Raw genomic sequence first — 144,179 nt, 5'->3', positions numbered from 1 at the left:
GTGAGTAAACCACCTTATCGTATGAGTGCTAAAGAAGTTAAGGATGTTGAGAGTCAGTTGGCTAACTACCTCGCCCGTGGTTTCATCAGACTTAGCACTTCGCCTTTAGCATCACCAATTCTATTGATAAAAAAGAAAGATGGTACTATACGCATGTACGTAGATTATCGCGGATTAAACGCCATAACCATAAAGAACAAGTATCCTCTACCAAGAGTAGATGAGTTATTTGATCAACTCCATGGGGCAAGATACTATACAAAGATAGATCTTTGTTCAAGATACCACCAGGTGCGTATCCTTTTACAAGATATCTGCAAAACCGCCTTTAGAACACGGTTTGGGCATTTTGAATTTTTGGTTATGCCTTTTGGTCTAACCAATTCTCTAGCTACATTTATGACACTCATAGATAGTGTATTACGTCCCTATCTTGGAAAATTTGTTGTGGTTTTCCTTGATGACATTCTCATTTACAGTAAAACTAAAGATAAACACATAGAACACTTTCGATTAGTGTTTGAACAGCTACAAGCTCACGCGTTGTATTCTAAGCAAAGCAAGTGCAATTTCTTTAGAACAGAGATACATTACCTCGGTCATGTGATATCTTATTCTGGAATCAAGATGGACACTGACAAGGTCGCTGCCATTCTTCGATGGACACATCCCAACACGGTTGAGGAGCTTCAAATATTTTTAGGCATGGTTGGATTTTATCGACAGTGCATCTGTGACTATGCCAAAATCGTTGTTCCTATGACGGATCAACTTAAAGCAAAAGGTAAGATCTTTTCTTGGGAAGAAGCCCAAAACGCAGTTTCGAACAGCTCAAGGTAGCTATAGCCACTGCTCCCATCCTATCAATTTTTGTTAAGGCGGTTACGCCGCTAGCGGAAGCTAAATAGCGAGAACTCAACCAACAACAGAATTTGTCAGACGAGGACGGAGCTTGACCCGCAGGCGCATGGAAACAACTAGGTGGGTGTCAAATCACCTAATCGACCTTCTAATGACAATCACTAGTAAGGAAATCAAATCTAAGTTCTAAAATACGCAAGTGACTGAAATTCGTACTAAGAACGAATGCTATACGAAACAGGATCTAGAATCATTGAATCGATCTCAAACTCAAGGGGAAGTCTATACACTGGGTAAGAACAACACCCTAAAGACTTGAACTGCAAAATCAACCTATAACCACTCCATGCGATAAACGCGTATGAAGACAGGCCGAAAAATACAGGTGATCGAAACTTGACCCCGATGGTACTAATGTGTAGCTCTACTCGTTGTGGTTCTATAGATATGCTACACGCTCCATTCCGACACACGAGTTGGAAGAAAACTCACACCGAAGCTCGTAGGAACTTACCACACATAGAAGCCGATAGCGCGCACTCTTGGTATCTGTGCGTAGATCTCGCCGTTGCTAACACAATGGTGGTGTCGCTTCTCCAATGGCGGCTCCGTAGCTCGCGTAGCAAGTAGATAAGACTCTCACTCTCTCTCTCTCTCTCTCTCTCTCTCTCTCTCTCTCTCTCTCTCTCTCTCTCTCTCTCTCTCTCTCTCTCTCTCTCTCTCTCTCTCTCTCAGACACAGTCACGACGCTCCAAAAAACTCACTTTGATTAATAATATGAATGCCTAGGTTACAAAAACTTTGGCTTATATACCTCAGCCTTGGAGGTGAGAACATCTCTAACTAATTACATCAGCAAGTGAAATTACTTCGGGATTACAAGCTGGAAACTCAATTAAGTCCCGTTACTTAATGAATGGCTCAAATCAAAATTAATGTCGGAAAGACATTTATTACAATCAATGGTTACAAAATGATGAGTGTGAGCAAAAATGTGGGTGTGATCCTCTGCTGGCTCAACACTCCCCCCCTCCGCGTCCATGTCGTCTCCCTGACATGAATTTTATGCTTGGTCAATAAAGTCTTGTCGTCTTGAGCATCTGCAAATGTGATTCGTATCGTAGGTTGCCGATGGTCAAGGTTGGGCCGAATATTTTGCTTTCGTGGGTGAAAAAGCCGGTGTAGAAAGCTTCTTCGAATGTTTGCATGTGGAAGCTAGGCAAAAACATAATCCTTTGGTATAGGAGGTGTAACACTTTTGGAGAAGGCTGCAATGAAAGATCGTACATCATATCAGTCACCGTGTTGGCCGTCGATAGTAGACTCGAGGTCGTGGTTTTATCTGGCGCGAACACTTCAATGCAAGCTAAGAGAGTCCTGCAGATTTTCTTGAGCATCTGACATGAAAGGTCAGGAGAGCCAGTAAAGAGCTTGATGGTGCCCGTTAGGGTTTTCACCATGTAGGCTTTACCTATTCTCTCTCCTGCCTTTGGTCCTGGCATCCTGGAATAATTAAGCCAATTTGGCTTCTTTTCTGCAATCCTGCCATGCTCTTTCCAGTTTCTGACTCTTGGCACCGGGCAGAAGGTTGCATCCTCCCGAATCTCCTTTGGTGCCTCCACCAAGTAGATGAGGTAGGCTGGGTATTTGTTCAGCCAACCTTTCCTCCATCTAGGTTGTGAATCTACTATCTTCTTTGATTGTTCCTCCTTTGTGATGTCGCCTTCGTAAAGAGCGACATACTGCTCCTCCTCTATTCTCTTTTTCGTCTTTAGCACTTCAAATTTCATCAAAGGGAAAGGCAGGCTGGGTTGCATCCACTGTTCATGGAGCACTTTTGTGTCTAGTCCCTGAAGTCTAATGGAGATTAGGAGTCTCCTCTCCCATTCCATTTCCGCCTTGGCACTCTCCTCTGCTGACTTTTCTATTTGGTCATGGAGCCTTTGTTCTTCTTCTTCAGAGATTCTTGAAGTCGAGGCCGCCTCTTGAGCTGGGGCTGGATCTTCAATTGTGGTTGCCTCTCCAGTTTCTGGTAGCTCTATGGCTGCTCCACCTGATTCTTCTTGTGGTGTCTCTGTCTCTCTTCTTTGTTGCTCTTGTAGATCTTGGAGTTGTTTGCGGAGGGCCTCATTCTCTGTCCGTAGTGTTTGATTTTCTAATGTGAGCCTCTCCTCTGCGGCCAATGATCCCTCCGCAATGTGCAACCTTTGCACTTGCTCTAATCTTAGCTCTCTTTGTAAGCTTCGGACCTGGTCTTCCAACACTGGTACGATAGCTCCCTCTTGTTCGGTTCCTTCTCTGCTAGCTCTAGGGGTAGTCTTGAGTCTAGTGATTGTTCTTTCTTGGAGCTCGACTCTCTCCCTTAGCTCAATGAGCTCATCCTTGGCCGCCTCCAACTCATCCTCTATCCGCTCCCTTGCTTCCTGTGCACTTGTTACTTCTCTTGAAGCCTCGGCTAGCTGGAGTATCAAGCCGTCTCTCTCGTTTTCCGCGTCATAGAGTGATGCTTTATGACTTTTAGATTCAGTCATAGCAACTCCGCTTCCCTTTGTTTGGCTGTCTCAATCTCTACTTCCTTTGCCTTGGACCTTTCTTTTATCTTGCCTAGCAGTTCATGCACCATGTACATGTCTTTTTCATCATTGTCTGTCAACTCTAAAGCTCTTTCCGCCACCACCTCCATTGGCTTTGGCTCTTCTAGTACTTTCGGTTCGTCCAGTTTCTCTTCACTTTCTTTTTTACTCTTTGTTTTTTCCTCCGTTCCTCTCCGTTCATCTTGTTTTTGTAGGGTGATCCCATAAACTGCCTCAAGGGCCTCTTCTTCGGTGTATCCTATCTCTACCAGATCCTCATAATCATTTCTCTTTTGCTGAACTAGATCCATCTTCTTTTCTTTGGTCTCGGCCTCTGGCTTTTCCAAATCATCTGTGTCCACCTCTACTGTGGTCTCCTCCACAATTTTTTCCGTCTTCTTAGGGCTTGGTACATCAGTCATAGAGGGATATCTGTCCTCAGCTTCCTTGGCTGTCCCTTTGTCAGCTTGCCCATTTTTCTCTTGAGGCTTCGTAGACTCATCTACTTTCCTTTTCCCCTTGTCGTCTTTTTTCAGCTCAGCTTTTAATTGCTGTACCTCCTCTTCAGTGTATGGCTCGACAGGTTGCTGCTCCAGAATAGCCTCTGACTCCTCATAAGCTTTAATATATTGATCGTATTGATCAATATGTGGCCTGGCTGAGCTAGTTCCGACTTTAGAGGGGTCTGGCACCCACTTTTCTTCAAAGTCGCCCTTTAGAGCTCTTTCCGCTCTAAACTGCTCCACTAGTCTTTCCATTCTTGCCGCTTTCTGACTTTTGGTTTGCTTGGGAGCAACCTTCTTCTTTACTTTCTTCTTAAGCGGCTCGTCCACATCCTCTTCAGGTTCTGAAACTACTTCTAGTTTCCGGCGTGCTCTTGTGGATGCCCTCTTGGGTACTTCGGGCTGTTCTTCCTCCTCGTCGACTTCTCTAAGCCACTCATTCTGGGAGGGAACCTTTGGCCACTGATCTCTAGCTCCAATAGCTTCATAAGCTATTCTTGTAAGAATTTCCTCTCCTCCTATGTACTTTGGCTTCTCGTTGTGCATGGCAATTACTTGCTCGTGGATGTGTTGAGCGTAATTCACCTCTTTTGGCATATTGCTCTTTAATGCCCATGTGATGGTGGTCGCAATGACATGGGGTGGTGTCGTATACTTTTGCGGTCTTTTACTGCAAACATGAAGAAATTGGTTGTACAGTCGGCAAAGGGTTTGGGCCGCCATATCTCCATAGGTTGCATTCTGCTTCTTGGGCCCATAGACCTCTATGGCCTCCCTTCTTTCCCTGACCGAGATCCCTTTGTTGTGCAGCTTCAATGCGTCCGCAATGAGCTGTGGAGTGATCTGTACTTCTACTTTCTCTCCATCCATGGCTGTCAATGTGGCTTTTCCATCCTTCTAAATGGATGTTGCCAACTCGTACACTCTTCTTGTATCCACACCTGATGGTCTCGAGGTGAAGAAACTGTGCAAGTCTGCCCTTTCTAGGTACCTGCTGATGTCTTCTGACCTGCTATAATCTACCAATTCCTGTGGAATCATCGGTACATCCACCGCTTGCCCTTGAGGATCTCTGAAAGTCCCCTGGTAGATTTTTATTCCCTCTTTCTCCAATACTGCTTCCTCCATCCAAGTTTTGGTTGGCTTGAGGGTTTCTGCTGGAATGTCAAAGGGTTCCGCTTCTGCAATAGCATCTTTGATTGTCGGTCTTTTTCTCTTCGTTGCCGATGACTTGGTGGAATCCATATATCCTGTAACTCCAATTTCAGAAGTTAGTGTCTTTTTAGTAATGAAAGCCGAAGTGAAGCTTTTAACTATCCAAATGACTTGAAAATTGAAACATGAGCTATTCAGAGCCTAAGGATGCAAGGTAGGTGAAAAATATGCAAAATGGGCTCAAAATCATGCTGGAGACATCATACGCATATGATGTCTTTTGTGTCAAAATGACTTCATATTGGTTGTGCTTGTAGTTGATAGTGTATACATGAGTATCATATGCTTGGATTTGAGTTTGGATCCCATTTGGTCAAGTTTTGGCCAGTTTAGTCCAGTTCCGGCTCTTGGCAAAATTTTGAAAGGGAATTGGATTTTATGATCCAAATTGGATAAAACTTGGTGGTTCACTTTCAAATGGCTTGTAGATCACTTCTGTTTGGTGGTTGAAGCCCTGAGGTGCCAAAATCACATAGTGAGACATCATACGCGTATGATGTCTTTTAGTGTATTTTTGGATCAAATTTCTCTATAAGCTTGGATTTGGCTTTAGATAGGCTTATTCAGTGGATTTATGAAGTTTGGATAGATTTTGGGCTAAAAATGGCTCTGGAGACATCATACGCGTATAATGTCTTTTTCATCAATTTTGCATGGGATTGGTTATGTGGACTCCCCATGTACTAGTGAAGGACTGTCTGTACTCAAATCTTGGTTTGGACTTAAGTATGTTGAATTTGGGCCAAAAATAGGCTTTAGGTGAAGGATTTTCCCTCAATTGGGCTAATGGGGTGATCCTCTTGACCAAATGGTTCCAAATTTCATATGTAGCATGTATTAGATATATATAATGGATGTATGATGACAAATGAGCAGTTTTGGCTCTGTAAGTGCAAATAAACATCATACGCGTATGATGTCTTTTGTGTCAAAATGGTGCTTTTTGGTTCCAGATAGCTTGTAGATGTGTTAATCAACAATCCTACAAAGTTTCAATGAGTTTGGAGTTATTTTGACAAAATTAGGACCAAAAATCAATTTTATGGCCTACATTGCGTCTTTTTGGTTTTCCTTGGGTTTTCTAACTCCAATTCTCATGATACTTGGTTCATAGGATGTGATTAACATGTGGAATGAGGGTATGCACTCAAATGTTGAAATGGATGTGAAATTCATGCTGTGAGACATCATACGCGTATGATGTCTTTTCTTGAAATGTTGGTCTTTTTGTGCAAAGAATGCTTTGTGCTAGTGCACTAAGCCTTGCTAACTAGTTTTCAACTTAAAAAGTCATCAGTTTAGCTAAAAAACCCCCTTATAGGCATTTCAGTCTTCGAAGTCGTTTTTTTGCCTTGGAGTTGAATTTCTTCAACTTTTCTTCTCGAGAGTTGCATTTCCAGCTCATTGGACATGTTGTGAAGCCATCTATTTGGTTGAACTTGACTTTGGCTCCCCGTTCTCCATCTTTCTCCTTTTGGTTGCCCGAAAGCGTCTTTTTCACCATCGGTAAGTGAATCAGCTTTCTTTTGGGTTTTGCTTGCAAACATAAGTCATCCATGTATATTTGAAGCTGCTTGTGAAGTTTCATTTCATTCGGTCGTCAATTTCAGCCGTTCTGCCAAAATGACGCTTTGTGTGTCCGCAGCCGAATCGGTTGTTCCGACCTACTTTTGGTGGTCCAAACCTGGAGATACTCCATGGTTTCATTGCCCTCGATGTTGTTAAGCTTCCTGAGAAGTTTTGTGTCGTTTCGACAACTTTTTCCTATTTGCCTCTTGCAGGCTCTGTTGACCTAGGTTTTTTCCAGCCGTTCTTTCTCGAGCTTTGAGTATTAGAAACCCATCTTCTATACTAGGGTAACCCACCTATAAGTTCTTGCAAGGTTTGGTTAGGCGGTTGTGCCACTACCTAGCATTCTACCCCATTCCCCGTGTGCTCTTGTTTCTTGGTTTTGGTCAGTTTTCGCGACAAAAGTTAATGATAAGCATCAAAAGTTAATGATAAGCATCAAAAGCTTATGGCAACGAGTCTACCTCTCATGTCTGGTGTCCTCTGAGCTCTCGTGGAAGTCGTAGAAGGTCGTAGAAGGTTGGATGCTCCTGTGTGCTCTTTGCTCTCTCCAAGTGGGTAATAGTGCAAATGAGCCTGTAAGTGAAGTCAAAAATACTTAACTTTGGACTTCCTGAATCACTTGTTACCAAATTTGACATGTGCTCCTATCTCGTCGTGAAATGCACTTTAGGATTTGAAATTTCTCAATTTGGACTCCGTTTGACCTTTTTCTGAGAAATCTGTCCATTTTGCCAAAATTCTGTCATTTCGGACTTTCCGCAACTTTTTCAGAATTGTACCCAATTTTTACCATGGGTTGCCCTTGTCATTAGAACTATCACCGTCTATTCTTTTCTTTTTTCCGATCTCATTTCACCTGCTTTTTTTATTTTTCTTTTACTTTTATTAAGAAAATCATAAAAAATAAAGGAAAATAGCAAATTGAAGCCAAAAAATTCCAAACATACACAATAAATAGCTGGTAACCCTGTGTATATGAATATACACTTATTTGTGATTTCTGGACTTGGATTACCACTTTTTAGCTCCAAAAACACTCTTATTTAGTGATATTTACACGTCTAGAGACCCAAATTCATCATTTGATCTCTTCTTGTTGCAAAACAAGGTATATAAGGGTATAAATATTATCAATATCCGCAATCAAACATAAAAATTGCAAAATCATGTAAGACACTGCCCTTGTAATATAATTTTTTGTTTTTCTTTGTTTTTGTCGCTTGTAGCTGTTTGTAGCTCCTGTATACCTGTATACCTCCCCCCTCCTAGTCTGAGTCCTCTCGGACGACTATGAAGTGTCTGTGGGCGAAGCATTGTAGTTGTTTTGGTCATAAGTTCCCAATGCAATTGTAGAGCGATGATACAACAGTCTTTCCAATAAAGCTGCTCTTTGTTTGATTGAAGGATTGGTGGTCGGGTTTTGGGTTGGTGGTACTTCGGTAGTAGAATCAGTAGATGGATTCTTCTTTACCTTGTTGTTCTTTTTCACAATCCAAATCTGCGCTTGCTTCGCTTGTGCTTGCCACAAACTCTTTGCGACCCAAACCTGCTTTGTTCTTTGTGTTGATTTCCTCGCCTTGAAATACCTAGGAGTTTCCGTGGATTGTACTGAAGGGAGTTCCTGTTTACAAATCCTTGGGATCCAAATTTGCTTGCTATAGCTTTGTGCCGTCATGAACTTCTTTGGAATCCAGATCTGTTTCACTGTCCTTGATTGTCTGGAATCACTCTGTTGTCTGGTATTGAAGACTCTGTTTTCCACCTTTGTGTTCTCTGGCACAACCTTTTTTGGTCTCCATACCAACGTTGACTCCGTTTTTTTCCAAGGTTGAGCCGTTATATTATTTCTTGTCTTCCTTATCCAATGTTGAGAGTTCCTCGTCGAAGAGCAATCCAGTTGTATAGAAACTTTTGGTTGCCATTGCTTCTTCTTTTTCTCTGGTTGTTGTTTACCTTTGTTCTTGGATTCTTCCTTTGGAGTTGGCTCTGCTCCTTTGGTGAACTTAACTGATTGACTTTCACCTTCGTATTTGATAAGCACTGATTTAGAACTCCAGTCAATCATTGCATTGTATTGCTTCTGCCATGGTTGTCCTAGCAATAATGGATGTTGTGTAGCTTGGTCTTCAACCACGTAAAACATATGAGGATACACATACTGGTTAATCTGTATATGTAAAACTGTGCATCCGATAGTTTTGATTGAATTCTCAGAGTAACTCTTTAACTCTTGCTTGGCAGTTTGTAATTTAGTGTCATTTGTCAATTGTCTATACAAACTGAGTGAAAGTAGGTTAGTTTGAGCTCCTGAATCCAATAGTGCTCTGGCTTTGATTTGGTTGGTTCCTACTTTGCATTCAATGATGGGTTCTTCTTTGTCATTATCCATTTCTGTTATACTGACTGCGTTTATTCGTATTGCTCCTTCATTGCGCTGTTTCTGACGCAGTAGTCTTCTTTTCTCCATTCTTTCCTTCGCCTCGGCTTGCGCTTCCTCCACAATCTTTTTCTTTTTCTGGACACGCAGCTTTTCTTGATGTATTTTGAGAAGCATGTCTTGGGTTAGCGGCAAAAGATACTTTTTCACTCTGCATCCACTAATCCAATTGGGCATTTCTTCTCCGTCTAATGTAGCAAGCTTGACGGCTCCACTTGGTGATAGATCTTTAATCACCAGAGGTCCCATCCCTCGCTTTTTAAGCTTCTTAGCATGCTGTTTCAGAGTGTAAACTAGGACATAGTCCCCAACCTTAAACTCTTTAGTCCGCACATGCTTATCAAAAAATTCCTTTTGTCGCCTTTTTTGAGCGTAGATAGAAGCTACTGCTTTTAGGCGAAGCTCATCTAGCTTTTCCAGGTCATCTATTCTATCAGAAAGCTCGTGCCCTGTCCACTCTAGATCCTTAGCCACCCTTAAGGTTGAAATCAAGAATTCTATTGGTAAGATAGCATTTAGCCCAAAAACCATGTTATATGGGGTCGTTCCTATTGATGTTTTATATGCTACCCTATATGCCCATAATGTTGAATGCAACTTCTGGTCCCAGTCAGTTCTCGACTCAGATACAATCTTCGTAAGGACCGTGCATATGGTTTTGTTTGTTGCTTCAGCTTGTCCGTTTGCTTGTGGATGATACGGGGCTGATTTCCTATGGATTACCATGAATTCATCTAGAAGGATCTCTATCACTTCATTTATAAAATGTGTGCCTCGATCACTCACAATTTCTATTGGCAATCCATATCGTACAAAGACGTATTCATATAGAATTTGTGCCGTGGTCCTGGCATCTGCTTTTTGAGTTGCCTTTGCTTCGACCCACTTTGTTAGATAGTCTGTAGCCACAAATGTATTGTGCATGAGTCTTATATGCAGGAGGTGAAATGGGTCCGACATAATCAATCCCCCATTTTGCAAAAGCTCTTGCCCCCATCATTGGTCTACGTGGCATATCATCTCTTTTAAGTGGTACTTTGGTCCGCTGACAGTCATCACACCGTTTAACGTATTCCTCAGCGTCCATATATAATGTTGGCCACCATATTCCTGCGGTTAAGACAAGTTTTGTTGTCTTATCACCTGAGAAATGGCCTCCACCTACTCCTCTATGAGCTTGCTCCAGGATTATCACATACTCAGACTCTGATGCGCAAATCCTAAGCTGGTTGTCTTTACCTCTCTTATAGAGTCGATCTCCTATTAAAGCGTAATCTCTAGCTTCTGTCTCTACAGATTTCTGACGAGCTTTTGACGTTCCTTCTAGGAAAGTTCTATTTGTGAGATATTCAACAATATACTGACTCCATTCCGGAGCGATCATTATCTGATATAATGTCGAATACTCTGCTGGTGGTTTTGATGAACATACAATACATACACTCACATATTCATGTACGCTTTCTTTCATTCCTGGCCAATAGACTCCCAATTGTAACAAATTCCTATATGTGTTCCTTCTTGAACAATGAAATGCACATTCCTGAACATGTGCTTCGCGCAGATATATATTATATTCCTCAGGATTGATGCATAGTCGTAAAACATGATCATTTCCCAATTGATACAACCTTCCTGCAACCAATTGAAGATTCTTGGATTGCTGAATAGCAATATGTTTCTGGTTGTATTCTCTTCTATCAAACTCTCCTCCATAGGTTAATAGGCTAACGACATTTTGAGACCACTTCGGTATCATTTCTATGTTGAACAAGTACGCGTCTGGCATGTCGTCATCTACTCCTATAGGGTCTTCTCCATTCGTCAATCGCGAAAGATGATCAGCTCTAAGATGTGTTTTTCCTTTCTTTACTACTACCGTGAAGTCGAATTCCAGTAAGATAATGAACCATCTCACTATTCTCCCGGTATTGCATGGTTTATTCACTAGGTAGAGCAAGGCTTGGTGATCCGTAAAAAACACAAACTTGTTGGCTAGAAGATAATGCCGAAATTTCTTCACAGCATATATCATTCCTAATCCTTCTCGCTCTGTTGTGGTGTAATTCTTCTCTGCATTGTTGAGCTGTCGACTGGCGTAACAGATAGGAAAATCCATGTTTCCTTCTTCTGGCTGAGCCAGAATGCATCCTATTGCATATGCCGAAGCATCTATATGCACATGGAATATCTTCTCCCAATCTGGTGATTTCAAGACTGGAGCAGTAATGAGTGCCTCTTTCAATTTCTTGAATGATTCCTCACACTCCTCTGTCCATTCAAAGTTCACTATTAGCCTGTAAAGTGGTTGGCCTATTATAGCGTACATGTAAATGAATCGTCTATAATATCCGCAATGTCCCATAAAGCTCTGTACTTGTTTCGCATTGGTTGGTCTAGGCATATCCACTATAACTTTTATCTTCTCTAAATCCGTGGATATTCCGTTTTGTGAGACAATATGTCCCAGAATTCTGCCCTGTCGGACCATAAACACACATTTCTCAGGATTGAGACAAATGCGATATGTCCTACATTTCTCAAATACTTTTCTTAGGTGTTCTAGATGCTCATCTCTCAGAAGAGAATGTACACATAAGTCATCCATGTATATTTCTAGAAACAACCTTAAGTATTCTTTGAAAGCATGCGTCATCAGCCTCTGGAAGGTTGCGGGAGCATTGGTTAGACCAAAAGGCATAACCCGATAAGCATAAATTCCCACTCCGTTGCAAAAGCTGTTTTATGTTGATCTCCGGTGCTATGGCTAGCTGGTTATATCCTGAAAAACCATCAAGAAAGGAGTATGCTGTTTTCCCTGATACACGCTCTAGAACATGATCAGTTATCGGCAGGGGATAATTGTCCCTGATTGTTGCAGCATTCACTTTCTTTAAGTTGACACACACTCGGAGTTTTCCGTTCTTCTTGGGTACCACCACAATCGGAGATACCCAATCGGTGTGTTCAATCTCGTATATGAATTCAGCTTCCATTAGCTTATCTATCTCTTCTTTGATTCGCTTAGCAAACGTATCATTATATGTGTATGGTCTCTGTCTGCTAGGCTTTGCGTCTTGTTTTAGTGGGATTGTGTGTTGGCATATCGATGGGTCAACTCCCTTTAAGTCCTTATAAGACCATGCAAACACATCCCTGTACTCTCTGAGAAGACTCAAAAGTCTCTCTTCTCGCCTGGAGACAAATCTGTGGCTATGTACACCGTCTAGGTGTCTCACCTGGAGCTGCTAAATCAACTTTTTTTGCATCCTCCGGTCCGTCATAAGATTCGTTCTCCTTTCTCTCTCGAATAGGTTGGGTTAATACCACCTTCCTATCCTCTATTGTGAATTTCCTGTAGTGAGAGGGAACATCCATGTTTTCCTTGATTTTGGCGTTTTCGTCCTCTCCACTCTCAATTTCTGTCGTCCAAACTTCTTTCAGAGTTTTCTTGAGCTCTCTGTACTTGTTTCTACGTTCTAACTTGGACTCCGTGTGTTCTCTGTTGCGCTTGTTCTTTTCTGATTTTTCTGTTTCAGTTTTCGTTTTATTCCTTTGAACTTGATTTCTTGAGCTTCTTTTGTCTTTTCGTAAGCTCTTTTGCTTATTGCCTCTCATTCTTCCAGAAATCTTGTCCTTAACACAATCTTCGCCTTTACTAGCATTAGGAATTGATTTTTTCCTCTTATTCTAGGCATCAGATTGGTTCTAACCCCCTTTGTTTTTCTCTTTGCTCTATAGCGTTTCTGGCGTTGTTTAGTTTGGTTCGGAAAATCATAAAATCGGACATCCGTTATAGTTTCTTCGTTTCCGCTTGAATTGTCCGTTGACTCGTTGTCTGCTTCATTTCCCCACTCTGGATGATCAAGAATGTCATGAAACACCTCTTCTTCATCTTCCTTTTCCAGTGTATCGTTCTTTTCAGTTTCTTTTTCGAGTATAGTTCTCAACATGAAGTACGGAACCACGTCGTACCCGTCCTTGTCGCAAAATTTTGTTGTGGGACCATCCGGAATTGCACAAACATCTAGGGTTGCTAGAATGTGTGTCCATTCTAATGGTTCAAGCGTGTCCTCTGGAAAGGGTTCTCCTATATAAGTTTCGTCTTCGATAGCCCTTTCTAAAACATATTCTTCTCGCCTCAGACTTCCACATTTCGAGGCTCCACACATCCATAACTCCTTGGGCTTACCTAACCAAGCTGGAAATTCGGATCCCGCCAAAGTAGCTGAATCAAACTCCTCTACCGGTGTTCGGTTCACATCTTTGTAGCTATGGTCTTTCAGGTTCACACGTGTAGTGGTTTCCATATTTCTCAGGTATATGTGATCGTAGCCCCAATCCTGGACCATTTTCAACTGTCTCATGAATGGTCTTCCCAGTATGATATCATAGTTATTCTCCTTGCCAAAATCGACAATAGCAAAAGTATGTTCGTATTCAATGCCGCAAGAAGTCACTACGACTTTCTCTAATAACCCCATAGGTTTCTCCATGTGTCCATCTGCTAATTGGAGTTTCAACCTAGTCTTCCTTATTGCTGGTTTCCCCCATTTTTTCCAGATTTCTTTTGTAGCAATGGCTACCCCAGCTCCGCTGTCTAGTATTGCCATCGTGTTCACTCCTTGGAATTCAACTGGTAAGGTTGTATTCCCCTCTTCACCTTCGCAATACTCTCCGACCTTGTTTAAGGGTACAGGCTTAGCGTTCTTTTGTGGTTTGCTCAGCTCTTGTATACCCTCTTGCAGTCTCGATGTTGGGTCTTTTATCCCAAATTTCTCCAAGCATTTTCCTACAGTGGTCCACATATGTGGTCTTAGCCTCAAAAGCTCAGCTAGAGTGATAGTGCATGTCACTGGTGTTGACAAGATCTCTATCAATCCTTGCGAGTCCATGACTTTTTCTGATGAGATTCTTCGTGAGGGAAGTGCTCTAATCTCGGATTTTGCTTCATACTCTCCTAAGTATGAAGGTAAGGTATTCAGTGAGTGAGGTTTGCTCTCCATTGTTCTAACAGAGCCCCCATCTCCCCAGTAAGATTGCAGATCCAAGTCCACTTGAGATCCTGCCTCAAATTCCACTATGGGAGGATTCCTGATGTCCTTTTCCCAATTTGTCTGATTAGCTTGGCAACTTAGCTCGTTTGCAAAGTTTGCCTCTCTCACTTGTTTCCAAAATTCATTGTAATCCTCATCTCTTCCGTAAGACCTCTGTATGACTGGATGAAAACTCTCTATCTCCTGATCGGTTGTGTTCAATACTATGCGGTCATCCTTGTGTGTATTTTCAGGCTTTTGTGCACTGGGAGTCTTTTCAGCTACCTGTGAAATGATAGTCTCTTGCTGAATTGGGTTTTCCGTTCCACAATTCATTGTTTCTCTTGGTGGTTCTAATAAGGCTTGTGCAGTCTCGATCATTCTCTGGCACATTTCAAGTCTCTGCTTTTCCAATTCCACGTTTGGGTATGTCATCCACCTCTGTTCTTGTGTTTGGTTGTTCTTTAACCTAGCTTCGTAAGCTCTCATCAGTGCGTCCAATGGTTCGTGTACTTTGTCGACTAGCACTGATCCCCCTGAGCTTAAGCTCGTTGTTTCTTTGAAACTCTTTTGTTTCGTTCTTTTCGGGCTCATTTCTCGTTTCCCGTTTTGACTCTCAAGTTTTTCTAATCTATCTTTAGTTCGCTTTAGTTCCTCAGCTAGAGTAGCGTCTTCACGTTCTTTTCTCAACTTCATGCGTGCTTTTCTAGATTTCCATGTGTTTCTCGACTCCGCGGTCCTTGACTAACCACTTCAGTCGCTAACTTTCCATTCTCAGATTCTCTAGTGGTTTTCTTAGCTTGAGCTCTAGTAACAACTTGCGTTGGTATCAGAGTTTCATTTTCAGACCCACTGCTGGTAGGAATAGTTTCTAGCATATTCAATGTCGTCTTTTGCACTTTGTTTGGATTCTTTGAACAATCCACAATGAAGTGAGTAACCCCACACTCAGTGCAATAAGCGTTAATTCTAATGATTTCCGTATGTGGACAAACATTCATCAGATGGTCACCTCCACACTTGTAACAGGGTCCTAGTGCTGGTCTTGGTTCCACTTGATTCGTCCTTTGTGGATAGGATGGTCTTTGTCCTGTTAACCCTCCATGAGCTATGAACATCAATGTTCTTGCGTCCAAATTGTATCTCTCTTCATCAGAAGCACTTGTAACTGTTGGTATTCCAACATTCCCAATCATGCCCCATGGTTCTGGTTGTTTGGGTTCTTCTGGTGGGTAATACACAGTTGGAGACATGTGTGCACCAGATTCTTCATAATAGGCTTGAACAGGCACTAAGGCTTGTTCTTCCTGATTCTCTAAGGTTGGTGCATATCTAATGCCCACTGGTCTTGCTCCTGGTAAAGGTGGTTGTTGTCCCAATACCGGTTGCGGTCTTTCTATCCCCATAGGTCCTGGTACATTTCCCGTTGGGTATCGAGGTACTGGATGTACTTGAGGTGGTGCTAATTGAGCAGGAGGTGCATACTGACGCTCCCTTACATACCCTTTGTTGTAATAGCACTCCTCTGTTGGATGGTTTGTCCATTTTTGTTCAATAGCACACCATTTCAGTGGTTTTGGCAATGGTTTTTGGTATGGTGCCATCCTTTTTAGAGCCTCTTCTATCATTTGCTCTACATTTGGCATGGTTGTTGTTTGAACATTCTTTTTAGTGGTAGTCTCGCTCGCTACGGAGGAAGAGCTACTGGATGCAAAATCTGTATCCGCTGACACCTCTCCATAAACCGTACAGTTATCCACTAAGTACAATGCTTCTCTCGTTACTTGCTCGAAACTTGTACAAGCTTTCAAGTGCAAGTCCTTCTTGAGAGTGTCGTTTCTCAATCCTTCAATAAAGAGAACAGATAGTCTGTCATCTTGTGGTCGTTCACGTACTGACATCTCTCAATGTATTGTTTGAAGCGAAGTGAAGCTTCCTTCACTTTTTCGTGTTCTCTCTGTTTAAAAGCATATATTTGTGAGACCGTATTGTACTTAATCCCTCGTTTTGAGAATTCCTCAGCAAACTCTCTTAGCAAATGGTCAATGTCATGGAATCCCCCTCTGTTCAGTGGTTGAAACCATGTCAATGCCGTACCTTCTAGAGTAAGACCAAATCCCTCGTATTGTGTATGGAAATCTGTTATCTGCTCAGCTCTTAAGACTTGCTTAAAGAGTGACACATGTGCATACGGATCTCCTGAACCATCATACTTCTTTGGCATACACTTGGCTACTTGAGATGGTCTCATACGTCTATGGTCTGCTACCAATCTCATTGCTCCTGTGTCCCGGCTAAATCTTTCTCTAGCATCATGGACTTCATGGGTTACCCTTGTCGGTTCCTCCGCCCTGAATCTACTACTAGGAGGTAAATATGATGGTTCCGCTTCGAACCTTGGACCTGGAGTGGTATATGTGGGGATTGGAACTGCACTACCTCGATTCATATCCATTGACTCTCTAGAATGTAATGATCCCATTGGTCCGGGCTTCGAGTACTGAGGTTGACTGAAAGAGTCAGCAACCTGAGTTCTTTGTCCTCCTGTTGTCATTGGGTTTTGCACTCCATTTGTTGGTGCTGGTCTTTGTGAGATAGAAGTAACATAATACTGATGTAGTGGTCCCCCAAAGTATGTATATCCTTCTAATTCTTTCTTGCCCATTGTTGAGTATTGCCTCCCATACTTGTCGTAAGCGGCAATTTTCACTTCCGATCCCTCTGTGTAGGTAAAGACATAAAGTCTTTTTTGGTCTGTCAACTCTCCGGTGTAGGGTTCTTCACATCTATAATAGAGATCTTGCTCCCCATTATTATATTTGTATAGCCCCACATAGATGTTATCAGTGTTGATCCTTGTAGTTTCATTCTCTCTTCTTAACCTCGCATCAGGGAAGTTCATTATTGGTGCTTTCTCCTCGAGTTCTTCATCTACTTTGGCTTTGGTGCCCATCAATCCCCACTTGTCCACAATGTTAGGGTTTAGGACTACCAAGTACATGGTACCCTCGTCATCTAGATATCTATCTCCACTATAGCTCACAGGCACTAAGTCCTTGAACTCACTAGGTCTATCTTCTATCTTTACACAATAGTGGTCCATTCCATCTTTGTAGATCTTGGCACCTTGCTCATTGTCGTACTGATATTTTATGAATAATAGCTTCATTGTGGCGGAAGGGTTTGATGATCCTGCTGCCATATTTTCTCTGTTGTTCAGGTTCAAGTGTTCCAAGTGTTCGGTGAAAATCTCGTAAGATCTCTCCGAAGAAGTATCAGAAACACTTCCTTCAAAGATCGGCTCTAATGGTTGCACCCAACTTTGTTTACACTTCCCTCGGTTGATATGACACTTGCTTGTTCCCCTTGTTTTGGTTGGTTATTCTGGAGATTCCTGCCCGATCTCAAATTCATCAATTCCCTTAAAGGACTTTAACTTTTCCGTCTCGGCAATTTGTTTTCCCAAGTTTTTGTGGTCAGAATTGATCCAAAATGATTGATACTTGGTCAATTGTTTAATCTTGTCAGTTGGACAACTTCTGTTTCATCAAGTGAGAATTTTGTTGCAGTTATGCTGAAAAAGACATTATACGCGTATGATGTCTTTTTTCACAGATTTGGACTATTTTGGTTATGCTCACTCTCAGTAGCCCCCTTATGCTCTGTCCACTCACAAAATTCAGTTTGAACTCTGTTTAAGCAAGTTATGGCTGATTTAGGCTTTTCTTGGCAATTTTCCGCTTTTGACTTGTTTTGGGTCAATTGTGATCCAAATGGGATGAAACTTGAAATATAACCTCTAGACAGCTATTACAATGGATCTGTGTTGGCAAAGTATCAAAATATGTCCAAAATTAGGTCAAAGACATCATACGCGTATGATGTCTTTTTCATCAATTTGGGTCAAGACTTGATATTTATGCTTTCTACAGTGTTTGTAACAATCTTGTCAGGTCAGATATAAAAAATAAGCAGTGGATGTGCTAAAAGACATTATACGCGTATGATGTCTTTTGTCCCAGATTTTGACTACTCTTGGTTTTAAGCTTTCTCCAATGTTTATAATTGAGTTTCAAGTGTTTTTGTCGGGTTTGAATGTAAAAACAAGATCTGAATCCAAAATTTCATGTTCTTTGCGGTTCTTGGGCTCCGACTTGTCTTTTTGGGTTTCTTTGAGTGTTAATGCTCTTGTTTTAAGTTGAAATTAGGGTATAACCCCCCTTTTGAACACTCTGGTAAAGTCAAAATTTATGTTTTGGTCTCTGTTTGGTCATTTAGACATCATACGCGTATGATGTCTAAAGTTGCAGATTTCCAGTTTTTTGGCACAAAATCCTTCCTAAAGATTTCTCAAGTGCTTAGCAACTCCCAGATACACAGAAAATTTCTCTGACTTTTTTTTATTGCAAGTTTCACTACTAACTCGACGGTTTAGTGATCTAACATGCAATCAACCATATCAAGCAAATACTCCAATGATTACTAGCTCTAGATCAGGATCAAATGAAGTCCTACCTAAGCTATTCCTAATCATAAAATGGGTTTGGTAATTGTGATTTTAAAGAGATCCACTGCCACTCACGGACTAGCAAATTCTTCTTCTATCAACAACTACTCAACACCAACAAAACAACAAACAAATCTAAGCTAAACTAAAAATACTGTCAACACGGAAGACCCAGGAATACCCCACTTCCTAGTATCTCTCGAGATCTTCGGAGTCCACCACTCCTAAATCTTTTCTAACTAAAGTATACAAAGTAGTTTATACGACTCACCTCGTAGGATTAGTCTAAGGTCACCTACTTAGGGCTCTCGTCCCCGGTAGCGGCGCCAAATGTTAAGGCGGTTACGCCGCTAGCGGAAGCTAAATAGCGAGAACTCAGCCAACAACAGAATTTGTCAGACGAGGACGGAGCTTGACCCGCAGGCGCATGGAAACAACTAGGTGGGTGTCAAATCACCTACTCGACCTTCTAATGACAATCACTACTAAGGAAATCAAATCTAAGTTCTAAAATACGCAAGTGACTGAAATCCGTACTAAGAACGAATGCTATACGAAATAGGATCTAGAATCATTGAATCGATCTCAAACTCAAGGGGAAGTCTATACACTGGGTAAGAACAACACCCTAAAGACTTGAACTGCAAAATCAACCTATAACCACTCCATGCGCTAAACGCGTATGAAGACAGGCCGAAAAATACAGGTGATCGAAACTTGACCCCGATGGTACTAATGTGTAGCTCTACTCGTTGTGGTTCTATAGATATGCTACACGCTCCATTCCGACACACGAGTTGGAAGAAAACTCACATCGAAGCTCGTAGGAACTTACCACACATAGAAGCTGATAGTGCGCACTCTTGGTATCTGTGCGTAGCTCTCGCCGTTGCTAACACAATGGCGGTGTCACTTCTCCAATGGCGGCTCCGTAGCTCGCGTAGCAAGTAGATAAGACTCTCACTCACTCTCACTCTCTCTCTCTCTCTCTCTCTCTCTCTCTCTCTCTCTCTCAGACACAGTCATGGCGCTCCAAAAAACTCACTTTGATTAATAATCTGAATGCCTAGGTTACAAAAACTTTGGCTTATATACCTCAGCCTTGGAGGTGAGAACATCTCTAACTAATTACATCAGCAAGTGAAATTACTTCGGGATTACAAGCTGGAAACTCAATTGAGTCCCGTTACTTAATGAATGGCTCAAATCAAAATTAATGTCGGAAAGACATTTATTACAATCAATGGTTACAAAATGATGAGTGTGAGCAAAAATGTGGGTGTGATCCTCTGCTGGCTCAACAATTGTTGACCCGCTTAAGCCGTTTGTGGTAGAGACTGATGCTAGTGATAAAGCAATTGGTGCAGTGCTTCTCCAGAAGGGAAGACCTATAGCCTTTGAAAGTAAAAAGTTAGATAGAGCTCAACAAAATTATTATGTCTATGAGAGAGAGCTCTATGCCATAATTCACGCTTTAGAAAAGTGGTGACACTATTTATATGATGCCAAGTTTGAAGTAGTTTTTGACAATGAGAGTATCAAATGGTTTACTACTCAAACAAACTTGAAGGGCCGTAAAGATAGATGAGCAGAAATCCTTCAAGATTATGATTGTAAGCTACGATATGGCAAGGGGTGATATAATGTAGTAGCGGATACACTAAGTTGGATGTCTCAGATAAATTCACTTGCTTTCACGGAACTAATGAGTGGATTTTTGGAGTCATTATGTGGCAAGTGTGCACAAGATCAATCATATGCTAAAGTGTAGAGTGCAGTTTTAAAAAGGGATCCCTCACACTCACATGTCTCTGAACAACCAGATCAACATGTCTCTGCACGCGTAGATAAAAACTCCAACACACAGAGATCCACCCCTACTCAGGAAGAGCTTAAGCGATGGAAGAATTTTTCCATTGATGATGGCTACTTACTCCACAAGGGTAGAGTATGCGTGCCAAAGGACTCAGACACTAGGCACCAAATCTTATTTGAGTGTCGCGATAGTCCAAGTGTTGGTCATCCAGGTATTTGTAAGACGTATGCCTTTGTCCGACGGCAATTTTATTAGTCAGGTTTACATCATGATGTTCAAGAGTACGTACTAAATTGCCAACAGTGCCAAGTTAATAAGGCAGATCTCCTCAAGGTAGGTGGCCTTTTACATCCTTTAGAGATCCCACAAGGTAAGTGGGAGAGTATCTCTATGGATTTTGTAGTAGGACTACCTATTACAAATCGTGGCCATCATGTCATTTGGATAATTGTAGACCGTCTCACAACGATGGGTTGATTCATTCCCAATAAAACTACGGTTAAGAGACCAGAATTAGCACGGCTATTTGTAGAGCATATATATAAACTCTACGGTCTTCTAGCTAGTATCATTAGTGACAGAGATCAAAAGTTCAATGATCACTTCTGGAGATCTGTGTTCCAAAAGTTGGAAACTAAACTTAATCTAAGTACGGCTTATCATCCAGAAACAAATATTCAAACCAAAAGAGTTAATCAAGTGCTAGAGGATATGCTACGAGCATACATTAGCAAGAAGCAAACCAATTGGGAATACTACTTACCTATATTGGAATTTGCTTATAATAGTCAAAGCATGTGACTATAGGGTTTAGTCCATTTATTCTTTTGTATGGATTTCAACCTAGATCACCCGTTACGGTGGGGTTGACTAAGGAGAAGATACAACAAGCAAAGGATTTTCTCCAAGACCATTTTGACATGATTTTAATTGCTCGACAAAATGTTAATCAAGCTCAAGATCGACATAATAAGTACGCAAATGAACATCGTCGTCTTGCTACTTTCGAAGAAGGAGACAAGGTTTTCCTCAAAGTTCCGGAGCATTCAAAAATTTTGAAGACGGGAAGAGTTGCTAAACTTTCACCACGCTATTGTGGAAAGTTTACCATTCTCAAACGTATAGGTCAAGTGGCCTATAAGTTAGCTCTTCCAGAGCACTCACGAGTTCATCCTGTTTTTCATGATAGCCGTTTACGAAAACAGCTAGGACAGGATGATAATGTCATAGACATAGGTGTGTTAGTTGACCTTATCTAACCGCCAAGCATCCCTCATGAGCCCAAAGAGATTTTGGATTCTCATGAGCTTCGCACCAGACATCATTTTAGACGACAGGTGTTGGTAAAATGGCTAGATAGACCTGAAGAAGGTTCTACATGGGAGAATGTCTCTGCACTTAAGAAACATTTTCCTACGTTCGTTTTTGAGGATGAAAATGATTCTCCAAGGGGGGGTAAATGTAAATACATGGCTCCTATGGGCAAGGCCACCGGCACGGTCGAACAGTGTGTACGCTAGGGGGAGGCTATAAGATAGCACGGTTGGGTGGAGACTAACACACGCATTACCACCGTCATGTCACGTTATCACCAATGAAACAAGAGATTTGATGTATTCCTTTTGGGCGCCAGAGACCATAGTTTCACTTCACAAGAAGGACATATACAAAAAGAGAATTGGAAGGAAAAGTGTCGTCAAACATCCTGTGCATCTACTCGATGATTCTTAGGTACCTGAAACTCTTAGAAATTGTAATTCTTTTGGTAATTCTTGAGGCTGATTAGGTCCAAATTTTTTAGTTTGCTATAGAATTTTGGGCATGTACAGTACGTTACAAAGGTTATATACAGTACCAATGCATTCCTATGTAGTTTCAAAGCTATCTTGCCTAGAAGAAAAGCCCCTATGTAGTACCAAATTTGGTGTTCAATTGTATACTAGTAATTCCAAATCCTATGTATAGAGTACCAAAGCCTCTGTATAGTACCTTTTCCTTCACTAGAGGCGCCAAAGCCAATCTATATAGTACCAAATCCTCACTCTATGTTACCAAATCCTAATTTTGTAGTACCAAAGTCTTTGTGCAGTACCAAACTTTTTCCCTTTATAGTACCAAAGCATTCTTGTTTATCACCAAAGCATTTGCAAAGTACCCGTATGGGTACTCTTCTGCATGGAGTTCTACTACGAGTCAAAAGCAGTCAGACAATACCATTTGAATTTTTGTTATATGGCATTGGTCCTCCACAATACCAAAGGTCTCTGTATAGTACCCAAGCCGCTGTAAACCACCAAATTTGGTACTCTCTTGTATGCCAATGGTTGTACATAGTACCAAAAGCCTAAAGACGGTAGCAAATATGGAAATAGTTTATTATAGTACCAAAGGTTGAATGAATAATACACAAGCATCTTTGAACTACCCAATTTGATACTCTCTTTCATGCCAATGGTTGTACATATTACCAAAAGCCTAAAAGCAATATCAAATATAGAAATAGTCTATTACTTTGAACTACCCAATTTGGTAGTTTCCTGCATGCCAATGGTTGTACTTTGTACCAAAAGCCTATAGACAATACCAAACATGGAAGAACCCACTTCATTGTGTATTGTTGTGTCTTGATTTTATATTTTACCAAAGAAGGTAGAAATGAATCGTTTTGTTTACCCAAGAGGACATTTTAATACTTTGGATTCTTAAAGATTGGTAGACTATCAAAGATGGTTCTACAGTACCACATTTGGTACTATCTAGAGCCAATTTTGGTGTTACTGCACGAGTGGTATCTTACCATCTGCATGAAGTTGGAATTTTCTTACCTTCTTTGTTTTGGTGCCATAGGTTGAGCTATACCAAAGATTCAAAAAGTCTCACCCTACAGTGGGAGTGTCTCTTAGATGCTTTGAGGCATTAAATCCATACTTTGTTTAGAAGCTAAAAGAGCGGTATACTTGCTGTTGTGTATCCCATGTGCAGATGCTCTATTTCAAAGAGGCTTCTAATCAGACACGGCAAAACAATTTTGGGCATCACGGGAAAAGTCACCTTTGAACTAGCTCCATATGTTATAGAAGTGATGATTTAGAAGAGTGTTTTGCAAACCAAGCAGTATGTCAGCACATCATTGGTATGTGGGAATTCATCATGTACCCAAAGTCTCCAAATAGTGAATACCATGCCAAGAAATGCTTGATGGGGGACTACTCCCAATGTGGTGTACGAAAGTTGACAATTTGTCCCAATGAGATAGCAGAGGATAGCAAGGAGGTGTCTGTGAAGGTTTTCATGGATGTTGGAACGAGACAAGTTGATGCAAGTGGGAGTGAGAAGAAGAGAAAGGACTTAACTGTGCAATGAGTGAAAAGTGAGGTTTTTCTAAGCCTATTTTCAGTCAACCTCACAAGCTTCATCAAGCACAACTTTGTCTTCCGCTGGCAAGCCCAACAATTCAAGAATTGTTTGCTCAAGTTTCCTAGCAATGTCATTATTTCAATTATTGACTTTGCTAAGAATTATTATTTTAAAATTCAGAATGCGATTCAATTAATGCATTGGTGATCTACTCAAGTCACAATACTTGTGCACATTACTTATGTAAGAAATGTAGCAGGTGATGTTTAAAAGACACTGCACTTTTACATATCATATGATAGGCAGCATGATACATTGTTTGTATAGCATTGTTTCATGCTTCGTGACAAGTGGTTGAAACAACATGGACATTGTTTGCATCACCATTGGGTGCGGCCAGATGGTTTTGCTTCAAAATTCAAAGCCCATAGACCGTACTATTTTGTGGCCAGGTACTATCAATTGACGGACTTGCACATGATGCATAACTTCTCAACATCTAGCCATGGAAAAGGAGAGCATGATGGGGCAGGGGTAGTCATCAAGAGAACCTTTACACATGAGGAATTGGCCTATGAAGTGTGTGGCCAATGTGGTCAACTTTTTAAATGCAGCTTTTCAGCCAAGAGAACAGTCACACAAGTGTAGTACACATAAAGTCTTCTAGCTTATTGGTGTGGATGATGTGCAACGCAATCTCCACTTGAAATGTGAGCACGTCGTGGGCTCCCACTCATTTCATTGTGCTGATTGGTATTCACAAGACAACCCGTGTGCCGTATGCTTCTGAACACTTTCATGCTTTTGTGATCCATGTATGGGTGGGCTATATAGAAGATGCAAAAATAGAATGCACATGGAAGAATGGAAATATGTTTCTATCAAACCACTACCAGAGTCTGGTACTACAGGGAGGGATGACAAAGAGGATGATTAATATTCAAATTCTATGCTGATGAGCCAAGTTTCTAACCTGCCATTATATGAAGGATGCCATGAAATGTTATGTGGAATACTGTCCATTGGCGATAACTTTGCAGTCAAGGCATTCGAGAATAAAGAAGACTTCTATCTTATCAAATAAACAAAAGTGTTGTACCAGATGGTGAGAGCACAAAAGGATAAGTGGCATAACAAGATTTTTAGAGGAGGGAACTATGGCCAAGTCGATGGAAAAGCTGATACATATAGTCTATTGGATCAAACATCTCCATTCATGATCTGCTCACATCTTGTAAGGGCCATACGTTTCTTGATGGAGCCTATTGCAGGAGTCCTTAGTCAATTCAAGTTATCTAGTGAAGTATATGGGAACATATATAATAGCATGCAATATGATGCTGATGAGAGCGATGATGGTGCATCCATGTTACTTGAAACTCAATTATAGAACCCCTAAGTGGGCTTTTTCTCCTAGATAGAATACATCTCCTCCTCCTCATGATTTACTATTTTTCTTGTTATTCTTCACTTCCTTTGTTTAGTATTTGAGGTTTTTGTACATCAACTGTCAAGCTCTATACCAACTTGCCCCTAACTAGTACCAAAATAGTACTAACCAGTACTAAAAGGGAGGCAACTAGCACCGAATGATGACAAGCAGTACCAAAAATTTTATTGTAGAATTTTTGCATAAGCTCATGTACCAAAAGGGAGCTAACTAGTACCCAAAGGAAGCTAACCAGTACCAAAATGATGACAAGCAGTATCAAGTTTGATACTTCATAGTGCAAGTTTGGTATTGAATAGCTCCAAGTTTGGTATTGAATAGCACCAATATTGGTACTTCATAGAACCAAGTTTGGTACTTCATAGCACCAAGTTTGGTATTCAATAGCTTCAAGTATGATAATCTTCTAGCACCAAATTTTGTACTGAATAGCACCAAGTTTGGTACATTTTCACCATTGTATAAACACCAATGTCAAGAATTTCAAAAAATATCCTTTTAGACTTCAAAGACACTAGAGATCAAGATCCCAAGAAAGTGTGCCAAAAAAGTGGGTTTCCATTATATATTATGTGTTGTGATAAAAGTTTCACCGAGTACAACATTTCAAGAATTTCCTAGGTCAAGGGATCAAATCTGTAAGAGTAACCCTCCATCTGTATGAAGTAATTAGCAACATAACCATAAATATTATCTTCTATGTCAAAGATTGGGTTCTTGTGAGTGTATGCTATTGGGTATTAATTGCTTATCCATCCGATCAACCACGATAAAATGAGGTCCACCAAGTAAAAAGGGTATTCTTGGCCTACCACCAAAGGGTGGTATGATTTGATTTCACGACAATTCTCATAGTTTTTTTTGAGCGACTTGTATCTATAGTCATCCACCAAAGTTGAACACAACAAAATACCATAGAGAGAACAAGAGATGGAATACAAAGGCCAAACATTGAATTGATTCAATGAATGAAAAGCGCATTGTGCAAAATATATAAGCATGTAAGAAGGGCTACAGTTTGCATGCACGAGACAGCTGGCCACAGGCGCGGTTGCGCTTATTTTTTTGCACACCAAAAAGCTTGAACAGGGTTTTTGAATCAGTAGAATCACCTCTCGGATTCTACTCAGCATCAACAGCAACTTGATCCACACCGTTGTTGGTGTTGTCCTCTATTACCACTTTCTCCTTGGCATCCTCGGTCCATCCCTGTTCTTCACATTGTCTGTCTTTCCCCTTTCTACCTCTTCCCCTTTCCTGGAAGTGACACTTCACCTTTCTTGGCATCATCTACCCCTTCCCCTCCCTGGCATCCACCCCCATATTGGCCTCCCCCTCATCCCCCTTCTTGGCTTCCAACCCCTTCTCAGCCTCCCCCTCAGATCCTCCTTGGCTTCCACCCCCTACTTAGCATCTTCCCCTACCCCTTTAGGTTCTTCCACTCCTTTCTTGTCCATTGCACCTTCCCCTTGCCTATTTTCATCCTTGCTAGTGATTTGATCTCCAAGCTTCGTGTCAGCAGCATCCAGCTCCACTACGTAGGAACTTTACCTCCCACATTGTATGTAGTCTTTGTAACATTTTTGTTCTCAGAGTCACAGTTTCCTTCACTATACCCCATGGTATCACAGTGTTGTCCCTTCTTAGTCTCTTTCCCTTCCACACTACCATACTTAAAATCTTAGAGAACATCCCCTACCTCTCTAGTAACCTCCTCCTCCTCCTCCTATAGAGTACTTGTAGCAGACTTTGTCGCACGTTGCCCATCCTTGACAACCTCTCCATTTCTTCCACTAGGCCCAACATATGCAACATCCTGTTCCTCTACAAAAACGGAGAAAGACATCACATACTTACAAACAACCTCATTTTAGTGCAGGTAAGCATATGATTTGCAAAACATGCGCATACTTACTCTTCACAACATGATGCCCATTGACCCAAAAATTTTCCACCTCAAAGATCACCATGGCACAACCAGGTTTGGTATAATATCCCTGCTTTGTAACAAAGCATTGAAGAAAAGGGGCTAATACTGGATGTCGACACTCGAGCATAAAGGTTCCAACAACCCCTGCAGACTCCAACAGCTCACCACATCCAATACACACGCCAAACACGTGGATCATACCCATGAATCAACAACTTGGAGCCTAGGATATAACATGAATATCTTCCCAAGCCTAACATCAACGATCATTTGCTTCACAAAGAGGGTGTGGCCTTGTGCTTCCTTCCATGTTGCCTCCAGCATATCAAACTCAGCTTGTTGCCAACCATCAGCAATACAAGCAATCCAAATTAGTACCCAAAAGCTAGCAAGCAATATTGAAGGCATCATACTACCAAGTAGTACCAAAAACTACCAAGTCGTCAATGATAGAAGACAACCATGAACTACCAAAAATAGAACCAAATCAAAACCATGAGCTACCAATTAGTAGCATAAACATAAGAAGAGAAACCAAAAACCCTAACAGCCACCAAAAGAGCATTGTTAGAAGGTACCATAACTACCTAAAATTGCCAATACCACCAAAACACCATTGATAGAAAACAACCATAAACCACCAAAGGGAAAATCAAAATAGTACCAAAAGCATTATTAATACACCCAAGACAACAATAAACTACCCAAACATAACCAAAACTACCAAAAAAACATTGTTAGGCCCATGCCATAAACTACCAAAGCATGACCAAAAACTACCAAAAGCTTTCAATAAGGGTTTAGAGGTACTAGAAACACAACCGAAACTACCATTGCCTCCAAAACTTTCAAAACTACCAATACTACTAAGACTGCCAAAACTACCAAAAACAAATAAGTTACAAGACTACCAAACATCTAAAAACAACATGATAGAAGATACCAAAGCAAGAAAGTAGAGACAAAAAGATTGAAAAAGTACCATAGGAACAAAAACTACCAAAATAGTATAAACAAAATTCAAAAATTCTACATAAGCTATGAATCTACCTAAAATATGCAACTGCATACAGAAACAAGAGAACCAATAGCTGACAAAACTACCAAAGCAAGATTTATAAATACTAAAAAAGTACCAAAATCTTTCACAAAAACGACAAACTACCAAAAAAATTTAGAACTACTAGACCTGCAAAAATCTACCAATACTAAGAAATTAATTGAAGTACCAGAAACTACCATAAACCACCAAATGATTAGAACTACCAATGCAACAATAAATAGAAGTTACTAACACTGCCAAAAGCTACCAAAAATACCAGAACCACTTTCACAAAAGATGTATGTCAAGAAATATTTGTTGCAGATCAACCTCCTTCTCAAGATTTTCTTCATGTCCTCATTGTTTCCAAGTCAACGAAGCATGCACCGATTGGCTCCCAAATCAGCCTCCACCTCCTTTATGTCCTCATCATTGCAAGGGTTTTATTGCTTTAGTTTTGCAAGCTGCACTTCATAGTGCTCTATGTCATTTTTTATCCGCTTCGCAACAACATTGGAATCCTCTGCTCTCAACAAAGTTTCCTCGTTTTAATGCAGAGTTGTTCTCAACTCTTTCAGCCTATCAAATGCAGCTGCACATGTCTGAGGCACTCTCTCAACAATTCTTTCCATGTTTGTAACATAGTCAGGTGTCCACACATGACAATATGGGGGGTCTACCTCTGTATAGAGATTACTACCACTTTGCGTAAGGCGAGGCTTCTTAATAGATGACAAGTGGCCTCCGTGGGAGGCACCGTTTGCCCTTCGCCATGTATTGACCTTCCGCTCCAACCCTCCTAGGTGACTGGCACATATATTGAAAACACTCTCTCCAAACCTCGCCCATGCGACCTTATGGCGCACATGGCCCTTTGTTGCTGCATGGCATTTCTTGAAAGCAAAGCAACGTGAAAAATTTGAAGTGGTCTCCCCACACGATGGAGGGGCTTGGTATACCTTGTGGAACAAGAACTTGCAATTGTCAACCAAAATTGGTTGTGCATGATTCAAGTAAATCTTTGCATTCTTCTAGTAGCATTGCTTGAAAACAGTCATCCACTAGTCATTAAGGATATCTGTTTCCGTAAGATCCTTTGGAAGCACACCCTCCATGATCAGACCATACTCCTCATGAAGCTCTTCATCTGTATGACAAAACTTGGTTAGAAGAGGGTAATCCTCCATTTTGTTTGTTCCTGCAACGTGGAAACACGAAGCTCATTAGACATGCCCTCATTCTCCCAAACCAAACACCTAAGCATGCTTCTTATATGCCTTTATTTTGGAGACATTTCAGTAATGTAAAACTCAACACAAAAAAAATTGAATTTCTCTTTATCATATGGATGACTTTGCCAATGCAAAATTTGATACTGTAAATTGCCTTGTTTTATATGTTAACCTTCATTTGCCTACATAGCTTTAAATTTGTGTTACATGCAATGTAAAAAGAAAAGGTAGAGCTCTCAAGATACCAGACATGCACACATGCATGCAAATTAAGAAGAATACATGAATTGGCTCAAAACCTTAAAACCTTCAAATGACAATAGCTACCTTTCATGAAAGAAAATCATCTGCCACAGTGACACAACACAATAATGTACACATGCAAAGGAGGAGAACCAACCTCTAGATTTTGTAGATGATCGAGTCTCATCCTCGGCAAAAACCTCTTCAAAATTACCTGATTTCTCTATAGAGAAGCTCTCCTTGCTAGCTCTCGTGTTTGGGGTGTTGATGCTCCGAGGAGATTTTGTACCTGTTAGGGGGGACCTTGCATCCATGGTCCTAGGATTCTTCCCCTTTTCGGTGTCAAAGTCGACGATGAGGAAGTGTAGAGACCAAGGGGAGCACGCGCGCGCATGCGAGAGAGAGAGAGAGAGAGAGAGAGAGAGAGAGAGAGAGAGAGAGAGAGAGAGAGAGAGAGAGAGAGAGAGAGAGAGAGAGAGAGAGAGAGAGAGAGAGAGACTCTTGAGCCAATCAACCTTGGAAATGAATAATTGAATGTGTATATACAATGGAGGCAAGGGTTTTCTTAGATAGCAACTTCACTAAATTTCCCTACCCAAGAATTTGACAAATAAGTAAAATAAATGCCTAAAAGCCAAACTAAATAATGGGATCACATTGGGCACTTCACTTGAGATGCCAAAACTTTAACACCCTCTCTGTAGCTCATAGTGGTCATCAATAGTGAGACCAAGTCGATGAAGAAGCTACCATGGACACCCCAATAGAAGGCCTTGGACTACTGGATATACCTCGGTGTTGCTCTCCTCAACTTTGTACCTAAAAGTAATGCCATCTTGAACATCGATTGCCTTTGTAGAGACTTTGAACTGTAGACTATACTACGTTCAATAATCCTCATTCGTGAACTATGAACACATCACGTCCAAAATATAAAACTCCAAGATAATGAATTGTGGAACACATCCTGTCCAATGATCGGACCAACAAAAATGAATTGGCGCACCCATCCCTAGTGTTTTAGACGTCTGATTGGTTCCATGCCAGGTGCATTTGCATTGAACTTCGACCTACGGGTCCAAACACCAATAACTTGAACTCCAACACAAGGGTCCAAATTAATTATAGGGAGCATTGCTTGCTTGCCCATCTCTGCCACTCACAAGCGTCTCTCTGGCTGATGCTAGTAGTGACACCTATCATTTGACTAGAAATCTGACGTTGAGACCACTGTGGCCACCGCCACGAGTGCCATGTCGATCTCCTCTGTCAAATCTTTATTACGGTAATCTTTGTCTAGCTTGCCTTTATCCTTGTCTTCTTGTGAGTTCCTACTTTTTCCTTTGGCTTCAAACTCTCGAGCCAAACAAAGCATCGAATCACAATCATGAATGTAGTCGTACCTCCCGGGTACCGAGGTAGCTAACTGATATCGGTACTGCCATCCGTGTCCAACTGACCTTTGTTGCTGTCCTCTAGCAAACTCTGCCATTTACTTCTGACTTCACAAACTCGAGCTAAACAAATTGTTGGGTTCCTTGAGAACTGTGCCAGTGCATAGGCTGCTAAGTGGATGGTTGACGATCTGTTATCCATAGCTTTTGGTTGGTTTTGGTTGATGTCGTCAGGCCTCGAGCAAGGTAGGGACATATTGAAGTTGCAAGATCTGGTAATCGGATACCTTCTCAAATGGTCGTACAAACCAAGCCGCAAAAGATCCAAGCCGATTCAATTCCACCGCAAAGGGAACTCCACACACAATGGGCTCTACACAACCTGCTATCCCTCTTTGAAATACGAAGCTCTGTCTCACCGATAGCTGCTTCTCACGTTTGCCCTGTGGTAGGCCTTGACAAATCCAAAGCTCCACAATGAATTGTGCATAACAAGGGCTAAGAGTTCCATCCCAAGCCGATGTCAATCCGCTCCACGGATTATGCCAAACTGCTCCAAAGATTGGGTACAAAACCTTCTCTTAAGTTCCAATTTCTCTGCACCTCCCAAGATGCTTCAAACCTCGGCTCTGAAATCCTCTCTTGAGCTCTAGGTTGCTCGCCTTCTTATCCAAGCTGCTCCTTTACTCCCTCGTACAAGCCATTGAGGAAATACCAAACCTCTCCCTCTTTGCACCTTGGTTGTCACGTCGCCACGCCACGGAAGCGGTCGCTAGCAAATGCACCTTTTGCCCAAGGAGAACTGCCCCTAACCTCTTTGAACTGCATTTTAAAACTATGGCAAAAAGAGGGGGCAAAGGTGGGCATTGTGGGATCGCTGCCTTGGCACAACGTTTCAAAGCGCTAGGTCGGGGAGGAGGTCGTCGCCAAGGGAGGGCCGCCTAGGCGCAGAGTGGGCTCGCTGTCTTGGCACAACGTTTCAAAACGCTCGAGGCTGGGGGAGGGGCAGTGTGCACTGCTCACTGGCGTCTCAAAATGCAACAAGGTACAGAGGTGGGCAGCGCTGCAGGGGGCGTTTCAAAACGCTCGCTGGCGAGGCTGGAGACCAGATGTTGCGAACAACCTTTTGAAAACGCTAGCGAGGGCAACAAGGTAGCGTTTTGGTGCAGTGTTTTAGAACGCTGTTACAGAGTGTTGGATGGAGAGATGCCGGCAACAAGTGCTCTTCTCTTCTCTTGCGGGCTGCTCCTCCAATCCTAGGGCTTCAAGAGCTGAGCTCCACCCAAGAAGCCCTAATACCATGTCAAAGTCGACAATGCGGAAGTATAGAGACCAAAGAGAGAGAGAGAGAGAGAGAGAGAGAGAGAGAGAGAGAGAGAGAGAGAGAGAGAGAGAGAGAGAGAGAGAGAGTCTCCTGAACCAATCAACCTTGGCAATGAATAACTAAATGTGTATATAATGGAGGCAAGGGGTTGCTTATATAACAGCTTCAGTAAATTGCCCTACCCAAGACTTTGACAAATAAGTAAAATAAATATCTAAGAGCCAAACTAAATAATGGGATCACATTGGGCAGTTCACTTGAGATGCCAAAACTTTAACAATCGGATGACTCCCTGGCAACATCCTTCCTTGCAGGCATCCTCATTGTGGCCATGGTGCACAGCCGGAGACCTCACTAGCTAGTGGTGCAAAGCTTTGTTCCTTGCACGAGAGGTGCGAGGGATGGTGGAGTGAAGGGAAGGTGCAGACAATGAGGATCGGCAATGACGAGCACGAGGGAGGGCAGGTGATGTTTGTGAGAGCAATACAAAGCCACTGACTTGGGATAAATAGTGACAACCTCAATCCACACAAAATCAAACGTACACAACTACCATCCATGATTGCTCCACCCACATTTTTTTTCAAAGAAATGGTGTTTCAATACTTAATACATTCCCTCCTAGAGTGTTTAGACAAAAAAGGTTCCCTCCAAAACAACCTGGACATATGCAGAAGTACCAACTAGGTAGAAACAAAAAAGATCCTTTTTTTAAAACCACCAATGCATGCTTTTCTTAGCCAGTTCTTTCTCAACTTGTGCCTTCTGCACTTTAAGTTCTTCCTTGTTCATCCTAACAATATTGTTAATGGTGCGCCCATTGTCAATCGACTCGCTTTGCTGTGCGTTGTCGCCTTCTAGACCTTTTTCACCCTGGCTAGGTGATATGAACTTCAGGGTGATCTGACTCCGCAACACCACAAAAGACCAACAAAGAAATGGCTACAATTTGAGTATTAATAACAACCCTAGAAGTGGGTTGAGAGAGAGAGAGAGAGAGAGAGAGAGAGAGAGAGAGAGAGAGAGAGATTCATTAGATGATGAGAGAAATCGAAGTGACCTCTGGTACATCTTGTAGGGGAGGGAGCCAATGAGAAGCATTTTATGAGACATGAACCAACATGGCAATACACATGCACTCATATCTACTGACGCACATGGTGGCTCTTTCCTCACCCCAATTGTGAAACAGTAAGAACACAAATAGAACAAGTAGGCCTTATTTCTTTGAGTGTGCAAGATATATTTGATAATTTTTCATGGGAGCAATTTTCTATCTTTTACACGCTTTTACAGGGGTCCTTCAACCCTTACATCACCCTAAACCAACATAAGTGATCATAGGTAGAGAATCTATTTCTTTTTTTTCTTCTTTTTTATCATACTAGTGCTTATGGACGATTTAGGAGTACTCATAAGGTGTTGTAGGAGGCTGAGAGTTACTGTTGGAGTGGTTTCAACGATGACTTCTCGCATTTGAGTCTTGGTGCTAGATTGTTCCTTATGCAAGGACTCGTCCAATGCCACCTCCCCCATGGGGTAGGAGAGGACGGGCTATCTACTAACATAATATGGCAGAAGGGCTCCCCTTTACACGTGTTGCAATCTGCGACCTGAAGGCTAAAGTCCAAAAAGAAAAAAAAGCCCAGTTGCACGCGATAAAGAGGGAGAGAGGGGGAGAGAGAGAGGCCGCCAAAGCCGGCCGACCGTACTAGTTGTTATGATGGATCCACCCCTTTGTCCATTAGCTCTTGGGATTTTCTTTCCGACACATCTTGAGGTGCCGAATCACGGACATTGTTCTTCTCCTCTTGGTTTTCAGAGGAAAAGGGATGGTTATCCTCATTTGTTCCATCCTCAACCACCATTTAGTCGCTTACTAGCTCGGCAGACATGTTTGCACATTTTACCAGTGGGCAGTGTCCAATTCAGCAATTTGTAGCGCTTACGAAAGGCTCCAAATCTTCCCATGTTCAGATCTCGCCATGTGCGCTAACCACATTGCCCGTGCCCTCGATTGATCGGCACGCGAAGCCATTCGTCAGCTCTTACGCTCCCCTATTGTTTCTCGTGATCAAGCTGCTCAGGAATCAGCTCCTATGGCACGCCATTCATCTTCTCCATACATCTGTGTCATCGGCACCATGGATACAAAGCAGAAAGAGCTCTTGTTCCTTGCGGAGTCCCTTTCATCTGCCTTCTCTCGTTTCTCAGCGGAGGTAGACAGACTTTTTTTTTCCTGTATTGTTAGATTGAATTACCAATGGGAAACCTCGAGACGAGGAAAATCCATGAAAAATACTATAAAGAGGAAATCAGAAACAATCAAAGTAGAGCTCAAAATGGCTAGCGGGAAGCTCGTCCAAGTCATAGACAACTCGGAGAGATGTCTTGAAGAAGGAAACATACTCCACTTGAATCTGTTGAAACATGAGGGAATTACGTGCTCTCCACACCGTTTAGAGCAACGAGAATCTTACCCAGCCAAAAAAGTATACATACGACCGAAGCAATGGCTGAAGTACTCCAAAGATCCAGAAAGGTCTACCAAAATGCAAGCTAGGGAAACGCGTGCGGAGAGCTGCAGAGATGCAGTCCGCAAAATGTAGCGTACAAGGACAAGACCACAATAAATGTGGAATGTTCTCAACGGTTGCACCACATCGAATACATCACGAAGAGGCCAATCTTCTAAATCACAAGAATTTGCCAATTGGGAGAACCCAACAATGCATCTTCACATAAACAGTCACTCCTTTAGAGGCAACTTCGCATGCCACACTTTCATGACTTTACTCCGTCACCATGAAACACTCTTGTTCATATTCCATACCTTATGACAGTGTTCATGGATCTAGGAGGATGACTGCAAATGACAGTACACTTTCCGTCCAGTGTAGCGCCAATCACAAATTCGATTCTTCATAACCAGTTGTGGAACAAGAGATATTGAGCCAACCGGATTTTCAATGGTGTCCCACATGCGCCTATAGTGCATTCCAAACCCAAAGATAAGACAGCTTGTCTAAACGAGAACACCTGTCCATTAGCATCCGTCACATTAATTATCCTGTCAATACCTTTTTGGGAGAGAAATTAAGCCTGTTTAAGAGAGCGTTGAACAAGAGTTTGATCAAAATCGACTCCAATGTAGACGTTCTAATCGAAGCGAGTTTTCAGAGGCATTGTCTCTACCATGCCACAACAATTCTTGCATGACCAATTTCCAATCTGCTAGAAGACTGGAAGCAAAGGGGCACCCGGGTATTGTGGCTTCAAACTTACCAAAAACCACATCCAAATACGACGGTTGCCAATGGCCAAAAGCTGGTGTAGAAACCGCATGAGAGCACAGAAACGTAAACATTTGCGTCCAAGGCTACTGTTGCTCAACCAACACCAACAACAAAGTGGCCTTTCTTGCTGTTATATGAGAACACAAATGCAGAATATTCAGACCACCACAATGCTTTGAAGTACTAACTTATCCATTGCGAGCAAACGCAGACCCTTTTTCTGAGAGGAAGTAGACCAGAAGTGCTCTAGTATAGTAGACATCAAGGCTCGAAGACAATGAGGTGGCCAATGCAACATAAGTAGGAACAATTGTATGTATGCCACCAAAATAGAATGCACTATTCTGAGTCTTACATGTAGCGGCCAAGTAGATAATTTCCAATAGTGCAATTTAGACCTCAATTTGTTCTCAACCCAATCCAATAATTTTGCATTGTTAACCGACCAAGCCAGTGGATATCCAAGATGTCTCACAATTTGATCAGGCTTCACTATGTCACCCGGCCATAATACCGAGTGCAATCCATTTGATGTAACGGTAACAATTTAGATTTACAGAAAGTTACTTACAGACCTGTAGCAAATCCATAAAGATGCAGTGCTTTCATGATACATTGAACATCTTCAGGTCTATTTCTAGGCCAAAACATGGAGTTATCCGCATACGCTTGCCCTTGAAAATGATCACGAGATGGCAGTTCCAATCTATGTAAATGTCCAGATACGGTTAAGGAATCCAGGTACATCAATTGAGGGTCTGTAGCAATAGCGTACAACATAGCACTCAAAGGGCAGCCTTGCCTAACCGACCTACCGAGATCCCATTGGTGAGTCAGCTCACCATCAAGAATTTCAACAGATTGACTATTCTTATAAAGAAAATAGACCACCCGACACATTCTGGAACCAAAGCCCAGAGCTGTCATGATCTGAGCAATGAAGTCTCAATGAACAGTGTCAAATGCTTTCTCTATATCAACTTGCATGATAAGTATATCTTGTCCAGTATATTTTGCATACTCAATTTCAACGAAAGCATTAGCAATATTATCCATAATTTGTCGATGAGGGATGAGTCCATATTGAGCCGGATATATACCTGAGAACAAACGATCATTAATACGAGCAACAATCATTTTTGCATAAGTGTGATGGGACGCCAATGTGAGAAGTATTCACATAATGTTTACTGGGAAACAATTTCACCAATCCTTCTTTCCACGACTGCGATAGAGATTGTGTAGTTTATGCATGATTGATCATGAAAAGTAGAGGTTGCTTAAGGGGCTCTCAAAATACGAAGGAAAAATTCAACGATAAGACCATCCTATCCAGGAGATTTCCAATGACCAAGATGCAACAAGCTGTCATGCAGCTCAACCTTAGTAAAACTAGCCTCAAGGGTAATTGCATCATTTATTGTCAATATAGGATGCACATATGATAGCAATAGCTGTCTGGCTTGCAAAACCTCACTCAAGGGAGCATCAGTCTTCACATAAACCCGTCGAAACTGATCCACCATAAATTTCGTCAGTTGACTTTTATTGGCCGTCCATTGTCCACTATCGACCTTAACCCTTTTGATAAATATAGATTGCCTCGAATGATACAAATGCTTAAGAATTGTTTCGATGAACAACCTTTATCCATAAAAGCATACTGTCTTCATCTAGCCTTCCATTTATCAAGTTTCCTTCTGTTATTATGCATCAAAGAGACTTTAGCTGCACATAGTTCCTCTGGTTCCGACTGAGTAAGCCGTCTAGTGTCTGCAAGACTTTCTAAGGCTTAACTTATCTTCCTGCACTTTCTCTCTCAACCGGTGCATGTACCACAAACCATAATCCTTTATGACTGCTTGAATCCGCATGACAAAATGATACCAAGCCACATCCACATCAATAAACATATGAGAGATAAGTGGAGAAATCACCTCTTCAATTAAAATGCCTTGTGCGAGAGAGATGCATTATTAATATGCAGCAACCGCTTACTGGGAAGCGGGGAATCTGCATCCAATGCCTCGATGGATCAAGAGCCAAAGAGGAAAATAATCAGATAAAGTAAAAGAGAGATCAATCCTCATATCAACACAAACATATCATATTGCGGAGAGCCCAGTACATACCACCGATCCAATCGCACTCTATATCCCGAGCGAGCATCATGAGCAAAAGTATAGCCCCGCTCCGAAGAACAAGTACTAACCCATAGATCCAGAACACCTGTCTCACTGACCATATCATCCTAAGAAGAACGTTCAGAGTTCAACATATACGAATGGCCAGTTGTATTGTCCGTGTTTGCCGCGCATCATTAAAATCTCCGCACCAGAAAGGATGCGAACGCCAGGGATATTTGACCAAATCTTGCCAAAGATAAGATCTTTGTGCTGAGGCAGTATAAGCATAGATACCAGCAAATTCGAGAATGTTGCCTTGCACAAGACATCGAACAACCATCCAACGCCCCGCCAGATCATTATGGGCCAAAATTGGCTACAATTTATGACGCACCATCGTTAAAACACCCGAAAAAGTGCCAGTACCAGCATAAGAAATCCAAAACCCCGCATAATACAATGATTGACCAACGAAATCGTGCTGATTATGCTCCTGTAATACCACTATATCTGCCTTATTTGTATGTACATAATGCCAGATTAACTTCCACTTATCGTGGTTGCACAAATCCACGCACATTATACGTAAAACATGTAATCGGAGAATGCATCTGTACAGTATTTACAAAAGAGCCACAAGGCACCATTATCAAGTAGAATTGACCATAGGCGCATCTGCCTCCATACTAACAGTCAACAAAGCGGATTCCATATGCGTTCCTTGCTGGGGATTTTGATGCATCGTCAACGACGCAGATGTCGACCCAAGCAGAGCATCTTTGTATGAGTGAACGACTCTATCCCACGCTTCAACTAGCGACTTATGATCATGAGATGCAGATGCAGAAGTTCCACCACCTCTCCCATCCAAAGCAGGTACATAATTTCTTGAGACATTCGAAAGATGAGGTTTTGCAGTCTTCTTGGGAGTTTGCTAACCATCAATAGAATCTGCCATTTTGGCTTGACCTTTGGTATTAGTCTTTGCAGGCTGCAGATTAGCCAAGCTCTTAACTGAGTCTTTACCCTATTTGGTCTGCAGGCTGCGGATTAGCCAAGCTCTAAATTGAGTCTTTACCCTGTTTGGTCTACATGCTTCCATTAGAATCCCCCATCTTCGGCCTCACAGACGAAGAGGAGGGAGAAGCACCATGAGTTCCAACCATAGGAACAGCAGATGGTGGCAATTTAAACAAAGACTCTTGGCATTCAGATTGCATATGGCCAAATTTGCCACAGCTAAAACATGTACCTGCAAACTTCCCCCATTTGAGTTTAAAAGGCCTTTTGCCTACCATAGGATCACTAGAGTCAACCGTAATACCTAATGGCGTCGGCTTGTCTGTATCCCACAACACGCAAAATCTATTGGAATTAGTATCCAAGTTTGGGGGGTATATCACTTTGCCCGATTGAGCCGCCAGAAGAGGCTAGAAATGCTTCCAAGTTCGCGGAAATCCGACTATTTCCACCCAAACCGGGCACGTGTGTCGTATGAAACTCTGATAATCTTTAGTAAGCGCACATGGCAATACATGTGTCATTTGCATGTTGAAAAACAAAGGCGACATTTACAACAAACGAGAACGAGCATCTGCGTCAGCCAGAAGCACCTCATAAAACCCGCGGGTACCAAAATACACCCCTCGGACTCCTTGTCTTTTCAACAGAAAATCAACCCATTGACCTACATGTTGTACCGAGGGCATCTTGCCGGGGAAAAACAAAATATTTGCATTCAACGCATATCGTGCAACTGGATCCATTAGCTGCTGAACCGGAATAACCACTTCGGTATCGGGTTGCTGGCCTTCCCAGGCATTCCTAGCGTCTGCAAAATCCTCCGGCAAACACTCTTTAATGATGTTTGCAGCATCCATTGAGGAAAGATCAACCTGTTTTCTACGCTTATATACAGCTTCTTCGGCCATGACTAACCGAAACCACACGTTCTACAGACAAATGTCTTCTTCAATTAGAACACTGCTCTAAACTGTCACTCATCAAAGTATATCTGTACAAAACCACACACACACACACTTTTTTTTTTTTGTTGTAAATTTGCTTTGATTAATTTACAAGTGGGAAACCTCAAAGCGAGGAAAACCCACAAAAAGAAAGGGATACAAAAGACGGAGCACTATGAGGCTCCGAAGGCTAGAAACGGTCAAAGTAAATCCTGTAGGCATCAAGAGTGATGTCTCCAGCTTCATAGGCAAAATGCAGCGCTTGACCAAGAGATAATTTGAAATAGGGAAAGGGGTCAACAAAAGTGCCTTGGAACATTAAGGAGTTCCTAAGATGCCAGATGGCCCACATAGTCCAAAATCTGACCCAGGTGAAGAAGACCGCAAACTGAGATTGTGGTGACTGAAGCACCCCAAAAAGCCAAAATCGTCTATGAAAGAGTCGGAAGGAAAACGTAGTCGAAGAGCAGTCGACACTTGCCGAATGAAGGCTCTGGAGTGACGACAACACCACAGCAAGTGTGGCACGGTCTCCTCAGCTTCAAGGCATCTGGGGCAGCGGGAAGGCGCAATATGCCGAGCATGCAACACACTGCCAACAGGTAGAGCTCCCACCAAGCACCGCCACAAGAAAACACGTTCCTTCAAAGGCAGATGACTCTGCCAAATGCGAGACAATGCGTGTTGCCACCACAAGGATGACTCGGAAAGCGACCACAACTGATTACCCCGATGCACAATCCATACATCAAACTGAAGAATGGCATAGACACTGGCAGCTAAGATGCAGTCCAATCTAGTAGTAGCCAGATTCCAATCAGAGAAGCGAGAGTCTTCATCCAGAGGAGGAATGGGTGAATGAGCAGCAACAAGCAATCTCCCGCCAGAGAGGAGAATAGTGAAGGCCCAACCGAAAGCGGGAGACGGCATCAGCGAAAGAAAGAACATAACCCGAGTCATCAACCACCTGATGCACCTGACAGATTCCTTTTTAGGAAAGAAAATACGCTTGGCGAGGAGACCGTTGAACCAAAGTCGAAGCAAAAACCCTGCTCCAATGCAGACTTTCCAAGCGAAGAGAGTTACCCCCAGAGGATTGTCGACCATCCCAAGCCAAATGCGAAGTGACAACCTTCCAATCAACAATTAGAGAAGAAGTAAAGGGACATCCAGGAATGTGTCCTTCAAGCTTCCCAAAAACAACATCCCAATAAGTCAGTTGCCAATGACCAAAAGAAGGGGTGACAATGTGCGCACATAAATGTGTGACCATGAGAGCCCAGGGTTGCTGCTGCTTCACCAAAACTGGCAACAACATAGCTCTCCGAGCCAGAAGATGACATCTCAAGTCCAAAATATTCAACCCTCAATGCCGCTTGGGAGAACACAGCTTGTCCATAGATAGAAGCCGAATGCCCCTCTTGGTATACGAGGTCCGCCAAAAATGTTCTAAAATATTGGACATGAGAGACTGCAAGCGCAACCGAGGCCAGGATAACAAAGGCAAGTAAAACTGCACATAAGCCACAAGGATGCATTGGACAATCCTGAGACGCACATGAAGTGGCCACGTGGACAATTTCCAATAATTCAACTTGAAATGTAGACGTTGGAGCACCCAATCCGTTTTCTTCATAGCCGATACATTCCAACCCAGCGGATAACCCAAATGGCGAACCAGAACATGGGGAGGAACAATCTCCCCAGGCCACAATATCTTATGCCAGTCACACTCTTTCAGAGGCAATAGCTTGGATTTGCAAAAGTTAACTTTGAGACCTGTTGCCAATCCAAACAAGTGAAGAGTATGCATAATTTGTTGTACATCATCATAGTTATTACGAGGCATGAACAAAGAGTCATCCGCATAAGCCTGACCAGCAAACTGTCGACCAGAAGGTAAAGTAAGGCCATGTAGCCTACCAGTGGAGGTCAAGGAATCCAAATACATAAACAAGGAATGAGTAGCAATCGCATAAAGCAAAGCACTCAGAGGGCAGCCGTGCCGTACCGACCGTCCCAAAGGCCAAGATTCTGTGAGAGAACTATCCAGCAAGCCTGCAGAAGTACTGTTTGCATACAAGAAAAGCACGACATGGGATAGCCTAGGCCCAAAGCCCAAATGTCGCATGGTATCTGCAATTAATCCCAAAGAACAATATCAAATGCCTTTTTAATGTCAACTTGCATGACTAATACATCCTGTCGAGTATATTTTGCATATTCCATACCAATAATGACATTTGCGAGGTTATCAGTAATTTGACGTCGCGGAATGAAGCCGTATTGACATTGATGCAAGCCTTCATGCAGAAAGCATTTGAGTCGGTTAGCAAGCATTTTTGCCATTAATTTATATACCACAAGCATAAGTGTAATAGGCCGCCAATGTGAAAATTCTTCACACAATGTATGCTTAGGGATCAACTTGAGCAAACCTTCTTTCCAAGAGGAGGGTAATTCCTTTGTTCCCAAGCCGTATTCATCATGAATAATAGAGGCAACTTCAAATAATCCCAGAAAGACAAGAAGAATTCCACAGAGAGACCATCCCAACTAGGAGCTCTCCATCGACCTAAATCAAGCAAGCTGGCATACAATTCCAACTCAGTGAAAACAGCTACCAAGTCTTGAGCCTGCTGCAACGAGAGAATGGAAGTGACATGCGATAGAAACATGTGACGTGCTTGGCGAGCTTCTCTTGTGGGAGAAGAAAGGGCCTCAAAAATCTTGCCATAAAGGTAGTTTCAAGCACGACGCCGCATCGTGGAAATTCGATTTTCTAATTTGCTCGCTTCTGCTGCTCGCCCCCCCCTGTTGCGCCATTGCTTCCCCCCCCCCCCCCCCCCCCCCCCCTTGCTGCCTCCTGTCCCCCGCCTGCCCTTGCGCGCATCTGCCCAGCCCAGCCCGCCCGCCTGCGTGCCCGCGTGCATCAGCCCAGCCCGCCCCGCCTGCCCTTATGCGCAGCAGCCCGCTACCCTCACCTCGCGCTGCCCCCCAGCCCGTCCGCTGCCCCCTTCTCGCACCGCCATCCCCGGGGGCCCCCCCCCGCCCGCTGCCCCTTGAATTCTCGCTCACTGCCTTATCCTTTCTCTCCCCCCCCCGTCTTCGTCATTCCCGAAGGTTCCTGCACTTGGCTCTGCAACACTGTTTCTTCGGACAGTGCTCGGCGTGCTCGGTTGCAGAGTCTCTTCACCGTCCGCTTCTTCGCCACAGCAGTAGACACAGATGGAGGCTCCAGCTCCGCCACAGAGGGACTTATCCGAAGCTCCCTCGCCCGACCCCGCTGAGCCCACCAAACGACTTGCTCTATCGCCGACAGAGCAAGCGAGCCTAGCCGCTGAGGTTGAGCGTTTGCAGGCGACTTCGCGGCACCCGTCCTAGCAGAGGAGAGCTGCGAGACCTTCTCTAGGCCCGCCTTCTCGCAGAGGTGGGCAAGATCTTGGATGTCCAGATTCTCGGACGGGGGTACTACCAGATCGAGTTCGAGACCTCCAAGATGTCTTCCAAGGTCATAGCTATGAGTCCACTGGCCATCCGAGCATCACGCGTCCACTTTCGACAGTGGCGACATGGTTTTGACCCGACTTCGGATGAGCTAGTAGAGGAGGCAGACATCCCCATCTCAGTCTGCTTTCCGGGTTTACGGAGGGAGTACCTACCACTTCTCTCTAGGATTGGCTCCGCCATCGGGACTGTCCTGGAGTCACCTCGTACGACAGCATCAGTAGCTGCCAAGGCGGCTGACATCCCCTCAGTTCGAGTTTTGGTCAGAGATACCACACTCTCCCGAAGGTCATCCTTCTGCCTCGGGTGAGTGGGGGTTGGTTTAGACAGAGTGTGGAGTACTCGGGTCTCCCGAACCAGTGCTTCATTTGCAGACAGATGGGCCACCTAGCGAAGGCCTGTCCACGGAGGAGACCACGACTTGCACCTCAGCAGCCTGCCAAGGCTGGGTGGCAGCCACAGCCAGCAGCACAGCGCACAGATTCAGAGCCACCCTCCGAGCCTGGGGCTCCAGCGGAGGGGTGGTGGCAGCAGGCCCGTGGCCGTTGACGCCAGGGGCCACAGCGACAGCCTGGCACTCAGAGTGGCCCTCAGGTGCCTACTCAGCAGCAGTGGGTTCCCACGGGGAACCGCTTTGGTCCTTTTGAGCAGGAGGAGCCCCCTACGCCAGCCTCCACCTCCGCTTCACCCTCGCCAGCGGCCTCCCCTTCAGAGTTCCCCTCCTTCTCCTCATCCTCCCCCCCGCCCTCTGCTCCCGTCCACTCCCCACCTCGCCCCTCTACCTCTGTCGCCCCACCCCACTTTTCCTCCCCTCCGTCCCCCCCTCCCCCCCCCCCTCCTGCTCCAGTTCCACAGTCGACTCAAGAGACTGGTCCCTCGCCGGCGGCTAGGAGATCTCTTGGCAACGCCTTTGCCATGAGTCGCCTAGCGAGAGAGGGTCAGCCCTTCTTGCGGCCCCCTATGCAGATTCAAACATCTTCCCTTGCAGCTATCCCTCGTGGTCTGAGGAGCATTGACCTCCGACGCCGCTGAGATTTCTTCGACTACGGGTTCACTCGCTTTCTCGGCGATTCCGCAGCAGACCACGAGGCAGCTTGCTTCAGGGTCAATGCTTTGTTCCTCGCCGCTAGGACAGAGGCCTTGGACTCAGCAGTTGGTTTCTCCTTCCCCCTCTGTGGTAGGACCGAGACAGAGTGGTCCCTCGACTCAGTGGTGGGATGGTTGTATACACAGGTTCTCGAGTTCTCTCACCACATGTGAGAACTTGGAGTTACAGATTTGCTGCAGACTTTGTGGCCACTGGCCAAGTTTGCGGTGACACCCCCAGACTCAGCAGGATGTAGGCACATTGTGGTGTACTTTTTTGCTGATACGCAGTGTTTGCCTTGCTATGTATACATTCATGAGGACTCCTGGACAGAGGAGGTTGCTTTACGCACAGCTCGCTCTGCTTGGGCTTGGGCTAGGCACTCACTGCAGTCTCGCCTATCTAGAGGACGCTCGGATGCAGATTACACCCCATCCAAGCCAGCCTCGAAGATAGCCCGTCTTGCTGCTGCGGCAGCATCTGTTCTCTCTCGCTCCCCACGAGGATCGTCTCGTGGAACGTGCAGGGACTAGCTGGGCCCCAGTTTTAGCGACAGCGGGGCCGATTGCGTCAGGAGCTTCAGCGTTGCCTTGTGGGAGGAGATATTGATCTCCTTATGCTTCAGGAGCACCATCTGTCTGAGAGCCGCATTCGGCGATGTGGTCAGATTTTGCGTGGACGATATGATACCTTTTGGTCAGCTGCTTTTGGACCTGGAGGCATCCAGGGTGGGGTATGTATGACTATTGCGGACTCATTGCAGCAGGCCATTGTGGGCAGAGGGATTATTGTGCCAGGCAGGGCTCAGTGGATTACTATGCAGGTTCAGGGTGGCCTTGTGGGCTTCTTGAACATCTATGCGCCTAATGTGGCGAGTGCTCGTGCAGAGTTTTGGTCACAGATTGTTGAGTCTTTGCCACAAGCTGACCATTGGTGTGTAGGAGGGGACTTCAACATGTTGGAGGACCCTTCTGACAGGATTGGAGGCAGCCATGCTACTGTGCATGGAGTCGAGTTAGCAGCTTGGGAGAGGTTGTGTATGACTTTGAGGGTCTCGGATACATGGCAGTACTTTGGCTTTGTGAGGCCTCCAGAGAGTCTTGCCTTCTCTAGATCGGACCGCAGAGTGGGAGGAGTGAATCTATCGCGGATAGATCGCTTCTACACTAGTGACCACTTCAGTGACTTGGGGGGATCAGTGGGCATCCTGGCAGGGACATCCTTCTCGGACCATGCACCAGTGATCCTCATAGTGGCAGACAGCGAGAGGAGTGGGAGCACGATGCTTCGCATCCCAGAGCGGGTCTTGTTGGACTCAGCACTCAGAGAGAGGGTAGAGGCTCTCTGGATAGAGGGCATGGACAGCCAGGCTCTACCGGCAGACAGAGTGGCCTTAGGCCTAGCTTAGCTTAGCCACTTTTTTCTCCAGGAGTCTCTGGCTCGACGTGCTGCAGCAAGAGAGGAGGAGCAGTGTCTCAGACGAGGCATTGCTTCACTACAGAGGATGCAGGAGCAGCATCCAGATAGTCCATGGTTGGAGGAGCAGTTACAGCTGGCTTGACAGGAGCTTGCTTGCACAGAGGAGAGGCGTCATGAGTTTGCCTTTCACCGACAGGCATCTCAGTGGACTCAGGTGGGTGACAGAGTGACTGGTGCTTTTTTTGAGACAGTGGGACCTCGGCACTCGCATGCCAAGGTCAATCAGTTGAGGAGACCCGATGGGTCAGTTGTTTGTGAGCCCGAGGATATGCGTGCAGTTGCTATTGACTTTTACCGTGAGTTACTGTCGGCTGAGCCCCAGTCAGAGCGGCAGGACGCATGCAGGGAGCAGGTTTGGGCACAGATGCCTTGTCTTGTGACTGAGGAGATGCACCAGAGGCAAGAGATGCCTCTTCAACTTGAGGAGCTGCACACGGCTCTTAGGGCCCTCCCTCGTGGTAGCTGTCTAGGTGAGGATGGGCTGACTCCCAACTTCTTCTTGGAGTACTGGGACCTGCTTGGCCCAGATCTTTGTAGTGCCTTTCAGTACATTCTGCACACAGGAGTGATGCCGGATAGCATGAGTGAGGGCCTGATTTACCTCATTCCAAAGGAGGGTGGCTCCTTGGATGAGATTCGACAGTGGCGCCCCATCACCATCCTCAACTCGGCCTACAAAATTCTTGCCAAGGCTCTGAGTTTGAGGATTCAGCCACTTTTGGAGAGCCTTATACATGGGACTCATACAGGTTTTGTAGGAACGCAGTATCCTTGACAACATCTTCACTTTCTGGGAGGCTTCTTCCCTGGCACGGCTCCGTGGGGAGGACCTTGTGATTCTTCTTCTCGATTTTGAGAAGGCATACGACAGAGTTGACTGGGACTTTCTAGAGGGCACTCTACGCAAGATGGGCTTCTCAGATGCTTGGATCAAAGGGTGGTCAGCTTTGTACAGAAAGGCTCACAGTCGGGTGCTTTTGGCAGGAGGTAGAGGTGAGCGCTTCATGCTCACATGATCGGTCAGACAGGGTTGTCCTCTTGCCCCCTTTCTCTTTCTGTTCTATGCGGAGGCGATGAGAAGATTTTTGGTGTCACAGCAGGTTGGTCTGAGGGGCTTAGCACTCCCTATACGGGGAGATGAGCTTCTAGACGTTGAGTTTGCCGACGACTCAGCCTTGTACTTAGAGGGCCAGGAGGCCAATCTACACAGATGTGAGCAGGCTTTGGAGACCTTCTGCTATGCATCGGGCGCACTGATCAACTGGAGAAAGACTGTGGCTTTCTCGGTTGGCAGTGCTCCTGTGCCAAATGGATGCCAGGAGAGGGTTTCAGGTGGATTCCCCCAGGGACTGCAGTTCGGTACTTGGGTTGTCAGGTTTGTTTGGACTTGTCCCCCGAGCAGAAGATTGCTCCTCTTCTCCTGTCCATCAGGAGAAAGCTGTTACATTGGAGCTCAACACGACTTTCGCTAGCTGGTAGAGTAGTAGTTGCCAACCAAGTGTTGTTGGCAACTATGTGGTACATCACTTCTTGCTGGATCTTCTCGAGTTCTTGTATCAGCCAGGTAGAGAGGCTGATCAGGAACTTCCTTTGGTCAGGTCGTGACACTCAGATTGCCCGAGCCAAGGTGGCTTGGTCGGTCATCACACTTCCTTGTTCTCAGGGAGGGCTTGGGATCATTGATCCAGCACAGCAGAGCAGAGCCCTTCTTGGGAAGTTCGTCGTCAGAGGACTTCTTCCAGGCGAGGAGCCCTGGAAGGAGTTCTTGTTGCAGAGGCTTTGTGCCAGGGTGCCTCAGTCAGGAGGCCCTTGGCAACCTTCGACCAGATGGATCTTTACAGAGTTGCGCCGAGTTGGTTTGAGCAGGAGACTAGAGGACCGCTTCGCTGTGAGTTTGCTTCGATCTTGGGAGCTCTTACAGCGTGGCCTAGAGCAGAGACAGCCGACGTGCACGGAGGAGCGCCTAAGGCAGCCCCTCGTCTGGAACCCCATGGTTAGCACTCAGAGAGGCCACTTGGTTGGGAGTCGGCCTCATGTTTCTTGGGGTCCCATGGCAGCAGGCATAGTTACTGGGGAACGCCCCCTAGCCCCCGTTCCGGCGTTCCGGGGGGGCAGTTCCCTTCCCGAACGTTCCGAAACGTCCCGAAATGTTTGACGTTCCGGGTGGCAGTGCAAACCGGAACGGCCGTTCCGGAACGCTCCGAACGCCCCCAAAACGTTCCAGAATGCCCCTGGAACGGCCAACGGCTACAAACAAATTTGGCAAAAATTGAAAAAATTGAAGTAAATGTTTGGGCTTCTTTTTGAAGTGTGCAAGGCCTCAAGCACTCATAAAATGCACCCCCCTCCCCCTTTCTCTCCACAAGCTAATCCTCAAGGCTCAAGCTCTCTCCCTCTCACACTCTCAAGATCTCTCCCTCTCAAGACTCACTCTCTCAAGGCTCAAGGCTTTAAGCCATCAAGCTCTCTTCCTCTCCCTCCCACTCTCAAATCTCTCCCTCTCCCTCTCACTCTCTCGAGTCTCTCCCTCTCTCTCTCTCTCTTTCTCTCTCTCTCTCTCTCTCTCTCTCTCTCACATCATCTAGTCATAGCAAGATTGAATGGTCTTCAAAACGAGTTTTTTGTGAGTATTAGAGTCAAAGCACTCTAATACTCCTTGTATTTAAACACAAGAAGCTAAAAAATGCACTATTTGGGTGTTTTTTATACCTCCCGTTCCGAACCCCTAGCCGTTCCCCCGTTCCGCGGGGATCCCGTCGCCGTTCCCGTTCCGCGTTCCGGGTAACTATGGCAGCAGGTCCAGCGCGCTCTCTAGGTGACTGGCTAGAGTTCACAGGTTTGTCAGAGGAGGTGCAGGGTTTCCAGCTACAGGGCATGAGAGGGGTGCAGAGCATGTGTTAGGACATCTCAGAGTCAGTTCCAGCTGAGTGGCTCACGCCTCTCGAGCCAGTAGCACCCCGGTGGATGGGAGCCTTCACACGACTGGAGGTTCTCATTTCAGTCAGGGCTTGCTAAGAGACTGTCCCAGCCCTGTTCTTCGAGCTTCAGGGTGGGGAACGATTACAGCGAGTTGCAGTAGGGGCCCCGCAGGTAGCAGAGTGCTGTTTCCAGAGGATCCGAGTTGTGGACATGTGTGGGAGGACTTGCGTCATAGACCCTGACCCAGCAGCTCTTGAGACTGGACACTGAAGGCTCTGGGCTTGGGAGTGTTGTCCACTGGCACGAGTACAGTGGGATCCTGGTGAGTGGCTATGGAGGGACCCCTTCTCTTTTGCAGACCGCCCAGGAGTCCCCTTCTTTCAGTACACTGTTCGGCTTGGACGTCATATACTTGCCGCACAGAGAGAGGCCCGCCCCGCTGCAGCACGTCATTGGCAGGAGGAGGGCCTCACAGTCGAGTTCTTGGCAGCCTTTTGGCAGAGGTTGTGGGACTCCAGACAGCCGAGGCGCGCCACTTTGTTTCAGTGGCTGGTTGCACACAGAGCCACAGCAGTAGGGAGCTGGCTTGTGCATAGTGGTCTCTCGGCCGCATGTGCAGCTTGTGACCAGTTGGTGGAGAGTCAGCGTCATTGTCTTTGGGACTGTCCCTCGGCCCAGCAGGTGTGGCTACGAGTTCTTCGGCTGATGCCTGCCCTCTCCACGGCTCGACAACACACTTGGGGGGTAGCGGCTTGGTCCACCCTCACGGGCCCGGCACTTCAGTTTGAGCTATCTTCCACCAGCAGGATGATAGTGATGCAGGGGGGGCGACCTACACTCCAGCCTGCTACAGAGCTTACTCCACATGAGTGGTGCAGTGAGAGAGAGGAGTGTTGGGAGCTCATCAGTGGCCTGACACTTTGGTTCATCTGGCGGGCCCGCTGTTTCCGCATCTTTGAGGCTCGCCCTGTGCCACCAGCAGAGACTGTTTGTGACTTTTGGCTAGAGCTGATCCATACTCTTAGAGGACAGCTTGAGGGACTACAGGGTAGCTCCGACTGCATGCGGGAGCGCCGCGAGGCTTTCCTTCAACTCTGGCGCCCTGGGCCTTTCTACACCATAGTCCAGGGGGTGCTCAGATGGCACTACTGTCCACTTGTGTGGCTCTTCCCTCCTCCCATCTCTTGATTTAGCCTCATTGTATATATGCTGTTTTTTCATTGGGAGAGTCTCCCCATCATGCTTGTTGTAGCCCTCTCTAGCAGAGGTGGATGTAGCCCTATGGGCAGTTTTCATTAACTAATAGAAGGATCTTTTTCTTGGAAAAAAAAAAAAATCTTGCCATAATGAGAGCTTAGGGCTAGTGCTAGCTCCTAAAAAGTGGAGGTCCACTCCCCTGACGGTAATTTAACTCTTTGTATAGCTTGAGACTACCTCGAGTGATGCAAATGCTGAAAGAATTGTTTAGAAGCACATCCTTTATTTGCAAAAGCCTGTTGACGAGCTCGAGTCTGCCATTCGGCCAATTTCCTCTCATCATTGTGCTTTAATATTGCACGAGCAGAAAACAATTCAGTCATTTGAGCATCAGTAAGACAAGAATGATTAGCCAAGTGCATTAATCGGCTACAAGCATCCTTTGCCTGGTTAACCTGTTCCCTTAATTGTGACAAATAATCCCTGCCATAATCCTGTATAACTGATTGAACACGCATAACAAAACGAAACCATGCTATGTCCATGTCAACATACATGTGGGAGAGCAAAGGCAGGATGATATTCACAATCATTGTGCGAAAAGGCTCGTGCTTGAGATAAGCATTATTGACATGCAGAAGTCTTTTCTTGGGTAGGCGATCATTGACATCAAAAGAGCCAAAACGAAGTTTCAAGCATACGGGAAAATGATCCGAGAGACACATAGCATAATCAATCGTCATCTCGCATACAAAGTCATCATATTGTTGCATGTGAAAAAGATACCAGCAATCTAGCCGAGTGCGATACATGGATTGAGCATTGTGCTGAAAAGTAAAGCGTGGATCAGTCGCATGCAAAAAGGGCCACAAATCAAGCCCATTACAGGTCGACATAAATTGGTCCCAAGATTGCCGTTCCATATGAAGCATGTGAGAATGGCTAGTAGTATTATCCGCAAGGTTTGGTGCATTATTAAAATCCCCGCAGAGAAAGACATTGGAACGCCAACAATAAGAAGAGATAGCACTCCACAACCGTGCTCTATCTGCAGAAGCTCTGTGTGCATAATGCACCTTGCGATGAAGAAGCTTCTCCAGTAACAACCTCCTTGTAAGAACGAACAACCTTGTCCGAAGTGTTGTCATTACAAGGGAGTTTTTTTTGAGCAACATTCTTCAAAGGAGGCACATAATTACGAGAAGATGCCGGAACACGAGGTGTAGCAGCTTTGACGAGTTTCTTGGGCACTATCCAAGTTTGAGAGGTCGAAACCTGTTCTTTTCCCTTGTCTTTAATATTTGGAGAAGCAGAAAGTGCAGACAATTGTACTTGTTTCCCCTTGCCTTTAATCGCCCCAGCTGAGGGGGGGGAGGTTGAAACTCCTTTAGTTTGAACCTCAGTAGAAGGTTTCGGAGTCGAGCGAGGTTGAGGAGCAGGGACGGATGAAGGAGGTGGTTGCAAATTTGTAAGCAAGAATTTGCAAACTTGTCCCATTAAAGCTTAAATGGGCGCTTTCCAACCACTGTATCCCCAGAATCGATCGAAATACCTGCTGGTGTGGGGATATCCGTGTCCCACAAAATACAAAAACAGTTTGTGTTTGCCTCCAGCTTAGGAGGGCAAATGACTTTGCCTAACTGAGCAGCCAACAAAGGAAGAAAATGACGCCAAGTGCGAGGAAAGTCGACCACCTCAACCCAGACGGGACACTTGTGACGAATGAGACTCTGATAGTCCTTGGTAAGAGCCCAGGGCAGCACATGAGTCATCTGCGTATTGAAGAAAAGAGGAGACATTTCAAGCAGAGCATCCCGAGCATCCATGTCAGCCAGCAAGACTTCGTAGAACCCTCGCGCACCAAAGTAAACCCCTCGGACTGCTTGCTGTTTGAGTAGGAAATCAACCCATTGGCCTACATCCTAAGTAGTAGGCATTCTACCCGGAAAAAAAGAATCACAGCGTTAAGTGCATATTGAGCAACAGGATCCATGAGCTCTTGTATAGGGATGCGCACTTCCATAACAAGAGCGGATCCTTCCCAGGCTTGACGTGCATCCTCGAAGTCCTCATGCAAACATTCTTTGATAAGACTCAAAGCATCCATCTCCGAAGTTTCCATGGCTTTCCGACGCTTATATATACACTGATCAGTGGAATCCATGTGAAGCTCTCACACACACACTCTTCTTTTTTTGGGAGGTTTTGATATATGACTGCTATATACACAGGCAGACACACACCGGCTAGCTGTACAAAAACACACCCCCCTCTCTCGCACACAAGACGACGGAAGGACCGCGTGCAGGCGAAATCAAACTTCCACCCCCGGCGCGCTGTGAAGGGCCTGCACAGGGTAGATGTTGTGCAGAACAGAGTCGCGCGACTGACAAGGCCGAAGGATTCACCACATACCCAAATCCCCCACAAGCGTACACACACACGCACTCGACACACACACACACACACACACACACACACACACACACACACACACACACACACACACACACACACACGCGCGCGCGCGCGCACTTCATAGTAAGACACCAGACTAGGCCAAGAACAGTAGGGTTAGCTGCTGCTGATAGTCTGCGCAGGCTGCTGAAAGTGCTCGAAGTGATGATTGCTGCGAAGAGAGAGCTCAGGGCACTGTGGGCACTGAATACGCAGAGCATGCAGGACACTCAGAGCAGGGGGCCGTGCTGGATGCCCAGTTTGCAAAACGCGCAGGTTTCACCTCACACCCACACCTCTCTCTCTCTCTCTCTCTCTCTCTCTCTCACACACACACACACACACACACACACACACACACACACACACACATTTGGTTTTAGTAATGCTGGCACTTGTGCGGCAACTACACACTCACGCGGAGTCCCTTTCATATGCCTTCTCTTGTTTCTTAGTAGAGGTACACATACAGGTCACTTATACCTAAGGATTGCTGGCGTGATAAATTCCTCTGCCTTTTACTTGGGTTTATTGGTCGATTGCAGTAATTCCCTGGGATTACTTTCCTACTATGGGCTTAATTTTTTATTTATTCTCAGGCCTAAAATCCTAACACACACACACACACGCCTGGGCACGCACACTCTTTTTTTATGGGTAAATCTTGATTGAATTTAGAAGTGGAAAACCTCAAACTCACAATAAATAGGAGGTACAAAAGGCGAAACACCATGAAGCGCCGAAAACTAGAAACAGTCAAAGTAAATCCTAAAATCTTCAAAAGAGATGTCTCCCACATCACAAGCTAAGTGTAGCACTTGTCCACGCGAAAATTCGAAGGGAAAGGGTGAATTTCCATGGCATGCAACATCTGAGAGTTATTTTGGTGCCAGATGGCCCACATAACCCAAAATCTGACCCTACTGAAGAAGGCCTCAAATAGAGACTGTGGCAATTGGAGGACTCCAAAAATCTAGAACCGTCTGTAAAAGATTTCGGAAGGGATGCGAAGGTATAGAGCAAAGGACACTTACTATCTCGTTAGCCCCATGACATCGGTAACAACGAGGGGGGGCGATGCACCGTACATGCAACAAAGTATCAACCTGCATAGCACACACCATGCATCGCCATAAGAAAATGCGCTCTTTCAGAGGTAGAGACCAGCCGATATGCAATCCAAACTAATGTGGTCAAGATTCCTATCTGAAAGCCGGGAATCAGCAAGTAATAGAGACACTGGGAAAGATCAACTAGCAACTCTGAATTTGGTGCCACGAATGTTGATAATGCGATACCAGCTCATAACGAAGAGCGGCAATAGGAAAGGAGGGAACGTGTCCTGAGTCATCCACCACTGGCATACCCCTTTTGCGAAAGAAAGTATGCATGTCGAGGAAAGAGTTGAACCCAGGTGAGAGAGAATGCTTTACTCCAATGAATGCTCTCCAAATGGAGGGAGTTACCTTGAGGGGACTACTGACCATGTGTCACGTGACACATCCAACCTTGTGTCCGTGGACAAGCTACAGCATGACCAAGGTTCAGTCAGTCTAGTCAGTTTAGATTTAGAAGTGATCTAGCACTTTTGTGAGTCTATTCGTAGACCGTGCATGCCCAATCACTTAGTGTAGATGCATATCCTCTGGTTGCACACAACATGATCATCAATATTCCCATCAGAATCCATTAGATTCCTTCAGGGGAATTTTCCTGTGCATTTAGCCTATTTTACCTATTTTTGACATTTTTCACTTATTATTTATAAGTGACTTTTATTGGAAAGTAGGTAGGGCAAATTGAGTAAGTTTGTATATAAGCAAACCTAGACTAGCAGTAAATGGCAGAAGAGGCAACACGAGCCAAGCTCAGCAGGCAACTTCTCAGCAAGACCCCTTGGTGGACTTCCCTCCAAGCAAGACCCAGAGCTAGCGTTTCCTTCATCAAGCACTATCGCCATCCACAAGCATCCCCACCGTTTTGCATCAGCCATTGGCGTTTTCATCTCCAAGCTTCACCGCGGGAAACCCAGTAGCCTAGCGTTTTTCCTTCAAGCAATAGAAGAGTAGCAGATTCAGCCCCCTAAAGAGTAGCAGATTCAACCCGTATAGACCATCAGTTTCAGCCCTTAAGAACCTCTGTTTTCAGCCCTAAACCTGCAGATTTTCAGTGTCAAAGACCCACAGAAAACAACCCCAAAATCAGCGTTTTTGGCTCAGTCCCAGATTTCAGCCCATAGCGTTTTTGGACAGCAGTAGAAAGATTGCAGATTTCAGCCATTAGGTCGACTTCATCATCCCCGTCGTCATCGTTGACATAGCCTAGACTTGCATCAGTCACATGCATTCAGTCTGTACCAGTTTGTGTAATCAATAGTAGACCACTCTCGCCGATGAGAGTGGGGCCTTCGGAGGAGGGTTTTACAAGGTCTCTGGTGTCTATCTCTCTTCTCTCTCTATCTCTCAGTCTCATTCACTTGCACGCACAGTGTCCATTCACTTTGTTGTGATCATTGCACTCTCTCATTAAGAACGGAAGGCTCTACCTTCCATAAGAACAAAGGGAACCTTGAGCACAGTTCGGAGCACTCATCTTGAGCAAAGCACAAACATTCATTCCGCTGCACCTAACATTGGTATCAGAGCTTTGGCAGTGTTCTGTATCACTCAAGGAAAGAACCACAAGAATCACAAGAATTTTTTTTTGCTTGTTGAGGTCGCACGAACCCAAGTTCACTTGGGCGTGTCGATTCCTAATCGTGTTTTTGAAGAGTGACAGGAATCCAAGGAAAGAAGGGCTTGTCCAGCCTCCCCTTGTATCTCTTTTCACTCATTGAGAGCGGACTGTGCACTTAGTGGCTGGCCAATCGACGTGAGGTGGGAAAAAGCAACCTTGGTGTGAGCGCAAGACCGCCAAGGGGTGCGCCCGCGGAAAAGAGTAGAACTCGGGTAAAGAGAAGATCCTTCTCTAACGTGGTTTGCAAGCTAAAGAAAACCTCAAGAACCCAAAACCCGCAAGAACCCAAGTTCCTCGTGAACTTAAGAGCCCACAAGAACCCACGACTTCAGAATGGTCATCACTCAAAGAGGAATGGATACTTCGCTTGGAGGTGATGAGCATGAGAGAGGCGAAGAAGAATTTTCCCCACCTGGAGGTTTTTCCGACCCTCCCCCTTCCCCATTTACGCCAAGGATTGCACTAACTCCTATGGAGGAGTTGGACCATAAGTTTATGAAAGGGAAGTTAGAACGCGAAGCAAGATATGCAGAAAGAATGGCAGAAATGGAACGCAGACACGCAGAAAGAAGAGCAGAAAGAGAAGCAGAACGAGAAGCAGCAAGGAAGGAAGCCAAAGCAATACAAGAACAGAGCGACCGACAAAACACAGAGTTCTGGCGACTCTATTCTCAAGTTCAGGCACAGATGCAAGAGATTTGGGGAATGGAGACTCTCTCAGTCTCTTCTTCTCCCAAGCAAGCCGCACAGGATTTGCATGATGATTTGATTGACAATGATCAGCATGATGATTTGGATGATAAAGACAAGCATGATGATTTGCATGATCAAGATGTGATTTCTCACGAGCATGATGATTTGCATGATCAAGATGTGGTTTCTCACAAGTATGATGAGTTGCATGAAGATGATGTGATTGTTCACAAGGATGATGTGTTAGTGGATGCTTTTTCTAGCGAAGCTAACCTCGTTGTAGATTCGATCAATCACGAAGAACCGATCTTGGCTCTCGAGCCTAGGTCCACAGAACCCTCATGTAAGGTGCAACGGAATGAATGTTTGCGCTTTGCTCAAGATGAGTGCTCCGAACTGTGCTCAAGGTTCCTTTTGTTCTTATGGAAGGTAGAGCCTTGTGTTCTTAATGAGAGAATGCTATGATCACAAACAAAGTGAATGGATATTGTGCGTGCGAGTGTATGAGACTGAGAGATAGAGAGAGAAGAGAGATACGACACCAGAGACGTTGTAAAACACTCCTCCGAAGGCCCCACTCCCGACGAGAGTGGTCTACTTATGATTGCACAATTTGGTACAAAGTGAATGCATGTGACTGATGCAAGTCTAGGCTATGTCTGCGATGACGACGGTGATGACGAGATCGACCTAATGGCTGAAATCTGCAATCTTTCTATTGCTGTCCAAAAACGCTATGGGCTGAAATCTGGGACTAGTCCAAAAACGCTGATTTGGGGGCTGAAAATCGCTGAAATTTTGCATGTGCTGAGATCCAAAAACGCTAGGGAAGCTGGTCCAAAAACGCTAGGGGCTGGGCTTTGCTGGCGAGGGTGCTGATACAAAACGCTAGGCACTGGGGGGTTTGGCGATGATGTGATGGTGTAAAAACGCCAGGCAATGGCTTTCCAAAAACGCTAGACTTGAGAGGATCTTGCGGGGGGATCTTGCTTCTTGCTTGGAGGGAAGTCCACCAAGGTCTTGATGAGAAGTGGCCTGTTGAGCTTGGCTCCTGTTGCCTCTTCTGCCAAATAGTACTAGCTCTAGTTTGCTTATATACAAACTTAGCAAAATTGCTCTACCTACTTTTGTTGGAAAGTCACTTAAATTAATAAGTGAAAAATGCCAAAATAGGTAAAATAGGCTAAATGCACTGGAAAATTCTCCTGATGGAATCTGATGGATTCTGATGGGAATACTCATGATCATGCTGTGTGCAACCAGAGGATATGCATCTACACTAAGTGACTGGGCATGCACTATCTACGAATAGACTCACAAAAAGTGCCAGATCACTTCTAATCTAGACTGACTGGAGTGAACTGAACCCTGATCATGCTGTAGCTTGTCCACGGACACATAGGGTTGGATGTGTCACGTGACATCCCCTCCTTTTCAAAGTGAGGTACTGGTACCGAACTGTATGGCGTCGAGGGAGATCGCCAATAGCATCCGGAATCCTGGAAGGGACTCTTCGCCGGCCCACTCTGATGCGTGGGTCATGCGGTACTTGAACTTCATAAAGGTCTGCAACGCTTGCTTCTTTGGGCCGCACCGAAAAAAGCGACACAAAGTCTTTTGAGGTTTCTTCGATGCTTCAACTTCGTCTAGAGTCGTGCTTCTTCCTTCTTGAAGAATCTCCATGGCTGAAAATTCCTGAACCCATTTCCAACACAAAATCATGAACATACCTATTCCATGTAAAGTGAGTGGAAAAAATTTTGTATTCCTCAAAGACTGTGCATGCAATGTAGATGAACAAATAGACGGAGTGCCAAACCGTTCACCACACACACGCAAACAATGAGATCGAATCTTTCTATTTTGATCTAGTTCAATCAACTGTGGCAATTCACTACAGAAATGCCCATGCTTCGTGCTCATACTTTCATGTGCTCGTTCTACAAACGTGTCATGCCAAGGAAGAGACATGGAATGTGACGTCCTTGAATGCATACTTTTCAGCTTTTCATGAACAATCTGCATACATTCGTGCTCATTCATGAGTGAAACGTGCTCAACGTACAATACGTCATGCCTAGGAAAAGGGATCACATAAAGACGCTGACTAAAATACAAGAAACGATCACGAATGAAACACTCGAACAATGTGTGCGTATCAATCATGCGAACACATAATACTTCTTGTGAGGGTTCTTTGGACCTAGGCTCGAGAGCCAAGATCGCTTCTTCCTGAATGATCGAATCGTCCTGTGGGGGTTCTGTGGACCTCGACTCGAAAGCCAAGATCGGTTCTTCGTGATTGATCGAATCTACAACGAGGATAGCTTCGCTAGAAAAGTATCAACTAACACATCTTCCTTGTGAACAATCACATCATCTTCATGCAACTCATCATGCTTGTGAGAAATCACATCTTGATCATGCAAATCATCATGCTCATCATTAATATCCAAATCATCATGCTCATCATTAATATCCAAATCATCATGCTTATCATTGTCATTCAAATCATCATCATGCAAATCACTGTCATTCAAATCATCATGCTGCGCACAATCATGCAAATCTTGTGTGTCATGCTTTGGAGAAGAAGAGACTGAGAGAGTCTCCGTCTCCTGAATCTCTTGCATCTGTGCCGACACTTGAGAAAAGAGTCGCAAGAACTCTTGCATGTGTCGGTCGCGCTGTTCTTGTCTTGCCTTTCTTTCTGCTTTGTCTTCTGCGTGTCGGCGATCCATTTCTGCTTTTATTTCTGCATGTCTGCGATTCATTTCTGCTATTCTTTCTGCATTTCTTGCTTCGCGTTCTAAGTTCCTTTCCATAAACATTAGCTCCAACTCCTCCATAGGAGTTAGTGCAATCCTTGGCATAGATGGGGAAGCGGGAGGGTCGGAAAAACCTCCTGGTGGGGAAAATTCTTCTTCGTCTCTTTCATGCTCATCACCTGTATGCGAAGTATCCATTCCGCTTCGGGTGACAACCATGCACTATGATCTTAGGTTCTTAAGTCCACTGGGAACTTGGGTTCTTAAGGGTCTTGGGTTCTTGGGTTCTTGAGGTTCTTAAGGTTTTCTTTCTCTTGCAAACTGTGTTTGAGAAGGATCTTCTCTTCACCCTAGTTCTACTCTTTTCCGCGAGCGCACCCCTTTGCAGCCTTGCGCTCACACCAAGGTTGCTTACTCCAACAGAAGAAATCTACAAAAATGGTAAAACTGGAGCAACCGAAGTCCAAATCAGGAAATTTTTCCTGGGATTCCTATCACTCTTCAAAAACACGATTAGGAATCGACACGCCCAAGAGGACTTGGGTTACATGCGACCTCAACAAGCAAAAAAATTATGTGGCTCTTGTGGTTCTTTCCTTGAGTGATACAGAACACTGCCAAAGCTCTGATACCAATGTAAGGTGCAGCGGAATGAATGTTTGCGCTTCGCTTAAGATGAGTGCTCCGAACTGTGCTCAAGGTTCCTTTTGTTCTTATGGAAGGTAGAGCCTTCCGTTCTTAATGAGAGAATGCTATGATCACAAACAAAGTGAATGGATATTGTGCGTGCAAGTGTATGAGACTGAGAGATAGAGAGAGAAGAGAGATACGACACCAGAGACGTAAAACCCTTCGAAGGCCCCACTCTTGTGGGCGAGAGTGGTCTACTTATGATTGCACAATTTGGTACAAAGTGAATGTATGTGATTGATGCAAGTCTAGGCTATGTCGGCGATGACGAGATCGACCTAATGGCTGAAATCTGCAATCTTTCTACTGCTGTCCAAAAACGCTATGGGCTGAAATCTGTGACTAGTCCAAAAACGCTGATTTGGGGGCTGTTTTCGGTGGGTCTTTGACGCTGAAAATCTGCAGGTTTAGGGCTGAAAACTGAGGTTACTTAAGGCTGAAAACTGAGGTCTTTTCGGGCTGAATTGGCTACTTCTTTAGGGCTGTTTTCTGCTGCTCTTCTATCGCTGAAAATCGCTGAAATTTGTGTTGGAAATGGTTTCAGGAGTTTTCAGCCATGGAGATTCTTGAAGAAGAAAGAAGCATGACTCTCGACGAAGTTGAAGCATTGAAGGAGCCACAGAAGACTTTGTGTCGCTTTCGGCGCGGCCCAAAGAAGCAAGCATTGCAGACCTTTATGAAGTTCAAGTACCGTGCGACCCACACATCAGAGTGGGCTGGCGAAGAGTCCCTTCCAGGATTCCGGATGCTATTGGCGATCTCCCTCGACGCCATACAGTTCGGTACCAATACCTCACTTTGAAAAGGAGGGGATGTCACGTGACACACCCAACCCTATGTGTCCGTGGACAAGCTACAGCATGACCAAGGTTCAGTGAGTCCAGTCAGTTTAGATTTAGAAGCGATCTGGCACTTTTGTGAGTCTATTCGTAGACCGTGCATGCCCAGTCACTTAGTGTAGATGCATATCCTCTGGTTGCACACAACATGATCATCAGTATTCCCATCAGAATCCATCAGATTCCTTCAGGGAAATTTTCCAGTGCATTTAGTCTATTTTACCTATTTTTCACTTATTATTTTTAAGTGACTTTTGTTGGAAAGTAGGTAGGGTAAATTGAGTAAGTTTGTATATAAGCAAACCTAGACTAGCTTAAATGGTAGAAGAGGCAACAGGAGCCAAGCTCAGCACGCAACTTCTCAGCAAGACCCCTTGGTGGACTTCCCTCCAAGCAAGACCAAGAGCTAGCGTTCCTTCATCAAGCACCATCGCCATCCACAAGCATCCCCACCGTTTTGCATCAAGCATCATCGCCCAAGCTTGCATCAGCCATTGGCGTTTTCATCTCCAAGCTTCACCGCGAGAAACCCAATAGCCTAGCGTTTTTCCTTCAAGCAATAGAAGAGTAGCAGATTCAGCCCCCTAAAGAGTAGCAGATTCAGCCCGTATAGACCATCAGATTCAGCCCTTAAGAACCTCTGTTTTCAACCCTAAACCTGCAGATTTTCAGCGTCAAAGACCCGCAGAAAACAGCCCCAAAATCAGCGTTTTTGGCTCAGTCGCAGATTTCAGCCCATTGTGTTTTTGGACAGCAATAGAAAGATTGCAGATTTCAGCCATTAGGTCGACTTCGTCATCCCTGTCGTCATCGTCGACATAGCCTAGACTTGCATGAGTCACATGCATTCAGTTTGTACTAGTTTGTGCAATCAATAGTAGACCACTCTCGCCGACGAGAGTGGGGCCTTCGGAGGAGATTGTTGCTTATGGATTTTCGGAAAGCTTTTGATACAGTACCAAGGGCCAGATTGATGCGGAGGATGCAAGAGTTAGGAGTCCCCAAAGAGATTATATGGGGGATCATGGCTTTATACGGGTCAGTAATGGGGTATGTACGTACTCCAGAAGGGGATTCCGACATTGTTCATTCCACCGTTGGAGTAAAGCAGGGATGCCCACTGTCCCCTACTTTATTTGGTATGTACATAGATGAGGTATCAGATTACATTGATAGAGAGGGTGACAGAGCAGCTCAACTTGCAGGGTCATGGATCCCTTTGTTGTTGTATGCAGATGATATTGTACTGATAGCAGAATCACCAGATGGAATGGAGAGGCAACTAAATGCATTACATAAATTCGCGGAGGACAGTGGACTGTCGGTAAACTTGGGTAAAACCAAAGTTATGGTGTTTAACACCACACCGCAGTGGGTTAGGAGATCGGCACCTACACTTACATATGGCCAGGATACAATAGAGTACACAAATGCATACACATACCTTGGGGTGGTATTTGCAGGACCGAAGTTTACTCTTAAGAAAGCAGCGGATGCTAGATTATCCAGAGCCTTTGCGGCCTTGGGAGGGTTGGAGAGGATGTGTTCACAAGTGCAGTTTCAGGAACCACGAACAAAACTTTGGCTTTTTGATACTGTGGTGGCTTCGGTTATGCTTTATGGGGTCCAGATTTGGGGACCATCCGTGGATCAGGATAATTGGAAGTCAATGAAGAGACCTTTGGTATCTATGATTTCCCGAATGATTAGAGCCAAGGCCTCCGTACCACACGCGATTACCCGAGCGGAACTAGCGGCCCCTCCATTAGAAATTGAAGCTCTTACCAGATCAATGTCCTTCATACATGGTTTGTGGGATACAAATAATTGCTGATATACTAAACTGGCCCTCGAATCCTCTCAACAATTAGCAATGAAAGGGGATACATCATGCTGGTATGCGCAACTGTCCTCGTGGTTTCAGAGACATGGGTTCAGTATGGAAAGATTACCCCCCTTCCAATACTCTCTTGAGGCTCCATCACTGGCAATTACACGAACAGAGATTAATAAAATCATCCGACAGGATCTTATACAGTTGGATACTACGAGGACATGGGTAGACCCTACACAAGAACTAGGCACGAAGATGGCCGAATACAAAGAAAACTTCTACGACTATCTGAAGATGGATTTGTGATTCGCCCGAGTTACATGGATAGCCACCTGTCTCATGGTTTGAGATGTGCTATTGGTCAGATTCGCACATCCTCACACCAGTTGGAAATTGAATTTGGCAGATTAAGGGGAATCCAACCTGAGAGCAGAATTTGTAAGTTGTGCGGGATGGAGCCGGAGACAGAATTACACTATATATGCCATTGCACAGTATACTATGAGATACAGGGGCGTTTTCATTGCCTCTTTAAAGAAGGCTTTGGACCTCTAGATAGAATCATGCAATACCAAGATCAAAGATGCTTAGGCTTGTATCTACTGGAACTACATCGGCACAGGGATAATCTAATGAGAAGACAAAGAGCACTACAGCCTCAGAGGCAGATCACAGATTTCTTCGGATCGAGAGAAGCAGGAGTGGACGGAGAAACAAGAGGCCAACAGCCAGCACAAAGGAGTACCAATATTCATACCAAAGGCACCCTAATTGACAGAGCGACTGAGCTTAGGAAATCGAGACGACCACAACCAAGATGCAGAAGCACACTCCATCGGAGGAGACTACAACAAAGGATTAGAAGCATTCTAGCCAGACACTTAGAATGCTCCTAAGAAGTCTATTTACTACTTTGTATTTAGTTTTTCACATTTATTTTCACTCTCACAATTTTCACATTTAGTACTTTAGTACTAAGGTACCCAGACATTGTAACAGATTCACCACTTTTTGTATTAGTTTGGTCTCATAGGTCATTCTGGCCTTTTGAAGACGTTTAATATAACATTTCATTTCATTTCATTTCTATCTCTCAGTTTCATTCACTTGCACGCACAGTGTCCATTCACTTTGTTGTGATCATTGCACTCTCTCATTAAGAACGGAAGGCTCTCCCTTCCATAAGAACAAAAGGAACCTTGAGCTCAGTTTGGAGCACTCATCTTGAGCAAAGCACAAACATTCATTCCGCTGCACCTAACATGTAAGTGAAAAATGTCAAAAATAGGTAAAATAGGCTAAATGCACTGGAAAATTCCCTTGAAGGAATTTGATGGATTCTGATGGGAATACTGATGATCATGCTGTGCACAACCAGAGGATATGCATCTACACTAAGTGACTGGGCATGCACGGTCTACAATCAGACTCACAAAAGTGCCAGATCACTTCTAAATCTAGATTGACTGGACTGACTGAACCTTGGTCATGCTGTAGCTTGTCCACGGACACGTAGGGTTGGATGTGTCACGTGACACCATGTTAGGAAAAATGCGAGGTAACAACCTTCCAATCAACAAGGGACGAAATGAATGGACATCCTAGAATATGGCCATCAAGCTACCCAAAGGTGACATCCCAGAACGACGGGTGCCAGTGACCAAAAGAAGGCTTGACAATATCTCCAGAACATGTCGTTGTAGATCGAAAATATTAAGCCCTCCCAATCGCTTAGGTGTATCTCTCAGGGTTTCAGGTTTCAGTCATAGCTCGAAAAAATTTGTAAATGCCTCCTCTCTGAAAGGAGTGGGAGGCCATTTTGTCTTGCTGAAGAGGTTGCATTTCTCTCATGATTTCAAAATTGTAGCAGCACTTTTATTTGCTAGCTTATTTTAGAATCATATATAGCTTCGGGCATCATTCTTTTATCCTGACCATGGGACCTCGATCAAGATGTGGAATCCCTTTTTAGATATCTGAGATAGTAACTCAAAGGAGAGTCTTTGTCTGCTTGACTTCATTCATGTTACAATTCATTGTTTGGGACAAGTGTGTCTCAGCTGGAAAATACCGGTTGACAACAAGAGGAAAAGGAAAAAATCTGCCTAGAAAATAGTGTAAAAGTAGCAGAAATAGCTCAATTTTTTTTCAATTTTCCTTTCATAAGAGTCATAAATAGGAATTGTGTAAGTTTGCTAAATGGTTTTTCCTGAACACGGGTTTGATCTTAAGAATCATGCGTCTGTTGCAGGTCAAAGTCAGGCTGGTTGATGTCTCCACAAAGATACCCGATAAATATGTCTTTTCTGGAATCAATGGAGTAAGCGTTGAAGAGGTCCTCCAGCACCACCCAGTCCCTTCAAGGCAATCGCTTTCATTTTTGCCGGAAGATAGAGGCTCTGCAGTATCTATAGTAAGTGCTGCACTTCAACAATACTTACAAGCATTGCACGTGAGAGGAGAAATGCTGGGTGCAATAGGAGTGGGAGGGAGTGGGGGTACAGCACTCATTGCACCAGCTTTAAGGTCTCTTCCAATTGGATTTCCAAAGCTGCTAGTGTCGACGGTTGCAAGCGGAAATACAGCCCCTTACATAGAGTCATCAGATTTAATGCTTCTTCCGTCAGTTGTTGACATAGCAGGGCTTAATAGTGTTAGCAAAGCTATATTGGCTAATGCAGCATCTGCATTAGCTGGTATGGTTGCTGTAAGAAATTTGGACGAATCTTGTTCTGTGATCAGGCAGGAAGATCGACCCACTATTGGATTAACGATGTTTGGAGTGACGACCCCATGTGTGGAGGCTGTCAGAAAAAATTTGGAGGAGAGAGGGTTTGAAACACTTGTGTTTCATGCAACTGGAATTGGTGGCAAGGCAATGGAAAACCTTGCCAGTCAAGGATTTCTGCAGGTATGCCCACTCTTACATCACAAAAAACAAAAAGCTAGTCGATTAAACCGCTGTGCCATTTCACCTATCATTTAATGGCTTGACTGCATGAGGATTTCACATGGAGTATGTTATCCATATGCGAATCTTATATTGATTTACCATTGCCATTTGTATTAACAGGGAATTCTTGACATCACAACCACAGAAGTTGCAGATCACATTGTAGGTGGTGTAATGGCTTGCAGCGATAAGCGTTTTGAGGTCATTATACAGAAGAATATTCCGCTTGTTTTAAGTGTCGGAGCTTTGGATATGGTTAATTTTGGTGGCAAAGACACCGTCCCCACAAAGTTCGCGCATAGAAGGTTTTTTGTCCATAATGAGCAGGTTAGTTATATCAATGGCAGCTTTCAAGACCATGTCTCAAGAGTTTTGATAGTGAAATTGTTTTTATATCTTGCCATGATATTGTAGACATAATGTTTGATTCGTTTATATTTTTAAGTATTTGATCATTACATTAGTGCTACATAGTCTTCTTTTCAAGCATTTGCAAGAATAATTGTTGTGAATGGCTTTCATTTCACCCAGAAACTTAGCCGAAGTCAAGTTTATTATTAAATCATTTTAATGATTTATTTTCATAACTTTGTCTTCAACTTTTGCCCTACGTAAGCCTTAAAAAAATTCTTAACCAGTATCCTAGCCTATAAAAGGGAGCAAGGGAGCGAGCGCTAGCAAAGAGCAACCCTAGCATTTTGCATCAGCCAGCGTTTTGCTCCCAATATGCAGATCAGCCCAGCATTTTCAGATTTCAACCCTTCCCCTTGCGAGTCGCGACCCGGGTCTGCTAATGCTAGCCTCTCTGCTGCAGCCCGGTACTTCGGCAGCCCATTGAGCCTCCTCTCGGCCATTTCCTCACCGCATTGAGTGCTCCCGTTGCTATCCATCATTGGCATCATCATCATCTGCATTTTCAGCCCTGCTTTACGCGACAAGATGGCTTCGATTTTGCACCCAGATCTCCGTTTTTGTAGCCAGCTTTCAACTCTTGATTCCTCTCACATCGGGAGCATAAATCAGCCCCAGTTCCTTGGTGGCCATCAACAATCCCTCATCAAGACAGATCCAAAAGTGCATCAAATCAGCCGCGGAAGTGATTCATTTTGAAGAGTTACCGCGGTGACATTCCCCATTCGAGTCAATAGAGTCTGCATTGAGGTATTGCATGTGTGTACATTTCATTTACGCAATCAAAGCAAATACCAGATCGGCAACAATGTGGGAGGCCCTTGAGAGGGTTGGTTGGGACCCCCCATTGGGTCTCTCTCTCTCTCTCTCTCTCTCTCTCTCTCTCTCTCTCTCACACACACACACACACACACACACACATTAAAAGGAACCATTTCTCGTGCTAAGTAGCACACATTCAAGCAAGGAAAGAAGTAAAGATTTGTGGAAGTGTAAAGTCTAGAACTTGTCACCATTTCAGTTTTGTTTCACCTAAGTGTGTGTGTGTGTGAGAGAGAGAGAGAGAGAGAGAGAGAGAGAGAGAGAGAGAGAGAGAGAGAGAGAGAGAGAGAGAGAGAGAGAGAGAGAGGGGTCTGTCTGTGTGACTGAAAGAAATCTGTGATCTTCCGTTGTCGCTGGATCTCTCTCATTGTGCCCCTCTTCAAGAGGTCCTCTTTGTGTTTGCGAATCTCTAGTAAGTATAATCCGAGGCATCTGTGATCCTGGTATCTCATGTCTATAGAAAGTGGCCCAAAACCCTCTCTGAATAGACAACGAAAGCGGCCTCGTATCTCATAGTATACTGGGCAGTGACATATGTAATGTAGCTCTCTCTCTGGCTCTATTTGGCACACCTGACAAATCGTGGATTGAGCGGGTATTCCTCTAAATCTACCTGTCTTGATCTCTAGCTGATGTGAGGATGTGTGTATCTGACCAATAGCACATCGTATCCCATGTGATAGATGAGTATCCATGTATCCTGGTCTGATCACAAGACCATCCTCCGTGAGTTGGAGAAGATGCTCTCTATAGAAAGTCATCTTCGTACCTAGCTCATGTGTAGGTTGTATTCACGTCCTCTTCGTATCCAACTAAATCAAGTCCTGTCTGATGAGCCTGGTAATCTCTGCCCTTGTGAGGGGGATGGAGGGTGCATCCAGAGAGTACTGAAATGGGGGTAGCCGGTCCATACTAAAGCCATGTAATTGAAACCAAGATGCCATCTCTGCATACCAACATGATCTATCTCCTTGCAATGCGAGCTGTCGCAAAGACTCTAGTGCTAATCGAGCATACCTGTCTCTAGGGAGAGCCCAAGTGCTATGCATAAATGAAACTAATCGTGTGAGTGCCTCCACTACCAATGGAGGAGCAACGAGCTCCGCCCTAACAATGTCATGTGGTACTGAGGCCTTGGCCCTTATCATGGGAGAAATCATAGACACCAATGGCTTTTCCATACATCTCCATCCATCAATACTGCCAGCTCTGCTATGATGATCAACTGAGGAGCCCCATATCTCCACTCCGTACAGCATGGCCAAAGTGACCAAAGTGTCAAAGAGCCAAAGCTTTGTCCGAGGTTCGTGGAACAACTGAACCTGTGAACATATCCTCTCAAGTCTCCCCAATGCTGCATAGGCTCTGGCCAATCGCGTATCTGTTGCACGCCTCATGGAAAATACTGGACCACTGAAAACCGCCTTAAGATAAGTGTATGTATCTGCATACTCCACAGTCTCTCGACCATATGTAAAAGTGGGGGCGGACCTCCTTACCCACTGCGTTGTGGTGTTAAACACCATTACCTTGGTCTTACCAAGGTTCACAGACAATCCACTGTCCCGTGCAAATACATGCAACGCATCCAAATGACGTTGCATCCCTTCTGGAGAATGGGAGATAAGCACAATATCATCAGCATATAATAGCAACGGAATCCATTTCCCTGCAAGCTGAGCACCTCTATCACCCTGTGTATGTACATAATCTGAAAACTCATCTACATATATCCCAAAGAGAGTCGGAGATAGGGGACAACCCTGCTTCACCCCAATGGTGGAGTGAACCATGTCGGACAGAGTAGTGCATACCTGTCCTACCACTGTTCTGTATAAAGCTAAGATCCCCCATATCAGCCGCGTATGAGTCTGGCTCGTGGCACTGTATCAAATTCTTTGCGGAAATCCACAAAGCTACAATATATCCTCCTGCCATGGTGTCTACCCTCCTCAATAATGGGAGTGGAGAGACCTCTCCTGAACCCTGCCTGTCTTGCTGTCCGTATGCCCTCTCTCTCTGCCCATCCACTTTACTCATGCTCAAGAATTGATGCATATAGCCTAGCCAGAGTGTGACCAACCATGATGGTTCAGTAATTCCCGGGAAGCATAGGATCTCTCGACTTGAAGATAGGCACAATAGTGGACATACTCCAAGTCTCAGGGAAACCTTCATACATGTCTCTATTAAACATCATGGCAAGAGGCTCTGCAAGCATGTCTCTAGCATGGATAAAGTGCTCTGCTACCAGACCATCATGATCCTGTGCTCTTCCTGTCTTCATCTTGTCAATGGCTTTCCTTACCCTCTCAGCAATAAAGAAAGTACATGTTTCTGGGCATCCTCTGGAGGGTCAGGCAAAGGTGGTTGCCCTGATGCTGTATAGAGAGATGTAGCATATTCCCCCCATGTCTCTGTGGAAGTGATGGCTGGCGGTGGAGAGTGCTCATTGAAAAGCCTCCATGCCTCACTATAGTCCTGACTCATAAACAACTGATACAGATCACGCTCTAATTGAGATAGGTTAGCCCTCTTCTTTCGTCACACTAGGCGGCGGAAGATAATACGTGACTGTCTATGTGTAGTAGTACCCATGAGCACCTCTCTTTGTAATCTGATCCTCGTCTCTCTACACTCCTCATCATACCAATTGTTCTGAGGCATGCTCCCAGATCGTCTGCGTGTAGGCTTGTTGTGGGGATATGCCTCCGATGCTGCATCATGCAGCGTCTCTGTCAGAATTTGGGTGAGCTCATCTAGTGGTCGTTCTAGCTCCTGAGTGCATAGCTGCCTGTATATCTCATTAGTGTACACGTGATCCGTCTACCTCGTGAAGGTATACCGAGTATGTGTCTCAATGGAGCTGTGTTGAACTGGAACGATAGAGTGAAAGACAAGATAGCATGATCGACTGCTACCCCAACCGTTCTAGTTCCCACCACGAAATCCTGAAAGGAAGGAATCAGTCCTGGAGGAGCCATAACATAATCCACTGTACTAGCGCCATGCCGATGCGGAAAGCATGTAAAACCACCAGGTAGGGAATCTCTATAGGCCATTCAAAATGGCCAATCCATGTGCAATCCCCATATCAATCAAGTATCTACCATACTCAGTCACCAGTGTGCTCCTCATCATGTGATAATCTAGATAGACCCATTTCTGTAATATCAAGCTCCCGCATCAACTCCTCTAAGGTATCATAGAATACTGTCTGGTGGTGGGCAATCCTAGCATTGAAATCCCCCAAGATAATAACGTCGTCGTCTCTGGAAAACTCCCATATATCATCATCTAAAATAGAGAAAGGGGGACTGTCCTCTAGGTGATGCATATACCGACGTACTAGGAGAAAAATAGCAAATAGCGATGTAGAGATATCTGCCTGTGTCTGCCTTCAGTCTCACCCACATGTACCTCGCATGCTCATCCCTTCGAGCTATATGTATCAGAGACTGTAGCTCCTCCCTGAATAAGACTGCCACTTCTCTTGAACCTCGTCTCTTGTTTGCAAGTTGTCTCCCATCTGTATCCGCTCACATGTGGCATGGACTGCCCCGGGGCTTGATGCGTCTCAGAGTAGAAAATGATGTCTCTCCCTGTGAAACTATCCTCAAAGGCCCCTACATCAAGGGGCAAAGATCCATTACAATTCCATGTAGCCACTCTGAGTGTGGTCCCACAGGTCTCGCGCCGTCATGCGGGGCGCTTCTCCAGAATAACCACTCGTCCATCCCTGTAGAAGGCCACTTTCCTCTTCTCTCAAACTGGCATTATGTCAGGCATAACTTCTTTCATATGAGCAAGCTGTGTGAGTGTGAGGTCATCTCCAAGGAATATGCCCGTTCTCTTAAGTGTAGGACGCTTCTTCAAGAAGTCCTTTGCCTCCATGGATGGGAAGCGCATGATTAGAGCTCTTTCTTTTGAAGTCTCCCAATTTCCTTGTGTCTTCTTCCCTACCCTCCATGCCTTTGTATGAGTAGCCTCGCTACCCATCATGCGGAGAAGTTCTTTGACTTCCCCTTCCACATCATCTCGGTCTTTTAGACCGGTTATTCGTATTTGCAAAGCATAGTAGTCTTCCTTCGCTGCTGCTCTTCTAAAGTTCTGTTGATGATTGTAGGGGTGGGGATAGACGTGGTTTCTTTCCCTTTTCTTTTCTTAGCGACTTCTATCCATTTCTCGGCCTCATCCGCCTTCTTCTGTGTCTTCGTGATTACATCCACCCACGAAGACGTCTTCGTCCCATTCTGTTTCTCTTCCTCTTTGATCATCTGTACCTGTTCCTTAATGACCTTGATTTCCTATCACTGAGGGCTGGAATTCACCTTCCTCTAGTCCATTGCTTGCTCTATCAGCAAGCTCTCACTTGAGGGCTGGGACCTCTTCTTTGAGTGCTTGTGAATCCGCCGTAAGTGCTTGTATCACTACGTGCATGTCCTCTTTCTCCTCCTTGCATTGTGTGCCTTCGTTGAAGAACATTTGAAGAAGGTTGGCCTTCTCCTTCCACCATCCTTCCATCTCTGCTTTCCATTCCTTCATCTCCCTTTCCACTTGTGTTATCTGCTTGTTTGTAAGCACGAAGGTCGCCTTCGTACGGGACTTGCAAACTGGTGAAGCGCGCATGACCTCCACCGTAACGGCCCCTGTGCGTAGATCAGCAGGCCTACACGAACTAGCAAGTCTGTTGTTGTGTGCTGCCTTATTACCATAGTTACAGGGGACGGGGGGGGGGGGTGGGCCCTAGGGCGGGGGGACGGCCGTAACCGGGCCGGGGACGGAAGGGGACGCCTTGGGACGGCCGCATCTCTGGCCGGACGGGCGGGCGGGTCGCAGGGGGACGGACCGCCAGATCGGACGGGGTCGGCCAGGAACGGTAGCAGTGAGGCGGGCTAAAAGTAGCTGTTTATGACTGTTTTAAACGGCTCTTTGCAGCCCAGCTGCCACATTTTGGGAGGCCTTGGCCCTTGGGAGGCTATAAAAGGCTCCCTTGGGCCTCTTAGTACTCATAGTCTCATTCCAATTGGCAATTTCCCTCAAGCTCAAGCTTTCCTCTCTACTCAATGCTCATTGCTCAAGCCTCATGGCCTCATTGAGTCATTGCTCAATGCTCAAGGCTCAAGCATGACCATTGACTACTCTACACTCTAGTATCTACCCTTAAGAGTTGAGTCTCCACTCTCAAGTCTCTCCCTCTTCTACCCACTTTGAAGTTTGAAGCTCTCCTCTCCCTCTTCTACCCACTTTGAAGTTTGAAGCTCTCCTCTACTCTCTCTCCACACAAGCTCTCCTCTAACTTCTAAGCTCTACTCTCTCGAGTCTCTCCACCATCATGTCATCTCAAGCCGGTTCTTCTCGAAGGAGGCCCGCCGTGCAAACGTGGTCGTGGTGGATGAAGTCGACTTTAGCACGCGTAGCAAAGGTGGCAGTGCAAGACCATGGACATGCAAGCCATGCTCATACAAGAGAACGGGTGGTTCAAACAAAGTGCGAGCCCATCTTCTTCATGAACCCGGTCACGAGGTGAAGTTTTGCCCTCATGTAGCTCCCGAGAAGAGGTTGGATCTCCTTGAGAAGCTCACGGTGTATGAGGTTGCGAAAGCCGCCAAGAGGGGCCGTTTTGTTGCCGTTGATCCCTCCGCCACGGCGACACCGCGAGAGCAAAGGGAAGCCAACCTTGACGACATCTCTCGAACCTTCAAGAGCCATGGATATACACCATCCTCTTCCGTTCCGCATCGCTAAACCACTCTCAACGAAAATTGGAATCCTAAATTGAAGGAAGAGGTGGATAGGTCGGTTGCCCGATTCTTCTTCCACGACCACATTGCCTTCCATGCTTCGCGGTGAGTTTCCCTTGGCATATGCACATTGCAATCTTCCATTTTGTATTCATAATGGGTTATAACTTCTCGACTCTCGACTCTCCATACTAACACAACATGCTCTATTTTGTGTGGATAGGTCTCCATACTTTCGAACCATGGTTACGAAAATAGGGGAATATGGCTCCTCTTATGTACCACCTTCATTGGAGAGGCTTCACACCACCCTCCTTGACAAAGAAAAGCTTGCCGTGGAGCAAGCGACCCAAGCAACAAAGGATTTGTGGGAGACCAATGGCGTCTCTCTTCTTGTAGATGGATGGAGCGACACCCGCAAGCAGTCCATCCACGGGGTGGTGGCCTACTCTCGGGGGGAGATGTACTTTGTGGAGTCACATGATGCATCCGATAGTGGCAAGGCCGCCGAGATGCTTGCTGCGGAGTGGACAAGCACCATAGAGATCACCGGCCCGGAGAATGTCCTTTGTATGGTTGCAGATGGAGAGGCGTCAAATAGGGCAGCCGGAGCTATCATTGAGGGCATGTATCCCAGCATCCATGTCATATTTTGCATGGCGCATTGCCTCAATAACCTCCTCAAGGACATAGGGAACTTGTCATGGATTTCACCCACCATTGGTGACGCCTCTCGAATTGTCTCCTTTCTGCTCAACCATCAAAAAGTGCGCCATGAATTCTCAAAGAGGAGCCACTTGTCCTTGCTCAAATATTCAGAGACAAGATTTGCATTCAATTGGCTTATGCTAGGCCGCTTGTCTACATGTGGCGGAGCCTTAAGGGGCCTCTTTCTCAGTGATGAGCTCCAGGCCATGCCGGAGTCCACATCAGCAGTAGGATTGAAATGCCGAGAATGGGCCGACGACGCCGCTTGGTGGGAGGAGGTGAAGACTCTTGACGCCATGGTCAAGCCTATTCTACACCTACTTCGAGTGGTGGATGGCTTGCAGCCATGCATTGGCGAAGCCATGGATCGGATGATAGAGGCACTTGAGAAGCTTGTGCCTGACCTTGTTCAGTATGCGGAGATTCATGGCTTGTGTGAGTCGAGGTGAAATGGATACTACTCTCCACTTCATGCGGCAACTTATGTGCTTGACCCTAAGTTTCAAGGAAGGCGTCAAGAGACCGACAAGGAGGTGAGCAAAGGATGGCGGCTTGCATTGGAGCGCCTTGAGCCTAGCAGTGACATTAGGCGCAAGATTAGAGACGAGCTACTCAACTACAGGCAAAAGAAGGGCTCTTATGGATGTGTAGATACACAGCTTGATCGCAACAAGATTGGCTTGGTTTTGTGGTGGGAGGACTATGGAGGAGATGGCCCACATTTGCAGCGCTTGGCTGTTCGTGTCCTGAGCCAAGCATGTACCACTAGTTGCTTGGAGCAACTATGGAGTGTGTACAGCCACATTGCCTCTAAGAAGAGGAATCGCCTTGGGGAAGGTCTCCATAAAAGCTGCAAAATTGGCAAGGACAAGGCGAGTTGAGTCCCTTTTTGACTCGATCGCAGTGCATCTCTTTAGGACATCATCTCTATCGGATGCACAGGTTTGTTGCTCCTTTGTATTTGTGATACTTTGGGACCATCGCCAGATTGTAGACTCATAGTAGCTGGGATTGTTGTTGCTCCGGCAATTGGCAGTAATAAGCATAGTTACATGGGACGGCGGGTCGGGGTCGGGAACGGGGACGGGACGGCAAAAGTCGGGAAACGGGGACGGGGGTCAGAACGGCAAAAAAAAAAAGAGAGTTTTTTTGGCATTTTTTGACCTACACACATGCCACACATAGAGCATCACTTTGACCATAAATTTACACTAAATAGACCAAAGAACACGAGTCATATAGGCTGAAATGTGCTAATAAAACATCGATGATCGATGGATACAAAATGAGAAGTGCATGCCACAAGGACTCAAGAGTCAAAAAGCCTAAAGGACTTAGGACAAGCCTGAGGCCTCAAGGATAACAAAAAGTACAAAGGGCTATGTAGTAGGTAGAGTCGTAGACTCAAGAGTCTAGACTCGAGAGTCGAGTGATCAATGATCATCAAACTCGAGAAGTGCTCGCCTGCTGAATCTCCATATCGTCGTCGTAGTCGAGGTCATCAGCGACGTATGAGGGCTCGGGAGGCTCGCATTGAGGCTCGAAGTCCTCCTCTAGCTCCTCCAAAAGAGTATCGGCCATAGATGGATTCTCTTGTGCCATCTCCCACTTAGTGAAAGGATCTGCCTTGTGTGTGACGCTCTTGGCAAGCATGCGCAAGTTAGCGCTCACAAACACCAAATCATTGGTCCTCTTGGATCTGATACAGCGTTCGGGTACAAAATAAAATGAAGTAAAATAAAAGTTAAAATGAACATTAATGTCCGAGGATGTCCGACATGGGGTGCTGTCCAAGGATGTACTGCATCGGTCACTGAAGAGCATTGTCAATGTCCGCCTCTGTAAATAGTCCTGGACGTCTCCCATGTCGTGCTAGAATAGTCCCATTTTCTGTTGGAGCCTCTCTCGATGTTGTGGTGACCCTCGTAGATGTTCTCCACACACACAGAGAGAGAGAGAGAGAGAGAATCCACACACAGAGAGAGAGAGAGAGAGAGAGAGAGAGAGAGAGAGAGAGAGAGAGAGAGAGAATCCACGCGGTAGACATGGAGTGCGGGAGTTCCACTTCTAGATGCTTTGGCCCCAAAACCCTGGCGCCCCTTTCGTTCTTTCTTTTGAAATGCTTCACAAAGGTACAATTGTTGGGTCTTTGCTCTGCTTCCACTAAATTTGGAATGCTAGAGTGAACCCCAAATACATATTTAAAGGCCTTTGGCCCCAAAAACAATTGCTATGAAAAGCTACTAGTCCCAAAATCCCGTGAGCCAAAATGTGGCGCCAAAAGATGCATTTGTGTTTGACAGAAATCCGTAGAGCCCATGTCAGTAGGGTTTCGCATTTTGCGCTCATCCACATCAACAAGTCTTTGTGTCCCCTTTCGCCAATTGTCCACAGTTGTGGTCTGTAATGGCTGTAACTCCCTCAGGGTGCCATGTCACCAAACTTGTGACAATGTCGCCCCCAAAATATTGTTTATTTGTTCTGCATATGTTATTTCAAGGTTAACATAGCTTGTGTCTCCACCAAGGCTAGAAAAAAACATTTTCTCTAATCGGTGAAAATAAGGGCAAACTTGAAATTCTCCCGGTTTTTAGGTGAAGATTTGATGTTTTTGCCAGTAATTACACTAAAACTTGTTCAAATTTCTTGGTTTTTTTGAAAGCAAGCTCAAAATCTAACCGGGATTTTACAATTTTAGCTGGTTAAAATACACCGACCCTGGTTTTTTTCTAATACTAGTCTCCACTTAGCAGCTATTCCTGGTCTCTCTCTCTCTCTCTCTCTCTCTCTCTCAGACTTTGTATTTGATCCACCACATTGAACTTTTTGGTCTCATAGGTCACTTTGGCCTTTTGAAGAAGTTAATGTAACATTTTATCTCTCTCTCTCTCTCTCTCTCTCTCTCTCTCTCTCTCTCTTTCAAGTCTCCTCGTCAGATAGATCGTCTCTTGGGATAGTCTCCTACGACGTTAAAATTCTCTTCTTCTTCTTCTTCTCTCGTCACATGTGACAAGAGAGTTAAATGGTTACCGACAATGATATATTATTATATTATATATCTTTCTCAAGATTGGGCAAAAATGTGTGCACATATAGTCTATAATGACACAAAATTGGCATTTCGGTACATGCTTCAAAGAGCTTGGCTGAGGGTGAAGTGTTTCGGGGTGAAATCACGTTGCGAGGGTGAAACGTTTCAGGTCTGAAATGTTTCACGATTATGCCCACTCCCAAAAGTCCCAAAGCAATTTAGAAATCACTAGTTATCTTTCCAAGTGCGTGGAGGACCAAAAATCATTTGTTAGCTTTAATTGGCATCCAAAAGCTCCCAAGTCATATGCTTTTATAAACTGTTGCCCTAAAGGCAGGCTCAAGAGACAGTCGTTTGCTTAGTACCTGTAACAAACTTGGATACCCCAAGTAAAGATTCTACCGCGACACAATAGAGATTCACTTCAAAACAGTTCACAAAGATGACACGGCCCGGCGTAGTTCCATGCCTAGAGGTATTGGCCCCAAAGACTGACGCCCCTTTCAGTATTTCTTTTATATTAAGATGTGCTCAAAGTACAAGAGAGTTGGTGGGTAATCACTCTCAGACTCTGTGTCCAGATGCTCTGAGAAGTGAGGCCCTACTAACTTATTTATTGGTACATGGGATGCCCCAAAAGCAGAGCCCCAAAACCATCATCTTAAAAAGCTTTTAACTCAAAAGCAATAGACCCAAAAGCTGTCATAAAAATCTGCCAGCGCTTTTTACGCAAATCCGTACGGAATGCCACGCCAGCACTGTCAGCACAATCTGCATCGCAAACTCTGGGCTGCCACGTATCAGGCTGTCAGTGCAATCTGCGACGCATTTTCCGAGTAGTCTTGTATCAGTAGGGTTTGTGTGTGTCCGGGAGCCACGCCATTGCATACCCCCCTCTTGAAAGAATTGTAATCGCCCTCGATTACGCATGCAAAACAGACAAAGGCGTGGTTTTGTGGCCTTCTACGATGGATTACTGAGACAAAAATTTTGCAAATTTCGGATCCTTTGGGTTTTTAATCATCCGCTTCGTTGCCTCATCAACCAATTGTCGACGTTCCATCTCTTCAATCTCAATCTGAGTAGGCCGAGGTGGGCCGTACTCTTCCTCTATTTGCTCTTGAGAATCTTCTTCGTGATCTCCTCCCGCATTCGCAGATGCAGAAGAAGTCGATTGTATCTTATTGAAATCCATAACTGCCGCGAGAAAAGGATCGGATTTCCCGGTAGAAGAGAAATCGGCCGTGCTCTGATACCATTGTAACAAACTTGGACACCCTAAGTCAAGATTCTACCGCGACACAACAGAGATTCACTTCAAAACAGTTCACAAAGATGACACGACCCGGCGTAGTTCCGTGCCCAGAGGTATTGGCCCCAAAGACCGGCGCCTCTTTCGGTATTTCTTTTTATATTAATCTGTGCTCAAAGTACAAGAGAGTTGGCGGGTGTTCACTCTCAGACTCTCCGTCCAGATGCTCTGAGAAATGAGGCCCTACCAACTTATTTATTGGTACAAGGGATGCCCCAAAAGCAGAGCCCCAAAATCATTATCTTAAAAAGCTTTTAACTCAAAAGCAATAGGCCCAAAAGCTTCCATAAAAATCAGCCAGCGCTTTTTACGCAAATCCGTACGGAATGCCATGTCAGCACAGTTAGTGCAATCTGTGCCGTAAATTTCGGGCTGCCATGTGTCAGGTTGTCAGCACAATCTGCGGCGCATTTTTCGGGCAGTCTTGTAGCAGCAGGGTATGTGTGTGTTCGGGAGCCACGTCACCAGTTTGTGACAGTAACTACTGACACTAATGCAATTTTCCATTTTCAATTTCCAAGATTCAAACGTAGCAAAATGCATCATCCAATTTCTTTTGCACCACAAATTTCAGTACATTCAACTCTGTCCTCAAAATGGCTCGCATTTCTGCTTTGAAAGAGTAAGTCGAATGGTGAGCTCAGTGCAGTCAGGCAAGGGTGCTTCACTAGAGCCCCCCTGTGAAGGTGAAGTTGAGCTCTCCATTAGTGTCTGCTAGTGAGAAGTGAGGGGAAAGTGGGAATTGAAGAAGCATGAAAATGACGAAGCGGGAGACGAAACCTAGACAATGCTTGCCTACAACCGATTACTAGTGAACATGGGGAGATGGAAGGCGAGATGTTGTCACTTGCACATGGCTCTGTGTGCCATGTGGACATGCTTCATCGACTTCCAGAGCCAATTCTCCCCTTCTTACTAGATAGGAGTGTCTAGAATCCTAGGAGGATCAGTACCGACAATTTTTTCTTTTTCCCGAGAAAAAGATCCTTCTATTAGTTAATGAAAACTGCCCATAGGGCTACATCCACCTCTGCTAGAGAGGGCTACAACAAGCATGATGGGGAGACTCTCCCAATGAAAAAACAGCATATATACAATGGGGCTAAATCAAGAGATGGGAGGAGGGAAGAGCCACATAGGTGGACAGTAGTGCCATCTGAGCACCCCCTGGACCATGGTGTAGAAAGGCCCAGGGCGCCAGAGTCGAAGGAAAGCCTCGCGGCGCTCCCGCATGCGGTCGGAGCTGCCCTGTAGTCCCTCAAGATGTCCTCTGAGAGTATGGATCAGCTCTAGCCAAAAGTCACGAACAGTCTCTGCTGGTGGCACAGGGCGAGCCTCATAGATGCGGAAACAATGGGCCCGCCAGATGAACCAGAGAGCTAGGCCGCTGATGAGCTCCCAGCACTCCTCTCTCTCTCACTACACCACTCCTGTGGAGTAAGGTCTGTAGCAGGCTGGAGTGTAGGTCGCCCCCCCTGTATCACTATCATCCTGCTGGTGGAAGATAGCTCAAACTATAGTGCCGGGACCGTGAGGATGGACCAAGCCGCTGCCCCCCAAGTGTACTGTCGAGCCGTGGAGAGGGCAGGCATCAGCCGAAGAACTCGTAGCCACACCTGCTGGGCCGAGGGACAGTCCCAAAGACAGTGTCGTTGACTCTCCACCAACTGGTCACAGGCTGTACATGCGGCCGAGAGACCACTATGCACAAGCCAGCTCCCTACTGCTGTGGCTCTGTATGCAACCAACCACTGGAACAAAGTGACGCGCCTCGGCTGTCTGGAGTCCCACAGCCTCTGCCAAAAAGCTGCCAAGAACTCAACTGTGAGACCCTCCTCCTGCCAATGCCGTGTTGCAGCGGGACGGGCCTCTCTCTGCGCTGCAAGTATATGATGTCCAAGCCGAATAGTGTACTGAAAGAAAGGGACTTCTGGGCGGTCTGCAGAAGAGAAGGGGTCCCTCCAAAGCCACTCACCAGGATCCCACTGTACTCGTGCCAATGGACAGCACTCCCAAGCCCATAGCCTCCAGTGTCCTGTCTCGAGAGCTGCCGGGTCAGGGTCTATGACGCAAGTCCTCCCACAGATGCCCACAACTCGGATCCTCTGGAAACAGCACTCTGCTACCTGCGGGGCCTCTACTGTAACTCGCTGTAATCGTCCCCCACCCTGAAGCTCGAAGAACAGGGCTGGGACAGTCTCTGAACAAGCCCTGACTGAGATGAGAACCTCCAGTCGTGTGAAGGCTCCCATCCACCAGGGTGCTACTGGCTCGAGAGGCGTGAGCCACTCAGTTGGAACTGACTCTGAGATGTCCTGACACATGCTCTGAACCCCTCTCATGCCCTGTAGCTGGACACCCAGCACCTCCTCTGACAAACCTGTGAACTCTAGCCAGTCACCTAGAGAGCGCACTGGACGTGCTGCCATGGGACCCCAAGAAACATGAGGCCTACTCCCAACCAAGTGGCCTCTCTGAGTGCTAACCATGGGGTTCCATACGAGGGGCTGTCGTAGGCGCTCCTCCGTGCATGTCGGTTGTCTCTGCTCTAGGCCACGCCGTAAGAGCTCCCAAGAGCGAAGCAAACTCACAGCGAATCGGTCCTCCAGTCTCCTGCTCAAACCAACTCGGCTCAACTCTGTAAAGATCCATCTGGTCGAAGGTTGCCAAGGGCCTCCTGACTGAGGCACCCTGGCACGAAGCCTCTGTAACAAGAACTCTTTCCAGGGCTCCTCGCCTGGAAGAAGTCCTCTGACGACGAACTTCCCAAGAAGGGCTCTGCTCTGTTGTGCTGGATCAATGATCCCAAGCCTTCCCTGAGAACAAGGGAGTGTGATGACCGACCAAGCCACCTTGGCTCGGGCAACCTGAGTGTCGCGACCTGACCAAAGGAAGTTCCTGATCAGCCTCTCTACCTGGCTGATACAAGAACTCGAGAAGATCCAGCACCTACCTGAGTCCAGTGAGATGCTTGTCGGTGAAAGGCAAACTCATGGCGCCTCTCCTCTGTGCAAGCAAGCTCCTGTTGAGCCTGCTGTAACTGCTCCTCCAACCATGGACTGTCTGGATGCTGCTCCTGCACATAGTTACCGGGGAACGCCCCCTAGCCCCCGTTCCGGCGTTCCGGGGGGCAGTTCCCTTCCCGAATGTTCCAGAACGTCCCGGAATGTCTGACGTTCCGGGTGGCCAATGCAAACCGGAACGGCCGTTCCGGAACGTTCCGAAACGCCCCCGGACCGTTCCGGAATGCCCCTGGAACTGCCAACGGCTACAAACAAATTTGGCAAAAATTGAAGTAAATGTTTGGGCTTCTTTTGAAAGTGTGCAAGGCCTCAAGGACTCATAAAATGCACCCCCCTCCCCCTTTCTCTTCACAAGCTAATCCTCAAGGCTCAAGCTCTCTCCCTCTCACTCTCAAGATCTCTCCCTCTCAAGACTCACTCTCTCAAGGCTCAAGGCTTCAAGCCTTCAAGCTCTCTTCCTCTCCCTCCCACTCTCTCAAATCTCTCCCTCTCCATCTCTCTCTCTCTCTCTCTCTCTCTCTCTCATCATCTAGTCATAGCAAGGTTGAATGGTCTTCAAAACGAGTTTTTTGTGAGTATTAGAGTCAAAGCACTCTAATACTCCTTGTATTTAAACACAAGGAGCTAAAAATTGCACTATTTGGGTGTTTTTTATACCTCCCGTTCCGCGACGTTCCCGTTCCGGACCCCTAGCCGTTCCCCCGTTCCGCGGGGATCCCGTTGCCGTTCCCGTTTCGCGTTCCGGGTAACTATGCTCCTGCATCCTCTGTAGTGAAGCAATGCCTCGTCTGAGACGCTACTCCACCTCTCTCGCTGCAGCCCGTCGAGCCAAAGACTCCTGGAGAAAAAAGTGGCTAAGCTGAGCTAGGCCTAAGGCCACTCTGTCTGCCGGTAGAGCCTGGCTGTCCATGCCCTTTGTCCAAAGAGCCTCTACCCTCTCTCTGAGTGCTATGTCCAACAAGACCCGCTCCGGGATGCGAAGCATCGTGCTCCCACTCCCCTGCCTGTCTGCCACTGTGAGGATCACTGGTGCATGGTCCAAGAAGGATGTCCCTGCCAGGATGCCCACTGATCCCCCCAAGTCACTGAAGTGGTCACTAGTGTAGAAGCGATCTATCCGCGATAGATTCACTCCTCCCACTCTGCGGTCCGATCTAGAGAAGGCAAGACTCTTTGGAGGCCTCACAAAGCCAAAGTGCTGCCATGTATCCGAGACCCTCAAAGTCATACACAACCTCTCCCAAGCTGCTAACTCGACTTCATGCACAGTAGCATGGCTGCCTCCGATCCTGTCAGAGGGGTCCTCCAACATGTTGAAGTCCCCTCCTACACACCAATGGTCAACCTGTGGCAAAGACTCAACAATCTGTGACCAAAACTCTGCACGAGCACTCGCCACATTGGGTGCATAGATGTTCAGGAAGCCCACAAGGCCACCCTGAACCTGCACAGTAATCCACTGAGCCCTGCCTGGCACAATAATCCCTCTGCCCACAATGGCCTGCTGCAATGAGTCCGCTATAGTCATACATACCCCACCCTGGATGCCTCCAGGTCCAAAAGCAGCTGACCAAAAGGTATCATAAGTATAACGTCCACGCAAAATCTGACCACATCGCTGAATGCGGCTCTCAGACAAATGGTGCTCCTGAAGCATAAGGAGATCAATCTCTCCTCCCACAAGGCGACGCTGAACCTCCTGACGCAATCGACCCCGCTGTCGCTGAAACTGGGGCCCACCTAATCCCTGCACATTCCACGAGACGATCCTCATGGGGAGCAAGAGAGAACAGATGCTGCCGTAGCAGCAAGACGGGCTATCTTCGAGGCAGGCTTGGATGCGGAGTAATCCGCATCCGAGCGTCCTCTAGATAGGCGAGCCCGTAGTGAGTGCCTGGCCCAAGCCCAAGCAGAGCGAGCTGTGCGTAAAGCAACCTCCTCTGTCCAGGAGTCCTCATGTATGTATACATAGCAAGGCAAACACTGTGTATCAGCAAAAAAGTACACCACAATGTGCCTACATCCTGCTGAGTCTGGGGGTGTCACCGCAAACTTGGCCAGTGGCCACAAAGTCTGCAGCAAATCTGTAACTCCAAGTTCTCCCATGTGGTGAGAGAACTCGAGAACGTGTGTATGCAACCATCCCACCACTGAGTCGAGGGACCACTCTGTCTCGGTCCTACCACAGAGGGGAAAGGAGAAACCAAATGTTGAGTCCAAGGCCTCTGTCCCCCTAGCGGCGAGGAACAGAGCGTGGACCCTGAAGCAGGCTGCCTCGTGGTCTGCTACGGAATCGCCGAGAAAGCGAGTGAATTCGTAATCGAAGAAGTCCCAGCGGCGTCGAAGGTCAATGCTCGTCAGACCACGAGGGATAGCTGCAAGGGAAGATGTCTGAATCTGCAAAGGGGGCCGCAAGAAGGGCTGGCCCTCTCTCGCTAGGCGACTCGTGGCAAAAGCGCTGCCAAGAGATCTCCTAGCCACCGGCGAGGGACCAGTCTCCTGAGTCGACTGTGGTACTGAAGCAGGAGGAGGGGGAGAGGGAGCTGGGGGGGGGGGCGGAGGAGAAGAGAAGCGGGGCGGGGCGACAGAGGCAGGGGGGCGAGGTGAGGAGTGGGTGGGAGCAAAGGGCGGGGGAGGGGATGAGGAGGAAGAGGGGAAATCTGAAGGTGGGGGGGCTGGCGAGGGTGAAGCGGAAGAGGAGGCTGGCGTAGGGGGCTCCTCCTGCTCAAGAGGACCAAAGCGGTTCCCCGTGGGAGCCCACTGTTGCTGAGTAGGCACCTGAGGGCCACTCTGAGTGCCAGGCTGTCGCTGTGGCCCCTGGCCTCGACGGCCACGGGCCTGCTGCCACCCCTCCTCCGCTGGAGCCCCAGGCTCGGAGGGTGGCTGAGAATCTGTGCGCTGTGTCGCTGGCTGAGGCTGCGGCCCAGCCTTGGCAGGCTGGGGCTGAGGCTGAGGTGCAAGTCGAGGCCTCCTCCGTGGACAGGCCTTCGCTAGGTGGCCCATCTGTCTGCAAATGAAGCACTGGTTCGGGAGACCCGAGTACTCCATACTCTGCCTAAACCAACCCCCACTCACCCGAGGCAGAAGGATGACCTTCGGGAGCGTGTGGGTATCTCTGACCAAAACTCGAACTGAAGGGATGCCGGCCGCCTTGGCAGCTACTGATGCTGCCGTACGAGGTGTCTCCAGAACAGTCCCGATGGCAGAGCCAATCCTGGAGAGTAGTGGAAGGTACTCCCTCCGTAAACCCGGAAAGCAGACTGAGATGGGGATGTCTGCCTCCTCTACTAGCACATCCGAAGTCGGGTCAAAACCGTGTCGCCACTGTCGAAAGTGGGCGGGTGATGCTCGGATAGCCAGTGGACTCATAGCTATGACCTTGGAGGCCATCTCGGAAGTCTCGAACTCGATCTGGTAGTACCCCCGTCCGAGGATGTGGACATCCAAAATCTTGCCCACCTCTGCGAGAAGGCGTGCTTGGAGAAGGTCTCGCAGCTCTCCTCTGCTAGGACGGGTGTCGAGAACCGTGCAGATGACAGAAGTCGCCTGCAAGCGCTCTACCTCTGCGGCAAGGCTCGCTTGCTCTGGTGGCGAAAGAGCAAGTCGAATGGTGGGCTCAGCGGGGTCGGGCGAGGGGCCTTCAGGCGAGTCCCTCTGTGGCGGAGCTAGAGCCTCCATCTGTGTCTACTGCTGAGTCGAAGAAGCGGACGGAGAAGAACAATCTACAGCCGAGAACGCCGAACACTTGTCCGAAGAAAAGGTGTTGCAGAGCCAGGTGCAGAAAACCCTTCGGAGATAATGCGCACAAAAAAAAAAGGGGGGGGGATGGAGGGAAGGAAAAGGAGGCGAGCACGGGTACAGAAGGCTGCGGGGGGGGGAAAACAGCCAAGGAGTGGGGGGGGTAGCGGGAGGGCTAGGGGGGGAGGGCGGCGGGCTGGGCAGGGTGGGGGAAACAGCGCGAAGGCGGGAGGAGGGAGGGGGTGCAGCGCGAGGGCGAGGGGGGGGGGGGGGCAGCGCGGGGGTGGCTGAGGGCAGCGCGAGGGTTAGAAGGAGAAGGGGGGTGAGGGGGAGCGATGGCGCAAGGGGGGGGGGGGGGGGGTGGGGAGCGTGCAGCAGCAGCGAGCTCTATTGACAAAATCACCAATACCGACAATTTTGTGAGCCTGTTTGCAGGACCTGCATGTTCGGAGGAGTCCATCAGGTTAGGTTTTCCAGTTTTGGAACCCTCTTGCATAAATGGTTTGTACACGCATTTTGACTGATGTTGTTACACTACGGTGGGCATCTGGCATGACGTGCATGTAGTTCTAGGTTAGAGGAATCCAACAAGCCATTCCCCCCGTCGATCAGATTCTCGGGTGGGCAGTTGTGCAATAATTTCGCCCAAACTGAACCCCCGAACCTAACTTTCCAATAAATCATTTTTATAATTTATTTGTTGGGTGTGGTGGACGGATTGCTCTACCTAAGCCTAAATAAATTCATAAGTTCAATTTCTCACCTATAAAGAGAGCAAACTGCCTAGCGTTTCCACTCACTTGCGAATTGCACTAGCGCCAGATTTGTCATTTGTTCTTGAGTGCATCAATTTACATCCTATTTTGCGGTTGTTAAAAAGTCTAATAATAACAAAGTTCTCTTGGCTTCCATGCATCTCACGGGATGATGCCATCAACTTGGAAGGCTGAGTGGATGGAGGAGGAGGAGGAAGCCCACAAGGCTGCCCATTTTGAGCCTCTCCTCGTTCTCTTTCTCCAGCTTAGTTGGGAGGAGTTCGAGGAGGATGTAAAGACTCGCTTCTTACCTCCACAGTACCTAAAGCTTGAAAGAGGATTTTTGGGCTTTGTTTCAACAAGGTAAAACTGTGATGTCGTATGCGAACCGTGTGTCTCGATTAGGTGGACAATTGCGGAAATTGGATGAGGAAAGGTTGGGAGGCTTTTCTCTTTGGATTGGACCACTTGATCAAGTTTGATGTGGAAGCCAGTGATCCAAAGACATTGCAAGAAGCTATAGGCTTGGCTCAACTCCAAGAGATGAAGCACAACAAGGGTAAACTCAAGACGGCCACCCCGTCAGCTTGGAGAGAGGACCCACATTGATTGGGCTGCTTGGGACACTGGCCCTGCTGCCTCTATGCGGTTGTTTCATGAGACACGTATGACGGATGCAGATTTGGTGGCAGAACATTATGACATTGGTCGCGGGGTAACAGACAGACTGCTTGAGATCGACTCCGCCATCCCTTCACACTGGGACGCAGTCATGCGAGACACGGTTCAGATGCCTCCACATTGTGGCTGGGAAGGCCTCTTTGCTCAGAGCACTCTCTTATTAGTTCGTTTTGACACCATGTTGTTCACAGTTGAGACTGACTACTCTCCGGGGATGCATGCTCGATTGACATATGCTCCCTCCTCTCCGCACCTTCTCTACAGCGGCGCTCGATGGGAGGCCATACGAGTAGTTGGCTCTCGCGGGAGGCGTCGTTGTGTTGACCCCTGTTTCGCTTCCGTTGATGCTGCACTATGGAGGCTTTGGGTGTGGGAGGGTCGTGCCCTATCTCAGCTTTATTGGGACCCAGGAGAGTGGCATTGGCCTCATCCTAACCTCACCGGTGCACATGTATCATTCTTTGAGTACATTGTCAGAATAGGAAGATTTGCATTGATGAGACAGCACACAGAGCAGCCCACTCGTATGCGTTTCTGGTTACATTCAGGTCTCTCCCATGCCTATCTACAGCAGTTTTGGTCAGCCATCTGGGATTTACATGTGGCTCGTCGTATTTCCTTTTTCATGTGGATGATTGCACATGCAGGACTTCCAGTTGGGACTTGGCTAGCTTCTATGGGTCATGATCCGTTATGTACTCGCTGTCCTTTGCAACTCGCTGAGTCACCTGCACAATGTCTTTGGTCATGCTCGTCTTCTCATGTAGTGTGGCTAGCAGTTTGCTCTTTACTTAGCAGAGCTGGTGTTCAACATGGATTTCTCACTTGGGGATCTGTCTCTTGGTTGATGCCAATGCCCGGACTGCATCTTTTCTACGAGGGCTCAGACGCAGATCCAGCCCTTATGCTTACCTCCACGGGTTATCGGCGAGGGACTTTGGCTATGTTACCACAGATTGCTTGGCAGGGGGGTCCTCAGACGCGTGATGAAATCTTCTCAGTTATCACTAGCATTGCACTATGGAATGTTTGGAGAGCTCGTTGTCTTCACATTCTCAGTGCGGCTCCACAGCTCCTTCCAGATACCCTCACTGCCATTTGGCTGGACATCATTCACACCCTCATTTGGCAGTGGGATTCTTCCTCGGGTACCTCTAGAGCAGCCGAGGCTTGTCGATTTGACTTCCTTCGGCGTTGGGCTCGATCTCCTCTCTTCTTCACACTTACAGGTGGATAGATTACATGGCATTATGCACCTCCTCAGTGGTTTCTCCTCCACTCATCATATAGACCACCATGAGATTGTTCTAGTAGAGTTGTCACTATAGTGACTATCACCCTTCCATTCAGCTTGTACACCCCACGTGATAGGCCTTTTTTGGCATCCGTTGGGGATTATATTGTACTCAGTAATATACAGCCCTGATTTTTCCCAAAAAAATAAAAAAATAAATTAAAAAAATGGTAAACTCTTTCTCTCATGACTCGTTTAAAGACAAGAATTTGAATGGGATGGTAACAATAAGAAGAACTCTTCCAACTCTTCTTCTCAATCTAATTCTCCATCTCAATCTCAATCTCAATCAAAGAGCAATAAATCTAAGGATAAGGGTAAAGGAGAATCTGATACACCTCAACTCACACCTAATGAGTGTTAGGTGCAGCAGAATGAATGTTTGAACTTTGCGCAAGATGAGTGCTCCGAACTGTGCTCAAGGTTCCTTTTGTTCTTATGGAAGGGAGAGCCTTCCGTTCTTAATGAGAGAGTGCAATGGACACAAACAAAGTGAATGGACACTGTGTGTGAAAGTGCATGAGAGAGAGATAGAGAGAGAAGAGAATACGACACCTGAGATGTTGTCAAACCCTCCTCCGAAGGCCCCACTCTCTTTGGCGAGAGCGGTCTACTATTGATTGCACAAATCTCTACAATGCTTGGACTTGCCGACGATGTCGACGATGACGAGACAGGCTGAAAACTGAAATCGCTAAGGGCTGAAATCTGCAAATCTTTCTCTGCTGAATTCTGACTCTATGTCGGTGACAATTTCGATGACGACGGTACGACGACGATGCGCTGAAAACGCAGATGCTGAAATCTACGTTTTTCGGGCTGAAACTGTAAACCTTGCAGAAACTGATCGTGCGGCGAGGATCTGCTGCGGGAAGGTGAGATCTGCGAGGTTCGGGGTTCTACTGCAGGTACTGAATGCTGAAAACTGAAAACGCTGATGCTTGTGGGGGTTCCGTCGCGAAGATCTGCAAAAACGCTGAAGTGCCTTGCAGATGCAAGAACGCTAGGGCTGAAAATGATCTTCAGCGGTGGAAATCTGCTAATTGCTGTAGAAACTGCTAACGTTGGGGCTTCTGCTTCTTGCTATCGCCACGAATCTGCAAGATCCAAAAACGCTGGCTGATTTGGTCCAAAAACGCTAGGCCTCTTGGGGGTTCTGCTGAGAAGTTGCCTGTTAAGTGTGTGCTCCTGCTGCCTCTTCTGCCAAAAAGTGCTAGCTCTAGTTTGCTTATATACAAACTTAGCAAAATTGCCCTACCTACTTTCCAACAAAAGTCACTTAAAAATAATAAATGAAAAATATCAAAAATAGGGAAAATAGGTCTATGCACTGTAAAAATGCTATTGATGGGATCTGACTGGAATCTGATGGTCAGGTGTGTGCAACCAGAGGATATGCATCTATTCTAAGTGTCTGGGCATGCACGGTCTGCGAACAGACTCACAAAAGTGCCAGATCACTTCCTAAGCTAGACTGACTGCACTGACTGAACCCTTGTCATGTTGTAGCTTGTCCACGGACACATAGGGTTGGATGTGTCACGTGACATCCCCTCCTTTTCAAAGTGAGGTACTGGTACCGAACTGTATGGCGTCGAGAGAGATCGCCAATAGCATCCGGAATCCTGGAAGGGACTCTTCGCCGGCCCACTCTAATGTGTGGGTCGTGCGGTTCTTGAACTTCATAAAGGTCTGCAACACTTGCTTCTTTGGGCCGCGCCGAAAGCGACACAAATTCTTCTGTGGCTCCTTCGATGCGTCAACTTCGTATAGAGTCACGCTTCTTTCTTCTTCAAGAATCTCCATGGCTGAAAATTCCTGAAACCATTTCCAACACAAAATTATGAACATCCCTATTCCATGTAAAGTGAGTGGAAAAAATCTTGTATTCCTCAAAGACTGTGCATGCAATGTAGATGAACAAAGAGTAGGAGTGCCAAACCGTTCACCACACACATGCAAACAATGAGATCGAATCTTGTCGTGCTGATCTAAATCAATCAACTGTGGCAAAACACAATGGAAATGCCCATGCTTGGTGCTCATACTTTCATGTGCTCGTTCTACAAATGTGTCATGCCAAGGAAGAGACATGGAATGTGACTTCCTTAAATACATACTTTTCAGCTTTTCATGAACAATCCGCATACATTCGTGCTCATTCATGAGTGAGACGTGCTCAACGTACAATGTCATGCCTAGGAAAAGGGATCACATAAAGATGCTGATACAGTAAACGATCACGAATGAAACACTCGTATAATGCATGCTGACGAATCATTTGAACACATAGTACTTCCTGTAAGGGTTCTTTGGACCTAGGCTCGAGAGCCAAGATCGGTTCTTCCTGAGGGGTGCTTTGGACCTAGGCTCGAGAGCCAAGATCGATCCTTCGTGAGGGGGTTCTTTGGACCTCGACTCGAGAGCCAAGATCGGTTCTTTGTGATTGATCGAATCTGCAATGAGGTTAGCTTCGCTAGGAAAAGTATCCACTAACTCATCCTTCTTGTGAACAATCACATCTTCTTCACGCAACTCATTGTCATGTGACACATCCAACCCTATGTGTCCGTGGACAAGCTACAGTACGACAAGGGTTTAGTCAGTCCAGTCGGTCTAGATTTAGAAGTGATCTGGCACTTTTGTGAGTCTGTTCGCAGACCGTGCATGTCCAGACACTTAGATTAGATGCATATCCTCTGGTTGCACACAACATGACCATCAGATTCCAGTCAGATCCCATCAATAGCATTTTTACAGTGCCTATTTTCCCTATTTTTGACATTTTTCACTTATTATTTTTAAGTGACTTTTGTTGGAAAGTAGGTAGGGCAATTTTGCTAAGTTTGTATGTAAGCAAACCAAAGCTAGCACTTTCTGGCAGAAGAGGCAGCAGGAGCACCTTGCTCAACAGGCAACTTCTCAGCAAGACCAACACCCGGAGTAGCCCTAGCGTTTTCATCCATCTGAGGACCTAGCGTTTTTGCATCAGATCAGCCTTGGCGTTTTGTGCACAGCAAATCAGCCCCGGCGTCATCACGACACAGCAGATCAGCCTAGCGTTTTGCATTTGCAAGACATCCGGCAACAACACAACCAGCAAAAGCCCTAGCGTTTTTGCAAGAAGACTTCAAATCAGCCCTAGCGTTCTTGGTTTGCAGATCAGCCCCAGCGTTTTGCAAATTCACCGCGACGGAACATCAAGAACCACCAGTGTTTTCAGTTTTCAGCCTTTAGCACTTGCAGATCAAGTCCCGAACCTCGCAGATCTCACCTTCCCGTAGCAGATCCTCGCCGCACGGTCAAATCCAGTGAAGTTTGCAGATTCAGCCCGGAAAACGCAGATTTCAGCATCTGCGTTTTCAGCGCGTCGTCGTTGCATCGTCGCCATCGACATCGTCATCGACATAGAGTCAGAATTCAGCAGATAAAGATTTGCAGATTTCAGCCCTTAGCAGTTTCAGTTTTCAGCTGTCTCGTCGTCGTCCTCATCGTTGGCAAGTCCAAGCATTGTACAGATTTGTGCAATCAATAGTAGACCTCCCTCGGCATAGAGAGTGGGGCCTTTGGAGGAGGGTTTGACAACATTCTGGTGTCTTATTTTTCTCTCTCTATCTCTCAGTCTCAGCACCTTCATTCCCAGTGTTCACCACTTTGTTTGTGTCCATTGCACTCTCTCACTAAAGGAACGGAAGGCCCTCCCTTCCGTAAGTAAAAGAAACCCTTGAGCACAGTTCGGAGCACTTATCTTGAGCAAAGTTCAAACATTCATTCCGCTGCACCTAACATTGGTATCAGAGCTTTAGCAGTGTTCTGTATCACTCAAGGAAAGAACCACAAGAATCACAAGAATTTTTTTTGCTTGTTGAGGTCGCACGAACCCAAGTTCACTTGGGCGTGTCGATTCCTAATCGTGTTTTCGAAGAGTGACAAGAATCCCAGGAAAGAAGGGCTTGTCCAGCCTCCCCTTGTGCCTCTTTTCACTCATTGAGAGTGGACCGTGCACTCAGCGGCCGGCCAATCGACGTGAGGTGGGAAAAAGCAACCTTGGTGTGAGCGCAAGGCCGCCAAGGGGTGCGCCCGCGGAAAAGAGCAGAACTCGGGTGAAGAGAAGATCCTTCTCAAACACAGATTACAAGCCCTCAAGAACCTGAAGACCCTCAAGAACCCAAGAACTCAAGAACCCAAGTTTCTCGTGAACTTAAAGAACACAAGACCACAAGAACCCACGACTTCAGAATGGTCATCACTCGAAGCGGAATGGATACTTCGCTTAGAGGTGATGAGCATGAGAGAGGCGAAGAAGAATTTTCCCCACCAGGAGGTTTTTCCGACCCTCCGTCTTCCCCATCTACGACAAGGATTGCACTAACTCCTATGGAGGCTTTGGACCATATGTTTATGGAAAGGAAGTTAGAACACGAAGCAAGAAATGCAAAAAAAATGGTAGAAATGGAACGCAGACATGCTGAAAGAAAAGCAGAAAGAGAAAAAAAAGAGACGCAGAATGAAAGGCAGCCAAAGCAAGACAAGAACAGAGCGACCGACACATGCAAGAGTTCTTGCGACTCTTTTCTCAAGTGCAGGCACAGATGCAAGAGATTCAGGAGACAAAGACTCTCTCAGTCTCTTCTTCTCCCAAGCATGACACAGAATTTGCATGATGATTTGGATGACAATGACAAGCATGATGATTTGCATGATCAAGATGTGATTTCTCACAAGCATGATGAGTTGCACGAAGAAGACGTGATTGTTCACAAGGATGGTGAATTAATTGATGCTTTTTCTAGCGAAGCTAACCTAGTTGCAGATTCGATCAATCACGAAGGATCGATCTTGGCTCTCGAGCCGAGGTCCAAAGCACATCCTCAGAAAGAACCGATCTTGGCTCTCGAGCCTAGGTCCAAAGAACCCTTGCAGGAAGTATTATGTGTTCGCATGATTAGTACGCACCCATTGTATGCGTGTTTCATTCGTGATCGTTTCCTATATTTTCGTCAGCATCTTTATGTGATCCCTTTTCCTAGGCATGACATATTGTACATTGAGCACGTTTCACTCATGAATGAGCACGGATGTATGCGGATTGTTCATGAAAAGCTGAAAAGTATGCATTCAAGGAAGTCACATTCCATGTCTCTTCCTTGGCACGACACAGTTGTAGAAAGAACACATGAAAGTATGAGCACTAAGCATGGGCATTTCCGTTGTGAATTGCCACAGTTGATTGCTCTAGATCATAAGAGAAAGATTCGATCTCATTGTTTGCGTGTGTGGTGAATGGTTTGGCACTCCGTCTATTGGTTCATCTACATTGCATGCACAGTCTTTGAGGAAGACAAGATTTTTTCCACTCACTTTACATGGAATAGGTATGTTCATGGTTGTGTTGGAAATGGTTTCAAGAATTGTCAGCCATGGAGATTCTTGAAGAAGAAAGAAGCATGACTCTTGAAGAAGCTGAAGCATTGAAGGAGCCACATCCCCTTCCCGCAGCAGATCCTCGCTGCACGATCAGATCCAGCGAAGTTTGCAGATTCAGCCCGGAAAACGCAGACTTCAGCATCTGCGTTTTGAGCGCATCGTCGTCGCATCGACATCGTCATCGACATAGAGTTGGAATTCAGCAGATAAAGATTTGCAGATTTCAGCCCTTAGCAGTTTCAGTTTTCAGCCGTCTCGTCGTCATCCTCATCGTCGTCGACGTCGTCGACATCGTCGGCAAGTCCAAGCATTGTAGAGATTTGTGCACACTGCAATCAATAGTAGACTGCTCTCGCCATGGAGGGTGGGGCCTTCGGAGGAGGGGTTTACAACATTCTGGTGTCGTATTCTTCTCTCTCTATCTCTCAGTCTCAGCACCTTCATTCACAGTGTTCACCACTTTGTTTGTGTCCATTGCACTCTCTCACTAAAGGAATAGAAGGCTCTCCCTTCCGTAAGTAAAAGGAACCCTTGAGCACAATTCGGAGCACTTATCTTGAGCAAAGTTCAAACATTCATTCTACTGCACCTTACACTCATCATGCTTGTGAGAAATCACATCTTGATCATGCAAATTATCTTACTTGTCATTGTCATCCAAATCATCATGCTCATCATTATCATTCAAATCATCATGCAAACCATTGTCATTCAAATCATCATGCAAATCATGTGTTTCTTGCTTTGGAGAAGTAGAGACTGAGAGAGTCTCCTTTTCGTGATTCTGTGCAAAGTGTGCCTGCACTTGAGAAAAAAGTTGCCACAACTCTTGCATGTGTCGCGCTTGCTCATGCTCACGCTCTAAGGCTGCCTTTCTTTCTGCTTCTCTGTCTGCAATTCATTTCGGCTTTTCTTTCTGCGTGTCTGCGATCCATTTCTGCTTTTCTTTCTTTGCATTCACTATCAAATTCTGCCATTCTTTCCGCTTGTCTTGCTTCACGTTCTAACTTCCTTTCCATAAACATCTGGTCCAAAGTCTCCACAGGAGTTAGTGCAATCCTTAACATAGATGGGGAAGGGGGAGGGTCGGAAAAACCTCCTGGTGGGGAAAATTCTTCTTCGCCTCTCTCATGCTCATCACCTCCAAGCGAAGTAGCCATTCCGCTTCGAGTGATGACTATCCACTGAAGTCGTGGGTTCTTGTGGGTTCTTGTGGTCTTGGGTTCTTAAGTTCACGAGGAACTTGGGTTCTTGGGAGTCTTGGTTCTTGGATTCTTGAGGTTCTTGAGTTCTTGAGTACTTGAGGTTCTTCTTTTGCTTGCAATCTATGTTAGAGAAGGATCTTCTCTTCACTCGAGTTCTGCTCTTTTCCGCGGGCGCACCCCTTGGCGGCCTTGCGCTCACACCAAGGTTGCTTTTTCCCACCTCACGTCGATTGGCCGGCCGCTAAGTGCACGGTCCGCTCTCAATGAGTGAAAAGAGGCACAAGGGGAGGCTGGACAAGCCCTTCTTTCTTGGGATTCCTGTCACTCTTCAAAAACACGATTAGGAATCGACACGCCCAAGTGAACTTGGGTTCGTGCGACCGCAACAAGCAAAAAAAATTCTTGTGATTCTTGTGGTTCTTTCCTTGAGTGATACAGAACACTGCCAAAGCTCTGATACCCATGTTAGGTGCAACGGAATGAATGTTTGAACTTTGCTCAAGATGAGTGCTCCGAACTGTGCTCAAGGTTCCTTTTGTTCTTATAGAAGGGAGAGCCTTCCGTTCTTAATGAGAGAGTGCAATGGACACTGTGCGTGAAAGTGCATGAGACTGAGAGATAGAGAGAGAAGAGAATGCGACACCAGAGATGTTGTCAAACCCTCCTCCGAAGGCCCCACTCTCTATGGCGAGAGCGGTCTACTATTGATTGCACGAATCTCTACAATGCTTGGACTTGGCGACGATGTTGACGGCGATGAGGACGACGACGAGACGGCGGGCTGAAAACTGAAATCGCTAAGGGCTGAAATCTGCAAATCTTTATCTGTTGAATATTGACTCTATGTCAGTGACGATTTTGATGACGACGGTACAACGACGACGCGCTGGAAACGCAGTTGCTGAAATCTGCGTTTTCCTGGCTGAAACTGTATACCTTGCAAAAATTGATCATGCGGCGAGGATATGCTGCTGCGGGAAGGTGAAATCTGCAAGGTTCGGGGGTTCTATTGCGGGTACTTAATGCTGAAAACTGAAAATGCTGATGCTTTTCAGGGTTCCGTCGCGAAGATCTTGCAAAAACGCTGAAGTGCCTTGCAGAAGCAAAAACGCTAGGGCTGAAAATGATCTTCTGCGGTGGAAATCTGCTAACTGCTGTAGAAACTGCTAACGCTGGGGCTTTTGCTTCTTGCTATTGCCAGGAATCTACAAGATCCAAAAATGCTGGCTGATTTGGTCTAAAAACGCCGGGCTTATGCTGTGGAGCAAAAACGCTAGGCCTCTTGGGGGTTCTGCTGAGAAGTTGCCTGTTGAGCGTGTGCTCCTGCTGCCTCTTCTGCGAGAAAGTGCTAGCTCTTGTTTGCTTATATACAAACTTAGCAAAATTGCCCTACCTACTTTCCAACAAAAGTCACTTAAAAATAATAAGTGAAAAAATGTCAAAAATAGGGAAAATAGGTCTATGCACTGTAAAAATGCTATTGATGGGATCTGACTGGAATCTGATGGTCATGCTGTGTGAAACCAGAGGATATGCATCTAATCTAAGTGTCTGGGCATGCACGGTCTGCGAACAGACTCACAAAAATGCCAGATCACTTCCTAAGCTAGACTAACTGGACTAACTGAACCCTTGTCATGCTGTAGCTTCTCCACCGACATAGGGTTGGATGTGTCACGTGTCAATGAGAAGATTGATCAAGGAGGTTTAGGTAGTAAATTAAGTGAAGAAGAAGAGGCATTGTATGCGAAGGAGCATAGGTGTTTTCATTGTCAGGTGATAGGTCACATGGTCACATAAAAAGGGAGTGTCCTAAGAAAGAATATCAAAAGGAAACCTCTACTGCGTCAACTTGTGGCTCTATCCCTCAAGTGAATGCTATGAGTGTGGTAGAGCAAGAAGCTAAGCAGGAGGGAGTTTTCGAAGAGGATGAACTCATAAAATGTTATGGACATGTTAATGGTCAAAAGATCATAGTGTTATTTGATTCTGAAAGTTTTCACGATGTCATAAGTGAATCTCTTGTGAAATGTGCACGTCTTCAAACTTTTCTATCCTCACCCTCCCGGGGCAAGGGTTCTCTAAAGGCATGGACGCTTTGATCTTTCAAGAATGTGATGGTGTCAAATCAGTTATTCAACAAACCCCAATTCACTCGTCGTTTTGTAGTCTCTAAGCTTGCAGGATGTGATATCATTTTGGGCATTAAGTGGTTTCGCGGGTTGAAGCCCATTATCGATTGGGAGAAGCTCACGTTTCTCATCAAAGATAATGTGTCACAGCCCGTCCTCATTCGAGGCAAGAGCAGTATTCCCTCTCTTCCTCTCATCTCTCACGTCCAGGAAAACCAAGAGGTGCGTAGAGGAGCCCAAGAGGCGGTCATCTATGTCAACCCACATCAAGAAACTTGGGTATTCCTCACAAGAAAATCAAGAGCTACTTAGAGGAGCCCAAGAGGCGGCCACCTATGTCAACCCCACATCAAGGAGCTTGGGTATTCCTCACAGGTATAGTGAAAGTTTTGTCAAGGTTAATTCCGTACTTTCCCAGGATCATCATTCCCCTACACACCATCCCATCGACCCATGGACATTGTCTCTTACCAATTGCATGATGCGGAACACGTATGCAAATTTTTTTCTAAACCGGATAAAGAGAAGCCAACACCAGGTGAAATTCTTGTTTAGAGGCTTCGCCCTCCCAAGGTACGGTCTTTTGGGTTATCAGTTCTCTATGTTCGTAAGAAACCAAACTCATTCTAGTTTTGTGTGGATTTGAGGGCAATCATGACAAGGATGGTCAAATTCCTGAAGCCAAAACCTCACATGGTTGTTCCTTTGGAGTGTGTACAAGGGGCACAACGAGTTTCCAAAGTGGACCTGACGAATTGCCACCACAAGGGTGGACTTCCAAAGAGCAATCCAAAAGAAGACCCATCGGAGATCATTGTCACTAAGTTCGAGCGTTTTTGAATGCTTCCATTAGAGTGTGGCAATAATAAGAAGGAAGCAAAGCTGAAGTTCAAGGAACGAGGGATTGTAGCAGGCTACATTGTCACTTTCACAGGACACTCAGTTAGTACAGTTGGTCTGGTCTGGTTCACACTGGACGGACTCTTACAGTTGGTCTAGTCTGGTTCACACTGGACGGACTCTCTGGGTTGGGCTGGGCAGTGACACGTGGCAGGATACGAACGGTGGTCTAGTGGACATCGTGGCCAGGTCACCACCACCACTCACTTTGGAGATTGGCTTAGGTGGCTGACATTTATGGGCCGTTGGGTCATTGTCATCATCTTCTTCACATCTTCACGTAGTCGTCTTGATAGAGTCTATACACAGAGCACGTCTTCACCATCTCGGCACATCTGAGCCTCGACACCCCCATTGTACCTGTGAGTCCTAGGCTGGAGCTGAGTGTGCTGCCACGCCAGAGTCTGTATCAGTCTTTGAGATAGTGGAGTCATATGTTCTGGTCTGCTGTTGTGCCTTTGTGAGCTCTGTTGATGTCTATTGTTTCCTTTCTTTTCAGTCTGTTTGAGTGAGATTGTCACGCACATTGCATTGAGGACCACCCACTGTAGAGAGCACGACACATTATCCGCGCTACAGGTGCTCTCATTTTGGTGATCACGGTGGGACCTCAACTGAAATCTCACTCTGTGAGGTGCAAATCTTGAAGCTAGTTGGGTCTATCTAGCTTCGCCTAGCTTCGCTGACCTTGCCTTGCACTGTTCTCCTCTCACCTGTTACAATTGGTCTAGTCCTCTCTCGCCCTAGTCATCTCTCGCCCTGGTCCAACCTGTCCTCGTCCCTGGTCTAGACCTCCTCGACCTGTTCTAGTCCTCCTCGTCCCTTGTCTAGACCTCCGCGACCTGTTTTAGTCCTCGTCGTCCCTGGTCTAGACCTCCTCCGTGGTCTAGTCCTCCTCGTCCCTGGTCTAGACCTCCTGGACCCTGGTCTAGTTCTCCTCGTCCCTGGTCCAGCCTGGTCTAGTCACTTGCCTGGTCTAGAAGAGTCTAGACCAGTCTTCAGCCAGTTGAAGGTTTTCTTGCCCAAAGCTTGGTTGGTTTGGTGGTCGTTGCATGACCCATACAAGGCGGTCAGTCGAGCGTCAAACCGCACTCTTGAGTCCTCTGAAGTACTACAACAGAGACGACCCTTGGAACCTGTTAGAAGTCCATCAACCTCATCACCCATACCTCCACATACGACATCACCCATTCCTCCCTCCGGTTCCACATCTTCCAGATCACCTTCTCCAGTAAAGCTCTCTCCTATTCTGCTACAGTAGGCTACTAAGCAACAGGCTCAGCAAGGGGCCATGGAGCCGTTGGCTAGCGTTTTGGCTAAGGTAAACATCAAGTTCCCTACATTCAAAGGACTCTCTTCAAAAGATGCTGACGACCATGCAAGGAGGTTTGTATCTCTCTGTAGGAGTCGTGGTCTTAACAGGGAAGATGCTTATTTGGTACTCTTTCCATCCACCTTGGATGGCTTAGCAGACAAATGGTACAGCCAGTTTGCAAAAAACCGTTTTGCAACTTGGGCAGCCTTAAGACAATAGTTCTGTGCAGCTTTCAGGCCAGGTGACTACCAGGAGAAGGTGTTGGATGAGTTGGCCAACATAGTGCTCCAGCCAGAGGAGACTTTTGCAGAACTTATGATGAAAACCAAGTCTCTGGTTGCCAAGCTTCCCCAGCAACCAGGTGAATTTATGGTTAAGAAGTGGGTAGAGAAGGCGCTTCCCAAAACTTCTCAGCAAAAACTACGAGAGAGTCTTCGACCCGACGCCACTCTGGAGGAGTTCATCGCAGTTGCTACAAGGATAGAGGGGGCTAGGAAGCTGTTCTCCAACCCCCCTCACATAGAGACCCCCTCTGTGTTTTTGGAAAGTCCTTCTGATCCTTTAACTTCTTTACGCAGGGAACTGGAAGCCCTAAAGTTACAGCGAGTACTTCAAGAGGAGAGGTCCTTCTCTCTTAGACAGGAGACGCCTCCACATCACGAGGCATTGGAACAGATCAAGCGCGAGCTAGAAGAGCTCAAGGGTCAGCAAGAGACTAAGGCTACTGTTTGGTGTAGCTCATGCCGCTCTCCAGGGCACCCTCCATAGGAATGCCCCCTTTGGGTTTACTACCACTTCTGTGAAAAATCTGGACATGAGGACAAGGACTGTTACTACCTCAACGGATTGCGATAAATACAGCAAAGTCTTGGTCCTACTCTTCAACAAGGGCCAGCACCTGCATCCAACATGGTTTCTCCTTGTGGCCATCCACACCATATGCCACCTTTGCTGACAGCCCCTCCTATGCAAGGTATGCCAAGTACTTTTCCGTCTCACAGCTTTTATCATACCCATGCTCCCTCATCACCTCAAAGCTTCTATGCCTCCACCTCCAACTCAATGCACCAGGAGCAAGGACCACCTCGCCCTTCGACTCGCCCTTTGAATCGGCCCATTTTGTGCTACAAATGCGGGGAATATGGGCATTATCAAAGCAAATGCCCCCTATCAGAAGGGTCCCCTCCTTGTCGTCATTGCCCTGAAACGAAGGATCACTACAATAAGGATTGCCCTAAACTTCATGCATCCACAGCTTCGAGCTCAAGTCAAAGCCAGAATGAGTTTGCCTTTCCCAAGTTCAATTTGATAGCAGTGAGCACCGTTTCTCAGCCGCCCCCTTCTACCCACGTGGTTACCCCTCAAAATAAGCCGCCACAGTTGGCAGAGGAGCCATCGCGCGTCCTCACGCGGGCCCAGAGAGCCGCTCTCGGTCTTAGCATTCCATCAAGTTCAACTCCCCCACACATTCTCACACTAGTGGATACCCTGCCTGCAGCTGTTAACAAGCCATCCCCCAGTGCCATGAGAGAATCCAAATCTTTGCTATCCGATATTGATGAAGCTTTCTTGGAAGCAGTTTCCGATCTACAGAAGATCAAGGTACCAGAGGAACAACAGGTAGAAAAAGAGAAGCTTACAGCAGAGACAGTCTTGAAGAACACTTTCCAACAAGTGTCCCTCTATGACATGCTGCGACTAGATGCAAATTTTAGAAGTGACACCCTTGTTGTTATTCAGTCACTTTATCCTGGAGCAGGTCCTAGTGGCGGGCACCTCCCAGTGCGACCATCAGAGTCCTATACGATATCCAATCCCGCTGCTCCACTCACTGTTTATAGAAGCCCTCGCTTGACAGTGTCCGTTTTGGGTCGCCAATTCTCAGGAGTGATAGTGGATGGTGGATCTGGCATCAACCTAATGCCCGAGTTCACTATGTTAGCTCTAGGTCTACAGCCTACTCGCCCTGCTCCCTTCACAGCTACATTGGCCGACCAGCGGATAGTCTACCCAGTGGGCATAGTGGACAATGTGCCTCTGCAGGTACAAGACTTTACTTTTAACTTGGATTTTGTTGTGGTTCGTCTTCCCCAGGTTGAGGGCGGATTTCCCTTGCTCATTGGAAGACCATGGCTGCGACACACTAAAGCACTTCATGATTGGGGAAACGACGCAATGTGGATACATACTTCTGGCTCTCAGATGCAACCCATTCTCTTAGCAGGTATGGATCCAGTGGCGCAGCAAGTTTCTTTGTCAATGGAAACCAACCCTGAACAAGAACAGCCTACTACACCTGAAGGGTCAGACGAAGATCTACTGGAGTGGTTGGAGGCTACCAAATCTATGCCTTGTTATGGAGTCTCTATTCACTCTTTACCTGAAGGTACACCCTCTTCAAATGTTTCCATGGTAACTAAACCTAATGAGCCACCCGAGCCTATGAAGAAGCATAGAAGCAGTAAGAAATCCCCTCTACAGGAGTTCACCCCCCCTCAAACATCAACACCTTTGGCGTCTGCTTCTCCGACCAGAACAAAGCTCTCTTCTGTGTCTACCAAACTCCCTTCACAGAGCCCGTCCTGCAAGATGAATTCCAAGATCATGATAGCTGTCTTGCTCATGATGATAGTTGTGTCCACACTGGCCATGCAATGTCCACTTGCACCTTTTCAAGGGTTCCGGGGAAAACAAGTAAAAATAAAATAAATAAAAATATCTAGTACTTATTTACGAAAGACAACAGGAAAAATACACCTCCTGGTGACACACCTCACCCTTGAAATACTGCAAGCGACCTCTCTTGCATGCCAATAATACATGCAGTATCTCATGATATCACATATATTCTATGATGGGAATCCAAGATATACATGCTTCCGGAAATGTAGCGTTGGACGATTAAACAATCCCACCAACCTGGCTACGACACATATATCAAGCATAGAAGCCTTCTAGTGTACTCTGAAGCACAAACTTCTCTAGCTAAATTCTGTATGGAAAGAGTAGATACAATTGCTTAGCTACTCTCTTGAGCATCATGAACCATGCTCTTGCGTTGCTCCAAAAAGGCTACATCAAGTCACTATGGGTTCCATCTGAAAGGCTTCAAGATACAATTGCAATAGCTGAGGTGAATCAACCAATTCAGACTCTTCCATCCATTTGGCATCCAACGATGGATAGTTCTTGAACTTCACCAAATAGCGTCTTGCAACCTTTCCTCTTAACCTTTCTTTCTTTATGTGCCAATATCTGTTCAGGAACAAGGATTTCATCCAATTCTTCGACTTCGGGTTGTTCCTCATCAAGCATATTCTCTGGCACATCACCAACAAAGGGTCTTAGAAGGCTGACATGAAAAGCATTATGTATTTTCCAGCCTTCTGGTAGCTTTAATCTGTAAGCTACATCGCTGATCTTTTCTGAAATCTGAAAAGGACCATAATATCGCATACTGAGCTTAGGAAACAAGCGTTCCTTGCCTTTCCTTTTCCTTAACCTGGCCTTTTCAAAGCGCAAAAGCACCCAATCACCAAGTGAAAATACAAGTTCACGACGGTGACGATCAGCAGCTTTCTTTTGCTTAGCCTGAGTCTTCTCAAGAGCAATCTTTATCTTCCTGTATGTTTCATCCATATCTTGCACACACTTGTCTACCTCAAAAATCTTGTCCTTAGTCTGCAAAATGGGCGGGACTTTCTTCCCTCCTTCCACTATCTCAAATGGTGCCTTACCTGTTGACGTATGCACAGTGTTATTGTAAGCATATTCAACAAATGGAAGATGGTGTTCCCAAGTTGCCTTGTGCTCTGACACATAACATTTGAGCAGGTCCAAAACAGTAGAATTTGCCTCTTCTGACTGTCCATCAGTTTGCGGATGAAACGAAGAAGAGAACTTTAGCGTAGTGCCCATGTTCTCAAACAATGCCTTCCAGAAAAGACTCGTCATACGTGGATCCCTGTCACTGACAATTGACTGAGGCATCCCGTGATATTTAAAGATATTGCTCATGAATATCTTGACCATGTGTTCTGGCTTTATCTTCTTCCTCACAGGAATGAAATGGGCCTGCTTACTGAACCTACAAATGATAGTCCAAATCCCATCATTGCCTGTTTGCGTCCTTGGAAGATCAAAGATAAAGTCCATTGCTATGCTTTCCCATGGCCTATCTGGGATCGGCAATGGCTGCAACAATCCCGGTTGCTTTTGTCTGTCAAATTTGACTTTTTGGCATACGAAGCATGATCTTACAAATGTGTCAACATCTTGACGTAAAGCTGGCCAATAGAAGAATGCCTCAACCCCTTTCACTGTCGCATCAATTCCACGATGCCCAGCATAAGGTGGAGAATGACTTTCCATCAAAATCTTTGGCCGTAACTGTTTAGTAACGCATAACTTTCCATGCATCATGAGAAAGTCATTCTTAAGCATATAGTGCTCATGATGTTGCCCATCAACAAGCTGGTCATAGATCCTTGCAAAATCTGAATCTTCAGCATATTGTGTCTTCATTTCGTCTAGTTCACAATGGTACGGAATTGACACTGCTGAAATTTGGGGCTTTCGTGACAACGCATCAGCCACCACGTTCTTTTTCCCTTGCACATGCACAATCTGAAAATGGAACATTGACAAGATGTTTGCCCATCGCATGTGCTTCTCAGACAACTTCGTCTGTGTGAGAAAATATCGCAAGGTTTGATGATCCGTTTGGACAACAAAATCAGCCCCTAGCAGATAGTGTTTCCAACTAGTGAGAGCATGAATTACTGCCAACAATTCTTTCTCATAGACTTGCAAGTTTCTTTCAGTCTTCAAAAGAATTCTGCTCTCATATGCGACTACTCGGCCATTCTGCATTAGAACTGCACCAAGACTATGGCCACACGCATCACACTGAACCACAAAAGGTTTTGAAAGATCTGGCAAAATGATTACCGGATCTGAAGTCAGCTTCTCTTTCAAGTGTTTGAACGCTAAAATTTCCTTGGCTGTCCACTTGAAAGTAACTCCTTTTCCTTGTAGTGCATGGAGTGGAGAAGCAATCTCAGCAAAATTTCGGATGAACCTCCTGTAGTAGGAACATAAGACTAGAAAGCTTCGAATGTCATGTACGGACTTCAAGTCTAGCCATGACCTAATTGCTTCCACTTTGGCGGGATCCATGCGTACCCCATCCTTTGAAACAATGTGCCCAAGGAAGTGAATCTCTTGCAAAAAGAATTCACTCTTCTTCGCATTAATAAGTAGCTTGTTCTTACGTAACTCATTGAAAACTGCAGTCAAGTGATCCCTATGCTCCTCTTCAGACTTCGAATAGACAATCATGTCATCAAAGAAGGTACCCACGAAGTTTCTATGTGGTCTAAAAATTCTGTCCATCATTCTATTAAACGTGGCAGGAGCATTTGTGAGACCAAATGGCATAACAAGAAACTCATAGAGATCAAATGTTGTCCTGAACGCAGTCTTATAGACATCTTCTGGTCTAATGCGTATCTGATGGTACCCACTCTTTAGGTCTATTCTTGTAAACAATGACGCTCCCTCAAGCCGATCAAGAATGTCATCTATCCTCGGTATGGGGAACCTGTTCTTGATGGTATTCTTATTCAGGGCGCGATAGTCAATGCACATGCGCCATGAACCATCCTTCTTGTGCACTAAGAGTACAGGCGAACAAAAAGGGGATGAACTGGGCTGAATCAGCCCCTTCTCTAAAAGCTCGTTGACCTGACTCATAATCTCTTTCTGCTGGGCTGCACTAACCCTGTATGGTGGTCTATTCGGTGGACAAGAACCTGGCACAAGATCTATGGTATGATCCTCGGGTCTCTCAGGAGGTAACTCCCCTGGCAAAGAGTCTGAAAAACAATCACTGAAACCACTCAAAAAAGTTGACCTGTCTTTATCTAAGGTAGACAAATTAGATACAACTTGAGGTACTTCTTTTGCAAAGATCAAGTACGCAGAAAGATGATTCTTTATTACAGATGAAATAGCAGAAGCAGAAACAACTGGATTAGACTCGCCTTTAAGCTTTACATCAAGGACATGAGTCTTTCCTCTATGTACAAGGGTAATCTTTTTGTTGTAAGTATCCACCATAGCATGCAACCTGTAACACCATGGGATACCCAGTAACACATCACAGCCCTCAAGTGGCATAATATGAAACTCGTCCGCATCGACATAACTCTGAATGTGCAGACGAAGCTTCCCCAAAATGGGAGTAACGGGCTCTGAATGACTTGGGCATGCCAAACCTGCTTCCCCTGTCATACCCATCTCCTCTGCACGAATGCCCAACTTTGATGCCAATTCTGGTGACATGAAGTTTGCACGGGCTCCTGGATCAAAGAAAACCAGCACTGTCTGGTCTCTAATTTTGCCCCAAGCTCTGCACAGCTCTGTGGCATCTGTGTTTGGCTGGTCTCCAACCAAATCTGGAACAAGTCCTGCACTTGGCTTTGGCTTCTTCCCTTTATGGTCTGACTTGTCATCCTTATCCTGCGACTTCTTCTGTGGGCATTCATTTGCAAAATGTCCTTCCTGTTCACAAATGTAGCATTTCTTGGCCTCCCTAAGAGCTTTCCGTTCTTCAAAAGTTTTGCCAGAAAAATGCCTCTTTTGTCCTTGTCCTCGTCCCGAAGAAGACTTAGACCGCTTCTTGGACGTATCACCTTCTTCAGTGGAGGGCTTCTTTGTGGGAGGCTCAGAAGGCTTTGCTGCAACATTGCCCTTGGCTGAAAACTGTTTGCCCTGGGACCCTTTCTTGTGGCTATTAAATCCATCGGAATCTCCCTTCGACAGATTATTGGCCACTCTTGCATTCTCTATCAACTGAAACATATTCATGACAGTAGTCTTTGTGCAGTAGTCCCTGATTTTCTTGGGCAATCCGCAACAGTACTTCTCAATTTGTTCTGACAATGGCACAAACCTGTAAGAGGTGACTGGCAACAGTGCGGCCCAAAACTGTTTATTGTACTCTTCCAAGTTCGCACACTGTTTAGCATTCAACTTGTGCCATTCTGTCATCACATCCACTTCAAAAGTGTTCGTCAACCATGCAGGCGCAAAAAGCTGTTTGAATTGGACCCACGTTGTTGGGGCTTGACCCTGGTTCAACAATGCGGTCCACCATTGAAGCGCATTCCCTTTCAAGAAAGTGGCAGCCTTGCGTATCTTTGAAGATTCCGTGAAGTTTCCTCCAGCATAAGCTGTATCGAACTGCTGTATGAAGGTCAAAGCCTTCAATTGATCCTCCGTTCCTCTGAAAGTTTCAAACTTCACTCCCTGCCCACCTTCCTTGTAATCCTTAGGCTGACTCAAAGGAGCCACATTATCATAAACAGGTGCCTGTAACAGTGGTGCTCCATGAGTGTTCATTCCAGCACTCGCATGAACTGTTTTCCCTGTCATATCTGCATTTTGTACGTATGGCTGCGAAAAACCAGCCATACCAAATTGTGTTCCAAGCACTCGAAACTGGCCATAGGCACCCTGAAAACCTGGTTGGACATCCATGTTCGCGTACATTGGGTTACCCATGCCTGTTTGCATTGTCCCGAACACATTCCCTGGCATATAACCTGTGGAAGGTCCAGCCATAGCTTGAAACACTGAACCACCTCCAAAATAACCAAGATAAGTATTAGGTAATGGAAGGGTCTGACGCATAGCCTGTTCATTGCTCCCTTGACCATTCACAAACGGTTCCTGTCCAGCTAAAGCAAGTTGCTTTGGATCATTGGACACCGCTAGTTGCTCAACCACATGGGCTTTCCCTCGAGCATCATGAGTCCTCTGCGCATTGGAAATCTCCTTTTCTTGCAACGGCTCAGTCATGCCCTATGTAGGAGGCTGAAAACCCTGTGTCGGAGCCTGTAAGAACTCCTGCATCCTTGGGTTGTTAGCCAACTGCTGAAACATGTCCATGCAGCAACGCAATTGAGTTCTAAACAACCTGTCCTCTTCTTGAAGAGTTGAAGGAACTTTCTCCGTGCCATGTGAGGAAGATCCCTCTTCAGGTACTTGGTCTCTCTTCTCTGCCATAACGACAAGCTCTGTGTTGCTTTCACCCACAACAATCCACGCTGCACTTTTTGAAGAAAAAGTGACTATCCCGTCGATGGAACCATATAACCAGCCTGTACAACGTAGAGGGCGGTACTATTTCAATTACCTGTTAACTTTACACAGAGCATTGAGAAGGAAAGAGAACACAGTTGCCTCCAGCGACTAGAATGTCACTACACACACGAGACTGACACCCTGTAGGCCCCAAAGACTGGCGCCCCTTTCGGTATTTCTTTATTCAAATTAAGATAGACGATCCGACCACTTCGCACAAGCTTTCACAAAGCTGTCCAAACCTGGCGAGGGCTGAAAACGCAGGTTTTCGACCTGATTTTGGCAGCATAACGGCACAAAAACCCCTGTAGGTCAAAAGCACCTGTCTAGGACGGATTCCCTCGCTATCTGGAAGCTTTCTAGTGAGCTGTCACAGAATTTCAGCGGGCTGTAATTCCCTGTTTTTCACTGCCGGGTGCCCAAAAGCCTGTATACGCATCACAAGGCTCTCATGAGGCTCCCCCGGTGTTCCCTTGCAGTTTAGGTGCGAAACCCTAAACCTGCAGAAAAACACAGCAGGCTGTAATTCGCTGTTTCGGATCGTTTTTAGCGGAGCGAACACGCCTACGCGTATCCCAAGGGCTCCCGCACGCAATGGGACAGTTCCCCTGTGAATTGGACGAGTTTTCACGCGAGAAAGCTCTCCGAACTCACAATCTTTCGCGATGGAACTGTGCGTACCTGTGGGGGATTAGCAATTAGCTAATCTGGTTCTTGTTCAGAAGGCTCTTACCTTGGCAAACGCGCATAAACCCCCAGAACTGTACATGTTCAACTGAGTAGCCCAACTAGTGGGGCATTACCATATGTGCCAAAGGGGAGAGAGAGATGCACGAGAGCAAGTCATCGCGCTACATGAGACAGTGGAGAAGGCAAGCTTTCCATTAAAGCTGTAGACCTGCACCCACTACTCACACACACACTGTAGCTCACTTATGATAAAAAATCAGCCTCCTCTCTCAAAGTGGGCGCCCCCTCTTCATGCTGGAAATGGCAAAATTGCCTGGAGCCGCCATGTGTCCAGTTTGCCCCTTTTGAGTTAATTCTGTAGTTCCCACTGACTTATAAAGTTGTAAGTGACTTTCCGAGTGGCCCAGATTTTATTTGGCGCGCACAGGCTTCCATACTCATCAGAATTCAGTGCTAACTGGCCCGACCAGTCCCAGACTGACCGACCCAGACTCCCGCTATGAGAAACCTATTCAGCGGCCGTTTCACACTAGCCATGCAATGTACACTTGCACCTTTTCAAGGGTTCCGGGGAAAACAAGTAAAAATAAAATAAATAAAAATATCTAGTACTTATTTACGAAAGACAACAAGAAAAATACACCTCCTGGTGACACCTCGTCCCTACCCTCCCCCAGCGAAACCGCGAAACGCGTTTCAGCAGGCCTGAAACGTGAAACGGGTGAAACGGCCGAAACGTTTCACTTGCAGGGTGAAACGCCTGGAGTGAAACGCCTTTTTTAAAAAAATCCATTTTGAGAATTTGGGCATTAAATAGTTATTTATTTATTATGTATAGCTATTTCAAGGTTAACGTAGCATGTGTCTCTACTCACTGCAATGTGAACACCTATTTTGTCTATACATAACACTATATATACACAAAATTGGCGTTTCGGTCTGACGTTTCAGTGAGGCCTTAGCCTAGGGTGAAACATTTCGGGGTGAAACGTTTCGGGTCTGAAACGTTTCGCGGTTACGCTGCCCTCCCCCTCACCAGCCCTCGCCCCTACCCTTTCCCCCTTGCCCCTACCCTCCCCCTCACACCCCCTCGCCCCCTCTCACCAGCTCTCGGCCCCCTCTCTCTCCCTCACCCCTACCCACCCCCTCACCAGCCCTCGCCCCTACCCTCCCCCTCACATCCCCTTGTCCCCTCTCACGAGCTCTTGCCCCCCCCCCTCTCCTCACCATCGCAAACCACTCACACTCATTGTCGGCTTTCCCTTCTGCTTGTTTGATCTGTGTCATTTCTTTGCTTCTCGCTCCTTTACTCTGTGCTTTTGCTTGCTATTTCTGCCTTTCCACTGCTTTTTCTACCCTCCCCGCCTTCACCATGCCTGAGGGTACTGTCGAAATCGAGCTCATCAAGGGCCATGACCTCAAGGATGTCGAATTCCTCGGCAAATCAGATCCTTATGCCGTGCTGTCTATCGGGGAGCAAAAGCAGAAAAGCAAAATTGTGAAGGATAGTGGGAAACGCCCAGTTTGGAACGAAAGCTTCTTGTTCGAGATCCCTGATGATCCGCATGAGCTTGAGATTGCCCTCTTTGACCAAGAGAAGCATGGTGGAGATGAGGCTTAAAACAAACGAGCAAGTTTAAGAGCCTTTTGGCTGTTTCCTTGTGGCTTTCAAAAATTCACCTGGTTGCCTCTTTGCTGTGGAGCTTTATTCTGTTTTGCCAATTGGGATTCTTGGATTATGCAATCATACTAGGTCCCGCCTATTCAAAGGCTTAAAACGTTTGCAAGCAGTGCAATGTGTTTAAACTCCACTTTTCGGCCTAGAACTTGCTTCAAGAAAGATGTACAACTAATGGTTTTCTTTCACAGTTTTTTCAGTATTTCCTCTCACCGAGACGGTGAGCGATCTTGTGGCGAGCAACCTGTAGCAGGCTACAGTGTCACTTTCACAGGACACTCAGTTAGTACAGTTGGTCTGGTCTGGTTCACACTGGACGGACTCTTACAGTTGGTCTAGTCTGGTTCACACTGGACGGACTCTCTGGGTTGGGCTGGGCAGTGACACGTGGCAGGATACGAACGGTGGTCTAGTGGACATCGTGGCCAGGTCACCACCACCACTCACTTTGGAGATTGGCTTAGGTGGCTGACATTTATGGGCCGTTGGGTCATTGTCATCATCTTTTTCACATCTTCACGTAGTCGTCTTGATAGAGTCTATACACAGAGCACGTCTTCACCATCTCGGCACATCTGAGCCTCGACACCCCCATTGTACCTGTGAGTCCTAGGCTGGAGCTGAGTGTGCTGCCACGCCAGAGTCTGTATCAGTCTTTGAGATAGTGGAGTCATATGTTCTGGTCTGCTGTTGTGCCTTTGTGAGCTCTGTTGATGTCTATTGTTTCCTTTCTTTTCAGTCTGTTTGAGTGAGATTGTCACGCACATTGCACTGAGGACCACCCACTGTAGAGAGCACGACACATTATCCGCACTACAAGGACACATGAAGCGGCTTGCGTGGACGAGGAATTTTTCACCGACTACCCAGATTTGCTTGCCTCATACAAGGAGGCCATGCAGATCAGTACCCGTACCTCATCTTAAGCAGGAGGGGATGTCACGTGCACATGGCTCTCCGTGCCACGTGGACATGCTTCATCGACTTCCAGAGGTAGCTTTCCCCTTCTTCCTAGATAGGAGTGTCGAGAATCCTAGGAGGACTAGTACCAGCAATTTTGTGAGCCTGTTCACAAGATCTGCATGTTCGGACGAGTCCATTAGATTAGGTTTTCCAATTTTGGAAACCTCTTGCATAAACTGTTTGTACACACGTTTTGACAGTTGTTGTCACACTACAGTGGGCATCTGGCACGACGTGCATGTAGTTCTAGGTTAGAGGAATCCAACGAGCCATACCCCTCGTCGATCGGATTCTTGCGTGGGTAGATGTGCGACAATTTCACCCAAACTGAACTTCCCTCACTAACTTTTTAGTAAATCATTTATATGATTTATTTGTTGGGTCTGGTGGACGGATTTCCCTACCTAAGCCTAAATAAATTCATAAGTCCAATTTCTCACCTATAAAGGGAGCAAACTGCCTAGCATCTCTACTCACTTGCAGATTGCACTAGCGCTAGAGAGCTGCCAGAGTTGTGGGACAGATCAGCCCTAGCGTTTTTCAGTCCATCAGCTAGCGATCTCAATTTCAGCCCCTAGCGCTTGCATATTAGCAACAGATCAGCCAGCGTTTTCAGTTTTCAGCCACCCCTTGGTGGCCATCCGCAATCCCACATCGAGAAGGTTCCAAAGGTGTATCAAATCAACCTTGGAGGTGCCCCGTCTTGAGGAGTTACTGCGACGACAGTCATCATTCAAGTCAGTAGAGTCTGCACTTGAGGTGCTGCATGCGTGTACATTCCATTTACGCAATCAAAAGCAAATACCACATCGGCAACTGTGTGGGGGGCCCTTGAGAGGGTTGGTTGGGACCCCATCGGGTGTCGTTCTCCTCTCCTATCTCTTTCTCTCTCTCTCTCTAGACATCTCTATTGCACTCTCTCATTCCCTTTCTTAGGGAAAGGTAAAAGGAACCATCATTCAAGATAAAAAGGAATCACTAACTCAAGGAAAGAAGTAAAGGAATGTGGAAGTGTAAAACCTAGGTCTTCACCATTTCAATTCCGTTGCACCTGTCAGATGCAGCCGCGAGAATAAGAGGGGCAAGCAAGAGGAGGAAGAAAATGTGCATGGGAGGGGGAGGTGCGTGAATGGTAGGTGGAGTAGGGGGCGGCAAGCACTGAAGGGTGGGGAGAGGTGCAAGAGGAAGGGGGGGGGGGTGGGCAATCGGCAAAGGCGGGAGAGAGCTCTAGGAGGGGGTGATTGTGGGAGTAGCAATGAGTCATCATCTTCTTTATATGGTGATAATTCATAGGTGTTATGGAATTGATCCCTAAGTCTATGGTGTTATAGCAATGATCATTAAATCCATCAGAATGCTTCTCATACAAAGTGATCCTCAAATCCATTGTGTTATAGAATCGATCTGTAAATCCATCAGATTGTTTCTCATATGAAGTTGAACATACGTTCGATTTTATTCATCAAATTTAGGCTTTTGTATTATGTTTGGGTGTCATGAAGACGTATTTTTGGGAGAAATTGGCTTTTAGCTCCACATGAACAGACTGGAAGTTAAAGAACAGATTTATGTAAGCTGAGCAAGTACTAAATAACCAACATTCTAGGTAACAATGAGGAACTACAAGAGACTGGACATGGAAGTAGTTAAATGTGGCTACCTTACACGCTACACATGAACAGACTGGAAGTTAAAGAACAGATTTATGTAAGCTGAGCAAGTACTAAATAACCAACATTCTAGGTAACAATGAGGAACTACAAGAGACTGGACATGGAATAACATAGTCAGACAAGCAAACACCGAATAACCAACGTTTTACATAACACTGAGGGACTACAATGATAGAGAACAAGGGCTTGCCATTGTTCAATAATTTTACCCATGTATGTTAAAGATTATTAGTTACATGCTGTTGACATATCCACTTTGTCTATGCAGGTCACATTGATGAGAACGACAGTAGAAGAAAACAAGGCAGCTGCACAGTTTATTGCAAAAAAGATAAACTTGTCAAATGCACCGGTTCGGGTTCTTCTACCAGATAAGGGCATATCAGCACTGGATGGTAGTGGAAACCCTTTTAATGATGAAAGTGCCACTGCCGCTCTTTTGGAGGAGCTTGAAAGCTGTATCAAGCAAACCCCTCAAAGACAGGTAATTATCACAACTTCAAATTTCTTAGGAGTATCTTCATCTGCAAACTTGGAGGATTACAAGAGGCTAAATCTGAGGATAACATGATTAAGGTTTTGCTGGTAGAGACCGTAAAGCTGATTCTGCCTTCGAAAGATAGAGCCTTCTCTGACACACAAAAGATGAAGTCAGATCTGTTCTTGTTTTTAGGTTAGGAGGCTTCCTCACCACATAAATGATATAGAGTTTGCGGAGGCGCTGTCAAAGGAGTTTTTGGAAATCTTTCCTTCACAGTTGTTGCCAAGTAGTGGTAATTCACGTAATTATGAGGCTCCTATTCAGCACAAGTCAATGAGTAATGGACAGCCAAAAGTACCTGCAATCTCCTTGAATGCAAGGCCAGGTCAGTGTTCCAAAAAGGTTGTGCTTTTAATGTCACATGCTGATAGTACAAATATCTAATGTAGAGATTCTTCAATATCATTCTTTAGAGTCTTGAATTGCATGCTATTTAGCTCAGAGCCACAACTAGCTGCTTGCAGCATTATCTGAACATTGTTCATGGTTGAAATTTCATGGCTTAAAACTCAATTCTCTTAATATTTTCTTATCCTGTGTTGCCGACTATGAGTGAATGATTGATCGTCTTAAGCTAGCGGTAAACAAGAAGAAAAGCAGGTCCATTAATTCATCATGTGCAATATTAGAAGTTGGAAGTTTACATGGGAATCACAATGTCGACAAGTAGCCGGTTATGTGTTGATAGAGACTGTGAAGCTGCGACAGTCGATTCTTGATAAACTACGGAAGCAGATTGCAAGTCGTGTCCCCATCATAGGAGCTGGTGCAGGGACTGGCATTTCAGCCAAGTTTGAGGAGGAAGGTGGTGTTGACCTGATTGTTATATACAATTCTGGGAGGTTTCGAATGGGTGGAAGAGGGTCTTTGTCTGGTCTCATGCCGTTTAAGGATGCAAATGGCGTAGTCATAGAAATGGCAGATGAAGTGTTACCGGTAAGGATTTATACGATAATTATCTTTGTTCTCAGAATTCTCTGTATTGCAATGCCAATGGCCGAGATGTGTCCCAAGGAAATAATTAAGAGCCGAAAATAGCAACTCATTATTACTATGCTTTCTACAGGTTGTCAAGAAAACTCCAGTTCTTGCAGGCGTATGTGCATCGGATCCATTCAGGCGCATGGATAGGTTCTTGAAGGAGCTTGAGGCTTTGGGATTTTCAGGTGTCCAGAACTTCCCAACTGTGGGCCTCATTGATGGAAAATTCCGACAGAACCTAGAGGAGACAGGCATGGGATTCGGGTAATTGGCTTTTTGGGTTGTCTGTTAAACAGATCCTTCTTTATTTTACTTTTTGTATCGCAATCGAGTTCTGTATGTGTTCATCAAAATTCCTATGTGAAAAGCTACCTTTCATTTAGCGTTTTCTTCTCTTTAGAGTTTCCTTGCACCATGTCTGTCTGAATTTATCTTTTTGGAAGCCATTGAGTAGTGTGAGACATGTGGTAGTTCTGTTTTCGGATGTGGTGTTTATTGTGTGCAGTTTTGTAGATTGGAAGTGGAGATGATACAGAGAGCACATGATATGGGCTTTCTCACTACTCCTTATGCTTTCAATGAGGCTGAATCCACTGCAATGGCACAAGTGGGTGCGGACATTATCGTTGCACATATGGGCTTGACTACCTCGGGATCCATTGGTGCCCAAACTGCTCTATCACTAGAAGATAGTGTTGTGCTAGTTCAGAAAATTGCGGACGCTGCTCATCAAATCAATCCAGATGTGATAGTTTTGTGTCATGGAGGTAAGAAGATTAGCCTGTCTTGATCAAATATGCTCGAAATTAGTCGAAAAGGATGTAAGATTCTGGATTTGTGTTAATTTTAGGGCCGATCTCGGGACCGAAAGAAGCCGCATTTGTTCTGCAAAAAACCACAGGGGTTCATGGCTTCTATGGGGCCTCGAGCATGGAGAGGCTACCTGTAGAAGAAGCCATTAAGAGCACTGTTCATGAATACAAGGCAATCTCTTTGATTGGAGACTCTTAAGCACCAAAAGTATCTCAAGGAAGGTTTTCTGGTTTTCACCGAGAGCTGGTGTGCAGGGTGAAATATCCCCTCATTTGTAATGGTTCTGAATAATCAGTGTAAGCCATGCGTCTCAAAGGCAATTGAGTTCTCTCTTCCTTTTTCTCTCTAAAAGCTCTCTCTCTCTCTCTCTCTCTCTCTCTCTCACAGCAAAAAATGTTCAAGACTCGTCAGATCGATCTTTGAGGGGATTGTTCCTACCATGCAAAACTCTCTCCCCTCTCTTATTCTTCTCCTTCTTCTTATCACCCAAGTGTGGTAGATTGGTTATGCCATTTCCCTCTCGAATAATAGGTCTTGAGTTCAACTTGCCTCATCGGATAGATGTTTAAGTTCTCTTGGGATAGTTTCCTACGACGTTAAAAAACTCTTCTTCTTCTCTCTCTCTTCCTCTTCGGATATATCTTTAAGGTCGCTTGGGATAATCTCCTACGATGTTAAAAAACCCTTCTCTCTCTCTCTCTTCCTCTTCGGATAGATCTTTAAGGTCTCTTGGGATAGTCTCGTACGACGTTAAAATTCTCTTCTTCTCTCTCTCTCTCTCTCTCTCTCTCTCTCTCTCTCTCTCTTTGGATAGATCTTTAAGGTTTCTTGGGATAGTCTCCTATGATGTTAAAATTCTCTTCTCTCTCTCTCTCTCTCTCTCTCTCTCTCTCTCTCTCTCTTTGGATAGATCTTTAAGGTCTCTTGGGATAGTCTCCTACAACGTTAAAATTCTCTCTCTCTCTCTCTCTCTCTCTCTCTCTCTCTCTCTCTCTCTCTCTCTCACACACACACACACACACACACACACACACACAAACAAACAAACAAACAAACAAACATTGGGCAGGCCCTTGTTTCTAAGAAAGTCTTTTGGTATTGAACCCAAATTCTCATACACAACTCAACAACATTGGAACATTGAGATAGGACCATTTATGCAATATGAAAATTGAAGACAACTATTGTTTGAGGTCTCAGTGGCAATCATATTGTTGAGGCCCTTTTACTTCATTGGCAATGTTGTGATAGTCCTTCGATACTTAAGCCGTCTTGAGAAAAAGAGGCACATGACCAAATCGGGATCCCGGTTAATTGATTCAGACTTAGTTTGTTGGTTTTTTTAGCAGATAGGTCCATGATTTTATCCCAGCACTTTTAACATCAATTCCTCTAAAGATGATGTTAGATTTGATACTATCAATGACAATTCAAATTTGTATGTGTTGCATCAATGCATTACCAAATTGATCACAATCTGATTAAGTTTCCTGGAATTAATAATTGTTGTTCAACAAATGTGCATCTGGTAAAAATAAAGCGATTTATTGAACAAAGTTGCTTTAAATTGCTTTAAGTGTGTGCCCTTTGCCTTGAAATATTACCAAGATTAGTTCAAGTTAGGACTGTAGTTGGCATGTTATGGGCAAACACACAAGTTGGGCCTTTGCATAGCTATGATGTCCGCAATCATTGACCTTTCAACTTCAATACCACAAAATACACCTCAAAATATGGAAGTATAGCATGTCAATTCACTCGGAGGGGTTTTTAATATTTCAAAGAGTTATAGAATTATTGTATAAGAGGCGCCAAAAAATGAAAGTTTTAAAAAGAGTATAGGTTTATACCTCTTGAAGGCATGTGCTATAGGTATTTTTGAAAGGTGGATCCCCTTGACCAAAGGACCACATCAAGAAGAGGACTCTCTCTCTCTCTCTCTCTCTCTCTCTCTCTCTCTCTCTCTCTCCACAACCTTGCTAATTGGTATTAGTGGCACATGGAAATGTGTGTATGCATGTATTTCCCAAGTGTACATGATCATGCCTCATGCTTTCTTGGCTAACCAGTTCCATTAGTGCTTGATGTTTCGTGTAACCATCATCAGACATAGTGGTGCATTTTCTTTCCAAAAGAGAGAACCATCTATGTATGTATAATTATGACTAGATATTCATAAAAGTGGAAGCCCCAATTGTTTTAATGATAAAACCTTAGGAATTTTAAGTTTTTTTGTTGTGAGAGTTTAGTTAAAATGAAACATTTATTGGAATTGAAAATTGGGGTAGACAAATGAAGGGCCACACTTGCTGGTGGAAGGCTCCTAGGAATTCTCCTAACTTGAGGCCAAGTGTTGAGCTTGCATTCGATCGGTATCAACTTTGTACTCCCAAGGTAGGTTCCTCTTCATTAGATACAAAGTGAGGACCTATCACTTGGGCTTGTGCTCTATTAGAAAACATGCCCAACATGGCAATGTTATCAACAAAGCTTATAGTGGAAAACACATTAGAATATTTTATATTTTAATCATGGTGGCACTTTTCTTTTTCAACCTTTGCCGTTCTAGAAAAATCAAGAGTACACACCCATGTCATCTCTATGTCAAGTAGGCCAATTTCTATCTCCATAAGATGCTTCCATGTTTGTTTTCCTTCGTATCCACATTTTCATCCTCAAAAACTTTCTCCTACCAACACAATAGTCTATGAAGCTCTAATAGGACTCTTCATTAAAAAACTTCCTGGCCTTTTTGTGCTACTAGCAGAAATCTCATTCACGTTGTTGGGAAAACAAGAACAAGGGACACCTCTATAGCAATGTCTTCCAATAGCACTTAAAACACAAGATCATCACCACATACGTCATCAAAAGAACACCAATAAAACCACAACTCAAATTCAAGTAATCCCTTGGGAATCTACAAGCACACATCCACTCAAAACACCACCATGTAAACTAAAAAACACCTACAGTCTGACATGGATTTAAAACACATGCAAACCAGTGCATTAAGGAAAATATGATCTCCTTTCACCAATAATTCTTCAAAACCACATTTTTGAAGTGTATACACACCACAAAACAAAAAAGATTTCACAACTTACCCTAGACCAAACTACTTGTGAGCTGCCATATCCTTTACCTTGTGAGAAACAGAGTGTATCTTCCAAACCACTTCAAAAGGGATGATTTTAAGCCTAAAAAATTCTTTGCATTTTTTGCAACAATTTATTAAGACTATAAATTTCAAATGTATGCACTTCTATGTACAAAATTGGCATGAACAACAAGCTACCTTAGCACGTAGGAAAGGCTAGTTGAGGGCAAAAAATTACATAAAAAAGAATGAAGAAGGCAGAACAACCAAAAACCTGCAAATTTTTTACGTTTGGATGAAATGTTTTTATGTTTGTACATGAGTTTAAGTTATACACAATCCATGGCTCAAAAACTCACCTATGGCACTTACAACAATCCTACAACTAGCACTACACTAGCAACTTGCATTGTGTGTATGTACATGTGCTTTCTAAAGCAAGATAAAAAGCCCACCAAAAGAGAACACACACACCCCTTTGACACATGGAATCATGTCATGCGTGCACCATAGTTTTCCAATCCCCCGAGTCTCCTAGAGTATTATTGATCAGTGTAGCATAAACATTATGTCCACCTAGATTAAAAGGCCATATAATATACATATGTACATAAATTTGAATGCATCCAAAACAATTTCTATTTCCAATATCAAAGTAAGAAACCTATGTTTTTTCCATTCTCCTTTTGATCATGGTGATCTCTCAGTTGAGACTGCATATGGAGACTTGTTCATCTCATCATCATGCATGTAAAGATTGAGCATCTTCTCCGGGTAACTTTATTCTTAGCCATTTTCATATCCTCATGCATATCATTCTCCCCACTCTTTGTTAAGCATCCATCCAATTCAACCACGCCATACTTTATGTAAGCCATCCATCATGCTTGTCTCTGTCCTTTGTAGAGCCTCTATCTTTGCCTTTGAATCTGCAACCTCTGGACAAATGACCATGATTTCCACAATTGTAACAACATCTATTGGTCTTCTTTCTGGAATCCGAAGTAGCAAGTGCTTCCACACCTTTGTCAAAAATCTGAATTTTGCCTTGAGTTATCAACACAGGTTCCTCCTCAATGAGAAAAGAGTTGAGATCATCAAATTCCAATTTTTCCTTCATGATTTATGTCCTAAGTGTCCTAGACACCGTTGACTACTATTCAATGTACTTTTCATAGCCAATAGTTGATCATGAATAACCTTAGCCTTCACAAGAAATGACTGCATGGAACTTTCAAGTGGAAACTTGATGGCAAATAAATGTCCAAGAAGGGTGACTGCTTGCATTTTAGAATCCCAATCAAACATTCCAACGAGCTTGAACGACATATCATTGGTAGTCTTCAAAGTGTAAATATTTGGAGAAATTTTCTTTGTGAGAGATTATACAATGGACGACATTCCCACACAATTTTTTATACTCTTCATCTTGAAGGCGAGTGTGCTTGTTGTTGGAATCCCTCATATGATGAGGCTATGAGCCATTGACTATGTCCCATAAGCTTATCCACGTGAACCAGAGTTGCTAATCAAGTTCCAATCGGCATAGTTATTGGTGTTCAATTTGTCACTGGCGCTCGAGCAAGGGGGGGCCATACTAAAGTTACAAGATATGGAAAATAGGTGTTCCTTCTTGCACTCCAACGGGTGGCTGTAAAGTCCAAGCCACTTCACAAACTCCTTCACAAGGATCCTTCAAGACGCGCCAAAAGAGGGGCTCTCTTTTGCCTTCAAAAAACTTGGGTGCCAATGTCTCTACCCTCCAAGATTACTGGGACTAGGAGTTTCAAAACACTTTCCACACTTGCTACAATTGGTGTTTCCCAAAGGACTCCCCATGGTTAGTGTTTTAAAACATTGGGATGTTAAGGGGCAAGGTCAAGCTCAATAGTTTCAAGATGTTGTGGGTGAATGGAAATCATTGCCATGAATGCAACATTTTAACACACTATCGCAAAGGGTCAAAAACCGCACGTAGAGGGGCCAACGATTCAAAACATAGGTTGGAGGTCAAGTGGTGTTTTTTTGTTTCATCAATTGCTACTCATCGAGTATAAGCAGCGCTAGCATTTTAAAATGCTAGCAACAGTGGGCTAGGTGCCAAAGACCACGACACAACAGGAAGAGTTAGCACGGGGAGGAAGCAAAAACCGTAGATTTTTGAAATTCCGCCACGAGAGGGAATACATGATCTCCATGGGCAGAGGGAGGAGAGGATAGCATTGTCGGTTGAGGAGAAGGGGGAGGCTCGGTTCATGGCTTCTTTCAACAAATCGCCTTGCTCTACCAAGGCTCTGATATCAAGTCAAAGTCGATGATGCAGAAGCATAGAGACCAAGGGGAGAATGAAAGAGAGAGAGAGAGAGAGAGAGAGAGAGAGAGAGAATAATAGATGAATAATACAATGGGGGCAATGGGTTGCATGTATACCCACCTAAGTGAATTTCCCCACCCAGACTTTGACAAATAAGTGAAATAAATACCTAAAAGCCAAAATAAATAATGGTATCACATTGGGTAGTTCACTCGAGATGCCATAACTTTAACACTAAAACCTTAACATTGTCTTTATCAAGTAAGGCATGGCTTCCCACATCATCAGACACATCATGAAGTCCTCGTTGATAGTTTCCTCACTAACAACACAAGTAGTATACCTTAGTTGCTTCATCACCCTTTGACATATACTCACCCAAAGCATATTCTTGAGAACCCTCGCCATGTGCATCACCCTCTTTGGCATTGTTATCCTCCTGACCTCCATGTGATCATTGACTACTTCATCTACAAGAGAAAAACTCATAACAACCACATCTGCATCACACACGTGCTCCTCTTCATTAGAACATACATTAAAAGCATCCCATGTGACTTGGATATTCAGCATGCTTGTGACCGTTTAGTTGAGCCTCATTCATGAACATGACAGTCTTCTTGTTAAGTATAGAGCCTGATTCACCCCTTTTAAGTTTTAGTATTGAAAACGCACTTTTGTAAGGCCCCCGTTATGAGGAGAAGCCGTTGTGCGTGAAGAAAAATCACTCGCTTGAAAACCAAATAAATTCATGGTCGGAATATTCCTTTTTTCCAGAATATTATGGTCGGACAACGGCCAAAAAGTGCTTGGAAAATGGCCGGTCGATTTTCCAGTAGTCAATGGCCAGTGGCCAGTGGATGGAAGTCAATGGCCGATGGCCGGTGGCCAATTTCAAGGTGGACTTGTCTTCTCAAGGGTGTCCACCCACGGGCGCATTGGAGAGTCCAACTTGGATTTGTCTACACAAGGGCGGCTACACACGGCTACCTCTCATGAGAGAAGGAATCCCTTTTGGCCTATAAAAGGAGGCCTTTTCTACACAAAAAATGTAGTATTGTGATGCATTGTGAAGTTGATGCAACAAGGTGTGTTTGAGGTGGTGGGAGTGAAGCAAGGTGGGAGCTCCTTTAAGAGTATATTCCTGTAACCTACTTCTTGTTTGAAGTACTAAAGCCATTGAGTGGTTGTAGCCCACATTGGATGAACCACGTATATCGTGCTCTCTCTCTCTCTCTCTCTCTCTCTCTCTCTCTCTCTCTCTCTCTCTCTCTTGTGTGTGTGAAAATTATCTCTCTCCATTAAGTAAACTACTCTAATATCTACTTAGCTACGTCCAATTTCTCAACAACTGGTATTAGAGCAAGGTTTGCTCATAGCTAAAGCATCTCAAGGAAAGGATTCCTTGAATTGAGTGGGAGTAATGGCGGAGAAAGGGAAGCTCAAGATCAAGAAGTTCTACGACAAAAACTACCAACATTGGAAGATGCAGATTGAAGACTATCTCTACTAGAAGGATCTTTATTTTCCACTAGACGGTCTTGCAAAGAAGCCCGCAACAATGGCAGATGAAGCATGGATTGTCCTTGACCGAAAGGCTTATGAAAAATCCGGTTAAGCTTGGCTCAACGGTGGCCTTCCATGTTTCGGAGATGAAGACCAGGAGGACTTGATGAAGTCACTGGACGACCTCTACGAGAAACCATCTGCATCCAATAAGATATTTCTCATGAATTGCTTGTTCAATCTAAATGGTAGAGAATGGTTCAATTGCAGAACACCTAAATGACTATAACACCAACATAAACAACTTCAATCGGCGAAAATCAATTTCGATGATGAAGTGCAAGATCTCCTTATACTATCATCTCTACCCGATAGTTGGGACACCCATGTGATAGCTGTAAGTAATTCTTTCTCTGGCACAAATACTCTTAAGTTTGATGATGTTGTGGGTGTTCTCCTAAGCGAGAAAATGCGAAGGAGAAGAATAGGTGAATCATCAAGTGTTGCACTATCAGTGGAAACAAGAGGAAGGCCTAAGGAGAAGTTCAAAAACCAAAAGGGTTGTGATCACTCAAGGCGGAGCAAGTCACACACAAAGTCAGTTCTTGAATGTTGGAACTGCGGCAAGAAGGGCCATGTCAAGCAGGATTGTTGGTCCAAGAAGAAGGAGTCAGAGTCTCAAGATAACAAGCCAATATCAGAGGCCAATGTGGCAGGTAAAGTAGAGCAAGATGCTCTAATTTTCTAATTAGCCAATGTGTCTAAATCCTCGATAGTAGATTTCGGGGCTTCATTCCATGTGACACTGCACAAGCAACATTTCCAAGATTACACCAAAGGTAATTTTGGGTATGTATACTTGGGAGATGATGAAGCTTGTGAAATTGTCTCAAAACTGCTAATGGAAATGAATGGAGGCTTAAAGATGTTAGGCATGTTCCTTCTCTTCACAAGAATTTAATCTCTACAGGACAATTGGAAGATGAAGGTCGCAACATTGCATTCAAAAAAAACATCGGAAGATCTCAAAGGGATCTTTGGTGGTTGCCAAAGGAGAAAAGGTTGGTACACTTTACTTGTGTACTGTTAGCATGCAACCTTCAATGACTATAGAAGTCGATAGTGCGGTGTGGCACTACCTGCTTGGGCATATGAGTGCCAAAGGAATGCAAATCCTTCAATCAGAAGCTTCTACCAGGTTTGAAAGAAGTGTAAAATTTTAAAAATTAGGAAATGAAAGAAAAAATGGAAAATTTGAATTAGTTCATTCTGATGTTTGGGTCCTGCACGTACACCATCACTTGGTGGCTCATTGTCCTATGTAACATTCATAGACAATGCAACTAGGAAAACATGGGTTTATGTAATGGAGAATAAGTCCGATGTGTTTTCCACATTTCAAAGGTGGAAAGCCTTTGTGGAGAATGAAGCTAGTACCAAGCTTAAGTGTCTCAGATCCGACAATGGAGGTGAATATTGCAGCCAAGCTTTTGTGCTAGCAATGGCATTCGGAGGCAAATGACAACCACAAGGACACCTCAACAAAATGGCATTTTGGAAAGAATGAACAAGACAATCATGGAGCGAGCACGAAGCATGCGGCTACATGCAGGCCTACCGCTTGATCTTTGAGTGGAATCTGTAAGTACGTTTGTGTACTTAATCAACCGGTCACCCTCAACGGCATTGGATGGGAGAGTTCCAGAAGAGGCATGGATAGGTACTCCGATAAATTATGCATTTCTCAAAGTGTTTGGGTGTGAGGCTTTCATGCACATAGATAGAAGCGTAAGGTCAAAGCTAGATGCAAAGTCCAAAAAGTGTTTCTTCATTGGCTATGGAGAAGCTGACTTTGGGTATCACATATATGAAATCCTGAAGATGGTAAAATCTTTAGAAGTAGGGATGTAATTTTCAACGAACAAAATATAAACAAATATTACTTGGAAAGAAAACAAACAAAAGCCTCACATGTGATGAGTACATGGATCTTGAGAACGGTGAAGACTCAAGGAGTGCAAATGGTGACAACGTGCAACAATGTCAACCAAATGAGGAGCCTCAACCTATGCCTCGCAGATCTACAAGAGCAACTAGATCTCAAGAAAGGTTTTCTCCTTCCTTCAACCATCTCTTTATCTCAAATTTTGGAGAGCCAGAATCATACAAAGAAGCTACGCAACACAAATCCAAAGAAGAATATATGAAGAGCATGCAAGTGGAGATGGACTCATTACATCGCAACCAAACATGGGGGTCGGTTGAGTTTCTTAAAGGTAAGCGCGCACTACAGAATAAATGGGTGTACAAGCTAAAGGAAGAAGAAGGTGGGAAGAAAAGGTACAAGTCTAAGCTTGTGGTAAAAGAGTTTTCTCAAAAGAAAGCTATTGATTTCAATGAGATATTTTCTCCTGTTATAAAAATGAACTCAATTAGGCTTTTCTTAAGCCTTGTGGCTGCTCATGATTTAAATTTTGAGCAAATGGATGTAAATACGGCATTTCCTCACGATGACTTAGAGGAGGAAATTTACATGCTTCAACGAAAGGGATATGAAGTAAAAGGTAAGGAGAGAATGGTTTGCAGATTAAAGAAGAGCTTGTATGGTTTAAAGAAAGCATAAAGACAATGGTACTTGAAGTTTGATCGATGGATGATGGATCATGGATTCAAAATATGCAACTCAGATAATTGTGTCTACACAAAGAATTTGGGAGATGGGAAGTTCATCATCCTAGTGTTGTATTTTGATACCCCTTGTAATTTTCAGTATTGATAACGCACATTTATAAGGCCCCCAGGAAAAGCCATTGTACGTGAAGAAAAATCACTTGTCAAAAAACCAAAAAAAATATTCCTTTTTGCTGGAATATTATGGCCAGACGGCGGCCGAAAAGTGGTTGGAAAATGGATCATTGGTTGGCCGGTTGGTTGTTGGCCGAATTCAAGGCGGACTTGTCTTCTCAAGGACGACCACACATAGGCACATTGGAGAGTCAGATTGGACTTGTCTACACAAGGGCGGCTACACACGGCTGCCTCTCATGAGAGAGGGCAGCCCTTTTAGCCTATAAAAGGAGGCCTTTTCTACACAAAAAATGTAGCATTGTGATGGATTGTGAAGTTGATGCAATGAGGTGTGTGTGAGGTGGTGAGAGTGAAGCAAGGTGGGAGCTCCATTAAGGGTATAATCTAACCTACATCTTGTTTGAAGTACTAAAGCCATTGAGTGGTTGCTTCTCATGGATATAGCCCACCCACATTGGGTGAACCGCATATATCGTGTGTTCTCTCTCTCTCTCTCTCTCTCTCTCTCTCTCTCTCTCTCTAGTCTCTTATGTGTGAAAATTATATCTCTCCATTAAAAAACTACTCTAATATCTATTTAGCTACGTCCTATTTTTTAACACTTCTTGCCTACATCCATCTTACTAGTATCATCATCTTTGACATGATGGGTGACCTCAAATTGCTTAAACAACAAAGATGGAATACATTGAGTATTCTTCTTTGTCTCATTATGCATATGAAATTCTTCTTTCACATGGTCAAGAGAATGAGCAGCATGGAAGTATTCATTGCATACCTTTTCCATACATATATCTAATATATGAGATACATTTTCCTTCACATCTTCTTGCATGTGAAATTCTTCTTTCACATGCTCAAGAGAATGAGCAACATGGAAGTATTCATTGCATACCTTTTCCATACTTATATCTAATATATGAGATACATTTTCCTTCACATCTTCTTGCAATCCATGCTGCCCCACTCTCTCTAGCTTCCATTCCTTATGCTTGCAACCTTTATTGCATCATCAAATTTAAGTGGCATTTTTAGCTTAAATTTCAATCTCAAATCAGCCCTTAATTTTTGCATCAAAATACATTTCTTAAGCATTAGAGAAGGGACATCAATACCCAACACACCATCTCTTCCATAGGTCATTAAATTTCTTCACAAAGTATCTACACAATGGAGTGCCATACATCCATTGTGTCCTCTACCTTCCTAAACCTCTCAAGAAAAGTCTTATTGACCTCATGATAAGTCATAACTTAGTAATGATGAGATGATTTCCACCAAGATTCATAATCATCATACCATGTCCTTGCAACCTCTTCCAAGCAAAAGAACAAAATTTTTACCATAAGCATTTGATATTTGTTATTGGCAGTATAAAAAAAAGAAACTCAAATTTCTCAATGAAGTCATTAGCATCTTCAACAACATGACCATGAAACTGTGGAAATTCTGCCATCGCATCAATCAAAAGTTGTTAATTGAAGGTCACTTGAAGCAATTCCTAAAACACTATTGGGAAAACAAAAATAAGAGACACCTCCATAGCAATGCCTCCCAATAGATCTCAAGACACAAGATGAACACCCACATAAGGCATCAAAAGAACCCCAAAAAAACCACAACTCAAAGTCAAGTGATCCCTTGGGAATTTACAAGGACACACCCATCGAGAAGACCACCATCAAAACTAGGAAGCACCTTCCCTATCATGAATTTACAACACATGCCAACCAATGCATTTAAGAAAAAGATCTTCCCCCTTCACCAAATGATTCTTCAAAACCACAATTTTGAAGTGTATTTCCTAAATTACAACTTTAACGGAATGCTTTTAGGCCTTAAAAATTCTCTACATTTTATGCAACAAGAGTTTTGACAACCATAAATTTCAATCTATACACCTCTATGTGTAAAATTGGTTCAAATAGCAAGTTGCCCTAGCATGACTGCACGTAGGAAAGGTTGTTGAGGGTAAACAGCTGCATCAAAAAGCATGAAGAAGAAAAAAAACCAAAAACCTACTAATTTTTTATATTTTTTTGAGCTTTTTTGTGTTTATACATGACTTCAAGTTATATACAAGCCGTGGCTCGAAAAACTCACCTACGGATACTTACATCAACCTGGTAGCTAGCACTACATTAGTGACTTGCACTACATTTACACACAACCTCTTGACACATGGTGCCATGTCCATATGTACAAATTTACACAAAATGGGATGTCCAAAACGTGTGCAACAACGTCTTCAAGTGAAGTGTGAAGTGGTAATAACCTTTATTATTAACACCCCATGGGAGTGTTATTAACATCAAATTCACATTGACTGGCTAGAATTGGGAGTTTTTATTTGCATATCACGATGTTTTATTTACTTGTGGGGGCCTACTAAGCCCCTCAATAGCCGACGCGCTTGACATTCCCTCCAAATTTTCAAAGAGGTGCCATGTTTGTAGGGGCCTATATAAGCAATGACCCATTCTCTCAGACACCCCTTTTGTCACACTCTCTAGAGTCCTCACTGAAGCTAGAATGTGAGGTTTATTCTATAATTTTTTTTCTTCTTTTCCCAATAAAAATGTCCTCAAATAGTTACCTCTCTTAGATGCCTATCCGCATGGAAGTAGGTTTGGGTAGGAAGCATTCTCACTGGGGTTTACTTGGAAACGGGTTTGGATAGGGAGAAACCTCGTGGATGGTTTAGGTGGTGTAAGTTCTTGTGACTCATTTCTATTATTGTAATGGAGCGTTCCTCATCATTACACCGGCGTACTTGGATTTTACGACTAGCTACCTCCCTGGGTGTTTATCAACCTGGAAGTAGGTTTGTGGAGGGTATAGTTGGTGCAAGTGCTCGGGGCTCAATTCTATTGTTGGAATAGAACGCTTCTCATCACTACACCATCATATTTGTATTTTATAACTAGTTACCTCCCCCGAGTGCCTATCCGCCCAAAAACAAGTTTGGGTAGGAAGCATTCTTGTGGAGGGTTTAGGTGGTGCAGTGCTTGGGGTTCATTTCTATTATTGCACCTCTCATCATTACATCAATTTTACGCTATTTCAATTTTTGTTTCCTTGCATACATATCATGGCTATTAATGTTGTCCAAAGGGCCATTGATGCTACCCCGAGGGCCCCTGATGTTTCCTGAAGGGCCCTGGAGGGTCAGAGCTTTGTATTGGCGCAAGAGTGACAGGACCATGTAGTAGCCTTCAGGCATCATGGTCTATTTTTGTGAATGGGAAGAGTTGTGAATTGAGAATTTTTTTAATTAACTTGTGATCAAAGGAAAAACACGTGAGTGCGTTAATATGAAATCCCTACGTGCTAGGTACATCCTACACTTAAAGGGTTCCAAGAGAAAACATTCTGAACATGAACCACGACAATGTGTTTTGGAATTTTTTTTCCATGGATTGCAATTGGTATAAATGTGAACCAGGGAAATGGTAGGCATCAATATTTTCCCAAAATTCCCTAACTAAAAATCATATCATGGATCTTTTTGTCCATGTGGACTTCTTGTGAGATGCTGGATTCCTTTATTATGAAACCATATGTGATTTCATTTGGAGAGACACCCTCAATCCAAAATTACTAAAGAGATTTGAGTGTTTTTTAGCAATGCTTTGTTGGCCACATCTTCTTTTCAAAGCTCTCAAAGAGACAACACTCCAAATATGATGTCAAAATACCCATATTTTTTGCATTAATCCCGCTTCTCTAACTAAATTTATGCCCTTGAAAAACATCAGTTGAACTTGAAGAACTTTTTCATGCAAAATGGGTGCTTGTGAGAAAAAAAGGAAGAGTGTTTAATCCAAGTGCCTATTATGTGACACTCTATATGCATATGAGAAATTTGTCAATCAAGAGCATGCAGTTTGAAAGATGGAGTTGATGGGTGCTTCAAGGAACAAATGTAGCACATGTGACATCAAATGACGGCCCAATAGCTTCTATGTTTCCGAGAAGGCTTTTTGATATAGAAGCTTCTCCACTCGTACCTTACTATGCTCAATGCATGAGTTGCTTTTGAACTTCCTCCTCCACTTCACCAGACTTAAATTACATAGACTTTGACTCTTATTCTCACCTATACCATCATGAGTGACACAATGTAAATATGCTCAATTCGTCCAACTTGAGCAGTACCTAGAATAGCTAAGACGCTTAAACCACACAGAATATTACGTGAAGCTTTGGGACTAACACCTCACTCATTTAGTGGCTTAGCTGCTCGACTCTGACTTTTATGCCATGTATTTTTAATTCCAACTTGGATGTAACTGTTCAAGGCCAGAAACCCAATTCCATAGGTTCTTAAGTACTTTTTCATTGTGTTGGTCTTTAAATGACACCATTTTTTCCAGTAGGTTGGAATACTTTGGCTCCTCTTGATTTTTCTACCATATGCTCATACTGTGTTGTGAATCAGGTTCCATGATTGTAGTAAGGATTGGTGGAGCCTTTGCTTTTTCTCTTGTGAGAGGCAATTGTTTCTGTTTGTGGGTGCTCTATGTTTGAGATTCCAATAGCGATTTTGGAACCCACCTTGTCGTTGGTCTCTTTGTGATCATCGTTTGCATTAGCCCCTAATGGTATATGACTTGATGGACAGTAGGCTTTGGTATCCATACTTGATTATTTCCATTGTAAAAGACTTGCTTACGTAGAGAAGACGTGGTATCTATCTGGAGGTTGTGCCACCCTTGGTTGTGACTGGCTTCTGTTGGCTCTTGGTTGAAAATGCTTGCCTTTGGATGGTTGCCTTTGGATGGAGCCTTGTGCTACATGACTGATTTCGTTGTTCCAAGTTGAGCTACTACTTTCAGTAACCATACTTGAGTGTTACCTTCATAAAATCCTTGTTCTTTGATCATCCATTGATGTATCTGTCTTTGCTAGGTAGCTTGGTTAAAGTTTGTCTTTGGTATCCAAAAATAGTGATTTAAGCACTCAAATCTAAAGATTAGGCTTATAAACATCTAGTCGCAAATCTCAACAAAACTGACAATGCTTGCACTTAATTGAAAGAGCAACGAAAGAGGAAAAGAATGCAAGTTTTGGAATTGAAATCTGATAACCCAATCATTAGAAAATTTGATTACAAGTTGGAGCAACTTAGTCGCTTGAGCGTACATACAGTAGAGTTCTTTCTTCTCAAAATGATAAGCCTCTTTTTACATTAAGGCTATTGAGTTTTATACCTAGGGGTTTTTAAATGGCTAGTGATCGGCTCACATGGGCCTTTATAATCATCATGATAGATTGACAACTCAGGGAATTGATCTGCTACTCTGAAATCAAGATTTACACACATTGTAGCTACACGAGGTCAAAAAAATAATAGAGTACAAATGTGGTGTCCAGCTAAGTGTCCGACTAGGTGGGAGCCCATTTACTCAACCTGTCAATCGTGTTGGCTTGAAGTGATTTTGGTTCAGGCATTTGGAACCAGCCAAAGAGTTGAACTGCCTCTTCAAATTCTTGTTTTCCCATTGCAGACTCTAATACTTGGAAAACTTTTGTGTTATTCTGCTCTTGAAATCCACCCAATTCACTTTTTGCAAATTTCTCCAATTTGCAGTGCTCAGTTTTCAATTCCGTATCCAAATTTTGGGTCATATTTTGTACTTGACTTGCATACAGCTGCTACAAAATAGCACCCATTAGCCCCATAATTTGCTACATCTCTTTCTCTTGTCTTGTCAACATGGCTAGTTCCAATTACCCCAGTCAAATTCGTGTCAGGTTCACCAAAAATATATAGGAGTGCCTAGTTCTCCAAAGGCAACCAAGAAAGAGTCGAGCTTCTATCTATAGATGGATAATCAGCTGAGGTGTAAAACAAGTAAAACGAGTGCAGTTAGGAGTGAATTAGTGTAAGCAAGAAGATATAGTGAGGTTTAGAGAGAAATACTGGGATAAAATCATGAGTCAAAACACAAATAATGGTTGAAAACATATTAAAACATGTTGGCAACAACAAGTAGATGCTTCCAATTTTTTATATCCGAAAACCCTCTTACAAATTGGGTATATATGCCATCGTTGGTATACCTTTTGATTTGCAAACCCCTAATGAAAAATCTCCAACCCGATCAAGAAATCAATACTCGTCAGGCACAAAATCTAACCTATAAAGATTCCTTGTTCCATCTACTCCGTCAAGTTCTGCTTGCGCCCCTTCTTGCAAAGTACATACCCTTTTGCACGTCTTTGAAGCTCACCCTTGTTTCCTAGCTTTGCTCACCCACGCTCGCCAAACTCATCAAAAGAGATAAAGCCTGCAATCCACAAGCTTGTTCACTTTATTCCTCTACCAATATCTTTTCCTTCACCCTGTTATCTCTCTCTCTCTCTCTCTCTCTCTCTCTCCCCCCCCCCCCCCCCCCCAACCGCCTTTGTGATAAGAGGTCGAGAGTGAGAGCGAGGGAGGGAGAAAGGAGTTTTTCCTCTCCCCTCTTTGCTTGCCCTATCCACAGCTTCCAAACTCAAAATTGAGAGAGAGCGAGAGAGACCTTTTTTTGCAACCTCAAGATTTTGAGAACACAAGATGAAGAGATCTCTTCTTCACCACCACCTGTTTTGCTTGTCGTTTCCTCCCGACTTCACCCTTGCCTTCCTCGGTTTTGAGATCATGAAGAGCACACGATGAAGATAAAATTTTGCCACATTCAACTCCTCTCCCTTTTTGCATGCCATCTTCTTCTCTATCTCCTCTCACCCTTTGAGATCCAGGGCATAGAGATGGAGCACCCTTTTTTTTTTGCCCTTCTCGGTGAGTTTTGTTTCCTCCTCCCCTCTATTTTTTTTCTCTCTTTCCTTCTCCCTTTCTTTCTTTCTCCCGCGCTCCCTCCCTTCTTCTTTTTTCTTCTTCTTCTCCTTCTTTTTCTTGTTTTTTTCTCCTTCTTCTTTTTCTTCCTCTTCTTTTTCTTTTTCTTCTTTTCTCTTTCTCCCCTGTTGGCGCTTTCTCCTTCCTCTTGTCTTTTTCCCCTTTTTTTTAAAACTCATGCCTTAAAAACTAGGCTTTTGAAAATCTCCTAGGTGGGACGGTTTGACTACTGAGTTTTTCTATGAATCCTAGGAGGATTTAAAGTCCCCAATCATGCTTATGGCTAACCGAACTTTGATAAATGGAGACCTAGTTTTGGGTATTAAGAGGGGCCTCATCAAACACATCCCAAACCAAACATGGTACTCTCAGTTGAAGCATTGGCGGCCCATAACCATGATGTCAGGGGCTTACAAAATCATTTCCAAGTCAATTGCTCTTAGGCTTTCTCCCATTTTAGATAAGGCTATCACTCCCCACCAACACGGCTTCATCAAAGGAAGGTCTATCTACGATAATATCCTAGGAGAAATGGTCGAACTAGAATACGCACCTATCACAAGGCAAGATTGTGTCTTTAATTAGCTTGATCTAGATAACTTAAGTCGTTCATCAAGGAAGTCATAAAAGCTTTACGCTTTGGACCAAGGATGTGTCACTTAGCAAACACTCTCAGTGATGGAAGCCTCTCAGAGCTACTGTTTAACAACAAGGTTGTGGGCATGTTTGAGGTCCAAAGATTGATCAATCAAGGATGACTAGTGGACCTTTGTTGTTTTATATTAAGGTTCACTTCTTGAGATTGACTATCTCAAAGAGTCTCCGTGCCCCATCCGAGTCACTTCCCTAAGTATTGACATTATGTTAGTGCCTGATAGCTATGCTACAGACGTCCGTCGCAATGAACCGCTATCATATGCCCTGTAGTACCTACTTGCACAAAAGCTAACAAGACTAAAAGGCTAGTCTAATAGGCCACATCTACCACATCTATAACAAAGAAACATAGTCTTGGCATTGACCAAGAAGGGCCATTTGAACTCACCACACAAAGAAACAAAATATTTCACATGAGCAAAAGGATGTATGGGATATGATTCAAGGCAAAGTAAAGATTGCATCAAGAAATCTAAAGATCCAAAGGCTGGAGGGTTGGTTGACCTCATAGGCAAGGATTCAGACAACGCTAGTAAATTTTTTTTGTTAAGTGGCAATCTAAAATTGGCTATTTTTTTGTATTTGGACCCAAGGGAGGCATCCCAGAATAAGCCCACCAATCCAATAGAGGCAATCCATGGTTTGACTAGCACCATACAACCAAGCACATCCCAATCATAGTCACATCCTGCTTTCATGATAGGTGTCCACCTGTGGGTAAATTGCGGCTTGATATTTTAGGTAAACTGGTTGTAACCTACGTTGTCCGAATTATGAGGTTTCATGGTGATAAGACCGATGTAGACTCCTAGACTAATGGATACATTCCCATGATACAAACCAGCTAGAATATCATTGTCAATGTTATCGCCCGAATGATTGAGATCCAAGGACAAAGGGAGTCTACTAAACTAGTCCAAGTAAAGCAACAATTGGCATAGGACATCAGTACCACAACCAAATGGAAACAAGTATAGAAGCTTCCCAATTTCTTGAAGGAAGAACAAGAAAATGGATAGCAATATAAGAATTCCATCAAGGAGCTAGAAGGAGAGTATGAAGACTTGGAAGCAATCAACTCCAACCTAACTACTCAAAACAATAATATGGTAGAGATCTACAGAAGAAAATCTCTAATTACAAGTCAACTCTCAGTTAAAATAGGCAACATTGACAGCCTAAAAGCAACCAATGATGTTCTAAAACTGTATATTGTGGATGAGGATATCTACTAGTCTTTGGTTGACATTCTCAATGCAAAGGAAAACATCACTTTGAATTTTGGATGAGTTAAAAAGTTTGGCGGAAAACATGATGAATACCTTGGAGGACTCTATTATGAGGTATACTAATGCACTAACCAATCAGGTGCATTGATCAAACACCTACATTTAGGGATCAAAATGACAATGCATCTGCTGATGACGATAAAGGTGATCAAGATGACAAAGAGGGTGATGATAAAGATGATGATACCACAGATCTTGATCCAAATCTTTTACAAAATCAAACGATGAAGATGGCACATATACCTTTGGTCCCAAAGGGTTGATGGTCCGATGGAGCAAACTCTAGACCAAACGAGAGACCAGCCACAATCCACTCTAGACACTCAACTTGATCAAACACCAAACACACATCAGACTAGAAAAACACACGACCAATTACTTTTGGCATGGCTGGATAAAGGGAAAGTTATTCAGACATAGAGAGACTCAAACAATTAGGATTTATCCTTTTGCAGGTTGTAGACTTGCTATTTGAGCGGCTCTATCTCTTGATTTGCTTTTTGAGAGTCAACTTTGACATCTTCTGCATCTTGGATCCATAGCTATATTATCACTTTTTGACATCTAAATTGGAGCTTGTTCATCTCCAGATGCTCTTTAAGATCAAATTATTCAAGGATTCTCTGAGTTGCCACTTCATCTACTTGGGTTGGAAGTGGAACCTCTCTTTTTGCTTGGGTCTCTCTTCGTTTTTGTTTGTGTTGTGCATTGTTCTTCAATACCTTGTTGTTCATCTTTCCGCCGGCTTTCTTCATATTTCTTTTCATTTTTAGACACTTTTTCTTGTTAATCAATAGGAGGAGGAGATGGTTGCTTTAGAGAGATTTGTTGCTCCATTCCTTCGCATCTTTGGTTGTTGTCATATCTTTAGCGGATTCCTCATGATGCGATTACTTACTATGAAGAGAGTCAAGTGGTGAATCTAAATCCGTTGTCTTTTGTTGCTTGGACTCTTTCTCAGCTCTTTATTTAGCTTTCCTTTTCAGCACTTCATGGAGCATTTGCCTTGTAGAGTGTGCCAGCTTGATCTCCGCTCAAGTTTTATGTCACCTTTCCTCTTTAAGCTTCTCAAGCTTTTTTTAGGTCGATATCATCATCGTTAGAGGGAGGCAAGATTTGTTAGGTTTCTCCATTCTCTTCTTCTCCTTACTTGGCACTCCTCTTTGAGCCATTGAGCTTCCTCCATTGACCTTCGAGCTTGAGACTTTGGCATCTGTTCGGGTTGTTATGGTCTCTTCCTAATGAGAGGAATCTCCACCTCTTCTTCCTTTGAGGGCTGATATTTTGAGGGGATGTCCTCTTTTATCTTGATTTCACCTTGGCGCTCAAAATCAGATCCAAAGCCTCGCTATCAGTAGTCGGTGCTTTAGAGCTCTAACCGTGTGTCCTCTTTGTTGGTGCTGTAGATGAGCTTCCCACTACCTTAACTGCATGCTTGGCCTTGTGAAGTAGGTTAAGTTGAGATTCATTTGATCCGATTCTTTGAGATTGATTATTACCTCCATTCTTTCTACCTGTCCCTTAATTTTCACTACCATCTGACTCTGATTGACCTTCCTAGCATTGCTGCCAACTTTTGCACTTTTTCCAAGCATTTCTTTGTTACTCTTTGACATTCTAAGCATACAATCTCTTAACTTTATCACTTAATGGTTTTTTCTCCCAAAACCTTAACTTTGCTATTCTAACTCTTCGAAGCTGCCAATCTCTTGGAAATTAAACAATTTGCACAATTTTCTAAATCACTTGATGTATTTGACACTTGCATACACTTTCGACCCAAAATCTGCCAACTTTGCACCTGAGGCACAATCCATGTTTGGAGCCCAATTTCTACCAAAATTGTGAAGAAGCATCTAAACATGTTCTCTAAGCCCTTGGTCATCAACTCTTGCGGTTTAGATCACTATTTCCTAGCATGTGTCAAAATGACCATTTACAGACATTATTTATTTAGATTTTAGGTCTTTTGTTGTCCTTTTTTGCACAAATTTGAGGGTTGACTTTCCCATACCCTGATCTAGCTGTGCACCATTTTTGGCTTGATTCTGACACATTGAGGGACATTGATTGCATTTCTAGCAAGATATTTTTAATGTTTTTGCACAAGTGAAAAGGCAATGTATGAGGCAAGCTGCACCGTCATAAGTTGGCCAGAATTTTGACTTGTACCCAATACTTTCAAACTTGGCATGTTTAAAGTTCTTGCTTTGTTGATCTGGAATTTGCTTTTAGAACTTGATTTTGGCTCTCTTGGTTAATTATATTAAGATTCTATCTTTATTAGCAAAAAATCAAAGAAAATTATTATTACTTGGCCAAAAATTAGCTAAAATTATTTTGCACACTCATATATGCATACTCTCACTCTAAGCATCATGATTGTAGAAAATTTGTATGTATGGCTCATTATTATGCTTGATAAGAAGTAAAAACCCAGTAAAAGCAACTAAAAAGAAAAAATTTAAACAAAACAACACACTTTACATTCTATACACATGAATTCTCATCATCTTGCAATTCATGATCTTGCAATAGGCTGCTAGTCCTCCCTTCTATTCTGCGTCGTCATGGATGAAGGTTTGTGCAATGTGTATGGATGAAAATATCATGTCTATGCAAGGCCGTGGAATGTGGCCCTATTATGCCAATGGAAGAGAAAAATGGGGTAACAATATGTTGTGTAAGATGCAGGTACTGAACAGATTGTTTAGTGGTTTTTGCTGACATTGGAGAGGGGGAAGGGGGTACATACTTGGAACACAAACAATTTTCCTCTCTATAGATCAGGGTAAACACAGCACCCCAATCCACTGGGATTCACCTTCAAAATCCTCTTTCCTGCTAGCAAACCACCACTTGCACACCTCTCGACTTTATCACACTGTATCTGATCACGATCCAACACACACCACATGACACATTTCATAGCTTCCCACACACGCCAAGAGTTTGTTTCTTGCTCTTTGCCACAAGACATTGTCGATTCGATGAGGGCACACTTGCCTACACACACACACCCGACACCCCCCCTCTGTGTCCCCACTGGGTAAGGGAAAAAGATGCTAGAAAGCGCGCAATGATTACTTCACTATATTCAAGATAGCCAAGTACAAATGGCCTCGTTGGCATGACCTCGACGGGCACAAAAAAATGGACTCAACAACTCTCATTGGTGCCGTCTCGATGATGGATCTTTTCTCCTTATGCCTGCAATGTCGAGCACACACGCACGAACTCCCTCTTCTCTCGAGTTGCCATCGTTAGAAAGCACCCCCTTGAAAAGCCCCTTCTTGGGCTCGCTTCCCTTTCGAGAGAGCTCCAGAAGAAGAACATCGAGAAGCTCCTCTTTTTACTCTAAAAAAAAGAAATCTCCCTTCTTTTTTTACTCCTAAACTCCAGCTCTTCCTTTTGCTTTTTAACATCCACCAAACAAATGGATTTTCTGGGCACGAGCTCCACGCTGTCGGTGCTCCCCCATGCCGAATTTGCAAAACTCCTACCTGGTCAATGCACTGAAACTCCGTCTTGCCGGTTCAAAACATGAGAAATTTTTCCGCACTCCAACCTTTTCGAGCCTGTCAATTGAAACCGCCAAAAAGCAAAAAAAATAAATGTAACCATCTCACATTCACCTTGGCGTATCCAGTCGCCCATGATTCTGGTTTGCAAGCCGTCAATTTCTGTTGACTCCACATACTGCATGCTACCTTGCCAAACCTTGTCGAGGCCAAAAGAAACCTAATGTCACACCTTTTAATGTGGACAACTTGGCACATACCCAGTCCTTGAAAAACTTTCAACTGGCCATAACTTTCCTCTTGGAGCTTTGATTGATGATCGGAGAAAACCGGTATGCTCCATAACTTGAGCTTCACATGCCTACTTGCCTGTTCCGGCCCAGGCCACCTGTCCCCATCTGCCCTCCACATCAGGAATCTGCAAGACCTTCAAACTTCAATAGCTTTCACATCGGGGCTCCGTTTGATAAGCCATCTAGATGGGCTTTTAGAACATTTTGATCAAAAAATTCCTGGACACACTTCCCATATTTTGAACATTTTGACATGCCATCCCGATTAACACACCTTGGAGGCCTCCCCGACCCAAGTCAACCGCCTTATGAAATACAGCTTAAGTCACACCCCGTTCACCCTATTTCTAAGCAACCTGCCATTTGCCCTTGTTAATTGTTAGGTCTTGTTTTGAAAAGCTTTTTATACCTTGTACGGACCCGTCCACTTCTTCTTGAACTTCTTTTGGAAAGTAAAATCCAAATAGCTCTCATACTTCATCACCAGATCACCTTCTTCTATCCTTTTATCAGGGAAAATCTGGTTAAACTTAGCAATTTTCTTTCTCTCGCTGCTTCATAATAATCTGCCGCTACCTCCCTGTTCATCTGCAAAGCTTGGAGACTAACAATTCAGTCATGTAGCATCCCATGTTGTGTGCCATTGACTCATCACATTACTTTTAAAGCACCCAATTGCATATGCACTGGCAACACTGCCTCCTTACCGTAGACCAACTTGAATGGGGTAAAATTGGTCGCCCCCTTGTAGGACATCCTATACGCCCACAAACATTTCTTGAGATTCACTTCCCACTCTACCTCTTGCTTGTAAACATACTTTGTCATCATCTTATGATTTGGCCATTTGCACTTTCTACCAAACCATTGCATTGAGGAAGATAGGCTGAAGAAAACCAATGTTAAATGCCCAGCTTCTCCACCAAAAAGCCTTCATAAGTTTACTTCTAAACCCCTATCCTCTATCCAACACAAGCACCCATGGCACTTTGAAACGCCAATAGATGTTGTAAAAAACAAACTGAGCTACCACATGAGCATTTACCTCCTTCATAGCTTTGGCTTTGACCCACTTGGTAAGGTAGTCAATCGCCACCATAATGTATTTTTTCTCGCTTGCCTACTTCGGGAGTGGACCAATGGCATCCAGGCCTCACTTCTCAAAAGCATTCTGGGAAATGATAGCTCCTTGTGACTCGGCTATCAGCCTCCTCTCACCCATAGTCTAGCACTCATCGTAAGTTTTGCACCAATAGTGTACATCACATACTATTAATGACCACCAAAAACCTGTTATCAAGATTTGAAACAAAACCTGGTCTTTACCCTGATGTCCACTCTCCTCTTGACATTGCTACAGCACCATACCGATTTCTTCCTTATAAAGTACCCTTTGCAGCACTTCATCTCATCCATAGGTCATAAGATCCTCTCCTATTAATGTAAATTTGTGGGATTTCTACACTATCCTCCATTTTTGTATTAGCTTGGAAAAAAATTCGGAGCATTGACTGGTCCTCCAAAGTTCTTCAATCTCTTTTAAGGTCTCACGACCAGCATAAGTGGTTGGGGCCACGTATATACCTGTAACCTGCACTTGCACCTTGCTGCTTTTGCAAGCTGAGGTGCTTCTTGGTTCTGCTCCCTTCTAACATGCTCGAACTAAACCTCTTCAAAAAACTTCAGCAACTTCTTAATGGCATAGAACCAATGCTTTAATGAATCCCGTTTCACCTGCCATTGGCCCACAATTGTTTGATGACCAATAGGGCATCACCTTTCATCACCAACCTTGAGATACCAAACTCGACACACTGCTTCAACCCCAAGTGTAAAATGAGATATTCTATTTTATTATTGAACATCCTCCAAGTCGTAAGCCCTTGAAAAAATCACTATGTTGTCCGGGTCTCATATCACTACACCTCCACCTGCTTTTTGTATTGAACTTTTATGTATGCTCCATCAAACCACATGGTAAAAGCTGCCACTAAATCAAGCTACTCTTTGGTTTCATCCCACACCACCCTGGGATAGATTGGCAAATCAACGGCCTTGCTGATCAAAATATCCGCAGGTGAGATCGACTTGTATGCTCAATTTTTAATTCAAACTCAAATTCATGTAGGTCTATCACCCATCTTATGATCCTCTTCCCTATCTTCAAGTGTAGCACTACCTCCAGTAATAAATTGTTGGCCATCAACACATAAAACTTCCGCATGATGAGATACACCTTGAACTTCATGCAGGAAAAAACTAAGGCCATGACCCACTGCTCGGCTTTGGTGTAGGTTGCCTCTCCAGGACTTATTACCCTGCTTTCAAAATAGATAGGTTTATAGCTCCTTCCCACCTTCTGCAATAGTATTGCTCCAATAGCCACTGTGCCTACCGTCATAGCAACATAAAAGTCATCTTCTCGATTGAGTCGACACACTGTAGGCAGTTGACACAAGATTTTCTTCACCTTGTCAAAAGCTACTTGAGACACTTCATCCCATTCAAAACCATGCACTTGCTATGCAGCTTCAAGCTCTTTAGGAGAGAGTTTGTTTTCACCTTTGTAAACTCCCTTCTCCTTGGACCGATTGTTGTTGTTGGAATTTCCTTGGGAAGAATTTTTGACGTTGTTTTTCCCCTTTGCATCACTCTTTTGAAGGGGTGGTATATATTGCGACAATAACCATCGACATATATTTTAGCTTCTGCACAAACGACGCCAAACCCTGTGCACTAGAAGGAGGCTCCATCAAGACTAGAGCCTTGATCTTTTTTGAATCTGCTTCAATTCCATTCTGCAATACCACATGGCCCAATAATGATCCTTGAGGCTATGCTAAATTGCATTTCTTGGGGTTCAATTGGCCTCCTTCTTCATCAAGCTTTTGAAAACAAAGCCATAGCTTTGACAAATTGATTTGCCCTTCAGCTATAACACCCAATGTCATCCATGAAAACTCTAATGAACTTGCCCAAGTAGGGGCCAAATACCCTGTTAATCCAATCCTGAAAGGTGTCATAAGCATTTACCAACCCAAATGGCATCCTGAAATAAGCAAAACAACCCCAACAAGAGATGAAGGTAGTCTTCAACCGATCCTCAAGTGCAATCCTTATCTGAAAGTAATCAAAAAATCCATCCATGATGGAATATTTTTCATGGGCACCACCTGATTTAATATCTCATCTTGAAACGGCAATGCATAGTGGTTTCTTTTGGTCGCGGCATTCAATGGCTTAGAGTCGACATACACCAGCCATCTCCCATTCTTTTTAGGAGTGATAACCACCGGGGAAACCCACTCTAACTCCTTCACAGGGTATAAAATACCGTCATCCAGTAATTGATTGATCTCCTACCAAAGGGCCTCCTTTTGAATTTCACCCAATCTCCTTAGCTTCAGCGCCTTAGGCTTATATCCTTCTTTGAGGATTATTTTGTGCTCAACAACCTTGGCTCCTCACAAATCCTTATACTCTGTTGTAAATAGATTTAAAAAGGAGGAACACAATTGGATATAGCTTTCCTTCTCTTGCTTGGTTAGGTCTCCACATGGCATATTGACCAATTCTTCCGTACCTAAGGAATACACCTATGACTGCACCTCCTCTTTTGCACCAGAGTCTTCCACGATGACCCCAAACAAGTCAGCATCGATCTTAAGCATATCATCCTTGCTTTCTTCTTCCTCCATATCTGTATAGCCTTCATCATAGGTTGTTTCAGTCTCGTACTCATAGCAGGTGGTGTCACCCTCATCTCTAGCCTCAAGCTGGTGGTTAACACCTATTTCCCTCATTGCAACTTCCATCATGACACAAACCTGTGCTCTAACATCTATATATGCTTGAACTTGCATCCTTTTCTCAATGACAGCATCCACCAAAGAAAGAACATCCGTCGGGCTAGCAATCCTGAGTGCATATTTTGCACTACCCACACATTGCCCTTAGCTTTTGGTAGCCTTGTGTACACACTTGTAGACTATTGTCTCCTTAGTTAAGGATTCGAATCCAACAGCTGACCAAAAGTTATGTTAGCCTTTTGGTTCTGCATATCACTTACCGAATCATATTTGGGGTAGTCGTGCTTTAATTGAAAGTGTGCTTGCTTGATCTTATGACGCCTTCTTTTCTTGCTAGTTTTTGGCTATTCCCTACCGTCATACACTTTCTCTTTGCCTTTACGGGCTCCAATTCCCGCTCGGTTTCTATTTCTCTTTCCATTCTTGCCCTTTTATTGGCCAAAATTTCAACATCCTGCTTATCCACACCAATGATGTTCACTCTAGGGACTTCACCACCATCCAGAGGGACGGGCTACACTGGATACTCAACCACCAGCTCTCTCGGGCCATTAAGTTGTGCTTGACCTCTCCCTCTACCAAACAATGGGTAGATACCATCCCTTTCTCTCTACAGATGAGGACAGTCTAGTGTATAATGCCGCCCTTCTTCACCGCAATTATAACACCTACCAGGTAGCGGCCTTGCCCTGTCCCTTGTTCCTTTTGAATGTCCGTTGCCCGTTACACTCAATCGTAGATCTTTCATCTGCTCTTATAGATCCTGAACGGTGCGTACCCATTGTTGTGGAATAGCAGTTGTAGCCCTATTCCCTTGATTCTCCTCTTGAACTGGCTCACGAGGACTTTGGGGTTGAACAGGTGCCATCGATTCATAACCTGCTACACCATGTTCTAACTTCTTTTTAATCTTCTTTCTCTTTGACCTTGCAATTTCCATTGCTCCATTGTAATTCTATGGGCTTTCGTAGTCCACTTTATCACGCACCTTCAAATGTAGGCACACCATAAATATATCCAGTTTGAAGTACTCACCATTGGCTAGCTACATAGCCGCTGCTAACTCCCCCCGACACACTTCAAAGCGATCCAAAAACAGATTGAATTCCTTGCTTACATCCTACTTTAAAGCCTTCAGCCTCGCATCCAACTCAACTGGAGATGCTTCCCTATGAAAATCATGTAAAAATCTTGTCCATAGAGCCAGCCATGTTTGTCTCGGCTCCATCTCCAAAGCTTCAAACCACAGTTTATCCTTTCTGTGCATCACCAACGAGAAGTTTTGCATCTTGCTATTTTCATCGAGCATTCGCAAAGACAAAATGTACAACTCAAAATCCTCAAGCCATTCATCCTCCTCACCTACAAAAATGGAACCAAGCTTTGGGACGCCATCTTTGTTAATGCAAAAACCCTTTTTTTTTTACTTCACCAATGGGAGCAATCAGTGTGCTCCTCAATGGGGGCACCAGAAGATGGAGAGGGGGAAGGGAGTACACACCCGTAACACAAACAATTTTCCTCTCTACAACTAAAAGTAAACAAAGCACCCCAATCCAGTAGGATTCACTTTCAAAATCCTCTTTCCTGCTAGTAGACCATTGCCTACACACCTCTTGAATCGATCACACTATATCATATCACAATCCAACACACACACACACACACACACACACACACACACACCGCATGACACATTTCACAGCTTGCCACACATGCCAAGAGTCTCTTTTCCGCTCTTTGCCACAAAACACCGCTTGTTCAATGGGGGAACACTTGCCTACACACACCCGACACTGCGGACACAAGCACAAGAGCAGCAAAACATAGGAGGGAAAGGGGGAAAGATGCTAGAAAGAGGGCAATGATTGCTTCACTATATTCAAGATAGCCAAGTACAAATGGCCTCATTGGCACGATCTCGACGGGCACAAAAAAAAAGACTCAATAGCCCTCGTCGGTGCCGTATCGATGGTGGAGCTTTCCTCCTCCTACCTTTTTTGTCGGAGCACACACGCACGAGCTCCCTCTTCTCTCAAGCTATCATCATTCGAAAGCACCCCCTTGAAAATCCCCTCCTTGGGCTTGCTTTGCTCTTGATAGAGCTCCAAAAGAAGAAGAACGAGAAGCTCCTCTTTTTTTCCAAAAAAAAAAATCTCCCTTCTTTTTTTACTCCCAAACTCCAGCTCTTCCTTTTTCTTTTTAACATCCACTAAACAAATAGATTTTATGGGCATGAGCTCCACGCCGTTGATGCTCCCCCATGCCAAATTTGCAAAACACCCACCTCGTCAATCCACTCGAACTCTGTCTTGCCAATTCAAAACCATGAGAAATTTTCCGCACTCCAACCCTTTCGAGCCCGTCAATCGGAACCAACAAAAACAAAAAATATATATGTGACCATCTAACATTCACTTTGGCGTATCCAACCGCCCATGATTCTAATTTGCAAGCCGTCAATTTCTACTGACTCCACATAGTACACGCTACCTTGCCAAACCTTGTTGAGGCAAAAAAAAACACCTAATGTCACGCATTTGATTGCGGACAACTTGGCACACACCCGGCCCCCGACAAACTTTCAACTAACCATAACTTTCCTCCTGGAGCTCTGATTGAAGATCTGAGAAGACCGGCATGCTCCACAACTCAAGCTTACATGCCTACTTGCATGCTCTTTCCTGAACACCTATGCACATATGCCCTACACATCAAGAATCTGCAAGACCTTCTAACTTCAAACTTCAATAGCTTTCATACCAGGGCTCCGTTTGATGAGCCGTCTAGATGGGCTTCTAGACAATCTTGAGCACAACATTCTTGGACACATTTCCCATATTTTTGACACTTTGAGCTGCTATCCCAATTAGCACACCTAGAGGCCTCCCTGATCCAAAAAAAGACACTTTAAGCATACATTTCTGATGGCCCTTGCCTGCCCAAGGCTTTATTATTTTCTTTAACCCTTCAGCCTACATTTGTGATGAGTAGCCTCAACCTGGCCTTGCACACTTCCTAGCTTGGACCAGCTTTGCTCACACCAACGTGCCTCCATCTATACTAGGTGGTCCAAATAAAAGGATTTGAAGATGGTGTGCTCTTTCGTTGATTGTAAGTTGTTGGAGTATCCATGTTTTCTTGGTTTATATCTTCTTTGGTAACCATTTTTATTTGTTTCTGGAGACTATTGTGTTGGTTGCTTTGGTCTCCATTTTCAGGTTGTCTTGTTCCATTGGGGTTGGTTGTTCCATTGGGGTTGGTTGGACTATTTTCTCTTTGGTATCCGTTGATACTTGGGTTGGTTTGCTTAAGTTTTGTCTATTGTGGTTTTGGTTGCCATTTCCAAGTATACTCATGTCAAGGTTCTTGAGATTTTTTTGGTGGTTGTTGGGTTTTTATTGTGGTTGGGATTTGTAAACTTGTCAACTTGGGCATCCATATTTTCTTAGGCTTGTTTTCTATGATGGATTTCTTCACCCATACTTGTCGTGTGCGTCGATCATTGAATTGCCGTTCTGGCTCAGGCTTCATCACTAGTTGTGCTTTCATAACAATGGGTTGTACTTCCCATATGTGATCACTTTGTGCCAAAGGAGTGACATAAAAGGTGTGTTAAGTTTAAACTTTAAAGTATCCTCCTGCCAATCCAAACCTACTTTATATGTTTGCATCCAGGGAACACCTAGGATGATTGCTTCGTTGAGATCTGTATCGGCCATGACATGAGAAATTTTTGTGGGCATTGATGGCCATTGATGTTGATTGACAAATTTGCTTCATCTAAATTGACCATCTTCTCTGGTTTTTCCGCTTTGAGCTCTATTTGATTTGTCATTGATGGTACATCTTACATCTTCATGTATGTGGAGTACTTGATGGTATTGACTCGTGCTCCGATGTCTACAAGTGCTCTCTCTATCATTCCATCTGGAAGTTGTATGTGGATGCGTACATCCATACCTCCAAGCCAATTCTCGTATATTTGAATTGCTTCTATTTTAGGAGGTGTTTTTGCAATTTGTGGTATCACTTGCAAGTTGTTGTGTCATTCTTTGCGCTTTAAAATTCACTTCCTCTTGAGCCTATGCTTGGGTCAACTTGCAGTCACTAATCCAATTGGGCATCTCTTTTCCCTCTAGTGTTGCAAGTTTTATAGCGCCACTTGATATTATGTTGTTAATCACAAATGGACCATTTTCTCCCTTTTTAACTTCTTGGAGTGTTGTTTTAAGATGTAGACTAATACATAGTCACCCTTTTTTAGCTCCTTGTTGATTACATGTTGATCGTGAAATTCTTTCATTTGTGACTTTTGTGCATAGATGTGTGCAACAACTCGTAAGCGTGTTTCATCTAGATTCTTGAGAACATTTAACCTTTCAGATAGCCCATAGCCTATGCACTCTAAGTCCTATGGACAGTACGGCATTAAGTCCAAACACAAAGTTAAAAGGTGTCGTTCCAATTGTTGAGTTGTAAGCTACTCAGTAAGCCCAAAGAGTTGAATGTAGCTTTTGGTCCTAGTCTGCTCTAGATTCACTCACTATCTTTGTGAGCATTGTGCATAGGATTTTGTTCATGCTTTCTTCGTTTCCATTATCTTGAGTGTGATAAGTTGTTGATTTACAATGAATTACCATGAACTCATCCAAAAAAAATTCAATCAATTCATTTAGGAAGTGAGTCCCTTGTCGCTCACTATTTTGATTGGTAACCCATATCTTGTAAAGACATTCTCATACAAGAATTGCACTATTGTTTTTGCATCATTTTTTTATGTAGCTTTGGCTTCAAACCATTTGGTCAGATAGTCTATGGCCACTATAATATAATGGGCATGTGTATGGTATGCGGGAGCTGCTATTGGTCCTACACAGTCTATGCCCCATTTGGAAAAAACCCTTGCCCCTATTATTGGTCATTTAATCATTTCATCTCTTCGCGTAGGTACTTTTGTTCGTTGACAATCTTCACATATTTTCATCACTAGATTCTTGCAACAAAAATTTCTTT

At 44.6% G+C, this 144,179-nt stretch overlaps 1 protein-coding gene across 1 annotated transcript; it reads left to right on the top strand.

Moving 5' to 3' along the window:
- The first annotated feature begins 34,388 nt into the window (after positions 1-34,388).
- Positions 34,389-113,376, top strand: LOC147419649 (TIM-barrel signal transduction protein). The gene is made up of 9 exons (XM_086505642.1): positions 34,389-34,711; positions 64,339-64,998; positions 65,161-65,367; positions 110,959-111,174; positions 111,364-111,556; positions 111,920-112,167; positions 112,298-112,476; positions 112,726-112,979; positions 113,063-113,376. The coding sequence occupies exons 1-9, from the start codon at positions 34,592-34,594 to the stop codon at positions 113,221-113,223; spliced, it is 2,238 nt and encodes a 745-aa protein (XP_086361768.1). The 5' UTR covers positions 34,389-34,591; the 3' UTR covers positions 113,224-113,376.
- Positions 113,377-144,179: the final 30,803 nt, after the last annotated feature.

Source organism: Adiantum capillus-veneris, chromosome 29 (assembly GCF_014529385.1).
Source record: "Adiantum capillus-veneris isolate H3 chromosome 29, ASM1452938v2, whole genome shotgun sequence".
Classification (NCBI taxonomy): Eukaryota; Viridiplantae; Streptophyta; class Polypodiopsida; order Polypodiales; family Pteridaceae; genus Adiantum; species Adiantum capillus-veneris.
Note: the sequence above shows the minus strand (reverse complement) of the source record. Positions and strands in the feature narration are given on the sequence as shown.

Excerpts from the sequence above, each read along its gene's own strand:
- LOC147419649 (XM_086505642.1), top strand. The coding sequence starts at position 34,592 with ATGGCACGCCATTCATCTTCTCCATACATCTGTGTCATCGGCACCATG. Across the intron at positions 65,368-110,958 it reads TTTTTGTCCATAATGAGCAG|GTCACATTGATGAGAACGAC; the intron begins GTTAGTTATATC and ends TTGTCTATGCAG. Across the intron at positions 112,477-112,725 it reads GAGACAGGCATGGGATTCGG|ATTGGAAGTGGAGATGATAC; the intron begins GTAATTGGCTTT and ends GCAGTTTTGTAG.